At 37.8% G+C, this 144,179-nt stretch overlaps 2 protein-coding genes and 1 long non-coding RNA gene across 6 annotated transcripts; 1 reads left to right on the top strand and 2 right to left on the bottom strand.

The window, feature by feature from the left end:
- Nucleotides 1–85,570: 85,570 nt before the first annotated feature.
- Nucleotides 85,571–87,061, bottom strand: LOC117196091 (uncharacterized). Its single transcript, XR_004476097.2, has 2 exons — nt 86,723–87,061; nt 85,571–85,766 (listed from the first exon to the last, which is right to left on the bottom strand). It is a non-coding gene; the product is annotated as an uncharacterized LOC117196091 (long non-coding RNA).
- A 17,155-nt stretch (nt 87,062–104,216) lies between these two features.
- On the bottom strand, nt 104,217–119,511 carry MZT1 (mitotic spindle organizing protein 1). The gene is made up of 3 exons (XM_004278506.3): nt 119,362–119,511; nt 110,205–110,350; nt 104,217–106,195 (listed from the first exon to the last, which is right to left on the bottom strand). The coding sequence occupies exons 1-3, from the start codon at nt 119,426–119,428 to the stop codon at nt 106,172–106,174; spliced, it is 237 nt and encodes a 78-aa protein (XP_004278554.1). The 5' UTR covers nt 119,429–119,511; the 3' UTR covers nt 104,217–106,171.
- BORA (BORA aurora kinase A activator) lies at nt 118,668–143,647 on the top strand. 4 transcript variants are annotated; one of them, XM_033403261.2, is made up of 12 exons: nt 118,668–119,335; nt 120,757–120,924; nt 122,616–122,722; nt 125,805–125,850; nt 128,646–128,727; nt 132,850–132,915; nt 133,682–133,738; nt 134,151–134,377; nt 135,286–135,418; nt 137,220–137,830; nt 141,912–142,043; nt 143,335–143,647. In XM_033403261.2, the coding sequence occupies exons 1-12, from the start codon at nt 119,198–119,200 to the stop codon at nt 143,398–143,400; spliced, it is 1,833 nt and encodes a 610-aa protein (XP_033259152.1). In that variant the 5' UTR covers nt 118,668–119,197; the 3' UTR covers nt 143,401–143,647. The 4 variants fall into 4 exon arrangements, with proteins under 4 accessions (XP_033259152.1, XP_033259154.1, XP_033259153.1 ...); XM_033403263.2 differs by lacking the exon at nt 118,668–119,335 and adding an exon at nt 119,694–119,839; XM_033403262.2 differs by lacking the exon at nt 118,668–119,335 and adding an exon at nt 119,859–119,992.
- Nucleotides 143,648–144,179: the final 532 nt, after the last annotated feature.

Below are 144,179 nucleotides of genomic sequence, written 5' to 3'. Positions count from 1 at the left end.
CTGGGACAAGAACCCCTCGCTCATGCAGTAAGTATTTGATGGGCATTTACCATAACCATAGGCTTCAACTTGGCTGGTTTTTAATTCAACAAACATTACTGAGAACCTAACACAAGCATGGATGGTGCTAGACTCAGAAACTGAACCAATAAATAAGAAATGTCCTAGACGCCACTTAGACTGTGTTTATTACATGCCAGGCACAAATACTTATGCATTATTTATTAATAATCTGATATTCCCAGCAGTTGTATGAGGAAATGTATGTTTTGCCCCATTTTACAAGTGTGAAAAATAAGGCTTATCCAGATTAAGAGACTTGCCCAAGGTCACACTGCAAAGGAGGGGCAGAGATGGTAGGAATAATTCAATCTGTCTCCAGCTCAGACAGTGTATTGTCTTCTATTGGAACCATTTGAAATTGCTGATACTGGACCTTTTTTTGGACCTACAAAATGACAAATGGGTTTTTCCCAAAAAGAACTGGGGGTATGGTAGGGAAGAGAGAAACAGAAATAGAAAACTTTCTTTTATAAAATAAAGGATATTTTGCAGCATGATGGTCATCCACATCACCACGTGAGTGTGCCCAGTCCCTCCCAGCCACCACTCTGTAGCCTTAGCTGTGAATCCAAATCTCTTCACTTTCTGTCCCCAGTAGAAATTCAGTACCGACACAATGAGAACACATCCTATATTCACCTGTGCCCTCCCCTGCCTTATTCTGACTGAGACTCCAACTACTCCTGTCATAACACTTATAGGCTTGGGATGGAAACGTGAAAAAGCATTTGCCAATATTTGCCCTGTCACAGAAGGAAAGCAAAGAGCCTGGACAGACAGGATGTGGTAGGTGTCAAAAGAGAACAAGCTCAAGCACACATAGGATGTCAAATACAGTTTTTGCAACATTCTTTTACACAGATTATTTACAAACTTGATTATATGACTCATGTTTTGTAAAGAACCTTGCAAATCTTGGGCTTCCCTGGTGGTGCAGTGGTTGAGAGTCCACCTGCCGATATAGGGGACATGGGTTCGTGCCCAGTCCGGGAAGATCCCACATGCCACGGAGCGGCTGGGCCCGTGAGCCATGGCCACTAAGCCTGCGCGTCTGAAGCCTGTTGTTCCGCAATGGGAGAGGCCACAACAATGAGAGGCTCGCGTACCGAAAAAAAAGAACCTTGCAAATCTCAAAGAATGGGTATAGTTTGAGCACTCTTCCGCTTTAAAAATGCACAAAATATTTTTTTAAAGAAGGAAATTTTCTGCCATCTATTGTACACATTGGATGAGCTCTAAATGCTCAAAGCATTTCAGATCTAATCTTTGTATCTGTTTCCTGCTGGTAATCAACATGCATGAGTTTCAAGGGAAGATTAGAAATGTATTTATTCTGAGTATGATTCCCTATAGGCGTTGACTATGTAAAGATGATGGAATTGTTTCTCAGATTCTTTTCCATTATAGGTTATTACAAGAAACTGGATATAGTTCCCTGTGCTACACAGTAGGTCCTTGTTGTTTACATATAGTAGCATGTATCTGTTAACCCCAAGCTCCTAATTTATCCCTCCCCACCTTTCCTCTTTGGTAGCCATAAGTTTGTTCTCTATGCCTGTGAGTCCATTTCTGTTTTGTAAGTAAGTTCATCTGTATCATTTTTTTAGATTCCATACATATATACACATATGTATATATGGCTGTGACTGAATCACTTTGCTGTACACCTGAAACTAACACAACATTGTAAATCAACTATACTTCAATTTAAAAAAAAGAAGAAGAAGAAGAACTGGTGTAGCAAATCACAATCAGTTCAACATAAAAACAACTGATGGAATTGGTTGATTAATATAGTTTTTACAGGAATCTAATCTTTTGCTTCCAAGACTATCAGCCTCTTGAAAGCAAGGACCACATCTTTAATTCTGAATTTTTCACGGGTTAAATAGCACACAATAAAAATGTAGTCGCTTGGTTGCTTTATTTAGGTTATAGCATTTGTAACTACTCGAGAGATAAACCAAGTAAGAAATTGTTTGTAGCCTTGATGTTTGTAATCAAAAACGGGCTGAGTTGCAGGAAATAATGTTTTATCAGTCAACCATTAAAATATTCCACATAGTATTAGGCCTCTGCAGAGCCCAAACTGACCAACATGAAATACTTCATCTCCTTGGACAATACATCCTATAAATTATGAAAAGAAAATGGTATTTTATGAGAACCAGGCAACCTCATTTTCCAGGCAGCACATTTCATTCATATTGCCGTTATTAATAGGTCACTTACAGGATTCATGACTGGTGCCACTGCGTGAAGGTACCCATACAGGGACACTCACCGTGGCGAAAAGCAGTATATCTCAATTCTTTCTAAAACAGTAACTTTATCAAAACTATCACAGGTGTTCTTTGCACTCCACTCAAACATTTTCTAATTGGAAGTGTTTTAGGTCGTGTTCATCAAAGCTCCTAGAAGACTTTTTTTACCTTCAATACTTTCAAAAATCTCCTTTTCACCAATGAATTTTGTCTACTAAAGTTTGTATTTCCTCCATGGATTACTACATGCAAAAGTGCCTGGTTGTACTTTTGTAACTCTCAAATCAGCTCGTCTTTTGCATGAGTAAACATATTCAATATTTTTTAAATTAGAAGTTGAAGAACACACAGGATGAGATGGCACTAGAAAGAGAGCTAGGACAGATAATTAAGGATTAAAATCTAAACCATTGCCTCTCATGCAAGGTAGAGCAAGAAGCATGGATGGCTTCCATCTCCTGAGAGAAATACAGATACAAGGGACCTACCAGACAAGGCATTCTGCAGTTTTCATTATAAAGTTAATATTTATCTTATAGCACTGAGTTTATCTTACCAACATATCTCATTCAGAAAAAGAAGAATTTCTTGATTTACCACATTAAAGTAAATATTGCTAGGAGATGTGTGTTAAATTTTTAATAAAAACCACCCTATCTTTGTTGGATCGAAGAGAGCTGCTTCAGCTGAGATGTAAACAAAACCAAATAAAAATACGTAATTCCAAATACTGAGCATTGCTGCACATGTTGACCAGCCCGTCCATGACAATTGCAGTTTTATGTAGCTGAGCATTTCAGAGCTTCAGCTAAGTTTATGATAAGTCATCATCTTAGAACTCAAATGGGCAATTACCTGTAATGCTGACCCACAGGATAGCATTTCAGAACTGCATACTCCTCATGTCTGAACTATGCCCCACAAAAGGCACGAAAGTGAAGTTCAATTCAATTATATTTACAAACATCACCCTTTGCCTTGTGTGGATGTATTTTCTGGACAGAAGATTTATTAGCATGACGTGTTCTTCTTTGTACAGAATAGAGTTAGATGTAAAACCTAGGTTGTTTTCAGTTATCCCATATTCTTTAAGTTAGCAATAAAAATCCTATCACTGAAGAGCAAAAACAGCCCAATATGGTGATCTGGATTCTCCCCCTCGTATGAAGGAGAATGAAAAGTCAGTGAGCCCCGGAAGGCTCCACATCTGTAAGAAGCGAGCCTTCAGCAGCCTGCAGTTAATGCCCATGGAATCGCTTTCCCATCCTGGAATAAGCTGCATGGAGGGGAGAATGCAAGACAAATGGACAGAGAAAAGAGGACAGCTTCAAACCTTCAGGTTCAGAAGGAAAGAATAAAGCCAAGTCCTCAAACACTGTCCCTGAGTTAAATATCTATATTTTGGACCATCTACCTCCTCAGCCTGCTGAGATGCTTCTCACTGTAATAGACAAGCCCCACAGCCTTAAGACCACAGGCTCTGCAGCCAGACCCTTGTGCCTTTGAATCCCACCTCTGCTGCTCACCAGCTGTGTGACCTTGGGGAAGTTTATGACCTCTCTGCCCTGTGCCTGGATTTCCTCGTCTATAAAATGCAGACAATAATCATATCTATCTCCTAGGGTTGATATGAGAATTAAATGAGTTAATATTTGTTAAGTTCTTGCAAAGAGTCAGGCACACAGAGAATGGCACTGTATTTATTAAATATGCAATATACTTATATTATTAATGAAGAAAATATATTAACACATATTTTAAATATACTTATTAAATAAAGTAAAATGTTCATTCTACCAACTTCCTTGATTTACATGATAGGAGAACTAAAGATAAATTCAAACCCTACCTCTTTCTCCAGCTCTATGCTTTTCCCCTCCCCCTTTACCCAGCTCATTAGCCTTTTAATCACGATAAGAGAACTTTTTCTCTTAATAACAATAAAAGTTAACATTTATTAACCACTCTACGTGTACTAGGTTGCTTACCTCATTCAGTCCTCATAAAAACCAATGAAATGAGTCTTATTATTATCCCCACTTAACAGATGAAGGAATGAAGGCATTGAAAGATAAGTAAATTATCCAGGATAACACAGTTAGGATGCAACAGAGCCAGGATTAGAACTCAGACAGCATTGAAGTTTGCTTCATAGAAAGAAAATGTATCACACCAGAAAAAATTTCCTATTGAACTGACCTCTTATAAAATTAATCATCATTCAAAAATCCCTCTTACCTGTAGTCACTCTATCCCAGCTAATACCCAGACAACCTGCAAATACATGAGAACGAGTGATTGCTGTTTTAAGCCACTGAGTTTGGGCTTAACCTTACTGATAAGGCCTTTGTATGCTTTTGATAAATGGAAACAAAACTCAATTTGAAAATGCTTTAAAACTATGAAACAAAGATACGTTGAAAGCCTGTATGTTTTCTTATACAGTATACACACACACACACACACACACACTCACACAGATTTTAGGCTGATTGTTTAAATACAACATAAATAAAGCCCCTCCTAGAAAAGTAATCCTTTTTCCCAAAACACTAATGTCTATACCCATATTTCAGGTTAACATGCTTTTGTAAACAACAACCAAATAAAATTGCAAATCTTACCAAACATCCAGGATTTCATGAGGTCAAGGAAAATGCTGTCCTAAGACTGTTCAGAGCACATGCAAAGCCAGTGACAAAGCAACTGGAAAGAGTTAAATCAGTCAACAATCGAAGAAGAGAAATTTCAACAAGTATGATGACACAATGTGTTTCCAAAGAGATGGATTCTAATGTCAAAGAATTAAGGGATGCCTATGCAAACACTGATAAAGTCCTTGAATAACTTTACAAAAATTATTCTTTTACAAAAAGATTTCTTTTATAAGTATACTATGCAAATAAGCCAAGACAGCAACTCTTCCTTCAGGAGACAGAACTGAACCAACAGAACACAAACTGGATTCTGCCAAAAAAACCCAAAACTTGATTCATTTTTTGGTACACCATTCAAAATATAATAAAATCTAAATTTGGTTAAAATATAAGAGCAATTGAACATATTTTTTTATAACTCTTAATTTTATTTTTCAAGATAAAGCCCACTCAAACCTTTTTTTCCTGATCACATTTTGGCCAGTATTTTTAAGTGGATTCACCTCAAGAAGGCTTTTCTCTCCATTATCAATTGTCCTCAGATAAAAGTAAAGAGGACTTCCTCTCCCACATTTCTCTATCAAAGAATCTCCAAAAAATAAACATATCTAAGTCATAAAAAAGATTATAACAAGAGTAATTCTGCTATCTGGTGGCAAAACGCATAAACAACCAGCACGAGTGACAGGATTATAAGTACCAAAGAAGGGTCTAAATTTTTATTACATTTCCCTAAAAATGATAGATTTTCTAATCTGAACTAAAAACAAAATACTTAAATTTTGCCAAGGAATCATTAACATTAGGAATAAAGAAAAGAAAGGGAAAGGATAGAATATTATTGAGTACTGTGTTTTAGGTACTGTTAGAAACTTAGCATTCAATTTCCAAGAAAATATCACTAAGACCTTCTTTCATTAATAAAGAACAACTCTCCAAAGCGATACAACTGCCACAAAGATAAACTGGTCAATTGCCACTGTGGTGTAAATGCCTCCTCTGACTTAGAATCATACAAAATGAATTTTAGAGCAGGAAGAGATCTTAAACATCACATAGACTGACAGTTTCATCTTACAGATGAGAAGACAGAATCCAGGAGATTAAGTGACTTGTCTAAGATCACACAACTGGTTAAAGTCAATGCAGGGTCTAGAATCTATCTCTCAACTTCAGGACCAACATTATTTTTCCCTTTCTCTTCACCAATAAATGGTAGCAATTATGAAGGAGAATTTCAACGAAACCTTATTTCACTCCACATGTTTTCGTCATGGAGTCTATTTCCGCCATTTGAAAAGGGGTAGTGGGTTATATCAACAGTGAGTTTAACATCATTTTCCGTACTTAAGCATAACAGAATCTTAAACCAAAGTGGGGCTGCAGGGGTTCCTTGGTGTGACTTCCAGCCAAGACAGCCTATGGATTTCATCCTCCACACACTGCCCCATGGCCAGGCACCCTACTGCAGAACGCAGCCTGCACAATAGTTCTGAGAGTGTGGTCACCAGACCCACACAGCATCAACATCAGCTGAGACTGCCTTAGAAATGCATATTCTTGAGTCCAATCTCAGACGTACTGGTTCAGAAACTCTAAGAATGGGACCAAAAACAATGTGTTTAACAAGCCTTCAGTTGTTTCTGATGCACACTAAGGTTTGAGGACCACTGATCTACACAACCAAAACAATGGCTACCTTAATAGAATCTGATGTGTTCCACCTGAGAGGCAGGTCTTTATCATGTATAGAAATGCCAACTCACTTGAGAATGTGTTTTGCTACCTAAATTTTGAAGCATTGGCACAAAACTTTCCTGACAGCAATTGTTTCCATTTGCCAGTGGAATCCCATTCCTAGCTTTATTCAAGATTTGGGGAGTTAAGAACGAAATAATGCCATTTGCAGCAACATGGATGGATCCAGGGATTATCATACTAAATGAAGTAAGCCAGACAGAGAAAGACAAATACCGTATGATCTCATTTATACGTGGAATCTAAAATATGACACAAATGAATTTATCTACGAAACAGAAACAGACTCACAGACATAGAGAAGAGACTTTGGTTGTCAAGGGGAAGGGGGTGCTGGGGAGGGTTGGATTGGGAGTTTGGGATTAGCAGATGCAAACTATTATACGTAGAATAGATAAACAGCAGGTCCTACTGTATAGCACAGGGAACTATATTCAATATCCTGTAATAAACCATGATGGAAAAGAATATGAAAAAGAATGTATATGTAGTATAACTGAATCACTTTGTTGTACAGCAGAAATAAACACAAAATTGTAAATCAACTATACTTCAATAAAATAAATCTTTAAAAAAAGCCTTGGGGGGGGTTGTTTTGTTTTGCCTTATTCCCCAAAGATAATGTGTTCCTATCAAAGCAGAAATGAGAGAGGGGAGGAAGGGTTTTAAGAGCACAGAGACGAGGACAAAGACGTTGCCACTTTCTCTTCTCTTCCTTTTCATTTATTTATATATTTTAAAATTTTTGGCTGCGTTGGGTCTTCGTTGCTGCACGTGGGCTTTCTCTAGTTGTGGAGAGCAGGGGCTACTCTTCATTACGATGCGCAGGCTTCTCATTGCGGTGGCTTCTCTTGTGGTGGAGCACAGGCTTTAGGCGTGCGGGCTCAGTAGTTGTGGCACACGGATTTAGTTGCTCCCCGGCATGTGGGATCTTCCCAGACCAGGGCTCGAACCCATATTCCCCGCATTGGCAGGTGGATTCTTAACCACCGTGCCACCAGGGACGTCCCCTTCCTCTTCCTTTTCTACTTCCTCCACCCACTTCTCCATCTCAGCCTGCTCAGCTACATCCATCTCTTCAACCACTATTGGCCCTTGTCTTATTGGCCCTGTCCCTTCAGCTCCCATAACTGCCACCTCTGTCCCTCTCCCTCCACTGGTTAACTGCCATGACTTCCATTTGACTGCCCAGTCTTTAGGTTCAGAAGATCAAGAAATCTCAGTACTTACAAGACACGTAACGTCTAGTCAGGTCCATCTAATACAGAGGAGAAAAAACTCAGGTCTTGGAAAATTAAGTAAATTATTCACTGCTATACAGCTCTTTCAATTCAATAAATAAGATCATATCTTTTTTCTACTGTGCTTTAGCTTTCTTGCTTGAGTTCAGAGTTTTAGACCCTCAAAAATCAAGTTAAAGTTGGTTTTGTCATTGTATAACAATTCTTCCTCGCTTAGGTGTATCAAAAGTTTTCCTGAGCCTGCCTTTGATCTTTTCAACAGCGATTGGTGAGAATCATCAGAGCTATAAAGTACTTAGTGCATCCGAGACCTTCCTTGAGATTGTCTTTAGGACATTGATCTTTCAATCCGAATAACAGTATTATCATTCAGTCTGTATTTCAATATCTTTGCAGAGATATTTCTGCCTTCAGCACCTAGTATGTAGCATGGACTGTCCTAGATACTGAGAATACAGCAGCTAAGAGAACAGGACTGGGGGAGGTGGGGAGAACCTTTCTTCATGTAGCTTACATTCTACAGGAAAGCACAAAATAAGTAATAAAATAGTGCATTAGTTAGCTAGTGGGAAGCAGCAGCTTAGCACAGGGAGATCAGCTCGGTGCTTTGTGATGACCTAGAGGGTTGGGATAGGGAGGGTGGGAGGGAGGCTTAAGAGGGAGGGGATCTGAAGACTTACGTATGCATATGGCTGATTCACTTTGGTGTACAACAGAAACTAACACAGTATTGTGAAGCAATTATACTCCAGTAAAGTTCTATTTAAAAAAAAATTAAAAAACAATAGCATATTAGATGACAGAAAATGCTAAGGAGAAAAACAAAGCAGGGGTGGGGAATACAAAAAGTTAACAAAGGTTACAGTTCTAAGAAGGGTGATCAATAAAGGCTCATTAAGGCAGGAATATTTGAATATCTTAGGAGACTCTCACATGTTTTTTTAAAACATTTGTTTGACATAACTAACTCTTAGATAGTCTTGTTGAGTTCTAAGAATTACCAAAAATCATTTGTTTAGCCATACATTCTGGAATTTTCTAGGAGTTAACATCAACCTTATGAATTTTCCCTGTTTTTTCCCAGAATCAGTAATTTCAGAGATAACCATAAGAAAACACCAAATACTGGCATATATAAAAATAGAAAATGCAAGGCCACATTGCAACTACACAACTATTTGTGTTCCAATACGGAAAAATATCATGAAAGTTGTTATTTAAAAAACAGGTTTTGGGTTTCCCTGGTGGTGCAGTGGTTGAGAGTCCGCCTGCCGATGCAGGGGACACGGGTTCGTGCCCTGGTCCGGGAAGATCCCACATGCCACGGAGCAGCTGAGCCCGTGAGCCATGGCCGCTGAGCCTGCGTGTCCGGAGCCTGTGCTCCGCAACGGGAGAGGCCACAACAGTGAGAGGCCCGCGTACCGCAAAAAATAAAAATAAAAAACAGGTTTTTCCCTTCTGCACTTTTATCTACTGAACAAACATATCCATGTTTATTGTTATTATTATTATAGCCAGCTACCCAAGCTCCTAAGAACTCAGCAATAAACTGTGAAGTGGCCACCTGGGTAGATGAGAAAAATTGTGGGAGAAAAAACAGAATGAACCTTTAAAACACCTTTTTGCAGAGAACTGTATTTCACCTTTTTGTCTCAGCCTGAACTAATAAAGACATAATTTATTTATCCTCAAGCACCTCAAGTCAAATATAGAGTCTTCGGGGCCCGGTGAATGTCTTTTTATACCACTTTACACTTGGTTCACAGAAAAACAATGAGTTCAAGTAATTTGGCCAAAGTTACATGCAATTGAGTTTCTGGCTTTGTCTGTTTTAAAACTGGAAAGCTTAATGGTTTCCCCTTCTTATTGTATCAGCAGAATCCATTGTCTCTTTCTTCACTTCTCTGCCCAGTTCTTCAGAAAACATTTAAAATCTTTAACTGCTTTGGTCATTTTAGTTCTTCCAAATTGGGCAATTACACAATTGCTTCATGTCCAGTATAATTAGTTACTGTAAAATGTCCAGAAAAAAATGGGGCATCGTTAGGAAAAAAAGGGGGGACTGGGTAAAACAAAATGAAATGAAAGCAAAATCAAACAAAAGAACTTTATACAGAATAAATAATATCTTTGAATCAGACTTCCCAGGGCCATGCACAAGATCTAATGATTTATTCAGCTTTGTTTGGGCAAGGCATCCAATGATGAGTCAGAAAATTAAGCTATCACCTCTTCTCAATAAGCTATACTAAAGAATTCATAGGCTGCTTATTAAGCTTCAAGCTATACTGGCCTTTGTATAATAGGAAATCTTTATTTTTTGCTTTCTTTCTATTTAGCAAATTTTCAAGATGATTAATTGTCTTACTACAGCAAATTAGAACTCATCTTCTAGAATTTCTTTTCTCCATGCCTGAATTCTCTTTATTTTTTCCTGGGTTTTGGAATCAGTCCTAGATTCAGATCCTGTGTCTTTCAGTTGTGTTCCGAATGCTGTGTGTGACGTGGGCTTGTTATTTACCTCTCTGAAATTCATCTTATGCTTAAATGGCAACAAATAGTACCAAATTCTTCCAAAGGTTATTTCAAGAACTAGATAAATAATTAATATGATAGTACTCACAGTTATTGTTTAAATCAATGTTCGTTTCATTTCCTCCTCACCAGAAATTTTCCTTGTTCGCTTAAAACAAGATTTCTTATTACAAAAGTTTTACAGGATAATTGTCAAACATCTAGAAAACAGAGACAACTAAAATGAAGAAAATTGAAATTATTCCTATTCCTCATAATTAAAGCTCATCAGATTAACATTTTATATATATCTTAATACTCTTTCCTTCTGTAGGTAATAGAATATTTTTTTTAGTTGTAGCACTAACTTAACTCATTATTAAAGTATAACATACATACCAAAAATTGCATAAATCGATGAATTTTCACCAAGTGAACACACCTGATATCACTACTTGCGATGTGCTTTTGGACTTAACGATGCATCAGGACCACAACAGCATAGGAGCCAGGCTCTGAGGCCAGGTTTCCTGAGGTTGAGTTCTGCTCTGCAGTTTCCTGGTGATGTGACCTGGGATGAGCTATTTAACCTTTTAAGGGCAGTTATCTGTTAAATGGGAATAGTTTCTCCAATTACGAAGATTAGATGAGTTAATGTAAATAACTTGCTTAGAACAACATGAGACATATAACATGTACCCAATAAGGTAAGCTATTATTATTATTCACTATCTGGAGAACCACAGTAATTACACATTCCCTGTGTGCATAAGAGTCATTTTTCTCTTGAAGAATTTGGTTAGCTCTCTAAAAGTCTTTTCTGATTTCCTCATATGCAATTAACCAAATGGAAAGTAATCACCATTCTCACAATAAACTGCATGTTTCCATTTGAGATCAGATTCCCTCAGCTGGTACCAACACTGCAAAACGTCCCCAAACACACCCTAACCTATCTTTCCAAACATAAATCTTTTTATTCCCTTCTATAAACACTCCTATCAGGCAACTCATTCTCCTTTAAACACGTCTCACTCTTTTCTGCCTCTGGCTTTGGGTTTACATCTCCCTGCCCTCTTGAAACGCCTTTTACCATCAAGCTTTCAAAATTTCCCACACTCCTCTGGGAAGAGCTTCATCTCCCTCTGAACTCAATGTCACCCTCACCTGGCAGTCGTCATGCACTGTCTTCATCACAACAAAGCAGTTCACAAGTATATATGGCACTTCCCAGCTCACAAAATGCTTTCACAGACAGTCTCTTTTGATCCTCACAGCAATCCAATGAGACAATAAAACTGTGATCATTATCCGCATTTCACCCTGAAAATACAACTAGCCCCTGCCCAGTATGAAAGCTCCTCCAGACCAAAGAGATCACACTTCTTTTAGTTTTCTTGCCCACAAGACATATTTACTCTAGAATTGATCTACTGACTAAATCATTGTTATCCATAAAAATAGAAAACACTTTTGGGTTTGCTATCGTACATCTCTCTGGCCTAAATACATACAGTTATTATTTATTTAACAGTGTACTGAATGTCTGCCATGTGCCGGCACTGTGCTCCATCTTGGGACCCTTTGCTAGGAATCTGTTTCTCTGTCTGTATTGAGATTATGTGAAAGAGCATTGGGGTACCTGCTGGAACACCTAGGGTCGAGTACTGCTTCCACTAACATACATACAGGGTTATCTTGTGCATTTCTGGACCTGAGTTTCCTTACCTACAATGTGGAGATGATAATTGCTGATCTGACCCCCTCATGAGATTATTACGAAGATCAAAGATGATATGCAAGTACTTTGTATGCTTTATGAAAATATGAAAGTATCAATGTTGTGCAATTATTAAGAGATGTTTCTTGCCCTTGCCTTCCCACAGTCCAGTTGAGAAGATAAGAACTATACATAAGATAAATTCTAATATAAGATGACATATGATGCTCAGTAACAGAATGTGCAAATGTATGATAACCTAGAGAGAACGTGAAAAAGTAACACTGAGCTTTATTTTTTTTAAATAAATTTATTTTATTTATTTTTGGCTGCGTTGGGTCTTCGTTGCTGCACGCGGGCTCTCTCTAGTTGCGGTGAACAGGGGCTGCTCTTCATTGCAGTGCAGGGGCTTCTCATTGCAGTGGCTTCTCTTGTTGTGGAGTTCAGGCTCTAGGCACACAAGCTTCAGTAGTTGTGACACACGGGCTTAGTTGCTCCACGGCACGTGGGATCTTCCTGGACCAGGGCTTGAACCCGTGTCCCCTGCACTGGCAGGCAGATTCTTGACCACTGCACCACCAGGGAAGTCCTACACTGAGCTTTTAAATTCAGAAGATTAAAACATTATTCCAAATCTTAGTTTGTCCTATAATTTATTAATGTGAAAATATTAATTCTTCTTGTGGGAATTGACTTTCCATCAGAAATTGGATTACTCATTTGGGATCTTTAAATGTTTTTAACGCCCTGGATTACTGTGGCAGTACCTTACCCAGGTTCATTTTGTTCTTTTACACCAGTTCCAATGAAATTGCAAGAGTTATTGCCCCCTGATTTCTGAGGGAGAAAGAATAGGAGAAAATGTAAGGAAGCTGCTCTTTGATCTCTGTGCACATCAATTACAGGTAATAAATCTCCCTGCAGTTGGAACTAAGACAGGATCTCAAAAGCGCATGGACTTTTCCTATTAGAAAATATAAACCAAATAGTGACCATTTGTTGTTTAGATTTATTTTTGTTAGTAATGTAACTGAAAAAACAACCCAGCATTGAAGGATGTGTCATTTTTTAATCTCAGCACTTTTAGCTACTGCCAACAACAGATAGAGTATCTTATTGCAATAATTCAAGGATTTCTCTATTAGTTTCTCTAAGCCCTTAAAGCAAATGAAGCTCTTAGGATATAAAACACCTTCTTTCTCTATTTTTTTTCTCAGCTCTCAAGCCTAAATGCATTTCAGGGTAGAATTTTAAATGAACTAGATAAATGAAATTCTATCTAACTGTATTAATTTTTGACACACTTTTTATGATTCTTTTAAAAAGAACATAGAAACAAATTGCAGCCCTGGCTGCCGTACAGTCATGATGAATAGCATGCTACAAATAATATTTTTTTTCAAACTTTTGAAAGAACAATTTAGATGTTTAATCTCTTAGGTGGCTTTACAAACACCCTCCATTGATAATTGACCAAGGAGCTAGGAATGAGGTTTCTTAAACAAAGAAAACGACTCGTATATTAAAGGAAGCATTTTCATACTTTTTCTCCCTGTTGTTTAACCTTTTGTTCCCATCACAAATATCTACCCGTAGTTCTTATCTCTGACCTTGAGGGGCTGTATAGTTTTATCGAGACTTCCTTTTAGCTCACAGATGACCTTCAGCGGATGTCATTGAGCTCTGACCCGCCTCAGTGATCGGCTCACACAAAATACATATGCTGAACAGTGCTGGTGTGTGCAGTAGGGGTAAGTGAATTATTTACAAAAATTTGAGTTGACACCTTTTATCAAATGTGGAAAGATGAAGACAAAACAGCTGCTATTGCTGTCGTAAGCAATCTGCTGGTGATTGAATAAAAGTGTCAAGAAAATGGCTGCTTGATGGCCTTTTGTTCTCCCTCATCCAGCTTGATGTTTGTTTGAGCTGTCAGTTAGGAATCACGGCGGTGTGATTTATCAATAGACTGAGTGACCTTCTCTTTCATCTTGAGGTAGAACTAGAAGACAGTGCCCTCTACTGTGAATACACAGCACTTTCTCAGTGTGCCATTCGTCTGAGAGATTAGTTTGCATTTGCTAGAAGCAACTCACCCTTACAACACTTATGGCTTTTTAAATTTTGTCCTGTTTCCATTGCCTCCATATGTTTATTTAAAATTAGAAAAAAGAAATTTTAAAAGCCTTCAAGCATATTTCTATACCTTCCAGCAAACTAATTTAGAAAATCATTATTTCATATTAAAATGCTTCCTCCTTGCTAATTAGACTGCAGAATAAGGAAACATTATGTTTGATAGCAAACTGAATCTTTAAATATTGTTTGGATTATATTGTTATTAATAACTCATTAGCATTAACTCGAATTATTTTGTAGTCTCTATAAAAAGGTGGATTTAGACTTATTTTTCTGTCATACCATCATGGTCTCCTCAGGAAAAGATATTATTATCAATCAGCTTTATGGATTTTTGAGTGGTATGAAACCATAGTGGAACAGGACCTTACAAATGAATATTTCCACTGCCGTTGTGTAGATATATGCATTTTTTTTTAAAGTAGGACCTTCTAATTTAATGGAGTTTTTATATATAAAACCCAAATAAGATAAAAGTAAATTATGAGAATAAGGTTATTCTAGCGGTTGTTGAAAAGGAAATCGTGAATCTATTTAAAAGAATTAAAATAGCATTATCTGATTTCCAAAAACACATAATCTTTTAAGATTAATCAGATCTAATTTGCTACAACAGGCAGCAAGTTTTTTTTCTTTTAAAAACTGTTAGATATACACTATTTCAAATACATTTATTTTCCCCCTAAGGTATTTCATAATAATTTTTTATATTAACTTTTTATTTTGTATTTTTATGTCAGACATGAAAAATCATTGTGTAAGTAAGTATTATTTTGTTGGCTGAATCACAGACTTAACTCCTTAAAGATACTTTTCCAGGGCTGTCTTTCCTCAACCTCTCTTAGATGTTTTCATCGCACCACAGATTAGAGAAGACCAGGTGAGGTTCAGAAAAAGATGTGCTTCCTCAATTCACAAAATTTCCACTTTGTACTCCATGCCGTTTCCTCCCTGATTTAATTTTGAATGACCGTTAGGTGGTTACCTCACTCTCACTTAAATTCACAGAAGCACCACAAACAGACCAAGCTTGGGGTTCAGACTTCAATTCCTGGCACGAGCTTTGACTTTTTCCTCTCCATCCTGATATAATACACACCATGACTTGTTCATAAAAGATCTGCAGCAAAGTTGAATAATATGTAAATTTTATGTTGTAATGAATTAGGTCCTAAGATCTTTAAAGGTCAGACACCTGGTATAATATATCACATGCTTTAATATCAACTGCAAAATAACTGTAATAAATTTTTCCAACACCACATCCTCACACACTGTTACCCACAAGGAAGCACCAAAGGAAATGTGTCATTTGTCAAAACATGCAGAAAAACTGGCATGTGTACAAGTCACTTTAAAAGTAATGATCCGATTCGAAATATCTTTCCAAATGAATATTTTGTGGTTGAACAAAGAAAAACACATTAATGATTGACTGAAATCATCTCCTGATATGTAAAAAGAAGAAGGAGGAACAAACAACTAACATTCTAGGATATACGATCAAATCATTTTAATTAGTTACAAGATAAATGTATAATTTATAGGCAAAGAGCCTTATTTGATTATCTTTAAGGAAAAACTCAACAAGCATGGAAATTTAAGTATGGATGAGTGAGTGGTCTATTATAATGATGTATAGATTTCTGAGTTATAGAAATTTTATAATTGCTATTAAAATTAAAATATTTATTTCTTTTATAATGCTATTTGCAAGCTTCAATTACAAGTCTCTATTATAAGAATATATCTATTAGCAAGGGAAGAAAAAGAGATTTGCTCACGAAAAGAGCAGGCTTTAGAGATATTTTTTTTAAAAGTGCAAACCCACGTAAATATCTGCTCTCATTCTCACCCACCCCATGTCCCTCTACTCAAATAGTGTATTTTATTAACTTAAGTGAAATGCACATATAAGCGGAAATGTTCATCTTTAGAATTTCTAGTGTCTCTGACATGTATTTGTAATGCTATTGAAGGTATGCCCTTAAAAATATACATTGGAAGCAGTTATTTTATATACCACCCACCCCCCACCTATTTGACCATGAATTTTCAGGAGGGATTGAGACTGTATTTGAGAAATAATTGAATGGTTTATCAATTTAAATAGGATTCATGTTTTAAACTTGAATATGCTTAAAGTCTGTGATCACCTAAACAACCACGCTTATTTTTTTCCAAGCTATTCTAGAATGGTCCTGTTCGTATGTATATATGACATCAGTCAATAGTCAAAAAATGAAGTGGAAATTTTGTCTAGATCATTAAGAGGTACCCTATGAGTAAAAAAAAAAGAATTGAATCCAGTGTAGTTTTAGTATTTGAAAGTTCTGGAAAATTGCCCAAATCCCACCATTTTTAATACATATACATAAAGTTAATCAGAATATTCATAACCTTTATAGCCGGATCTAAAATGGACTTTCTAAGCTGGGAAGGATGACCTCCACGCCCTCACAAGCAGCTGAACACCTGTGTTCCTGCTCCCAACAAATCCAATGTAGAACTGATTAGACAAACCGAAGGGAGTAAGGAGCTCTAGAATGAAACTTTCTGGGTTTCAATTAATTTGTTCAAGATGGGCAGAGGATGTAAAGAAACAATTTAAAGAAAAGCAATGCACAGTAATCAAAGAAAAGCAATTTACAGTAAAATGACCAAAATAAAATTTTAGACCATTACACATAACATTCATGCAGGTGTTGGAAGAAGTACACGTTCATCCTCTGCTGGTAGAAGTGTAAATTTCTTTAGCTTTCTAGAAAATAATTCCAGATAATAAGGATTTGTAAACAATTTGGTAATATGACCCATTCATTCTACAAATGTTTACTGAATGCTTAGTTTGTGCCTGACAGTACACAAAGAGACAAAAATCCCTGTTTTCTTGGAGCTGATATTCTGGTGGGGGGAGATAGACAATAAGCAAGCAAATGATTAAATAACATGTCAGATGTTGGTAAGAGCGATGGAGAAATTGTTTTAATTGGCAGGGAAGGGAGCAGAGGTGTATGGCTGTTTTAAGTAGAATGGTCAAGGGTCGCTTCCATGGAAGAGAGGGTTATGGCAGGTAGGAGCCACAGCCACGGGTGATCTCAGAATCCTACCTAGACCAAGCTCCATGCCATCAGATTGGTTTACTGCCAATCACAAGGGTGGGGGAAACGCCCACCTCACAGCATGCTCTCTGCTGTGGTGACCAAGCGGCAGACCCACCGCCTGAATATCCCTGTACTGGAGAACCCACCCATCTCAGCCAGTGATACCCAGGCCCTTGGGAACCAACTTCAGAGCTGACAAGCTGCTGAGCCCTGGTGCTGGAATGGGCAGCAGGACAGGACAAAGCCCCTTACAAGCCTCTGAGCAAGGGGGAGTTGGGGGGACAGCCCACTAAGCCCACTATGACATCCCCATAAGCACTCATCCTGGCTCTCCCCTTCTTGTCCTGGCTCTGAGTTTTCTCTGAAAGAACTCACATTGGCGCGTTTCATTTATCCTAGGGAATTAAGCAGAAGGCAAAAACAAATATATGCTTAAAGTTCTTCGTCAGTTATTTACAATAGAAATATTCAGTGAAAGGCAGGACTGCAACTTATATTTACAATGATTTAAACATAGATATGCATAGGAAAATTACAGAAAACAAATTCACTAATGTGTCAGGTTATAATTTATAACCTGTTGTAAAGTAGGTTAGCAAACTATGGCCCAAGGTGCCAAATCTTACCCAAAGCTTGTTTTTTTTTTAAGTTTTTTTGAACACAGCTGTGCCCATTCATGTAGCTGCCTTTGCAATACGACAGCAGAGCTGAGTGGTCGCCACAGAGACCACACGGCCTACAAACCTAAAATATCAACCACCTGACCCTTGACAGAAAACGTTTGCTAGTCCTTGATCTGCAGAGTTCAGTTTTAGATGTTTTAATTTCTTCCTTGTGTCTCTGTATCTCTATCTTCTCTACAGATAAAAATATATGATGGTTATAGTCAGAAAAGAAAGATAAACAATTTTGTTTTTTTCTACAGTCATGGGAATATACCATAAAATGATGGATCGCTATTAACAGATCCAGCTTGGTCCTCAGCCATAGTTAAATAGCTTATAATGGGAGCTATACAATCACTATTTATGCCACCAGCGTTTGTTGCTCGCACTTACCACATTTCAGGCATTGGCTCTAAGTGCTTTGCAACTATTACCTCCTAATCCTCATAATAATTCTATGAGACAGGAATTATTTTTATCCCCTTTTACAGATGAGGAAACCAAAAAACAAAAGAGTTAAATAATTCATCCAAGGTCATACATTTGTACACAGGAGACAGGATTCGAATCCAAGCAGTCTACAGCCAAGGTCTGTACTCTAAGTCCTGTACTGTGCTGCCTCCTTGTGACTATTTAATTCTTGTACTGTCTTCTTACAAGAAAAATGTACTTTGTTCAGGGTAAAAGTTAGTTGTCTCAAGTTAATACTTGAAGTCCAAAAACTTTTGCAGAGGCTGAAAGGGGAAAGAGGTGGGTGGGAGAGAGGAAAGAAGGAATAGATGTGGGAGGTCGAATTTTCATAGTCCCAACTGGTTTAAAAAAGTGGGTCATGGAAAGGAGTCTGGTGTATTAGTCAAGGTTCTCCAGAGAAAGAGAACCAATAGAATGTGTGTGTTTATATAGAGAGATTTATTTTAAGGAACTGGCTCACAGAAGTATGGAAACTGGCAAGTTCAAATTCTATGGGGCAGGTCAGCAGGCTGGAGACCCAGGGAAGAGGTAATATTGCCACTTGAGTCTGAAGTCCATCTGGAGGCAGAATTCCTTCTTTCTTGGAGGACTTCGTTCTTTTCTCTTAAGGTCTTCAACTGATTGGATGAGGCCCACCCACATTATGGAGGGTAATCTGCTTTACTCAAAGTCTACTGATTTAAATGTTACTCTCATCAAAAAAAATACCTTCACAGCAATATCTAGACTGGTGTTTGACCAAATATCTGGGTACCACGACCAATGCAAGTTGACACATAAAATTAACCATCACATCTGAGTAAATCAGTAAGAAAAAGGGAAAGACTAGAAAGAGGAGCAGAGTAAGGGACACAGTTACAGTATGGAGAGGAGCAGATACTTCTCTTCCCTCAAGGAGTTTCCAATCTATCAAGAAACAAGCCAACAGAAAAGTCATGGTTGTAGATGGGCTGGTGCTTTGACTCCAAACAAGGATTTGGACCCATCTAAGCATGGGTGGTCAGTGGGTGGACAAGCAGCCTGGGAAAGTGGCTTTAGGGTTTAGCTTGGAGGGGCAGGGAAGCTTGGTCAAGAGGGATTGTGAGTGGGATAGGAGTTGGAAAGGACAGCAAGGAGCTTAATATCTTATCCTACATCCTATGCTGCAGGTAAAAGCAGAAAGACTTGTCTTCATTAGACCTTCTGTGACCCTCAGGACATCAGCCATGCTGCTTTGGTCAACAGGAGGCCATGCGTTGAGAGTGGGGCAGGACAGCCTGGCTTCAGCTTCTATGTGATGAGGGCTCCAAGGACCCTCTTCACCACTTTCACCCATTCAGGGTTTACAGTTTGGGTAGGTCCAGGGAACAACACTCTGCATCTCCAAGTGGTGTGGTAAGACCACAAGCAAGTATTGAAAGAATTGTGGAGCAACAGATATGGGTGAGGCTTGATGGGAGGTAACTGCATGTAGCAGATGTCAGACAGACCCAGAGAATCTTCAGGATACTGGGGAGGCTGTCCGTGGGTTACCGGAGATTTAGAGTTGAATTAATGCTACTCTTACTTAACGAGGGTTAGTGCCCATAGGCTGAGGAGACTCTGGTGGCAATACTGTATAATGCTTGTTTTCATGGATGTAAGCACAGTGTGACACAGAGCAGAGAGGCTCAAGAGATCCTTGGAGTTCGGGCTGTTGTGCATAATTACATGTAACTTGAACATGGAATATATGTGGAGGTGAGGGTCAAGGGGGAATCACATCTTCTCTGACTTTAGAGACTTTTTCAGATTGAAACTTCTTCAGATTAAATCATTGAGTCACAATGATTCTTCCTTCCATTTCCTTCCACCCATTACCCCGCCCACCCCATTCTCCCTCCCTTCACCGCAAATTCATCTTCCTTACTGTGCAACCTCCCTCTGGCAAAAATCTCCGTATCCATTTGGAGACCAATAATTACCAAATTTGTTTGAATGGAAACAAAAGCAGAATGTAAGCTCTATCAAGGCAAGAGTTTTGTTTCTGTTGTTCACTATTTTATCCCTGGTGCTTGAAAGAGAGTCAACAAACAAGATATATTGCTAAGAAAAAGAAAGTCAACTCAGTTTCCTTATATTTGGGAGGTCATAACAATTTGTGATACCAAAGGGAAGCCCAGGAATAGGTCAGATTGCTTAGCAGCGTGCCTGCCACATAGTTAGTGGTCAGCGAATGTCAGCTGTTATTATTTACATAATGAAAAATAAAAGGGACAAAAATTGATTTTCCAGAAAACAAAATATTAAGTAGCTAGGCATATAGGGTCCAGGTTATGAAAAGCCTCTGTGCCATATTGAGATGTTCAAATTTTATTTAAAGGCAAGGTGAAACTTCAGAGGATTTTAAGCAAAGGAATAAGTGGTAGGGGTTCCATTTTAGAGAGACTTTTTTGTGGCACTGTGAAGACCAAAATGGGATGGAATTTTGAAAAAAGCAGAATAGAAAGCAGGTGAGAGATTGCAAAGGTATCTGGGAGGCAAAATTGGCAGGACTTGTTAAACAATTCAAGAAAAAGAAAAATAAAGGTGAGTAAGAGAAAATGCAGCATGAATACTTTGGGCTTAAGGGAGAATTTCTTGCAAATATGTTTATAACTGGATTACCGAGAAAGATCATACAATCTCCTTTTCAGGGGGTCTTTAAAAATGAGGTGGAGTCATCTGTTTTGGTAGCTGAAGGCTTGGGCTTGGTTGGAAGTTGGCCCACCCTTTTGATGCTACAATTTCAACAGAAAGCCAAAAAACAGTCACTTCAGTGTATAGAAATAATATATAGTATTTGTAAGGTTCTAATCATATATTTTACCTTCACATCTTCTTGTATTGTTTTTATTTACGTACAGAATTTTTCCCACTCACCTTTAAATATGTTGTCATTCTCTGCCCATGATTTTTTTCCAATCATGTTCTCATTATGTCCCATCACTTTATGACAATGACATTGCTGCCTAGTGACTTCATTACTGTAAAGAAACAATATGAGTTTACAGCTGACAAAAGCATAATTAAAAGCATAAATTATGGCTGCTGTCAGGACAAGAGACATTAACACTGAAACTTAGAACATAATACAGAAATAGCTTTGGTTTATGCTACCTGAAATCACTGTGAACCTTGAGTGTTTTCTCTACAAATAATCCATCCAAAAGTTATGACTTTTTTTAAAACAAGGAAACTAGGTGAATCACCATTTATTGCCTCTTTTTCAGGTCTTTTTTTTCTTGATACATGCTGTGCTGTTATTAAAAGGTGTTACGAGACTGTATTAAAGGCTGCTGAAAAAGATATTAGTATAAAGTGGATGTCATAAAAAGCCAAAGAAGTTATGAATATAGGCACTAACAGAAATCTTTAATCTTGAACAGAGTTCAAGGAAACTTAGCCAACATCTAAGAAATATGATGTTCAACTACCATCTGCTAACTAAAATCACAACAGTGTCGGTTCTTTCTTATTCTGAGATGGAGCAGCACCCTTGCTTTCACTTACACATCGTCTTCTGAAACTAGCCTAATGTTGAGGTTCAGAAAACCATCACCCCATTGCCAGTGTGCTTTCAGACTTCAAAGTGGAGACCAAAATTTCAATATAAGCATTCAAGAACACTGCTTAGAGAAGAGAAGCATGGTAGAATTTTAGTCCTGGGAATCTTTACCAGACATGCTTTTGCCTGGAATGATAGACCTCATAAAAGGAGATCCACAGTGAAAGCCTGTGTACAACTAGAGGGTACTTGGGTACTTTATTTGGGGTGTTGCAGTGGAAATACCTGATTATGTTGAGGTGCTAGAATAGATGAGGTCTAATATCAACTACCACTCAGATTTCAAATCTATAGACACACACACACACCCTGAAAACTTTGGCACTCCAAAATAACAAACAACCTCCCCTAAAAACTTCAATGTTTTCCTTTGTGTGTGTGTGTGTGTATCTATATATCTATATGTATGTAGATATAGGTATGGATACATGTATATATCTATATGATTTTTAGATTCTTGAGTATTTTATTTTATATATCTATATGTATAAATAGGTATATAGATATATAAAATAAAATTATGCACACTGATTCACGAATGCATTTGAGCCTTTATATACACATGATCCTATAGAAATAATAAAATGGTATGTCTTATGACAAAAAAGAATAATAACAATAAATAAGAAGATAGGAGAAAACTTTTGGATATGATGAATAAGTTTATGGTATAGATTGTGCTGATGGCTTCATGGGTATATACTTATCCTCAAACACATCAAGTGTATATATTAAATATGTACAGATTTTTGTATGTCAAAAAAATTTATTTTAGAGAAACACAGTGTTGTTTCATATGCTACATTAGCAAAGGTTTAAGTGAAAATCTCTAATTTTGGTCAAAATATTTTTAAACTAGTATCTGATACAATGAGGGGAGCAATTTAAATTTGTTCAAACCTCCTGAAAAATAATTTGGCAATGTATTTTACAAGATTAAAAATATGTTCATGCAATTTGAGCCAGTAAAATTATTAATAGTAATATCCTAAGGCAAAAATAAAATATAAGAAAAACACATAGATGTGAATATTTTCTTTACAGTATTATTTACAAAATAGAAAAGGAGGCAACTATAGAACTGTATGAAATATTACGCAGCCGTTATAAAATTAATATAAAAACCCAGAAAATAATACAAAGAAAATGTACCTAACAGTGTGAATTCCCAAACGTATTAGAAAATCCTAGTCTTATCTGTTCTCTGGCCTCTGAGAACTGCAAATAGGACAATGCCCCAATGTGGTTATAATATAAGTAAATACCAGCTTATATATTATCAGAAATATTTTCCATTTTTAAAATTTTTATTTGTACATAGTAAACTCTTACATATACCATAATTATTGAAGAGTTTTGCAGACAGGTAGCTAAGAGGATTATTCCTACCATAAACAAAGACATATTTTCCTAATGGTGAATAGCAGATTATTTATTCCTAAAATTCATTATTTCCCCACTAAAGAATCTTCCTTTGTGATAAACAAGTAGATTTCCTTAGGAGTGATTGTCCTTTTTACCAAAATGTGAGGTCTAATTTCTGTTAAAATATTTTTCAATATTTTTAATGAATTTTAATAAAGGTTTATCAGGCACTTGTTATGGTGCAGTACTTTTATTAAATTCTGTGATCCATAAAACATTTTTTTGAATGACACATAGTTTAGTTTTTCATTTAGAGGCTATAAAATTGTTCACAAAAGTTATGTTGAAAAAAAAGTGACTGAAAGTACTAAAACACTGTACAGAATATAAAACCCTTTCATAGACTTTTTATGACACATGAAACATGAGTCTTAAAGGTTTAATGTTACTGACTTTTATACAAGCCTTTTTAATTCTTGATTCCAGTTATGGTTCTGCAAATGAACTGTGACATTAAAAGGAATCAGGGTGGAACTGCCAGGGCTCACTTTCTAGATGAGTTCCCACTGACCAGAAGAGTTTCACTCTAGGACCCACCCTGCCCACAGCTGATTAACACTCACTTGCTTTCCAGGAACAGAGGAGGGAGCCTGCTTGACAGTTTCCCTCCTACCTGAATTCAGTATGAATGTTGGGGAGGGCGGTCAGATAATTATTAGTAAACATGAAATGTGAAGGGTGACTATGGCTTCATCCTTGTTTCCTTAATGTCCTACACCATTTACTATAACTGCAGTGTTGCCTTAGCTGATCTACAGAACCAGTATTTCTGTCTGTCAGATTAAAGTCATGGATAGACTTTCAGCAGAAACTCTGCAAACCAGAAGGGAATGGCAGGACATATATAAAGTGATGAAAGGGAAAAACCTACAACCAAGATTACTCTACCCAGCAAGGATCTCATTCAGATTCTATTGAGAAATTAAAACCTTCACAGGCAAACAAAAGTTAAGATAATTCAGCACCACCAAACCAGCTTTACAACAAATGCTAAAGGAAATTCTCTAGGCAGGAAACACAAGAGAAAGAAAAGACCAATAATAACAAACCCAAAACAATTAGGAAAATGATAATAGGAACGTACATATAATTACCTTAAAGGTAAATGGATTAAATGTCCAACCAAAAGACATAGACTGGCTGAATGGATACAAAAAAAAAAAAAGACCAGTATATATGCTGTCTATGAGAGACCCACTTCAGACCTAGGAACACATACAGACTGAAAGGGACGGGATAGAAAAAGATATTCCATGCAAATGGAAATCAAAAGAAAGCTGGAGTACCAATACTGATATCAGACAAAGTAGACTTTAAAATAAAGACTATTACAAGAGACAAAGAAGGACACTACCTAATGATCAAGGGATCAATCCAAGAAGAAGACATAACAATTGTAAACATTTATGCACCTAACATAGAAGCACCTCAATACATAAGGCAAATGCTGACAGCCATAAAAGGGGAAATTGACACTAACAAAATAATAGTAGGGGAATTTAACATCCCACTTTCACCAATGGACAGATCATCCAAAATGAAAATAAATAAGGAAACACAAGCTTTAAATGACATGTTAGACAAGATGTACTTAATTGATATTTATAGGACATTCCATCCAAAAACAACAGAATACACTTTCTTCTCAAGTGCTCATGGAACATTCTCCAGGATAGATCATATCTTGGGTCACAAATCAAACCTTGGTAAATTTAAGAAAATTGAAATCATATCAAGTGTCTTTTCTGACCACAACGATATGAGACTAGATATCAATTACAGGAAAAAAATCTGTAAAAAATACAAACATATGGAGGCTAAACAATATGATACTAAATAACCAAGAGATCACTGAAGAAATCAAAGAGGAAATCAGTAAAAACCTAGAAACAAATGACAATGAAAACACGACAACCCAAAACCTGTGGGATGCAGCAAAAGAAGTTCTAAGAGGGAAGTTCATAGCAATACAATCTTACCTCAAGAAACAAGAATAATTTCAAATAAACAACCTAACCTACACCAAAAGCAATTAGAGAAAAAGGACAAAAACAACCCAAAGTTAGCAAAAGGAAAGAAATCATAAAGATCAGATCAGAAATAAATGAAAAAGAAATGAAGGAAATGATAGTAAAGATCAATAAAACTAAAAGCTGGTTCTCTGAGAAGATAAACAAAATTGATAAACCATTAGCCAGACTCATCAAGAAAAATGGGAGAAGACTAAAATCAACAGAATTAGAAATGAAAAAGGAGAAATAACAAGTGACAGTGCAGAAATACAGAGGATCATGAGAGATTACTACAAGCAATCATATGACAAAAAAAATGGACAACCTGTAAGAAATAGACAAATTCTTAGAAAAGTATAAACTTCCAAGACTGAAGCAGGAAGAAACAGAAAATATGAACAGATAAATCACAAGCACTGAAATTGAAGCTGTGATTAAAAATCTTCCAGCAAACAAAACCCAGGACCAGATGGCTTCACAGGTGAGTTCTATCAAACATTTAGAGAAGAGTTAACACCCATCCTTCTCAAACTCTTCCAAAATATAGCAGAGAGAGGAACACTCCCAAACTCATTCTACGAGGCCACGATCACCCTGATAGCAAAACCAGACAAAGATGCCACAAAAAAAGAAAACTACAGGCCAATATCACTGATGAATATAGATGCAAAGATTCTCAACAAAATACTAGCAAACAGAATCCAACAGCACAATAAAAGGATCACACACCATGATCAAGTGGGGTTTATCCCAGGAATGCAAGAATTCTTCAATATATGCAAATCAATCAATGTGATACACCATGTTAACAAATTGAAGAATAAAAACCATATGATCATTTCAATAGATGCAGAAAAAGCTTTCGACAAAATTCAACACCGATTTATGATAAAAACTCTCCAGAAAGTGGGCATAGAGGGAATCTACCTCAACATAATAAAGGTCATATATGACAAAACCACAGCCAACATCATTCTCAATGGTGAAAAATTGAAAACATTTCCTCTAAGATCAGGAACAAGATAAGGTTGCCCACTCTCACCACTATTATTCAACATAGTTTTGGAAGTTTTAGCCATGGCAATTAGAGAAATAAAAGGAATCCAAATTGGAAAAGAAGTAAAACTGTCACTGTTTGCAGATGACATGATACTATATACAGAGAATCCTAAAGTTGCTACCAGAGAACTACGAGTGCTAATCAATGAATCTGGTAATGTAGCAGGATACAAAATTAATGCACAGAAATCTCTTGCATTCCTATACACTAATGATGAAAAATCTGAAAGTGAAATCAAGAAAACACTCCCATTTACCATTGCAACAAAAAGAATAAAATACCTTGGAATAAACCTACCTAAGGAGACAAAAGACCTGTATGCAGAAAACTATAAGACACTGATGAAAGAAATTAAAGATGATACATACAGATGGAGAGATATACCATGTTCTTGGATTGGAAGAATCAATATTGTGAAAATGACTATACTACCCAAAGCAATCCACAGATTCAATGCAATCCCTATCAAACTACCAATGACATTTTTCACAAAACTAGAACAAAAAATTTCACAATTTGTATGGAAACACAAAAGGCCCCGAATAGCCAAAGCAATCTAGAGAAAGAAAAACGGAGCTGGAGGAATCAGCCTCCCTGACTTCAGACTACAAAGCTACAGTAATCAAGACAGTATGGTACTGGTACAAAAACAGAAATATAGATCAATGGAACAGGATAGAAAGCCCAGAGATAATCCCAGACATATATGGTCACCTTATCTTTGATAAAGGAGGCAAGAATATACAAAGGAGAAAAGACAGCTTTTTCAATAAGTGGTGCTGGGAAAACTGAACAGCTACAGATAAAAGAATGAAATTAGAATACTCCCTAACACCATATACAAAAATAAACTCAAAATGGATTAGAGACCTAAAAGTGAGGCCAGACACTATAAAGAGGAAAACATAGGCAGAACACTCTATGACATAAATCACAGCAAGATCCTTTTAGATCCATCTGCTAGAGAAATGGAAATAAAAACAAAAATAAACAAATGGGACCTAATGAAACTTAAAAGCTCTTGCACAGCAAAGGAAACCATAAACAGGATGAAAAGACAACCTTCAGAATGGGAGAAAATATTTGCAAATGATGCAACTGACAAAGGATTAATCTCCAAAATATACAAGGAGCTCATGCAGCTCAATATCAGAAAAACAAAAAAACCCAATCCAAAAATGGGCAGAAGACCTAAATAGACATTTCTCCAAAGAATACATACAGATTGCCAACAAACACATGAAAGGATGCTCAACATTACTAATTATTAGAGAAATGCAAATCAAAACTACAATGAGATATCATCTCACACCAGTCAGAAACGTCATCATCAAAAAATCTAGAAATAATAAATGCTGGAGAGGGTGTGGAGAAAAGGGAACCCTCTTGCACTCTTAGTGGGAATGTAAATTGATACAGCCACTATGGAGAACAATATGGAGGATCCTTAAAAATCTAAATGTAAAACTACCATATGACACAGCAATCCCACTACTGGGCAAATACCCTGAGAAAACCATAATTCAACAAGAGGCATGTGAGACAAATCCATAGAGACAGAAGGGAGCCTGGCGGTTTCCTAGGGCTGGGAGTTGAGAGGAAGAGGGTGGGGTGGTGTTCAGGAGGCAGAGGGATTTTTTGGGGGTAATGAAAATGATCTAAAATTGATCATGGTGATGAATGTACAGCTCTGTGAATATACTAAAGCCAGTGAATTATACACTTTAAATGAGAAAAAAAAAGGAGACATATACCACAATGTTCATTGCAGTTCCATTTACAATAGCCAGGACATGGAAGCAACTTAAGTGTCCATCGACAGATGAATGGATTAAGAAGATGCGGCACATATATACAATGGAATATTACTCAGCCATAAAAAGAAATGATATTGAATTATTTGTAGTGAGGTGGATGGACCTAGAGTCTGTCATACAGAGTGAAGTAAGTCAGAAAGAGAAAAACAAATACCGTATGCTAACACATATATATCGAATGTAAAAAAAGAAAAATGGTTCTGAAGAAACTAGGGGCAGGACAGGAATAAAGACGCATACGTAGAGAATGGACTTGAGGACACGGGAAGGGGAAGAGTAAGCTGGGACGAAGTGAGAGAGTGGCATGGACATATATACACTACCAAATGTAAAATAGATAACGAGTGGGAAGCAGCCACATAGCACAGAGAGATCAGTTCAGTGCTTTGTGACCACCTAGAGGGGTGGGATAAGGAGGGTGAGAGGGAGATGCAAGAGGGAGGAGATATGGGAATATATGTATACATATGGCTGATACACTTTGTTGTACAGCAGAAACTAACACAACATTGTAAAGCAATTATACTCCAATAAAGATGTTTTAAAACAGCAGTATTGTAACAAATTCAATAAAGACTTTAAAAAATAAAAAATAAGTCATGGATAGAAATTCCCTTTGGCTCTACTTTTGAGGAATTTTGAGTCAAGGTGCAGACCTGACTCCAGTACAGAAGACAAATTCACTCTTTTTTGTTAACTTCTAGTATTTGGAGTCAACCATACAAAGTTGCTATTTTGGTAACTTAAACATTGAAACCTTCGAATTCTTATGGCTCATCTTAATTTTCCAAGAATGTCTAAAAACTAGTTTAAAAGCCACAGTGGTTGTTTGGGATAAAGAGGAGAACAGAGTAATATCTGATGAATCAGGTCAGTATACGAGGCTAATTTGAGTCATTCAGATTAGACTTCAGAGTGATATGCTCAGCTTAAATTATCTTGAGTAGGGCCTCAACATTGCACATTATTTTGCAAGTGTAGACATTGTTCTTGTTGGTTAATTTCCTGGAGGAAATCAAACAAAATTCCAGTTTCCATTTATTAATACTGTGCTCTGAAAATCACTTACAAAAATGATTGTGTTTATAGAAGAGAATGAAAAAAGTGTACTGCTGAATAGCTATTCCATACATCCTTGTGCTGCATTAAGAATCATCAATGGTACATTCCAAAAGGCTGAAATAAAATACCTGTGCCATATATGATATTCATGATTCATCTGTTTGTTTTAATAAAAAATATCTTCCTTTTTCAAAAGTATTTTAATATGAAAGGCACTAGACATTGGATTTCTCAAAATGAGTCATAACTTAATATCCTGAATGTAACCAAAAGAATGATCAAATATAGTAAAAATGTCTGCTTCGTTGTAACCTGTGATGTTTCTAATTCGAAACATGTGATTCTAATTTAACAAAAATTATAAAATAACTTCTTTATACATCTCAGCACTATATATTTTAAACCAAAGTCTCACACATTTTACAATAATTTTAGTGTACTTTAGAAATTATTGAAAGACATATTTTTGATATATTACTATATAGTGCATTAAAGACATTGCAAATTGTAATTTTTTCTTTAACTTCCATGATTCATGTATTATCCATTTGTAGCTTAGATATTAAGACTGTAAGATATTAAAACTGCATTTTGGCTAGAATATTCTGTGTGAAGACTAATCATTAAGACAGATTTGCTTTTCTCTCATGTATCCTAAATTAATGAACTTTTACTAAATTGCCAGATGATTTCTGTACTTTCTGATCTTTGAAAATTACTTACCTATCTATTACTCTAGAGATGAACAATACAAAATTCAAAATACTTAGCCACTAAAGCCAAGAGCTAACAAGCAAAAATCCTGCCTGACACTCAGGAATCCATGAGAGATTTTTCTGAAGGGAGAGAGGCTTCTGAGATACATCGATAGAAATCTGAGTAAGCCAGGGGGAGTGGAAAAAGCCATTACAAGTTTTATCAATATTAAAGACATTTTTAGAACTATCAAACATTGCTAATTTAGAAAGGAGAGAGAGTAAGTTAAGGAAGTATAAACAAATCTAACTTTTTGAAAAACAAACTTTCCAAAGAGGTAATATTTTCTAAAAATCATATTTTAATTTTTCAATAGGTATTACATATATTTGTTTTTTAGGACATTTTTATATGTCTCTTGCTTGTTGTGTCACTGGATTTTAAAATTGTAAGCATGATAGAATGAAGCACATGTATTACTTCCACTTGGAGGCAGTACAATCAAGTGTGAGACCCCCAAGATATCACTTTAGAAGCCACGGTTGAGATGGCAGAGCCACAGAATAGAAGAACCCTGTATCCTTGGGTCACAACACTGAGAGGAGGCACTCTGGAACACCACCTGGCCTGCTTTGTAATTTGCAAGAGGAAGAACTAAACCTTGTTGTGTTCAGTCACTAATATTTAAGGTTTTATTTGTCACTGCAGCAAAGCCTAGCCTATCTTGAGAGCACTGTGTCTTATAAGCCAGAGAACTCAAAGCCATCCTCAATTTCTCCCTCATATCTCCTCACCACCTCAAATCAGTCCACACATGTATTTAGCCTCTCTAATTACTGTTCTATTACTACTCTAGCAAGTTCTACTCTGTTCTGAGAGCCAAGAATACAAAACTAAATAAGATAGAAGCTTACATTTTTGTGCACGAGACATAAAAATTGACAAATTATTTGAACCCAGTGAGATTGGGTGCAGTAACAGAAGTTGGTACCGCGGTGGCACAAAACGAGAGCTCTTTCTTACCATGAATCTGATGAGGCTCCCCAGAGCAGAAAATGTTTAAGTGGTTGTCCAAAATGATGACTAAAAAACTCCTCCTCCCCACTGTCCCTGCTTAGCCAAGTGTTATCTTAATCTTAGACTGTTAGAATAGCCTCCTAATTGGTCTCCCTGCCTTCAGCTTTCTCCTACCTTAAACATCAATCCTCCCAAATGCCAGCTAGGTTATCTTTCTAAAGCTCAAAATTAAGCAGGTGGGCTTCCCTGGTGGCGCAGTGGTTGGGGGTCCGCCTGCTGATGCAGGGGACATGGGTTCGTGCCGCGGTCCGGGAGGATCCCCCCACATGCCGCGGAGCGGCTGGGCCCGTGAGCCATAGCCGCTGAGCCTGTGTGTCTGGAGCCTGTGCTCCGCAACGGGAGAGGCCACAACAGTGAGAGGCCCACGTACCGCAAAAAAAAAAAAAAAATTAAGCAGGCCACTCACTTGCTTGAAAGCATTCCACTGCTGACCTTTCTGTCTCATTTCCTACCGCACCTCCCTTTGTGCTCACCACAGAAAACTGATCTTCCCTTGAACACCCCCAACTTTTCACACCCCGTTGCTGAGTGTCCTTTGCTCCCTCTGACTTGATGGCCAAACCTCTTTTTCCCTTTCTCTGCTTTGGCAAATTCTTATGATAAAGCACTTCTGGCACAAATCTGGTAGAATGAATCACGCCTTTTGCTTGTGCTCTGCAAATCTATCGTCTATAATAATAATAATAACTAATATTTATTGAGAACTTCCTTTTTGTCAGGCACTTAAGCACTTTCTACATAGATTGCTCCATTCAGTTCTCAAAAAAGACCTATGAGGTTGCCTTATTATTGTGTCCCTTTTACAAATGAGGAAACTAAGGCTTGGGTTAGGTAGCCAGCCCACGTTTATATACAGCCAGTAAGGGATAGAACCAGCATAAGAACCTATCATAGTTGGACAGTTGGATTCCTGACTTGTACACTTCACCACTATGCTTTTTGATCCCCATTCAAGTTAAAAATCCCTTGGTCTGCATCCTGCCTTAACCTCTCACTTCTTTTCCTACTTTTTCCACATATATTCAATAACCCAGCTATTATTAGGCCCACACATACTTAGCATGTTATTCCCTCATCTTGAAAGACTCTTTCTCATTGTATTTGTCCAGTTCACTCCTGCTTGTCTTCACATGTCAGCCTTGGCATCCTCTCTTCTTATGCTACCATGTTGAATGCTTATGCCATGCCTTAACCACTGGTTATTCTCTCTCTCTTGCTCTCATTCCCAAAGAGCAGCTTGAGAGTCAACATTACTCTTAGCCTCTAATCCCAGAACCTAGCTAAGTGTCTGGCATACAGTAAATGCTCAACAAATGTTTTTGAGAGAATGAATGAATGATGTAGGTTTTGTTCTTCACATGTTACCACTATTAAAATTTGGTCCCCCAAATCATTAACTTTTTATTTTTGAATGAAGGACATTTTGTCCCTTCTTAATAACTTCCTAATGAAAGATTCAATTTGTGAGTTATGTGATCCCATTCATATTATATTTCCTAATTCATTATTTATTTCTCTCATATGTGTATGAGCAGATATATATTACAGAAAATTAAAGCTCTGAAGTGAAAGTGAAAGTGATATTTTCTCCTAAACTTTTCATTTCAAAACTTAAATTTTCAGACTTAATCTTAAAATGTGATGTTTCCAATCTTTCCTTTTTCTCTTGCAGTTTCCTAAAGGGTTCAAAAGTCACCTGAGCAAACAATAATAATAATGGTTAAAAAGTATTAAGCTCATAATACGTGACAATCTCTGTTTTCATGTTTTACATAAAGTAGCTCATGTATTCCTCACATCAACCCTCTGAGGTTGATATTAGTATTATCCCCATTTGATGGATGAGGAAACTGAGGGCCTTTGAGATGAAGTAACTTATTTAAGGTCACACAGCTAGTGAAAACAGAACATGAAGACAGCTTTCAAACTCAAAGTCATCTTATATCAGAGTATTTTAAAGGAGATGATATTTTACATATTGATACCTATATTTCCAAACAAATTAATAAGAATGAGAGGAATAAAAGTAGCCTACATTGGGGATATGAGAGTATTATTGGGAGATGAGTTCTCACATGTTGCATTAGACCCTAATTGCATATCCCTATGATACCTTGGCAAAGTGTAGTATTTTTCATGAACTACCCTATCCTCCAATCTGGGTGTGAAAAGCTAGATTTGTAAAGTGATTCCTTTTTTATTCCTGCATCAATATTCATTTTGCTTAAGCCTCTCACTAACTGACAGACTTGATAGTTTGTATAGAGAGGTTCAGGAGGACTAAAACCTCACGATCAATTTCATTATTTTGTTTATCACTTAAATCTACGGCAGTTCACTGATCACACATATACCAGTACTGCCTCTGATCTCATCTTCAACAACCTTATAATCCACCTGGAGAAATAAATAGCTAGGATGCGAGACAGAAGAACAGACATACCATAAAAGAGATACAGATAATAGCTAGGTGCAACTGGAAGAGGCAGGCAGTATTCCTACTCAAAGTAGAATTTGAGTTGGAACTTGAAATAGGAGAAGAGTTTCAACAAGTGTTGATAAAGTAAATGCCAATCTGGCCAGGGACAAAAGAGTGGAGGAGAGAAACATGAGGCCCAGTGAGGAAACAGAAAGCAGTTCAGATGGGCTGGTGAATGGAGTGTCTGCTGAGGAGGACTGGAAAGCCAGAGGAAATTTTCTTTGAAACCCATTACATAAGGTCTTGAATAATAAGCTAAGGTGTGTAATAGAATTCTTTAGGGTTTGAGAAGTCAATGAAGGTTTCAGGAAGAATTTTCTGGCAAAAGTGTCTAATAGAAGGGAGAAGCCTAGCCCAGACATTTTGAGGCTATTGCAATACTCAAATTGATACATAATAAGGACTTAAAAGGAAGAGGGTCAAAGGGACTAATTCAGGAGATCATATGGAAACAGAAGCTATAGGACTTATAACTCATGATATTGTGAGAGAACACTCAAGGTTTCACCTATTGATCTTGGGACTATTGATGGCTTTATTCAAAGTAGGAAACATAACAGCAGAATAAATCTCAAGGAGAAGGATGACGGTCACATGTGGACATGTTTCACTCTGTGGGGTAGGGACTGTCCAGGGGAGATGCCAAATGGGCAGGACTGGAGTTTAGAAGAGTTGACACTTGGACATATGTATTTCTCAATCACTTAGAAAGGAGTGCCTTGAAACCATGAGATGTGAACAGATGTCCGAAAGAGAAAAGAGGTTTGATAGAATGTGGACATTAGAAAAAGGCAAAAAAAAAAAAAAAATGTATGAAGAATAAAGCTAAAGAGTAAGCAGGAAAGAGAAGACCACCCTGGGGAGAGCAGAGTTATGAAAATCAAAAAGATAGAAAGTACGGACAGGAGTGTCAAATGTTGCAAAAATATCTCTGAGAATTACAATTAAGATGAGAATGAAGTGAGGTGCTGACTGATGGGACACAAGGAGAAGACATAATCTGGGACTGTGGTCACCTTAATTATAATTAAAGAAGTAATTGGTGAATTTCAAGAGATTTTCTATTCAACAAAATCAAGTGAGATATTTCATAGCAGAGCCAGTTACCTAGATTCTATCACAGTGTTCTTTCCCATTACACATCCCTGAAAGAAGACAAACATACAAAAACGGGAGAAGATTACATAAAGACTAAGAAATTGGCATGAAGTATTTTTTTAAAAAGAAAAAAATTTGTTTCTTCAGCAAGTATTTATTGAGCAATTAGTGTAGGTAAGACTGTAGATGAAATAAATTAATATAAAAATTTATTCCTATGTATTTTATTCCCTTTGAAGCCATTGTTAATGGGATTTTCTTGATTTCCTTTTTGGATAGTTCATTTTTAATGCTTAGAAATGCAACTGAGGAGATTGGTTCAAGATGGTGGAATAGAAGGACATGCTCTCACTCCCTCCTGTGAGAACACCAAAATCACAACTAATTGCTGAACAATCATCAACAGGAAGACACTGGAACTCACCAAAAAAGATACCCCACATCCAAACACAAAGGAGAAGCCACAATGAGATGGTAGGAGGGGCACAATAAAATCAAATTCCATAACTGCTGGGTGGGTGACTCACAAACTGGAGAACACTTATACCACAGAAGTCCACCCACTGGAGAGAAGGTTCTGAGCCCCACATAAGGCTTCCCAACTTGGGGGTCCAGCAAAGGGAGGAGGAGATTCCAAGAGAATCAGACTTTGAAGGCTAGCGGGATTTGATTGCAGGACTTTGACAGGAATGGGGGAAACAGAACTCCACTCTTGGAGGGTAGTGGGCACATTGGGACCCAGGGGAAGGAGCAGTGACCCCATAGGAGACTGAACCAGACCTACTTGCTAGTGTTGGAGGGTATCCTGCAGAGGTGGGGGGTGGCTCTTTCTCACCGTGAGGACAAGGACACTGGAAGCAGAAGTTCGGGGAAGTACTCCTTGGCGTGAGTTGTCCAAAGTCACCTGTTGCACCACCAAAGAGCTCGGTAGGCTCCAGTGTTGGGTGACCTCAGGCCAAACAACAAACAGGGAGGGAACCCAGCCCCACTCATCAGCAGTCAAGTGGATTAACGTTTTACTGAACTCTGCCCACCACAGCAACAGACAGCTTTACCCACCACCATTCGCTCCCATCAGGAAACTTGCACAAGCCTTGTAGATAGCCTCATCCACCAGAGGGCAGAGAGCAGAAGCAAGAAGAACTACAATCCTGCAGCCTGTGGAACAAAATCCACATTCACAGAAAGTTAGACAAGATGAAAAGACAGAGGGCTATGTACCAGATGAAGGAACAAGATAAAACCCCAGAAAAACAACTAAATGAAGTGGAGATAGGCAACATTCCAGAAAATGAATTCAGAATAATGACAGTGAAGATGATCCAGGACATCAGAAAAAGAAAGGAGGTAAAGATCAAGAAGATGCAGGAAATGTTTAACAAAGACCTAGAAGAATTAAAGAACAAACAAACAGAGATGAACAATAAAATAACTGAAATGAAAAATACACTAGAAGGAAACAATAGCAGAATAACTGAGGCAGAAAAAGGGATAAGTGACCTGGAAGACAGAATGGTGGAATTCACTGCTTCAGAACAGAATAAAGAAAAAACAATGAAAAGAAATGAAGGCAGCCTAAGAGACCTCTAGGACGACATTGAAATGCAAAAACATTCGTATTATAGGGGTCCCAGAAGGAGAAGAGAGAGAGAAAGGACCAGAGAAAATCTTTGAAGAGATTGTAGTCGAAAACTTCCCTAACATGGGAAAGGAACTACCCACCCAAGTCCAGGAAGCACAGAGAGTCACATACAGGATAAACCGAAGGAGAAACATGCCAAGACATAGTAATCAAATTGGAAAATATTAAAGACAAAGAAAAATTATTGAAAGCAGCAAGAGAAAAATGACAAATAACATACAACGGAACTCCCATAAGATTAACAGCTGATTTCTCAGCAGAAACTCTACAAGCCAGAAGGGATTGGCAAGACATATTTAAAGTGATGAAAGGGAAGAACCTAAAATCAAGATGACTCTACTCGGCAAGGATCTCATTCAGATTCGATGCAGAAATCAAAAGCTTTACAGACAAGCAAAAGCTAAGAGAATTCAGCACCACCAAATCAGCTCTACAACAACTGCCTGAGGAACTTCTCTAAGTGGGAAACACAAGAGAAGAAAAGGACCTACAAAAACAACCCCAAAACAATTAAGAAAATGGAAATAGGAACATACATATTGAAAATTACCTTAAACGTGAATGGATTAAATGCTCCAACCAAAAGACACAGGCTTGCTGAATGCATACAAAAACAAGACCCATATACATTCTGTCTACAGGAGACCTACTTCAGACCGAGGGAAACATAAAGACTGAAAGGGAGGGGATGGAAAAAGATATTCCATGCAAATGGAAATCAAAAGAAAGCTGGAGTAGCTATACTCATATCAGATAAAATAGACTTGAAAATAAAGAATGTTAAAAGAGGCAAGGAAGGACACTACGTAATGATCAAGGGAACAATCCAAGAAGAAGATATAACAATTATAAATATATATGCACCCAACATAGGAGCATCTCAATGCATAAGGCAACTGCTAACTGCTATAAAAGAGGAAATCGACAGTAACACAGTAATAGTGGGGCACTTTAACACCTCACTTATATCAATGGACAGATCATCCAAAATGAAAATAAATAAGGAAACACAAGCTTTAAATGACACAATAGACCAGATAGATTTAATTGATATTTATAGGACATTCCATCCAAAAACAGCAGATTACACTTTCTTCTCAAGTGTGCACGGAACATTCTCCAGGATAGATCACATCTTGGGTCACAAATCAAGCCTCAGTAAATTTAAGAAAATTGAAATCATATCAAGCATCTTTTCTGACCACAAAGCTATGAGATTAGAAATGAATCACAGGGGAGAAAACGTAAAAAACACAAACACATGGAGGCTAAACAATACATTGCTAAATAACCAAGAGGTCACTGAAAAAATCAAAGAGGAAATCAAAAAAAACCTAGAGAAAAATGGCAATGAAAATACGACAATCCAAAACCTATAGGATGCAGAAAAAGCAGTTCTAAGAGGGAAGTTTATAGCCATACAAGCCTAACTCAACAAACAAAAAAAATCTCAAATAAATAACCCAACCTTACACCTAAAGGAATTAGAGAAAGAAGAACAAACAAAACCCAAAGTTAACATAAGGAAAGAAATTATAAAGAGCAGAGCAGAAATAAATGAAGTAGAAACAAAGAAAACAATAGCACAGTTCAATAAAACTAAAAGCTGGTTCTTTGAGAAGATAAAGAAAATTGGTGAACCATTCTCCAGACTCATCAAGAAAAAGAGGGAGAGGACTCAACTCAATAAAGTTAGAAATGAAAAAGGAAACGTTACAACAGACGCCACAGAAATACAAAGCATCCTAAGAGACTACTACAAGCAACTCTATGCCAATAAAATGCATAACCTGGAAGAAATGGACAAATTCTTAAAAAGGTATAACCTTCCAAGACTGAAGCAAGAAGAAACAGAAAATATGAACAGAACAATCACAAGTAATGAAATTGAAACTGTGATTAAAATCTTCCAAAAAACAAAATCCATCACCAGACAGCTTCACAGGTGAATTATATCATTTAGAGAAGAGCTAACACCAATCCTTCACAAACTCTTCCAAAAAACTGCAGAGGAAGGAACACTCCCAAACTCATTCTACAATGCCACCATCACCATGATACCAAAACCAGACAAAAAGAAAATTGCAGACTAATATCACTGATGAATATAGGTGCAAAAATCCTCAACAAAATAGTAGCAAACAGAATCCAACAACACATTAAAAGGTTCATACACCATGATCAAGTGAGATTTATCACAGGGATTCAAGGATTCTTCAATATATGCAAATCAAACAATGTGATACACCATATTAACAAAGTGAAGAATATAAACCATATGAACATCTCAATAGATGCAGAAAAAGCTTTTGACAAAATTCAACACCCATTTATGATAAAAAAAAAAAAAACTCTCCAGAAAGTGGGCATACAGTGAACCTACCTCAATATAATAAAGGCCATATACAACAAACCCACAGCAAACATTCTCAGTAGTGAAAAGCTGAAAGCATTTCCTCTAAGATCAGGAACAAGACAAGGATGTCCACTCTCACCACTATTATTCAACCTAGTTTTGGAAGTCCTAGCCACGGCAATCAGAGAAGAAAAAGAAATAAAAGGAATACAAATTGGAAAAGAAGAAGTAAAACTGTCACTGTTTGCAGATGACATGATACTATACATAGAGAATCCTAAAAATGCCAGCAGAAAACTACTAGAGCTAATCAATGAATTTGGTAAAGTTGCAAGATACAAAATTAATGCACAGAAATCCCTTGCATTCCTATACACTAATGATGAAACATTTGAAAAAGAAATTAGGGAATCACTCCCATTTACCATTGCAACAAAAAGAATAAAATACCTAGGAATAAAACTACCTAGGGAGACAAAAGACCTGTATGCAGAAAACTATAAGACACTAATGAAAGAAATTAAAGATGATACAAACAGATGGAGAGATACAGCTTGTTCTTGGACTGGAAGAATCAATATTGTGAAAATGACTACACTACCCAGAGCAGTCTACAGATTTAATGCAATCCCTATCAAATTACCAATGACATTTTTTACAGAATGAAAACAAAAAATCGTAAAATTTGTATGGAAACACAAAAGACCCTGAATAGCCAAAGCAGTCTTGAGGGAAAAAAACAGAGCCGGAGGAATCAGACTCCCTGACCTCAGACTATACTACAAAGCTACAGTCATCAAGACAATATGGTACTGGCACAAAAACAGAAATATAGATCACTGGAACAACATAGAAAGCCCAGAGATAAACCCACACACCTATGGTCAACTAGTCTATGACAAAGGAGGCAAGGATATACAATGGAGAAAAGACAGTCTCTTCAATAAGTGGTGTTGGGAAAACTGGACAGCTACATCTAAAAGAATGTAATTAGAACACTCCCTAACACCATACACAAAAATAAACTCAAAATGGACTAGAGGCCTAAATGTAAGACCAGACACTCTAAAACTCTTAGAGGAAAACATAGGAAGAACACTGTTTGACATAAATCACAGCAAGATCTTTTTTGATCCACCTCTTAGAGTGATGGAAATAAAAACAAAAATAAACAAATGGAACCTAATGAAACTTCAAAGCTTTGCACAGCAAGGGAAACCATAAACAAAATGAAAAGACAACCTTCAGAATGCGAGAAAATATTTGCAAATGAATCAAGAGACAAAGGATTAATCTCCAAAATTTATAAGCAGCTCATGCAGCTCAATATTAAAGAAACAAACAACCCAATCCAAAAATGGGCCAAAGACCTAAATAGACATTTCTCCAAAGAAGATATACAGACTGCCAACAAACACATGAAAGAATGCTCAACATCACTAATCATTAGAGAAATGCAAATCAAAACTACAATGAGATACCATCTCACACCAGTCAGAATGGCCATCATCAAAAAACCTAGAGACAATAAATGCTGGAGAGGGTGTGGAGAAAAGGGAACACTCTTGCACTGTTGATGGGAATGTAAATTGATACAGCCACTGTGGAGAACAGTATGGAGGTTCCTTAAAAAACTAAGAATAGAACTACCATATGACCCAGCAATCCCACTACTGGGCATATACCCTGAGAAAGCCATAATTCAGAAATAGTCATGTACCAAAATGTTCATTGCAGCTCTATTTACAATAGCCCAGAGATGGAAACAACCTAAGTGTCCATCATCAGATGAATGGATAAAGAAGATGTGGCACATATATACAATGGAATATTACTCAGCCATAAAAAGAAACGATATTGAGCTATTTGTAATGAGGTGGATAGACTAGAGTCTGTCATACAGAGTGAAGTAAGTCAGAAAGAGAAAGACAAATACCGTATGCTAACACATATATATGGAATTTAAGGAAAAAAATGTCATGAAGAACCTAGGGTTAAAACAGGAATAAAGACACAGACCTACTAGAGAATGGACTTGAGGATATGGGGAGGGGGAAGGGTAAGCTGTAACAAAGCGAGAGAGAGGCATGGATATATATGCACTACGAAACGTAAGGTACATAGCTAGTGGGAAGCAGCCACATAGCACAGGGAGATCAGCTCGGTGCTTTGTGACCTACTGGAGGGGTGGGATAGGGAGGGTGGGACGGAGGGAGATGTAAGAGGGAAGAGATATGGGAACATATGTATATGTATAACTGATTCATTTTGTTGTACAGCAGAAACTAACACAACACTGTAAAGCAATTATACTCCAATAAAGATGTTAAAAAAAATTTTAAAAAAAGAAACAAACAACCCAATCCAAGCATGGGCAGAAGACCTAAATAAGCATTTCTCCAAAGAAGACATACTGATGGCCAAGAAGCACATGAAAAGCTGCTCAACATCACTAGTTATTAGAGAGATGCAAATCAAAACTACAATGAGTGGGGCTTCCCTGGTGGCGCAGTGGTTGAGAGTCTGCCTGCCAATGCAGGGGACAAGTGTTCGTGCCCTGCCGGTCCGGGAAGATCCCACATGCCATGGAGCGGCTGGGCCCGTGAGCCATGGCCGCTGAGCCTGCGCGTCCGGAGCCTGCGCTCTGCAACGGGAGAGGCCACAGCAGTGGGGCGTCCGTGTACTGCAAAAAAAAAAAAAAACTACAATGAGGTCTCACTTCTCACCAGTTAGAATGGGCAACATCAGAAAATCTACAAACAACAAATGCTGGAGAGGGTGTGGAGAAAAGGGAACCCTCTTGCACTGTTGGTGGGAATGTAAATTCATACAGCCACTATGGAGAACAGCATGGAGGTTCCTTAAAATCTAAAATTAGAGCTACCCTACAGCCCAGTAATCCCACTACTGGGCATATACCCCGAGAAAACCATAATTCAAAAAGACACATGCACCCCAATGTTCATTGCAGCACTATTTACAGTAGCCAGGTCATGGAAGCAACCTAAATGCCCATCGACAGATGAATGGATAAAGATGTTGTGGTACATATATACAATGAAATATTAGTCAGCCATATAAAGGAATGAAATTGGGTCATTTGTAGAGATGTGGATGGATCTAGAGACTGTCATACAGAGTGAAGTAAGTCAGAAAGAGAAAAACAAATATCGTATATTGATGCATATATGTGGAACCTAGAAAAATGGTACAGATGAACTGGTTTGCAGGACCAAAATTGAGACACAGATGTAGAGAACAAATGTATGGACACCAAGGGGGGAAAGCGACAGGGGGTGGGGGTGGGGGTGTGATGAATTGGGAGATTGGGATTGACATGTATACACTGATATGTATAAAACGTGTAAAATGTATTAAGAACCTGCTGTATAAAAAAATAGATAAAATAAAATTTATAAAAAAAGAAATGCAACTGAGTTTTGCATGTTGATCTTGTATCTTGCAGCTTTACCAAATTCTTTTATCAGTTCTAATCATGTTTTTGTGGAGTCTTTAGGGTTTCCTACATATAAGATCATGCCATCTGCAAAAAAGAGATAATTTTACTTATCCATTTCCAATTTGGATGATTTTACTTCTTTTCCTTGCCTACATTGCTCAGGCTAAGATATCCAGTACTATGTTAAAATAGAAGTAGCAAGAGTGTGCATTCTTACATTGTTCTGGATTTTAGAGGAACACTTTCAATTTTCGCTACTGAGTATGAAATTAGTTGAAGGGCTATGAAATTAGTTGAAGGGCTTTTCATATTGAGCTTTATTATATCAAGGTAAATTTCTTCTATACCTAATTTATTGAGAATTATTATCATGAAAGGTTGTTGAACTTTGTCAAATGCTTTTTCTGCATCAATTAAGATGATCATGTGATTTTTATCCTTTATTAATGTGGTGTATCACATTGATTTTTGTGTGTTGAACCATCCAAGTATCCCAGGAATAAATCCCACTTTGACACGGTGTATGATCCTTTAATATGCTGTTGAATTCTGTTTGCTAATATTTTGTTAAGGATTTGGCATCTATGTTCATCAGGGATATTGGCCTATAGCTTTCTTTTCTTATGGTGTCTTTGACTTTTGCCAACGATGTGAAAGACTTGTACACTGCAAACTATAAAACAGTAATGAAAAAATTTGTAAAGACACAATTAAATGGAAAAACTTCTCATGTTCATGAATTGGAAGAATTAATAATTTTTCAAATGTTCATACTACCCAAAGGAATCTACAGATTCAGTGTAATCTTTACCAAAATCCAATGGCATGTTTTATGGAAATAGAAAAAAATTCTAAAATTCATATAGAACCACAAAAGGTGCTGAATAGCCAAGGCAATTTTGAGCAAGAAGAACAAAGCTGGAGGCATCAAACTTCCTGATTTCAAAATACATTACAGGGAGAGGGGGAAGATGGCGGAGGAGTAGGATGTGGAGATCACCTTCCTCCCCACAGATACATCAGAAATACATCTACACGTGGAACAGCTCCTACAGAACACCTACTGAACGCTGGCAGAAGGTCTCAGACCTCCCAAAAGGCAAGAAACTCCCCACGTACCTGGGTAGGGCAAAAGAAAACAGAATAAACAGAGACAAAAGAATAGGGATGGAACCTGCACCAGTGAGAGGGAGCTGTGAAGGAGGAAAGGTTTCCACACATTAGAAGCCCCTTCGTGGGCAGAGACTGTGGGTGGAGGAGTGGGGAAGCTTCGGAGTCACGGAGGAGAGCGCAGCAACAGGGGTGCGGAGGGAAAAGTGGAGAGATTCCCGCACAGAGGATCAGTGCCGACCAGCACTCACCAGCCCGAGAGGCTTCTCTGCTCACCCGCCGGGGCAGGCGGGGCTGGGAGCTGAGGCTCGGGCTTCGGTCAGAGCGCAAGGAGAGGACTGGAGTTGGCGGAGTGAACACAGCCTGCAGGGGGTTAGTCCACCAGGGCTAGCCGGGATGGAGTCCGGGGAAAAGTCTGCACCTGCCAAAGAGGCAAGAGACTTTTTCTTCCCTCTTTGTTTCCTGGTGCGCAAGGAGAGGGATTAAGAGCACCGCTTAAAGGAGCTCCAGAGATGGGCGTTAGCAGCTGCTAACAGCGCGGACTCCAGAGACGGGCATGAGATGCTAAGGCTGCCGCTGCTGCCACCAAGAAGCCTGTGTACGAGCACAGGTCACTCTCCACACCTTCACTTCTGGGAGCCTGTGCAGCCTGCCACTGCCAGGGTCCCGGGATCCAGGGACAACTCCCCCGGGAGAACGCACGGTGCGCCTCAGGCTGGTGAAATGTCACACAGGCCTCTGCAGCGGCAGGCTCACCCCGCAGCCCTACCCCTCCCTCCTCCCGGCCTGAGTGAGCCAGAGCCCCCGAGTCAGGTGCTCCTTTAAACCCGTCCTGTCTGAGCGGAGAACAGATGCTCTCCAGCGACCTACACGCAGAGGCGGGGCCAAATCCAAAGCTGAGCCCCTGGGAGCTGTGAGAACAAAGAAGAGAAAGGGAAATCTCTCCCAGCAGCCTCAGGAGCAGCGGATTAAATCTCCACAATCAACTTGATGTACCCTGCATCTGTGGAATACATGAATAGACAACGAATGATCCCAAATTGAGGAGGTGGACTTTGAGAGCAAGATTTATTATTTTTTCCCCTTTTCCTCTTTTTGTGAGTGTGTATGTTTTTGTGTGATATTTTGTCTGTATAGCTTTGCTTTCACCATTTGTCCTAGGGTTCTATCCGTCCGTTATCTTTTGTTTGTTTTTTTTTTTTACTTTAAAAAAAAGTTTTTTTCTTAATAATTATTTTAATAACTTTATTTTATCTTCCTTTATTTTATTTTATCTTCTTTCTTTCTGTCTTTCTTTCTTTCTTTCTTTTTTCTACTTTTTCTCCCTTTTATTCTGAGCCATGTGGATGAAAGGCTCTTGGTGCTGCTCCCACAGCCAGGAGTCAGTGCTGTACATCTGAGGTGGGAGAGCCAACTTCAGGACACTGGTCCATGAGAGACCTCCCAACTCAACATAATATCAAATGGCAAAAATCTCCCAGAGATCTCCATCTCAACACCAACACCCAGCTTCACTCAATAACCAGCAAGCTACAGTGCTGGACATCCTATGACATACAACTAGCAAGACAGGAACACAACCCCACCCATTAGCAGAGAGGCTGTCTAAAATCATAATAAGTCCACAGACACCCCAAAAGACACCACCAGATGTGGACCTGCCCACCAGAAAGACAAGATCCAGGCCTCATCCACTAAAACACAGGCACTAGTCCCCTCCACCAGGAAGCCTACACAACCCACTGAACCGACTTTAGCCACTGGGGACAGACACCAAAAACAATGGGAACTACGAACCTGCAGACTGCAAGAAGGAGACCCCAAACAGAGTAAGATAAGCAAAATGAGAAGACAGAAAAACACACAGCAGATGAAGGAGCAAGATAAAAACCCACCAGACCTAACAAATGAAGAGGAAATAGGCAGTCTACCTGAAAAAGAATTCAGAATAATGATAGTAAAGATGATCCAAAATCTTAGAAATAGAATAGAGAAAATGTAAGAAACATTTAACAAGGACCTAGAAGAACTAAATATGAAACAAGCAACGATGAACAACACAATAAATGAAATTAAATATACTCTAGAAGGGTTCAATAGCAGAATAACTGAGGCAGAAGAATGGATAAGTGACCTGGAAGATAAAATAGTGGAAATAACTACTGCAAAGCAGAATAAAGAAAAAAGACTGAAAAGAACTGAGGACAGTCTCAGAGACCTCTGGGACAACATTAAACACACCAACATTCGAATTATAGGAGTTCCAGAAGAAGAAGAGAAAAAGAAAGGGACTGAGAAAATATTTGAAGAGATTATAGTTGAAAACTTCCCTAATATGGGAAAGGAAATAGTTAATCAAGTCCAGGAAGCACAGAGAGTCCCATACAGGATAAAACCAAGGAGAAACACGCCAAGACACATATTAATCAAACTGTCAAAAATTAAATACAAAGAAAACATATTAAAAGCAGCAAGGGAAAAACAACAAATAACACACAAGGGAATACCCATCAGTTTCAGCTGATCTTTCAGCAGAAACTCTGCAAGCCAGAAGGGACTGGCAGGACACATTTAAAGTGATGAAGGAGAAAAACCTAAAACCAAGATTACTCTACCCAGCAAGAATGTCATTCAGATTTGATGGGTAAATTAAAACCTTTACAAACAAGCAAAAGCTGAGAGAGTTCAGCACCACCAAACCAGCTTTACAACAAATGCTAAAGGAACTTCTCTAGGCAAGAAACACAGAGAAGGAAAAGACCTAGAATAACGAACCCAAAACAATTAAGAAAATGGGAATAGGAACATACATATTGATAATTCCCTTAAATGTAAATGGATTAAATACTCCCACCAAAAGACATAGACTGGCTGAATGGATACAAAAACAAGACCCATATATATGCTGCCTACAAGAGATCCACTTCAGACCTAGGGACACATACAGACTAAAAGTGAAGGGAAGGAAAAAGATATTCCATGTAAAATGAAATCAAAAGAAAGCTGGAGTAGCAATTCTCATATCAGACAAAATAGACTTTAAATTAAAGACTAGTAGAAGAGTCAAAGAAGGACACTACACAATGATCAAGGTATTGATCCAAGGAGAAGATAAAACAATTGTAAATATTTCTGCATCCAACATAGGAGCACCTCAATACATAAGGCAAATACTAACAGCCATAAAAGGGGAAATTGACAGTAACACATTCATAGCAGGGAACTTTAACACCCCACTTTCACCCATGGACAGATCATCCAAAATGAAAATAAATAAGGAAACACAAGCTTTAAATGATACATTAAACAAGATGGGCTTAATTGATATTTATAGGACATTCCACCAAAAAACAACAGAATACATATTTTTCTCAAGTGCTCATGGAACATTCTCCAGGATAGATCATATCTTGGGTCACAAGTCAAGTCTTGGTAAATTTAAGAAAATTGAAATCGTATCAAGTATCTTTTCTGACCACAACGCTATGAGATTAGATATCAATTACAGGAAAAGATCGGTAAAAAGTACAAACACATGGAGGCTAAACAATACACTACTTAATAACCAAGTGATCACTGAAGAAATCAAAGAGGAAATCAAAAAATACCTAGAAATAAACGACAATGGAGACACGACGACCCAAAACCTATGGGATGCAGCGAAAGCAGTTCTAAGAGGGAAGTTTATAGCAATACAATCCTACCTTAAGAAACAGGAAACATCTCAAATAAACAACCTAACCTTGCACCTAAAGCAATTAGTGAAAGAAGAACAAAAAAATACCCAAAGTTAGCAGAAGGAAAGAAATCATAAAGGTCAAATCAGAAATAAATGAAAAAGAAATGAAGGAAATGATAGCAAAGATCAATAAAACTAAAAGCTGGTTCTTTGAGAAGATAAACAAAACTGATAAACCATTAGCCAGACTCATTAAGAAAAAAAGGGAGAAGACTCAAATCAATAGAATTAGAAATGAAAATGGAGAAGTAACAGCTGACACTGCAGAGATACAAAAGATCATAAGAGATTACTACAAGCAACTCTATGCCAATAAAATGGACAACCTGGAAGAAATGGACAAATTCTTAGAAATGCACAACCTGCCAAGACTGAATCAGGAAGAAATAGAAAATAAGAACAGACCAATCACAAGCACTGAAATTGTAACTGTGATTAAAAATCTTCCAACAAACAAAAACCCAGGACCAGATGGCTTCACAGGCAAATTCTATCAAACATTTAGAGAAGAGCTAACACCTATCCTTCTCAAACTCTTCCAAAATATAGCAGAGGGAGGAACACTCCCAAACTCATTCTACAAGGCCACCATCACCCTGATACCAAAACCAGACAAGGATATCACAAAGAAAGAAAACTACAGGCCAATATCACTGATGAACATAGTTGCAAAAATCCTCAACAAAATACTAGCAAACAGAATCCAACAGCACATTAAAAGGATCATACACGATGATCAAGTGGGGTTTATTCCAGGAATGCAAGGATTCTTCAATATACACAAATCAATCAACGTGATACACCATATTAACAAATTGAAGGAGAAAAACCATATGATCATCTCAATAGATGCAGAGAAAGCTTTCGACAAAATTCAGCACCCATTTATGATAAAATTCCTGCAGAAAGTAGGCATAGAGGGAATTTCCTCAACATAATAAAGGCCATATATGACAAACACACAGCCAACATCATCCTCAATGGTGAAAAACTGAAAGCATTTCCACTAAGATCAGGAATAAGACAAGGTTACCCACTCTCACCACTCTTATTCAACATAGTTTTGGAAGTTTTAGCCACAGCAATCAGAGAAGAAAAGGAAATAAAAGGTATACATAGAGAATCCTAAAGATGCTACCAGAAAACTACTAGAGCTAATCAATGAATTTGGTAAAGTAGCAGGGTACAAAATTAATGCACAGAAGTCTCTGGCATTCCTATACACTAATGATGAAAAATCTGAAAGTGAAATCAAGAAAACACTCCCATTTACCATTGCAACAAAAACAATAAAATATCTAGGAATAAACCTACCTAAGGAGACGACCTATATGCCGAAAATTATAAGCCACTGATGAAAGAAATTAAAGATGATACAAATAGATAGAGAGATATACCATGTTCTTGGATTGGAAGAATCAACATTGTGAAAATGACTCTACTACCCAAAGCAAACTACAGATGCAATGTAATCCCTATCAAACTACCACTGGCATTTTTCACAGAACTAGGGAAAAAAATTCACAATTTCTATGGAAACACATAAGACCCCGAATAGCCAAAGCAATCTTGAGAACGAAAAACGGAGCTGGAGGAATCAGAGTCCCTGACTTCAGACTATACTACAAAGCTACAGTAATCAAGACAGTATGGTACTGGCACAAAAACTGAAATATAGATCAATGGAACAGGATAGAAAGCCCAGCGATAAACCCAAGCACATATGGTCACCTTATCTTTGATAAAGGAGGGAGGAATGTACAGTGCTGAAAGGACAGCCCCTTCAATAAATGGTGCTGGGAAAACTGGACAGGTACATGTAAAAGTATGAGATTAGATCACTCCCTAACACCATACACAAAAATAAGCTCAAAATGGATTAAAGACCTAAATGTAAGGCCAGAAACTATCAAACTCTTAGAGGAAAACATAGGCAGAACACTCTATGACATAAATCACAGCAAGATCCTTTTTGACCCACCTCCTAGAGAAATGGAAATAAAAACAAAAATAAACAAATGGGACCTAATGAAACTTCAAAGCTTTTGCACAGCAAAGGAAACCATAAACAAGACCAAAAGACAACCCTCAGAATGGGAGAAAATATTTGCAAATGAAGCAACTGACAAAGGATTAACCTCCAAAATTTACAAGTAGCTCATGCAGCTCAATAACAAAAAACAAACAACCCAATCCAAAAATGGGCAGAAGACATAAATAGACATTTCTCCAAGGAAGATATACAGATTGCCAACAAACACATGAAAGAATGCTCAACATCATTAATCATTAGAGAAATGCAAATCAAAACTACAATGAGATATCATCTCACACCAGTCAGAATGGCCATCATCAAAAAACCTAGAAACAGTAAATGCTGGAGAGGGTGTGGAGAAAGGGGAACACTCTTGCACTGCTGATGGGAATGTGAACTGGTACAGCCACTATGGAGAACAGTATGGAGGTTCCTTAAAAAACTACACTACTGGACATATACCCTGAGAAAACCATAATTTAGAAATAGTCATGTACCAAAATGTTCATTGCAGCTCTATTTACAATAGCCAGGAGATGGAAATAACCTAAGTGTCCATCATCAGATGAATGGATAAAGAAGATGTGGCACATATATACAATGGAATATTACTCAGCTGTAAAAAGAAATGAAACTGAGTTATTTGTAGTAAGGTGGATGGACCTAGAGTCTGTCATACAGAGTGAAGTAAGTCAGAAAGAGAAAAACAAATACCGTATGCTAACACATATATATGGAATCTAAGGAAAAAAAATGTCATGGAGGACCTAGGGGTATGATGGGAACAAAGACACAGACCTACTACAGAATGGACTTGGGTATATGGGGAGGGGGAGGGGTGAGCTGTGATGGGGTGAGAGAGAGGCATGGACATGTATACACTACCAGACGTAAAATAGATAGCTAAGTGGGAAGAAGCTGCATAGCACAGGGAGATCAGTTTGGTGCTTTGTGACCACCTAGAGGGGTGGGATGGGGAGGGTGGGAGGGAGGGAGACACAAGAGGGAAGAGATATGGGAACATATGTATATGTATAACTGATTCACTTTGTTATAAAGCAGAAAAAAAAAAGTAAAAGCATATACATATTAAGAATCAAAAAATATATATTACAAATCTACAGTAACCAAAATAATGTAGTACTATTATAAAACAGACAAATAGATGAACAGAACCAGAAATATATCCTCACATATATGGTCAACTGATTTTCAACAGGGTGACAAGTATAAACAATGAAAAAAGGATAATCTCTTTAATAAAGTGTGTTAGGAAAACTGGATATACACATGCAAAAGAATCCCTTATCTTACACCATACTCAAAAATCAATTCAAAATTGTCAAAATTGATAAAAGACTTAAATGTAAGATCTGAAACTATTAAAATCCTAGAAGAAAGCATAGGGAATTTTTTTGTTTTTTTGGCAATGGCTTCTTGAAAAGCATAGGCAATGAAAGCAAAAATAGACAAATAGGATTTGTCTACTAAAAAGCTTCTTCACAGCAAAGGAAACAACCAACAGAATAAAAAGACAACTTACAGAATGGGAGAAAATATTTGCAAACCAAATATCTGAAAAAGAGTTAGTATCCAAAATATATAAGGAACTTCCACAACTTAATAGCAAAAAAAATAATAAACTGATTAAAAAACAAATAAAGAGTCTGAAGAGATATTTCTCCAAAGAAGACATACAAATGGCCAATAGGTACATGAAAAGGTGCTCAACATTAATAGCCATCAGAGAAATCCAAATCGAAACTACAATAAATATCACTTCATAGGTGTCCGAGGGCCTATTATCAAAAAGACAAGAAATGACAGTGTTGGCAAGGATGTGGAGAAAAGGGGACCCTTATACACTGTTAGTGGAAATGTAAATTGAGTCAGCTTCTATGGAAAACAGTATGGACATTCCTCAAAACATTGAAAAAAGAAGCATCATTTATGATCTACCAATCTCACTTCTGGGTATATAGCCAAAGAAATTGAAATCGGGATCTATTACTCACCCATAAAAAGGAACGAATCTGAGTTATTTGTAGTGAGGTGGATGGACCTGGAGACTGTCATACAGGGTGAAGTAAGTCAGAAAAGAAAAGCAAATACCGTATGCTAACACATATATATGGAATCTAAAAAGAAAAAAAATGGTCATGAAGAGCCTAAGGGCAAGATGGGAATAAAGATGCAGACCCACTAGAGAATGGACTTGAGGATATGGGGAGGGGGAAGGGTAAGCTGTGACAAAGTGAGAGAGTGGCATGGACATATATATACTACCAAATGTAAAATAGATAGCTAGTGGGAAGCAGCTGCACAGCACAGGGAGATCAGCTCGGTGCTTTGTGACCACCTAGAGGGGTGGGATAGGGAGGGTGGGAGGGAAGGAGATACAAGAGGGAAGAGATATGGGGACATATGTATATGTATAACTGATTCACTTTGTTATAAAGCAGAAACTAACACACCCTTGTAAAGCAATTATATTCCAATAAAGATGTTAAAAAAAAAAAAGATATATAACAAGAGCATTGCCATGCTCATTGTTGCATTATTCACAATAGCCAAGACACATGGAAGCAACCTAAATGTTCATTGTGAATGAATGGATAGAGAAACTATGTTATTTACATATAATGGAATATTAACATGTACATATAATGGAACAATATTATAATGACAGAAGGAAATCTTGTCATTTGCAGAAACACAGATGAATCTGTAGGATATTATCCTAAGTGAATAAGCCAGACACAGGACAAATACTACAAGAGTGCACTTATATGAGGCATCTGAACTAGTCACACTCATAAAAGCAGAGAGTGGAATGGTGGTTACCAAGGGCTGGGGGAGTGGGGAGGAGTGGGGAGGTATCGGTCAAAAGGTACAAGTTTTGGAAGGTGAGCAATTTCCAGAGATCTATGTACACCATAGTGCCTGGAGTTAACAATACTGTACTGGATACTTAAAACATTTGCTTAGAAGGTAGATATTAGGTTAACTGTTTTTAACCACAAAAGTAAAGCTGGTAGAAAGAAACCATTGGAGGTGATAGATATGTTTATGGCATTGATTGTGGTGACGGTTTCATGCGTGTATACATACCTCCAAACACATCAAGCTATATTCATTAAATATGTACAGGTTTTTGTATGTCAATCATACCTCAATGAAGTGGGTTTTTTTTTTAATTAGAATAAAAAGTGGTCTCTGCCCTTGGGGAACTTATTATGTTATTAAGGAAAGAATGTGTTAAACCAAGCTCATAGATACAGAGAATAGATTGGCGGTTGGTAGAGGTGGGATGGGGGTGAGTAAATGGGGAGGGTGAGTAAATGAGTGAAAGGAGTCAAAACTTACAAACTTCCAGTTATAGAATACATAGTCATGGGGATGTAGTGTCACAGTGTGGTGACGATAGGTAGTAAACTGTGTTGCATACTTGAAAGCTGCTAAGAGAGTAGGAATCTTAGAAGTTCTCATCATAAGAAAAAAAAGTTCTGTAACTATGTGTGGTGACGAATGTTAACTAGGCTTATTGTGGTGATTTTTTTGCAATATATACAATATCAAATCATTATGTTTTACACCTGAAACTAATATAGTGTATGTCAATCATACTTTAGTAAAAACGTATTTATAATTAGAAATGTGAGAGACCTTTAAATAAGATTCAGAAACTTTGAATTGATAGAGAAACTGAATCAAAAAGAAAAGATATTTTTTAAATATTATCATCAAGCAGAAATAAAGAACACATTTGAGATAAAGATGAGAGTAGACCCCTTAAAAGAGAAAATGGTTACTTAAGCCAGATAAGACACACAAAGGGATTTTAAAGAATGTATATGCTACATTAGCTTGAGTTAACATGTTCTCATATTTTCATCATTAACAGCAAAAATAATATCATGAGCACCTACTCTTGTGAGAACACTTGATATCTGTGACATAGGAACTAATTAATTAATTGAACATTGAGTTGCATAGAGTCATTAAACCCAAAATATGATTTGGGAATGTTAGGATCTCTTTATTTAAAGTACAATCCTCTGCCAATGATTTAAATACCCTAAAAGGTAGCAATGATGGTTCATATCACACAACTGACCAGCTTTTAGAATGTATCAATTAGTCTCACAGATCCACTGAAGGTAAAATGTAAAAACCGCTAAACTGCTAGGAATCCCTAATGAAAAAAATTTTGGTGATATTAAATTGAGTCAGCAAAAATGCTTCAAGTTCTCCAGACTTATTTTGGGAATGGGTGAGCAAATGAATTAAGTGGTGGGTAAATACATCTGGGATACAAAGTAACAAAGCAGATAAGAATCCATTTTTTATAATTAAAGCTTAGCTAAACTATCATTTGGCCACAATGAAAATTTTGTGTAGAACTATCAATAACAACAAGAGATTTGTAGAGAAAAATTGCCTCGCAGCATTTCTGGAAAAATTAATGCATATCCAATATTGATCTTGATTGGGGCACGTTAAACTTTTCCTCCTTGAGTAAAACATTCTTGAAGAAGTCAATAATATGCCATAATCTCCTATGACGCTAATAAAATAACGCAAATGACAATTCATTTTTGTTTACTTGTCTGTGAGTTAATGGATGGATAAATTTTGTTAAAAGAGGAAGCAAGAATTTGGTGCATAGTAGGCATATTTATAAAACAATTGTGATTGATTTTTTATGGTCACTTTTCTAAGACAGAAAGTGAAACAATCAATCTCTTGGAATTCTTTCCTGAAAAGTGTTTTTATAGCCGTTGATATGTTATGAATTTCAGAAGACCAAAGCCATGTATATCACGAAGTTTGTTTTGTTCACTAAGATGTAATGGAGTAAAAAAAAAGTCCAAGGAAGCTAAAAATATGGGAAACAGCGGAATTAGAATGACTTTATATGTAACACTACTAATTTTATTACTCAAAATTCTTGAAATCAGTAACACTGAAGTCTTCTTGTACTCAAGGGACACTAGTAAGGGAAAAGAAGAACTGAGCAGTGAGATAGCCAGCTAAAGTCTTAGATTCAAGGACAAATACAGAGCAAGTAAGAACTATTTTCCATTCAATCCAAGTTTGCTGTGTATCCATTATGAGAAGGCAATGAACTAAAGACTTGTGTTTGCACAGTACCTCAATGAAATTTGCAGGGGAAAATACAAACAGTGTATCTTAAGAAAATAAATCTAAGCCTGATTCTCCCTGGTTATTTCCTAGCCATCATTAAAACTCTTAGAAGGGCACTTTAACTCTTTCAAGGCGCTTGTAATCCATTTAGACAAAGGCAGAAAGTTTACAGTAAGAGTTAAGGTACTACTTAAATCCAAAACTTTACAGCCCAGGAGTGCCATGGGCAATGAGAATTCCTCTGAGGCATGCTTTCTTTGGAGAATATATTGTTTGACCACAGTGTGAGTTTGGTCATGATGTATACAGAACTGAAATATTAAACAAAATGGTAACTTAGGTAAACTGTCAGTTATTGAGAAACATTGTTAAAACTAGCTCGACTATGTAACAATAGGGCTTAAAAATAAAAGGAAGGTCCTGCCCCTTCTTGCTTTACTGGTCTCACAGACAAAAGAGAAAATTCATATTAGTAAATTAGTTGTCCAAATTAGAAAATCTTTTCATCATCATATAAAAAGTGTTACTCAAAATGGATCATAGACCTAAATATGAAAACTAAAACTATAAACTTCCAAAAGAAAATTTAGGAAAAGAAATCTTTGTGACTTTGGGTTAGGCAAAGATTTCTTAGATATGGCACCCAAAGCATGATTTATAGAAGAAAAAATTGATAAATTGGACTTTATCAGAATTAAAATCTGCTCTTTGAAAGACACTGTTAAGTGAAGGAAAAGATAAATCATAGATCTGGAGAAAATATTTGCAAAGTATATATTTGATAAAGACTTGCATATCTAGAATATATAAAGAACTCTTAAAACAATAATAAGAAAACAATTCAATTTTTTAAATGGCATAAGATTTGAACAGACATTTCACCAGAGAAGATATACTGAATGCAAATAAGCTCCTGAAAAGATGCTAAACATTATTGGTCATTACAGAAATGCAAACTAAAGCTACAATGAGATACTACTACATACCTGTTAGAATGAGTAAAATTTAAAAGCTAACCATACTAAGCATTGACAAGAATATGGGGTAACTGGAATCTCATATACTGTTGATGGGAATGTAAGTTGGTACAGTCACTTTGGAAAACAGTTTGGCAGTTTCTTAAAATGTTAGACACTTGCCATATGATCCAGCCTTTCTACTCCTAGATATTTACCCAAGAGAAATGAAAAGCATATGTCTATACAAAAACTTATACCTGAGTGCTCATAGCAACTTTATTTGTAATAGTCAAAAATCAAAACTACCCAAAAAGCCCCTCAACAAATGGTTGTATGAAATGGAATACTAATCAGCAAACAAAGGATATACTACTAATACACAGAACAACATAGATGATTCTCAAAATCATTTTGCAGAGTAAAAGAAGCCAGACAAAAACTGTAGTGTGTACAATTCCATTATATCAAACTCTAGAAAATGCAAACTAATATGTAGTGACAGAAGGCATATCAGTGGGTGCCTGGGACAGGGGTGGGGGGCAGTGCGGGAGTCTGAGAGGGAAGGTGTAAGGAGAAATTACCAAGGAAGATGAGGAAATGTTTGGGCATGACTGGTACATTCAGCATTTTGAGTGTGGTGATGGTTTCATGGGTAAAAAATTTTCACACAGTACCCTTTAAATATTTGTAGTTTTTGTATACCTTAATAAAGTCATTTTTTAAAATGAAGGTGTAATCCTTTTTGGTTTTACTGGAATGTTCTAGGCAAAGGAAAATATAAATAAGTAAAAAAAAAACATCTTTTCCATATAAACTATGAATTTAGTCTGTTAATGGGTCCTGAGTTCTCGACATCTTACTTTCCAACTTTTGTTGTGGATGGGGCATTTCCATTACTGATCCACATCTCCAAGTGAATTATGTCGTTCTCGTTTGTGCATCTAGGAACTGTAGCAGGCTAATCTTTGCGATGTGTGAACTACATACCAAGCACACTCCAAATGCTCAACATGTACTATTCCACTTAATTCTCACAATAATACTTTAAGATAGATTATTCCCATTTTTCAACAGAGGAAACTAAGGTTCAGAGGGGTTAAATTGTTCAAGGTCACACAGCCAGTTAGTACTAGAGTCAGGATTTGAACTTAAACAGTCAGAGACTGGAGTACATGTGCCTCAACATATGCTATATTGCTTCACTGTAGAATAACAATGTATGGTCCTGTGATAATTTATCTGCCACCGGGAAAAAGTGAAGAGGATGTATATTAGCTTCTTAGGGCTGCCATTAACAGAGTATCAAAAATTAGGTAGCTTAATAGCCAAGACATGGAAACAACCTAAATGTCCATTGACAGATGAATGGATAAAGAAGATGTATGTATGTATATATATATACACATATACACACAATGGAATATTACTCAGCCATTAAAAAGAATGAAATAATGCCATTTGCAGCAACATGGATGGACCTAGAGATTATCATACTAAGCAAAGTAAATCAGAAAGAGAAAAACAGACACCATATGATCTAACTTATATGTGGAATCTAAAATATGACACAAGGGCTTCCCTGGTGGCGCAGTAGTTGAGAGTCCACCTGCCGATGCAGGGGACACGGGTTTGTGCCCCAATCCGGGAAGATCCCACATGTCCTGGAGTGGCTGGGCCCATGAGCCATGGCCGCTGAGCCTTCACATCAGGAGCCTGTGCTCTGCAATGGGAGAGGCCGCAACAGTGAGAGGCCTGCGTACCACAAAAAAAAAAAAAAAAAGACACAAATGAACATATCTACAAAACAGAAACAGACTCACAAACGTAGAGAAGAGACTTGTGGTTGCCAAGGGGGAACGGATACGGGGGTGGGAAGGATTTGGGAGTTTGGGTATAGCAGATGCAAACTGTTATATATAGGATGGATAAACAAGGTCCTACTGTATAGCACAGGGAACTATATTCAATATCCTGTGATAAACCATGATAGAAAAGGATATGAAAAAGAATATATATATGTGTAACACTGAGTCACTTGGCTACCCAGCAGAAATTAACACAACATTGCAAATTCACTCTACTTCAATAAATTTTTTTAATTGTGTAGCCTAAAACAACAGAAATTTATTGTCTCACATTTCTGGATGCTATAAATCCAAAATTAAGGTATTGGTGGGGCCACATTCTCTCTGATGGCTCTAAGGAAGTCCTTCATTGCCTCCTCTGTCTTCTGGTGTTTACCAGCAATCCTTGGTGTTCCTCAGCTTGGAGATGAATTACTCCAGTCGTGAGGATGTCGTCTTGTGTCTCTTCACATCATCTTTCCTCTATACAATGTATCTTTCTGTGTACAAATTCCCTCTTTATATAAGGATACCAGTCATACTGGATAAAGCCCACCCTAATGACCTCATTTTAACTTGATTACCTCTGTAAAGACCCTATTTCCAAATAAGGTCACTTTCTGAGGTACTGGGAGGTTAGGACTTCAACATTCCTATTTGGGGGAGAATAATTCAACCAATAACAGGAGGTGACAGATTGTAGAGCTAAAAGATGTGGGAAAACTGTAAGATTTGCCTTAGAACAATGAACAAATTCCTTATCTTAAACACTGGTAGAATCTCTTAAAGATCCACAAAACTGTAAGTATGGCCTTGCAATCAGTCAGCTCTATGGGAATTCTTAGGAAAAGAGTACACCATGTGCAGGTTTCCTCACTTAAATCAAAGCCCTAGTTCTCTTTACAATTTTCTGACTTTCACAAGTTATAAATCACTATTTGAATATATATTCTTTTTATTTATTTATTTATTCTATAAATACTAGTTGAGCTCTGTATTACATGTCAGGGATAGTGTCGGCTACTGGGAATCACAGTCTGGAAGAAAGGCAATGTCTTTCAAGTATAATAAGGTGAAAAGGGTTTAATAGAGGTTTACATGGAATGTTACTAGGTCCAGAAGAAAACAAGTTACTCAGGAAAGTGGGTAATGATCAAGGAAAGCCTGAGATCATTCTTAAAATACAAATAATGTCTTGCCAGACAACAAAAATTAGAAAGAGCATTTCAGAATGTGCAAAACTGAACTCAGAACATCCAAAACAGAACCCCAGTTCTTTTTCAAAATCTGCTCCACCAGGAGCTGTCCCTGTGTCAGTCAATAGCAACTCCATCTTTCCAGTTGCTCAGAACAGAAAATTTAGAGTCATTCTTTTCTTTCTTTTTTTTTTTTTTTTTTTTTTTTTTTTGCGGTAAGTGGGCCTCTCACTGTCGTGGCCTCTCCCATTGCGGAGCACAGGCTCCGAACGCGCAGGCTCAGCGGCCATGGCTCACGGGCCCAGCCACTCTGCGGCATGTGGGATCTTCCCGAACCAGGGCACGAACCCGCATCCCCTGCATCGGCAGGCGGACTCTCAACCACTGCGCCACCAACGAAGCCCCTAGAGTCATTCTTGACTCCTCTCGTTCTCTCATATCTCTCTCCAGTCCACCAGGAAAGGCTGTTGTCTCTACTTTCCAAATATATCCACAATCTATGGACGTTTCACTACCTCTGCCACCATCGTCTCTCACCTGCAATAGATTCCTACCTCTCTCTAGTCTTGCTGTTTCTAATTTTGCCAGCCTCTATGGTCTATTCTCAACACAGCATCCAGCATTATCATTTTAAAATGTAAGTAAGATGACAGTAGTCCTCTGCAATGGCCTCCCACTCCATTTACAGTAAAAGCTAAAATCTTACCATGGTATAAAAGGCCTTCACAACTCAGCCCCTCAATCTCTCTCACTCCCTTTCCCAGCACTGTTCTCTCTCTGACTTCTCACCCCTACTCACTCTTCTCCAGCCTCACTAGTCTCCTTGCTGCTCCTAGAACAGGACAGGCAGATTTTCATATTAGGGTTTTTGCACTGGCTGCTCCCTCTGCTGGAACTCTTTTCTTCCAGATCTCCATATGGCTAATTCCCCTGCCTTCTGCAAGTATTACTCAAAGGTGACCTACTTCAAACCCTCTGTATGAAACTGCACCTCACCTTTCCTCCCAAACTACTACCTCACATTCTCAATTCCCCTTATCTTGCTCTAACCTTTCCCCATAATACTTATCAGCTTCTAACATACAATACTTATCTATGATGCTCATTCCTAGTTAGTCTTTCTGCACTAGGATGCAAGCTCCACGTTCTCTTAATTGGTGTATCCCTAGATATGGAGCCTATTACATAATAAATGTTCCAAAAACAATTTTTTTGTCCAATGAATGAAATGTTCATCAAAGTGAGAAGAAAAAAAGAAGTCATTCCAATGACTGCAAATAATCAGTGTCAATGGAGCATTAAGAGCACACGGGATAAATGCAGAAGGTAAAATTCGAGTTGTAAAATGTCCTTCCACGCCCTGGAAAGAGTGCCGGCAAGTGGGGAACCACTGACAAGATTTACACGTGGAATTCACATTATTATATTACCATATTAGATCACTCTTGCAATCACTCTTGCACTCTTCTGAATCCGCCATCTCCAATTTTCAACGATCACCAAAATAAAATTTTACAATAGTTTTTTTTTTTAATGTTGTAATAAGCCTGACCCTTCCTGAGTGCAATAGAAGCATAATTGTTAGAACACGGACTCTGGAACAGACTGCCTGAGTTTAAATCCCATTTCAACCAAAAGCTCTAGGATTTAGCAAATTAATCAGCCTCTCTTTGCCCTATCTGTAAAATAAATAAATAAATAATTTAAAAAGGGTTGTGGGGTTTAAAGAGTGAATAAATAAGACACAAGATGAAAAGACAACCCTCAGAATGGGAGAAAATCTTTGCAAAGGAAGAAACTGACAAAGGATTAATCTCCAAAATATACAAGCAGCTCATGCAGCTCAGTATCAGAAAAACAAACACCCCAATCCAAAAATGGACAGAAGACCTAAACAGACATTTCTCCAACGAAGATACACAGACTACCAACAAACACATGAAAGAATGCTCAACATCACTAATCATTAGAGAAATGCAAATCAAAACTACAATGAGGTATCATCTCACACCAGTCAGAATGGCCATGATTAAAAAATCTACAAACCGTAAATGCTATTTGAGACGGTGTGGAGATGGTGTGGAGAAAAGGGAACCCTCTTGCACTGTTGGTGGGGATGAATATTGATAGAGCCACTATGGAGAACAGTATGGAGGTTCCTTAAGAAACTACAAATAGAACTACCATATGACCCAACAATCCCACTACTGGGCCTATACCCTGAGAAAAACCATAATTCAAAAAGAATCATGTACCACAATGTTCATTGCGGTTCCATTTACAATAGCCAGGACATGGAAGCAACTTAAGTGTCCATAGACAGATGAATGGATTAAGAAGATGTGGCACATATATACAGTGGAATATTACTCAGCCATAAAAAAGAAACAAAATTGAGTTATTTGTAGTGAGGTGGATGGACCTAGAGTCTGTCATACAGAGTGAAGTAAGTCAGAAAGAGAAAAACGAATACCGTATGCTAACACATATTTACGGAATCTAAAAAAAAAAAAAAATGGTCATGAATAACATAGAGGCAGGACAGGAATAAAGACACAGACCTACTAGAGAATGGACTTGAGGACACGGGGAGGGGGAAGGGTAAGCTGGGACAAAGTGAGAGACTGGCATGGACATATATACACTACCAAATGTAAAATAGATAGCTAGTGAGAAGTAGCCGCACAGCACAGGGAGATCAGCTCGGTGCTTTGTGACCACCTAGAGGGGTGGGATAGGGAGGATGGGAGGGAAGGAGATGCAAGAGGGAAGAGATATGAGGATATATGTATAAATATAGCTGATACACTTTGTTATAAAGCAGCAACTAACACACCATTGTAAAGCAATTATATTCCAATAAAGGTGTTAAAAAAATAAAAGAGACTTAGAACAGTGCCTGGACATGGTAAGCACTATGTATGTGTTTTAATACTTTCAATACTAAAAGAAAAAACACACTTCATAGATGCTTTATTGAATTGCAAACTATTTTTTCATCTTTCCTCCAATAGTTTTGCATTTTCTAAACTGAGCAAGACTTTCATACATAAATATTGGTGGTATTTTCATATATTCTAAATTAGTAAAACTTAAAGATGTGATCATTGAAACTAACACTTCAAAGAATGTGTTCTGTTGTGTTTTGACTTTAAATGACTCCTATCTCTGACTTCCACAAATTCCAATCTAGATGAGCAATATTCATTAAAATACCCACCGTTTGTTTTATTATTTATAGTTTAGATGTCTTTCCATTTAAACAAAGAGACAGATTGTCTTCTAGCTGAGACACCTGGAAGGTGCTTGAAGTACAAAGGCCATGATTCAAAAGTCTGCAGTGCAGTCAACAAGCAATTACTTTTGCATGTGATAGGAGACTGTCAGCTTCAAACACAGGACATTCTTTGGGAAGATTAGTCCAAATTACATTTTATTACATTGGCCTACTTGAATAGCCTAAACTTCATATACTTCTTATTCTAATGGAATTCCAACTGGGGCATTAATATATTGTTTATGACATGTTTGGAGTTCTTGTGTTATCAGCATGCATTCATGAGAGACGCTTCAAACAGTATCAGATAACAGAGCTGGATGTTGGCTGTTGTACAGCATAGGGGATTTTATCATCTTGTTGAACCAGTGGCAGTGATTAAATTAAACTGTCTGAACAAAGCTTTTGCATGTCATACTGTTGAATGGCAAAATGAAAGAGTGACACACTTCAAAGATCAGAGGAAGGGAGACAGGGCTAGAAAAACACAGTTATATAACTGTTTATTTGCAACATTCAGAGACAAAATCAACAGTTAAAAACTGTTTCCATTTTACTTCATCTTTAAACTTTCGGTATCACTTCATTTGATTTCTAAGCACATTTCCCCATATTCTTTTCCACATAACATACTTAACTTAGAATGCTGACTGAATGATGAGGTTGTTTGGGGAGGTTTTTTTTGTTGCTGTTCTGTTTCTTTGTGCAAGGATGGTTTTTAATTTGGTTTAATTTCTTATTTTTCTCTTATTATTTCTAAATGAGATATTTTAGGGAAAAAATCCAGGAGACTAAGATGTTTCCATAATTTACGAGCACAATTTTTATTTGGGGAGACAAACACATGGGCTTTTATTTTTCCACTTTAAGAAACAAATGAAAATTTTGAAGGAAAAGTTTAATAGAGTAGAACTAGACTAAAATTATTTTTATAAGCTGAAATATTGTAACATATGAACTCTCTGAAGGAGTTTATTAGTAAAAAAGTTTTAAGGATATAAATGTATCTGAGATACAAAGTAAGCTTTATAGGAATCCACATGTTTTCTATCCAATGAAATTTGTAAATCAACAAACTGTTCTGACATTTATTTATAATTATTTTTGTTAGCAAAAAAAAAAAAATGGTTTTGTTAGTCTTAAGAAAATGTTATTTCCTCTTACACAAAATAAAACTGGGAAAAAATCCAGAGAAAGCAAACTGAGCTTTAGTGCTGTTTCCATTACAAAGTCTAATAGTTTTAGATTACTGCTTAGGTTGGTGATTTTCTTTTTATTTAAAGACTCTAAGTCAACTATATGGAAACATTTAAGAAACTTCAGTGTGTCAAGGTAGTTACAGAAGACAGGTGTTAGATGATATTAACCTTTGTAAATACATCAGTTTCTTCCATTTTGATTTACACAATTTCCAGAATTATAAGATAATGTTCATTTTGAAGTAAATGCTCGTTCTTAATAATGCATCTTCACATTTAGTTTTTCATTTTCATTTATCATAAAAGGAGATGGCCTTTGACAGAGATTCAGTGCTCAGTGACATCCACTAACATTTTAAAGTACAAAACACTTTAAATCCAATTCCACTTTAGATACTTAGCGACAGGGAAAAAAATCATAGAAAATATTAAAACAAAGTCAACCTGTCCTTTTAGAATATTCCACTGCAAAAAACCACATGAGTATGCACTCTTTACAAGTGTATTCTTTCTCTAACCCACACCAAATATCCAGGACACGCTGAGTATAGTGAAATATAAGGAAACCAACAGAGGAGAATCAGGATTGTCTACAGATGTAAGAAAAGATGAATTTTGACTTAGTTATGTGGTATACTTTTTGAATTGGGTTAGAAACAGTCTCACTTAGAAATCTGTAAAGAAGCAAAACAATTCTTAAATTCATAGATTTCAAAGTCCTGAAATCTCTATGATTATAAACTTGTTCAGAGTTTCATTTATAAATTGTATTTTCAAAGTATGTATTTTTGATTCAAATATAATTAGGAAGAAGTTATTTTGGGCATTTTCTATTACACAGAATGCTAAAGTTTGTTTATTCAAAGTATTTTTTAATTTTCTATTCATTCAAAGCCTTCTATGATCTTAAAAAAGCACAAATAGAGAATTTAAATAATGTAAGTAATGAGTTATTATATAACCCATATAATACAGTATGTTGATTATCTTCAATAAAAAGTTACTATATAACCTCAATATTTATACCCTAAAAACAAAAAATAAACTTTTCCATTTCTCCCTGCACTTTACAAAAATTATTCATGAATTAAACAATGAAGTAGGGCTTCCCTGGTGGCGCAGTGGTTGAGAGTCCACCTGACGATGCAGGGGACATGGGTTCGTGCCCTGGTCCGGGAAGATCCCACATGCTGCGGAGTGGCTGGACCCGTGAGCCATGGCCACTGAGCCTGCGCGTCCGGAGCCTGTGCTCCGCAACGGGAGAGGCCACAACAGTGAGAGGACCGCATACTGCAAAAAAAAACAAACCAAAACAAACAAACAAAAAATAATGAAGTAAATCTCTGTGAAGTCATAACAGCAGGAAAATGTTCATATATATATTACCTGGTAAAAATACAATAAAAAATTAGAAATGAATAGCAAATTTTATGTAAACACTCTATATGTAGGAAATACTAAAACACTCCCTAAGTAAATCCTGCCTCAAATAAGAAATTATAATGAGAACATCATGAGTCAAAACTCATGAGATATCTTCAAAGCAGATTTTCAAAAGAAAGTCATACTCCTGGACGTTTATATCATCCAAGAAAGAAAAAAAAAAGACCATAAATTAAATGAGCACTCAGCTAAAGAAGTTAGAAGAAAAGCAAAAATACCTTTAAATATATAAAAAGGAATTAATGGACCTCAGTTTAGAAATTAATAAATGAAAGAAAAAAACTTTGGACTTGATAATTTCATCTATAAACTGATATTTGGAAAAGATAAATAGACAATCCCTTAACAAGTCTATTCAAGAAAAAACAAGGAAAAAAGCAGATACAATGTTAAAAATCAGAAAGGATCTATAATTACAGATTAAGTTTTCAAATTATAAGGGAATATTATTAACACAAGACCCAGAAGCCAAAAAAAGGGAAAGAATTGTTAATTTTACTACATAAAAACATTAACCTTTTGTTTGGCAAAAGACATCCTCAACAAATGTATAAGACAGATTACAAAATTACAGTCTGGGAGAAATGTCTGCTATCTATATGAAAGATAAAATAGGTGAAATAAGAATAAACGCATCTCAGGAGAAATAAATATTGTTACAAAGCTCTAAAAACATGACTCCTCTTTGACCTAGCAGTTCTGTTTTCAGTAATTTATCCTGTAAAAAGTGTTTCAAAAGATAAAGTCAGATGTCCATTGCAGTTGATTTAAAATATAGAAAAATGAGAAACAACTATGTTGGTTAAAAAAAAAAATCACAATACAAACATACAAGGAAATAATATGCAGTCATTAAAAGAGTTCAGAAGCAGATAAATAGAAACATCTCCAAAGCCTATTGTTTAATGAGGACTACGGGGGAAGCAGATTACAGAACAGTATGCAGAGCATAGTCAAAATTATGGTTTTAAAAAAATGAGGTAGGAGAAGGGTTACATATGTGTAAAAAGGCCTGGAAGACTACACACCAATCTAGTAACTGTGGTTATCTCTAGGAATTGTCATTATGATTATGCAGGTCCAGTTTCCTTCTGTCTAGATCAGTCTCCCTTTGTTTCCACGACATTGGTTGAAGAGATCCGAGCCATTTGTCATTTAGAATATCCCTCCTCAAGCAGCCACATAGCACAGGGAGATCAGTTCAGTGCTTTGTGACCACCTAGAGGGGTGGGATAGGGAGGGTGTGAGGGAGATGCAAGGGGGAGGAGATATGGGGATATATGTATATATATAGCTGATTCACTTTGTTATAAAGCAGGAATTAACACACCACTGTAAAGCAATTATACTCCAATAAAGATGTTAAAAAAAAAAAAAAGAATGTCCCACCTCTGTATCATTCAACTTGTTGTTATACAACTGATCCATCTGTCCCCTGTTTTCTGTAACTGGAAGCTAAGTATGAAATCTTGATCAAAAATTTAGATTAGGGCTTCCCTGGTGGTGCAGTGGTTGAGAGTCCGCCTACCGATGCAGGGGACACGGGTTCGTGCCCCGGTCCGAGAGGATCCCACGTGCCGCAGAGCAGCTGGGCCCGTGAGCCATGGCTGCTGAGCCTGCACGTCCGGAGCCTGTGCTCCGCAACGGGAGAAGCCGCAGCAGTGAGAGGCCCGCGTACAGCAAAAAAAAAAAAAAAAAAATTTAGATTAGACATTTTTGGCAAAATATAAGCAGTTCACTCTGGGCACTAGGATTACAGTGAAGGTACAGGAGAATATAGTGATATTTACTTTCTGTGATACATATTTCAATATTATTTGGGCTTTTGCAGTAAACAAGTACATGAGCAATTTTTTTTTAAAATAGAGATATTTGCACTGACACAGAAGAGACTCAGTAGTATACCAAACATATATTTAAGGGGAAAAAGCAAGGTACAAAGTAAGATCTTTCTCTAATAAAAAAGAAAGGAGTGTGTGTGTGTGTGTGTGTGTGTGTGTGTGTATACATACATGTGTCCACATAGACATTTATCAAGAAAGATGTAAAAAAATGTTAACAAAGGTTACTTTTGATGGTGGGATTATTGATTTTCCATAGTGCCTTATTTTACGCTTTTGCTTAATTCCTTTTTCTTCCATAAGTACATAATGGTTTTGTGAAGGGGTGAAATTTGTAATTATTTAATGAAACTAATTATTTTAGATGTTGAAAATAGCAACTTCTAACAATGAGGAAGAAGAAAGACCAAACGGAAGAAGTATACACAAGAACTCAAAAACAGCAATGTTTGAAACAATGGCCTGGTTTTCCAAGGAAATACCAAATTATATTCAACATAAGAGATACTTACTTTCCAAAGCTGTGCATTCCCAGAAAATGAATTCCTAAATATGTCTTCACAAAGCAGGCCATATTTCATAATATCTTCATTGCAATTGTGTTTGGGGACAGCAGCCAGGGCAATATATTTGTTCTACAGAACTCTGCTGAACAAATTATAAATATGACCATATTTTGTTAGAATCATAGCAATAACCATGACCTGTTATAATAATTTAAAATATAAAATTATATTCCAAATAGTAAAAAAAATAAAAATAAAAAAGAAAGAAAACGAACAGGAATATGGTACTTATTAGCTTACAAGGGCCTTGGACGAAGATAAATTAACACATAAATATGTATTAAGTTATAAATTTGACATTTTAACCTTTATTTTGTAATTTTTTTGTTACGAAAATTTTCATAAACATCTTTCTATATCAAGGAGAGGTGTTCAAATCATTCTGACTTAAGCAGGTCTTGGCATTGAGACCATTCATGTAAGTAAGTAGGCATTGCAATGGAGTCTTGTAAGTCCTCTTTTAAAATTTGAAGATATGAGGTCTTGGAAAAAATGAATAAGTAAATCTTTTTTTCTTTTTCTTCTTTTCTTGATCCTTCCTACACTTAACAATACTGCAAGCTTAAATAGGAAAGTAAATCTTCAAAAGGAATTCTAATTTTGTAAGAAACAAATTGTATGTGTGGATATGTACACATATAGACATATTTAACTATCACATATAATAGACAAAAAGATAGAATGACAAGCACTTGGTTGTAATATTGATTACCTCTGGGGATTGAAATTGGAAAGTACATTACTTATCTATTACTATAAACAAATTATCTCAAGACACTAGCTGAAAACAACAAACACTTATTATCTCACAGCTTCTGTGGATTAGAAATCATGGAGCATCTGATCTGGGTGATTCTAGCACAGTTTCTCACAGGGTGTAACCAAAGGATTGCCTGGGTCACCTCAAGGCTCAGCTGGGGAAGGACCCACTGTTGGTTGGCTTCAGAAGCGCCACTTACAAGCTCCCTCATCCCCTGAACTGCTTCAGTTCTTCTTCCTCATCTTCCAGGAACTCTCTTTCCCAGAGGACTCTCCAGAAAGATAGCTAGAATGTCTTCACATTGGGCCTAAACTCTGAGAGTCACAGCTACCAAGCAAGAGAGAGTACATCCAAGAAAGTGCTAGAGAGGATCCAAGATGGAAGCCACAGTATTTTTATAACCCAATCTCAGTGGTGACATCCCGGTATTTCTGCCATTTACTACTCATTAGAATAGAGCCCATACTCAAGAGGAGGGGATTACACATGGACATGAATACCAGAAGGCGTCACTGGGGGCCACCTTGGAGGTTACCTACCACCGAGATAGAGTTTTTACATTTACACTTCTGTATTGTTTGAAATATTTTGCAACGACTAAATCCAACCTTTATAGTGTTAAAAAAAAAAGTAGTAATTTTTTTAAAACCCGGAATTAATGTAAGAATAACAGCTAATTTCTACGTTTTAATTCTCATTTCATAAGGTTTCACATCAGCAAACCATTTTCTGCTTGTCCACTGTTCTTGTTCTTTCTCTAGTTATTTTTTTTTTTTTGCAAAGTTTTGAACCAATTTCCTAGAGGCAATAAAAGTTTTCAAATTTAAATGATTTTTGTCAGAAAGGAACTACTTCCTGGTAAATGGCACTATGCCATGCTTTAGTTGACATCACAATTTCAACTGATTCATTAAAATTCATCAGAACTGAACCTACCAACTTCTGATGACTCACTTATCTGTCCCCAGGATTGTTGGCTCAGCCTGCAGTTGCACCTTAGAACTTGCCACTTGTGTTGCAAAAACACAAGTGCTGCAGAGACAGTCCAGCACTGAAGGGGAGTGTTGTTGTTGTTTTAATTTCCACACAAGTGTCACTATCTTCTTCAGAGCCAAACATTTCACTAGTTATGCAAGATAACTCGTGTGAAAAGCTGAATTAACTGGTACCACACTTCTGATTTCTTCAAGAGATATGGTAGTAATCCTTAAAGATTGGTACCCCAGGCAGCTACCCAACAAGCTCACCACTTAGCCCGTTCTCAGTGTATGAGAGCAGGAAAGTGCAGAGAGACCAGAAAAAAGGCAGCAAGCAGGAGTCTGAGATAGTACTCACTATGCATAAGAAACCCTGAGATGGAGAAAAGAGCCAGCCAGCTAATTAATTAGCTGTCGTGAAAGTGAGGCAGAGTGTTGATGCCTCACCAAAATGGTGAACCCTAGAGTAAGACGCAAGATGAACTCATTGCCCAGGGAAGAGCCACTAGGTAGATGGGTCATGGAGTCATCAGGGCTGCTGCTGGATGATCAGGACCACTGCTGGGTCCTAAATGACATTTCAATATCCGTGAGGTTGTTTTCCTCCTTCTCCACGTATCTTTACAACAAAAGCCTAAAACCTGGTGTAACTTAAACATGTCTCTATTGCTTACATCTGTAAGGAAGTCAACTTATGCAAAAGTTTTAGATATTGTCAGGTATTGAAAATTATGAATGTATTTTCACTTCAGCTGAGCTTGAGGGAGGTTAGTATTTTCAAATATCAAAAACAAAGACAATTTTTCAAACATAGGACTAAGATAAGCCAGCATTGAATAATGCTTTATGGTTTATAAACCACTTCCATGCTCCCACTGCCATGTAACCTTCACAAAGTAATAATGTAGTCATTATTAACTCCACTTTACAGATGAAGAAACAAGCACAGTTATGTATACCATCATGTATATTGGGGGGAAAATGCAAGTGGTGGGCAACTAGTATTGTATACTTTATACAGGATTTTTTAAAATTCTATGCCAATTGAAATATATCTTATACAAACATTTTGTGTAATTCCCAAATAGTTAGATTGATAATATTTTTAGTAAGAAGTTTCCATTACTCCAGGGCAAATTGAGATGAATGAACATCTAGTAAGTAATGAGTGATATATATGCATAAATCAATTCAGGAGAGACTTTTTAATCATTTTGACTACAGCAAGAAATTTACAGTATTATTAGTGATTATTATTAGGGCCATAATAACACATAGACAGAAGTTTTCATCTTTCTGGGAATTTAGAAACATTTAATATCTAATCCTCCCTGTGTCTGTTGGAGGTTACTCTTTTACTTGGTGTTCTTATCAATGTAGTATTTTATCAAGATACTATTCTTTAAAATTGTCTTTAATGGCCTTTCTGGAGAGGAGGTTCAGTATGGTGCTTAAGAGCATAGACTCTGATACTGGGTTCCAGTCCCAACCCAGGCAATTACCTTAGGCAAATTATTTTAATTCTCTGTGTCAGTTTTCTCTTTCATAACACTGGTGTGATTAAAAGAATAGCATATATCCTCGTAAGATTTTCATAAGGATTAAATGACTTAACACTCACAAAACTCTTAGAATAATACTTTGCATATAGTAGTCCCTCAATATTTGTCAGGCATTATTAGTATAGTTATTCTTTACATCTAACTTATGAGGAAGGTTAGCATAAATAGATTTAACTTGAGAGCAGAGCAGTTTTCCAAAAGTTTGTGTACAACTTAGAATGTATTGCTTCAACTAAACAGTATTGCCAGTGGTGAATGGCAGTTCCCCTAACTGGGAAAGAGCTGACACTCTGTTATAGTAACCTCTGGGAAAGAGCTGACACCCAGTTATAGTAACCTCTGCCTTCTGTATCTTTAAGGAATGCAAACTTAGAACCAGGCAGATGAATGTGGGATCATGGAAGGGGTTTACAAACCATAAAGCCTTATTCCAGGGAAAACCACAAATGTCCCTTTCGCCAATGATGTGGTTGAGATTGTACAGTTCTTTCAACCCCTGCACTTTCTGAGCCCCTCTAAGTTCTGGGGAGTAAGTTACAAAGTATGGTAAGAATTGTGGGTGTCACCAGACACATCAGGGAACACCAAGGGGTCGTGGAGAAGATGGAAGTGCGGGTTGTGAGGGCAACATGTCTCCAACAAAGGATGTGGGAGGACTCTTCCGATGCTTGAAGAAGACTCAAGACCCAAGACTCCAAGGGTGTCATTTGCAAGGAAAGATTACAGATTGCCAGTGTAGGAACATATTCAATGATTTTTAGATGTAATTTACTAGACTGTGTGTTGCTAGCATTATAATTTTCAAGACGACAAAAGTAAGTACCAAAAGGTCCATGCAGAATTATTTTCCATTCTGGTTAAAAGGTGGGTCTGCATGAGTAATGGTGGGAGGAGCATGTTTTCCCTTGGCAACAAGTCTTGAAACAGTGTTATGAATGGAAGCAAAAGGAGGGCAAATCCTATAAGCTTCTAGGTTTGGCACTCTGCCTCTTTACATCACAAGCTGATGTGTCCTGGGCATAGTACCCGTTGGTCATGTTTTTGTCTCCTCCATTTCTCTCTAACCTTTTAAGGAAAGAACCTGGACAGACTAGGACATACAGTGCAGCATGGAAATAAAAAGGGTATAAGCTTTTGCACTTGCTCGTTCCTCTTCCTGGATGGATTTTTCAAACCAAACCTCTATATATATGGCCAACTTGGGCTTCAGGTCTTATTTAGAAATCCCTGGTTCCAGAAAACAACTTTCCAGATCCCTCCAAACTAGACATGTTTCCTCCATTATGACAGTTGCACACTGAATTGGAATGTCTTGTTTGTTAGTCTTTATGAACTTGTAAGTTCCTTGAGAACAGCAAAAGTGTCCTCATCTTTTTATCTTCAGTGCCATGTGTCACAACTTTCACATAGGAGGTACTCAATAAATACTGGTTATCTGAGTGAAGGAACAAAAGTGGGGATTTCAGGGAGGTGGAAAGACGAATTCTTCAGTCCCTTTTTGTTTTCCTTGTTTTGTCTTGAGTTGGAACTGAGTGCCCCCAGATCCTTTTCCCCTGTAAAGTGGAGCTAATAGGAGGTCCAGAGAGAAAGCATGCAAGAGACTGGCTGCTAAGGGCCAGTTCTGGTCCAGGCTGTAAAGAGAAGGGATGAAGGGAGCATTGTGGTTTCTATGTTGTCTAGGCAAGTTGACTAGAGCAAGAAATCAGAAGTGTCAGAGCAAAACCCCTAACTGGGAAAGAGCTGACACTCAGTTATAGTAACCTCTGCCTTCTGTGTCTTTAAGGAATGCAAGCTTAGAACCAGGCAGATGAACAGATATTGATCAAATAGAGGAATGAAGACCCCAACTGTGGGCACTCAAAGCTCACTTCTACAGAGGGCAGATCTGTCCTCTGCTGAAACACTGCTATGTGTGCATTGGCACTAAGGACAGAGAGAGCCTAATTACAGAAAGAAAGCTGGGTGCTCTGGCGAATCCTCTCCTCACCTGCTAGCTGGACCATGTGTGAGGTCTGCTTGTGGAAATAAGCAAGTTACTCTTCTTATTGTTGCTAAAATAGCTTTAGGTTATTCAGCATATTAATGGAAGGAGTTGGTCTCAGAATTAGAGATAAGCAAATACCACTATATTCCACTTATGGAAATCAGAGCTGAGAAGTTAAATGCCACTCAAAGAGACAATTTTCCAGCTCAATAGAACTAAGGAATTCTTAGCTTTTAAACTTGGTTTTATCGGATGGAAGGAAGTATTACTGGAGAACTGGGAGATTAACTGTCAAGACTAAAGCTATATGTACGTGTAATAATCACATCAGCCAAAGTGGAGTGAACCCAGTATACTTTGTTGTCTCCATGGTGAAACTGCAGTGATCAACCATGTCAACTGTGGTGTGATCTAACTCAGTCTGCTAGAAATAAGCCAATCAGCTCTGAGCAATCTAGTGACTTTGGTTATAATTTTAAATTGAGAGTCTCTGGTATTCCTTTAAACCCACATAGAGAAAGAATTTAGTTAAAATGGCCAAATCTTCTCTCAAATATTAAAAAAATATATATATTTAGGGACTTCCCTGGCAGTCCACTGGTTAAGACTTCACCTTCCAATGCATGGGGTGTGGGTTTGATCGCTGGTCGCAGAGCTAGGATCCCACAGGCCTCGGGGCCAAAAAACCAAAACATAAAGTAGAAGCAATATTGTGACAAATTCAATAAAGACTTTAAAAATGGTCCACATCAAAAAATAATTTTTTTTTAATGTAGGATTTCTGCAAACCACACATGCATTCTAGAAATGAGTGATTACTTAAACATATTCATTACGGTTCATGTTTTTGGTTTTAATTACTGACATTTTCCTGTGTTATATATTTTTCTTCAAATATACAGTTTTATCATGTTTGCCAAATTGCCTAATGAGCAAGATGTTGAGTTTTGGCTACATTTTGTCTATCATTTTACATAGTGTGTTGTACATACTGTTCTCACACACAGCATAACAGTAGAAACAAATGTCCAACAGCAAAACAATAACATGGGTGACCATAATTGTGAATTGACCATTTAGATAAACACAAACTATCCTCTCCCTATACCTTTTTTTTTTTTTTTGCGTTACACGGGCCTCTCACTGTTGTTGCCTCTCCCGTTGTGGAGCACAGGCTCCAGACGCGCAGGCCCAGCGGCCATGGCTCACGGGCCCAGCCGCTCCGTGGCATGTGAGATCTTCCCAGACCGGGGCACGAACCCGTGTCCCCTGCATCGGCAGGCAGACTCTCAACCACTGTGCCACCAGGGAAGCCCTCCCTATACCTTTTTTAAGAATTTATAATTTAAATTAATCTTACTACCTTTGATGTCAAGCCTTAATTTCTTTTTTTTTTTTTTCAGTACTTGGGCCTCTCACTGTTGTGGCCTCTCCCGTTGTGGAGCACAGGCTCCGGATGCGCAGGCTCAGCGGCCACGGCTCACGGGCCCAGCCGCTCCGTGGTATGTGAGATCTTCCCGGACCGGGGCACGAACCCGTGTCCCCTGCATCGGCAGGCAGACTCTCAACCACTGTGCCACCAGGGAAGCCCTATCCAAAATATTTTAAACACAGTGTTAAACCAGAGACTTTTTTAAGGGGGCAGGGGTTTCTGTTTTTAACACACAGGTTAAATCAAGTAACCATTCCCTGAACATTACAGCTTATTGATATTTTACTGCAGTGTTTTTTGTTTGTTTGTTTGTTTTTTGCGGTATGCGGGCCTCTCACTGCTGTGGCCTCTCCCGTTGTGGAGCACCGGCTCCGGACCCGCAGGCTCAGCGGCCATGGCTCACGGGCCCAGCTGCTGCGTGGCATGTGGGATCTTCCCGGACCAGGGCACGAACCCGTGTCCCCTGCATCGGCAGGCGGACTCTCAACCACTGCGCCACCAGGGAAGCCCCTTAATTTCTTCTCTAGTCCTCATCACCTTGCTTTTGCCACATTCTTACTTCTCTGTGCACATTCAAAGGAAATTAATAATAAGAGCTATCATTTGTTGAATGCTCTTTTTGTTCTAGGAACTGTGTCATTTTCTTTATAGACTATATTTTTCCCCAGTAACCCTATTATTATCATCTCTATATAAGACATGAGAACACTGGGACTGATTGAGATTAAGCTATTTATTCGACTACAGTTAGAGGGTCTTTAAATTATTGTTCAGCAAATAATCTCTCCCCTTCCCACTCTGTGAAGAGTAGACTGCCCTGTATTTCTGATATTGGACTTGCTGGGTCCATGAAATGTTAACAGACATGATGTGAGCAGAGGTCTTAAATGTGCTTCATGGGTTTGGCTTGCTTCTGGCATTCTGGCCATCTGCCATGAGAAAACATGATCCAGATGGATGCTGCCCTTCAGCCTGGGCCGCATAATGAAATACACAGGGCCTAACCCCTGCTCCAGGAAGCTGTTAATCCTGGAGATATCAAGACATGTAGTGTAAGTCTGAGTTAAACCTGTAGCCTGCAGCCCGGAACCTAGCTGAGCCACTGACTTGCAGACCTGTGAGCCAGAGAATCAGTTGCTGTTTTATGTCACTAAGTTTGAGGGTACTTTGTTGCTATGGACTGAATGTTTGTGTCCCCCACTCCAAATTCATATGTTGAAATCTAATTCTTAATGTGATGTTATTTGGAGGTGAGGCCTTTGGGAGGTAATTAGGTCATGAGGGTGAAGCCCTTGTGAATGCAATTACTGGCCTTATAAGCAGAGACATGAGAGAGATGATCTCCCTCCCTCTGCCATGTGAGGATACAGTAATTAGGCATCTACCTACAGTCCAGAAAAAGGACCTTTACCAGGAGCTGACTTATCTTGTAGTTCTCAGTGCTCAGAACTGTGAGAATTTTGTTATAGCAGCACAAGCTGACTAAGACATTTTTTGTGCAGCGTTATTGAGACAATGTAGATGGTAAGTTGTAGAAGTAGGATTCAAATCCATATCTATCAGGTATCAACACAGAAGAACTCACTTCTTACTCAACACTGCCTGTCTGTGAAATGGTTGAATAGGAAATTGAACACAAGATATATGGCTCCAAAGTCTGAGGATTATAGGCTAAAGGATTTAAAAAGGCAACAGGAAGGGAAGCTAAGACAAGGAATAAGGAAGCTATGGGCCTTAAAAGTACTTAGAGGGAGGAGATAATCTATGTGACCCAAGCCCTCTTCCTCCTTGTGTTCAGTCCTCAAACCCACATCTCCTCTTTTACCCTTCTGTCCCAGTTCTCACCTCTGGATAGCGCAGAGAAGATAGAGCAAATATGTGTGCCAGTCCAAAGAAAGCAAACTGCTCTAGAAAAATCCTGAAGTGTCTGTTTTACATATATTTTCCTCATCTTTCATCTTAAAAGATTAAAGAATACTTCTGCCCATATTTCCACTGATTGCAAGGATCCAGAAAACCACTTATGAGTCAGTATTTCACAAATGTTCAAATATAAGAGGATTTTTTTTGATAGCAATATCATTTTCTGATGAGATGGAGACACAGAAATTCACAATAGTGGTTTTCATTAAAGAGCATCCTTGGCACTTTTTATGGCAAAAATTATTAGCAGTTGTCTTTTGGCAAATTCCAAGCCACGCAATTATGTTATACCTGTTCATACTCCTCCCATGATTTCAAATATCATTCTTCTTGCTTTCTTCCTTGAAATAATGTGATATTACTGTGAAGGTCTAATTCAATTCCAGAAGTCAGTGAGTCATGGTTTCTCTTTTCTTAATATCAGGACTTTTAACGTTTTAATTAACTAATTGTTATAAAGCAATTGTATGAAAGAAAATATGGTATTTATAATATTGATATCAACTGGTTTTATAATACTTAAAGCCAATAAGACCATTAAGAGAGATAAATTAGAAAACCTCCTAGATTTCTTTCACTCCCAAAACCTATGATACTTTAGGTCATTCTTGCCAGAATTGAGGCCCCTCTAGCAATACTTACCACTGAATCCATATTTCAGGTTCGCTTGATAAAAGGTAGAACCACTTTAGAGCAAGTATAAGAGAGCCTAGATTTTATTTTACTTTGAGATTCTAAATCTATTAATATTACCCTTGAACCTGAGGTTTGTTACAATGCCTCAAGTCATGCCCTCCCACCGGTTGAAAATGCTTCTCTAACTCATTGCATTATTTAGGGTTCTCCAGAGAAAAAACACCTATAGAATGTATGTGTACAAACACGCATACACATTTTACATTGATAACATTTATTTTGTACTCATTTTGAAACTTATTTCAGTTGCATATTCAGCTTATATATAACTTAACAGACACATTACAGTCTTATAGGATATGTGTGTGTGTGTGTGTGTGTGTTTGTGTGTGTGTGTGTGTGTGTGTGTGTGTATACATACACACACAGAAAGAAAGAGAGAGAGAGAGAGGACAGATTGATTGATTTTAAGTGCTTGGCTCACACGATTGAGGAAGTTGGGAAGTCTGAAATCCTCAGGGCAGGCCAGCAGGCTGGAAATTCCAGCAGGAGTTGATGCTGGAGTCTTGAGTCCAAGGATAATCTGGAGGTAGAATTCTTTCCCCTTCAGGGGACCTCAGTCTTTTCTCTTAAGACCTTCAACTGATTGATTGGATGAGACTCATTTACATTATGCAGGGTAATCTGCCTTACTCAAAGTCCACTGATTTAAATGTTAATCACATCTAAAAAATACCTTTTCAGCAATATCTAGACTGATGTTTGACCAAATAACTGGATACAATTAACCTGGCTAAGCTGACACATAAAATTAACCATAATACTCATTGATCACCAAAGTGGGATGACGGTACTCCAGAAGCTGCTCTAGACAATCCAGTGGTGTGTGGGAATAAAAAATATAACTTCTTTTTGTATTTATTTTGATCTGAAAAAATTTATCTTTGCCAGTATTTTATGCACAGATTGACAGCAGCACCATTCTCAGACCATATGAGAGATGTCACGTGCCATGACTGGCATTTAAGGTGTCCCGAGAGTAGGAGAAGGAGATCTGGGGTATGGAGCATTGACAAGGATCCCTCATAGCACAGCCTACATTCTCAAATTTACCTGAGCCACTGACTGTGGTAGATGGAATAATAGCCACCCGAATATATCCACATCCTTATCCCTAGAACCTGTGACTATGTCACCTTACAACACAAAAGAATTTTGCAGGAGTGAACAAGTTAAGGATCTGAGATGGAGAGTTTATCCTGGCTTATCCAAGTGGGCCCAATGTAATCACAATTCCTTGTAAGAGAGACACAGGAGGAGCCAGAATCAGAGAAAAGGTGATGTGACAACAGAAGCAGAGACTGGGGTGATGCCCTTTGAAGCTGGAGGAAGAGGCTATAAGCCCTAGGAAGACAAGTGGTCTCTAGAAGCTTGAAAGGGCAAGGAAGCAGATTCTCTCCTGGAGTTTTCAGAAGGGATGCAACATTGCCAGTACCTTGATTTTGGTCCAGTGAGACCAGTGTTTTCAGAAACAATGTATCAACAGCAGAAAAGGTGGAAATTTCTTGCTAAATTTCAATGAAAACCTCTGCATCACTTTTGAATGGGATTTTAAAATGTGTATTATGATTTTTAATTACTGCTGCACTTCTGCAAGTATGAGCTGGTATCTTTATAAGTTATTTCAACTCTAGCAGTCATTAAACTATGTATCCAAAAAACCCTTATAATCAGACCTTCAAATTATTTAATCACAAAGGGGGTAAATCGAGATTTGAAAATTGATGTTACATGTTCATTCACATCGAGAGCCCGAGACACCACCAAACCATTGCTGATGACTGTGGCTTGACACCACCACACCAGCCAACTGAAAAAGAGAAAAGAGGAAAAAGTAAACCAACACTCTCAGCACCCCTCCTGTAAGGCCACACATTTGTTGAGACCATTTCCTCTCTCCTTAGGGATTTCTCACTGTTAGCTGGTAATTTAGCTGGTAGTTTGGTGTTTGTTCCTAGAAACCATGTTTCCTCTCTAGCTTCTATAGTTTCTCCAGGGTTGATTGTGGAGGACAGACCCAGAAACACGGGCTAATTTTCTACCAATGCCTTTAGTGACTTACTCACTTCATCTAGTGCCCTCATATTCCCACCTCTAAACCCTTTACCAGTTTACTTCAATATCCAGAACATCAGCTTGAATTCCTTCGACTTCTCTGCCTTCCATCCCAATATGTTTTCCTTCTTCTGAAACAAGAGGAAGAAAGAAGTGTTCCTTGTCTTTTTGAAGGCTAGCCCTTCCTTCTTTTCCCATGACCTTGTTCTACCCACCATCCCTTCTCTTTCTTCCAGATCTGTTGTCTCCTTTCCATTGGGTCATCTTCTTTCTCAAGTGCAATTAGGTCCCACTCACTCTTTTTTTTTTTTTTAATGTCTGAAACATTTATATTAACATATTTCCATACAAATAACCCAAAGAAACTTTAGCATAAGTTTTTTTGTTTGTTCTTATTAGTCATCATGTTCTTATTAGTCATCAATTTTATACACATCAGTGTATACATGTCAATCCCAATCACCCAATTCAGCACACCACCATCCCCACCCCACCGTGGTGTTCCCCCCTTGGTGTCCATACATTTGTTCTCTCCATCTGTGTCTCAACTTCTGCCCTGCAAACTGGATCTTCTGTAACATTTTTCTAGGTTCCACATACATGCGTTAATATACGATATTTGTTCTTCTCTTTCTGACTTACTTCACTCTGTATGACAGTCTCTAGATCCATCCACGTCTCAACAAATGACTCAATTTTGTTCCTTTTTATGGCTGAGTAATAATCCATTGTATATATGTACCACAACTTCTTTATCCATTCGTCTGTCGATGGGCATTTAGGTTGCTTCCATGACCTGGCTACTGTAAATAGTGCTGCAATGAACATTGGGGCGCATGTGTCTTTTTGAATCAAGGTTTTCTCTGTGTATATGCCAAGTAGTGGGATTGCTAGATCATATGGTAATTCTATTTTTAGGTTTTTAAGGAACCTCCATACTGTTCTCCATAGTGGCTGTATCAATTCACATTCCCACCAGCAGTGCAAGAGTGTTCCCTTTTCTCCACACCCTCTCCAGCATTTATTGTTTGTAGATTTTTTGAAGATGGCTATTCTGACCAGTGTGAGATGATATCTCATTGTAGTTTTGATTTGCATTTCTCTAATGATTAATGATGTTGAGCATTCTTTCATGTATTTGTTAGCAATCTGTATATCTTCTTTGGAGAAATGTCTATTTAGGTCTTCTGCCCATTTTTGGACTGGGTCGTTTGTTTCTTTAATATTGAGCTGCATGAGCTGTTTATATATTTTGGAAATTAATCCTTTGTCCGTTGATTAATTGTGAATATTTTCTCCCATACTGAGGGTTGTCTTTTTGTTCTGTTTATGGTTTCCTTTGCTGTGCAAAAGCTTTTAAGTTTCACTAGGTCCCATTTGTTTATTTTTGTTTTTATTTCCATTACTCTAGGAGGTGGATCAAAAAATATCTTGCTGTGATTTATGTCAAAGAGTGTTCTTCCAATGTTTTCCTCTAAGAGTTTTATAGTGTCAGGTCTTACATTTAGGTCTCGAGTCCATTTTGAGTTTATTTTTGTGTATGGTGTTAGGGAGTGTTCTAACTTCATTCTTTTACATGTGGCTGTCCAGTTTTCCCAGCACCACTTATTGAAGAGACTGTCTTTTCTCCATTGTATATCTTTGCCTCCTTTGTCATAGATTAGTTGACCATATGTGTGTGGGTTTATCTCTGGGCTTTCTATGTTGTTCCAGTGATCTATATTTCTGTTTTTGTGCCAGTACCATATTGTCTTGATGACTGTAGCTTTGTTGTATAGTCTGAAGTCAGGGAGCCTGATTCCTCCAGCTCCGTTTTTTTTCCTCAAGACTGCTTTGGCTATTTGGGGTCTTTTGTGTCTCCATACAAATTTTAAGATTATTTGTTGTAGTTCCGTAAAAAATGCCATTGGTAATTTGATAGAGATTACATTGAATTGATAGGTTCTTTTGGGTGGTATAGTCATTTTTAACAATATTGAATTTTCCAATCAATGAACATGGTATATCTCTCCATCTGTTGGTATCATCTTTAATTTCTTTCATCAGTGTCTTATAGTTTTCTGCATACAGGTCTTTTGTCTCCCTAGGTAGGTTTATTCCTAGGTATTTTATTCTTTTTGTTGCAATGGTAAATGAGAGTGTTTCCTTAATTTCTCTTTCAGATGTTTCATCATTAGTGTACAGGAATGCAAGGGATTTCGGTGCATTAATTTTGTATCCTGCAACTTTACCAAATTCATTGATTAACTCTAGTAGTTTTCTGGTGGCATTTTTAGGATTCTCTATGTATAGTATCATGTCATCTGCAAACAGTGACAGTTTTACTTCTTCTTTTCCAGTTAGGATTTCTTTTATCTCTTTTTCAGTTAGGATTCCTTTTATCTCTGATTGCCGTGGCTAGGACTTCCAAAACTAGGTTGAATAATAGTGGTGAGAGTGGACATCCTTGTCTCATTCCTGATCTTAGAGGAGATGCTTTCAGTTTTTCACCATTGAGAATGATGTTTGCTGTGGGTTTGTTGTATATGGCCTTTATTATGTTGAGGTAGGTTCCCTCTATGCCCACTCTCTGGAGAGTCTTTATCATAAATGGGTGTTGAATTTCGTCAAAAGGTTTTTTCTTCGTCTATTGAGATGATCATATGGTTTTTATTCTTCAGTTTGTTAATATGGTGTATCACATTGATTTATTTGCATATATTGAAGAATCCTTGCATCCCTGGGATAAAGCCCACTTGATCATGATATATGATCCTTTTAATGTGTCGTTGGATTCTGTTTTCTAGTATTTTGTTGAGGATATTTACACCTATATTCATCTGTGATATTGGTCTGTAATTTTCTTTTTTTGTAGTATCTTTGTCTGGTTTTGGTATCAGGGTGATGGTGGCCTCATAGAAGGAGTTTGGGAGTGTTCCTTCCTCTACAGTTTTTTGGAAGAGTTTGAGAAGGATGGGTGTTAGCTCTTCTCTAAATGTTTGATATAGTTCACCTGTGAAGCCATCTTGTTCTGGACTTTTGTTTGTTGGAAGATTTTTAATCACAGTTTCAATTTCATTACTTGTGATTGGTCTGTTCATATTTTCTATTTCTTCCTGGTTCAGTCTTGGAAGGTTATACCTTTCTAAGAGTTTGTCCATTTCTTCCAGGTTGTGCATTTTATTGGCATAGAGTTGCTTGTAGTAGTCTCTTAGGATGCTTTGTACTTCTGCGGTGTCTGTTGTAACTTCTCCTTTTTCATTTCTAATTTTATTGATGTGAGTCCTCTCCCTCTTTTTCTTGATGAGTCTGGCTAATGGTTTATCAATTTTGTTTATCTTCTCAAAGAACCAGCTTTTAGTTTTATTGATCTTTGCTATTGTTTTCTTTGTTTCTATTTCATTTATTTCTTATCTGATCTTTATGATTCCTTTCCTTCTGCTAACTTTGGGTTTTGTTTGTTCTTCTTTCTCTAATTCCTTTAGGTGTAAGGTTGGGTTATTTATTTGAGATTTTTCTTGTTTCTTGAGGTAGGATTGTATTGCTATAAAATTCCCTCTTGGAAATGCTTTTGCTGCATCCCTTAGGTTTTGGATCATCATGTTTTCATTGCCATTTGTCTCTAGGTATTTTTTGATTTCCTCTTTGATTTCTTCAGTGATCTCTTGGTCATCTAGTAACGTATTGTTTAGCCTCCATGTGTTTGTGTTTTTTACAATTTTTTCCCTGTAATTCATGTCTAATCTCATAGTGTTGTGGTCAGAAAAGATGCTTGATATGATTTCAATTTTCTTAAATTTACTGAGGCTTGATTTGTGACCCAAGATGTGATCTATCCTGGAGAATGTTCCATGCACACTTGAAAAGAAAGTGTAATCTGCTGTTTTTGGATGGAATGTCCTATAAATATCAATTAAGTCTCTCTGGTCTATTGTGTCATTTAAAGCTTCTGTTTCCTTATTTATTTTCATTTCGCATGATCTGTCCATTGGTGTAAGTGAGGTGTTAAAGTCCCCCACTATTATTTTGTTACTGTCAATTTCCTCTTTTATAACAGTTAGCAGTTGCCTTATGTATTGAGGTGCTCCTATGTTGGGTGCATATACATTTATAATTGTTATATCTTCTTCTTGGATTGATCCCTTGATTATTATGTAATGCTCTTCCTTGTCTCTTGTAACATTCTTTATTTTAAAGTCTATTTTATCTGATATGAGAATTGCTACTCCAGCTTTCTTTTGATTTCCATTTGCATGGAATATCTTTTTCCATCCCCTCCCTTTCAGTCTTTATGTGTCCCTAGGTCTGAAGTGGGTCTCCTGTAGACAGCATATATATGGGTCTTGTTTTTGTATCCATTCAGCAAGCCTGTGTCTTTTGGTTGGAGCATTTAATCCATTCACGTTTAAGGTAATCATTGATGTGTATGTTCCTATGACCATTTTCTCAATTGTTTTGAGTTTGTTTTTGTAGGTCCTTTTCTTCTCTTGTGTTTCCCACTTAGAGAAGTTCCTTTAGCATTTGTTGTAGAGTTGGTTTTGTGGTGCTGAATTCTGTTAATTTTTGCTTGTCTGTAAAGCTTTTGATTTCTGCATCGAATCTGAATGAGATCCTTGCCGGGTAGAGTCATCTTGGTTGTAGGTTCTTCCCTGTCATCACTTTAAGTATATCATGCCATTCCCTTCTGACTTGTAGAGTTTCTGCTAAGAAATTAGCTGTTAACCTTATGGGAGTTCCTTTGTATGTTATTTGTCATTTTTCCCTTGTTGCTTTTAATAATTTTTCTTTGCCTAATTTTTTGCCAATTTGATTACTATGTGTCTCAGTGTCTTTCTCTTTGGGCTTATCCTATATGGGCCTCACTGCGCCTCCTGGATTGGGCGGCTATTTCTTTTCCCATGTTAGGGAAATTTTCAACTATAATCTCTTCAAATATTTTCTCTGGTCCTTTCTCTCTCTCTTCTCCTTTGGGACCCCTATAATGCAAATGTTGTTGAGTTTAATGTTGTCTCAGAGATCTCTTAGGCTGTCTTCATGTCTTTTCATTCTTTTTTCTTTATTCTGTCCCGAAGCAGTGAATTCCACCTTTCTGTCTTCCAGGCCACTTATTCGTTCTTCTGCCTCAGTTATTCTGCTATTGATTCCTTCTAGTCTAGTTTTCATTTCAGTTATTGTATTGTTCATCTCTGTTTGTTTGTTCTTTAATTCTTCTAGGTCTTTGTTAAACATTTCTTGCATCTTCTCGATCTTTGCCTCCATTATTTTTCCGAGGTCCTGGATCATCTTCACTATCATTATTCTGAATTCTTTTTCTGGAAGGTTTCCTATCTCCACTTCATTTAGTTGTTTTTCTGGGGTTTTATCTTGTTCCTTCATCTGGTCCATAGCCCTCTGCCTTTTCATCTTGTCTGTCTTTCCCCACTCACTCTTAAATACAAGTCTCACCCTTAATTCTGTTACAGCCACAAGCCAACATTTTCTCTTATTCTTTCTTCTGCTGTCAAATTTCAGGAAAGTGATGTCTTCGATTATCTCCACTTTCTCTCTACCCCTTCAATCCTTCACCTTAGTGGAGAAGGAAGGTCTTTGATTGTTTCCTAATATAATACAAACCAAAAGCCTCTTTCCATTTCTCCTATGATCCAGTTGAAGATTTGATACCCGATCCTCATGAGTTCCTTCTTCCTTAACGATACCAGCAAGATTTACTTGATACCTTTTAACCATCTTGGTTTTTTTCTCGTCATCCTTCATGCTCTGAAGCAGGGTCTTAAACTTTAATGTTTATTAGATAAATGTTAACAACTTGTTAAAAATATAGAGTCCTTAATGTTATCTCCTAATTCTGGTTAAGTAAGAATGAATGGGGTCTAGGAAACTGTATTTTCAATAAGCCCTTTCCCACTGTGATCCTCTGACCTCCACTCCCACTCAGGGGAAATACTCTGTGATCTTACTTATGTCCCTGGCCTCAGCTTGTTTTAGGATGAATCCTAATTCTATATCTCTTGGTTTATATTTTCGTTAGAGGTCTGAACTTGCATTTCCAACCAGATGTTAACCTCTCTTTCTCTAATTTCAAAGCAGATACCTTACACTTATGTAGTTTCAGAAACAAACCCATCAGCTTACCCCCAAATCCACTTCTGCTCCCATCTTCCTTAACTTTACTAACCACCATTTTTCCAATTATGTGGGCTCTGAAACCTCAGAAAACCTCAGTCATCGTCAAGCACTTATTGACCCAAGAGAATGTTTATGATCATCCTCTCCTTGGAGTTCCCAGGTGAGGATGACATCACCTTTCACCTGATCTTGTCAGCATCCAACTGGTCTTTACTCTCCAAACGACCTGACCTGCTGCTGCCAGATTAATCTTCCTTAGGAACAGTTCCATTTCTAGAAAACTTTGCCACCTTTTTCTTTTCAATCAAATTTAATTCAAACACTTTAACTTGCAATCAGCATCTTCCTCTGAGGCTCTGAAACTCTTGTCCTAAGGTTTCACATGTATATATCCTCCCCCCCCTCCACGAGTTGCCTAGATGCAGGATGCTAATCCTTGTCAACCAAAGGTGTGGCAAGTATTTTTCCTCTGTTTTGTTGCCTGTGGATTTTTATGGTATTTTTGTGTTTGTCTGAAAGTTTGAACTTTTATACCATCAAATTTTTCCCACCTTTACTTTTTCTTCATTTGCTTCAAGCATTTTTTTTGTTCAAGGGTTTTGCTGGTCTCTAGGATGAACTCTATCTTGTTTTATGTTACTCTTGTATCTGTCTTCTCTTAGACTGCAAATTTGTTATCTTCTTTATAGATGTAATGAACATATTAATGAACACTTACTATGAGCTATTATTATCTTTAGCCCCTCACAAATATGAATTCATTTAATCCTCATTTCAACCCTATGAGGTAGGTACTACTATTGGGCCTTTTATACAGACGTGGAAACTTATGTAACTTGTCCTAGGTCACACAACTGTCACATAACAAGGTCACACAGCTAGTAATCCTGGCGGAGCCAGGCTTAGAATCTAGAAGCTTTGACTCCAGAAACTCTGCTTGGAACCACTACCTTATACCACCTTCTCATATGTGGAAAAAATAATGAATATTCTACAAGTACTTGTTTTGTTTTGTTTGTTTGTTTTTAATTTTTGGCAGAGTTGGGTCTTCTTTTCTGCATGCGGGCTTTCTCTAGTTGTGGTGAGCCGGGACTTCTCTTTGTTATGGTGCTTGGGCTTCTCATTGCGGTGGCTTCTCTTGTTGCAGAGCACAAGGGCTTCAGTAGTTGCAGCACGTGGGCTCAGTAGTTGTGGCACACAGACTTAGTTGCTCCGCAGCGTGTGAGATCTTCTCGAACTAGGGATCGAACCTGTGTCCCCTGCTTTGGCAGGCTGATTCCTAACAACTGCACCACCGGGGAAGTCCTACAAGTACTTGTTGAATGAATGAAATTTAATATATAGGCTGAGTGGGTATTTCTTTTCTTTTTTTTTTTTTATTTACAGTTTGTGTTTAATGCAAATCAATTCCATAACAAGAGAAGTTACTATGAATCAAAGCATAAATACACAAACACAATATACAATCCAAAATAGATGTACAGCATTCAGGCATGAAACAAAAGAGAATGTTCATTCACACACACAGTAGCTTGAGATCTGTTGGATATGGTTGTTCCAGTGTAGATTTCTAAAGATGGAAAAAAAATGACTGGTTATCAAGACTACTGTGGCCATATTAGATTTCAGAACATCTAAGCATCAGTGTGTGACCATGCGAACAAAAGACTTTAGGGAGTGTCTATTTTTAAAAAGGTTTCTGTGCATCAAGGCAGTTGTGAAAAGATTTACTTTCCAAAATCAAGCCCATTTTAGGCTTAGGACCAGGTTCTAACTATCTAAAAATATTGAATGATAACATAAAGTGTTCCAAATGTGGCTATTCTGATTCAGTTTAAAAAGAAGTATTTACAGAAAAGAGTACAAAAGTTTTTCTGAATTTAATGTAAGCAAGCTTCCAGTCTTCCCTTGCCAAATATATTTGATTTATAGTTTAGCTCCTTCACATATTTGCCTTTTTAATTTCAAGATTTGTCAATCTTACCTTCAAAACAGATCATTTTTTAAACTATAAAAAGTATCCGACATATGCAGAAATAAAAAGCATTTTGAATTAGTTGAGATCAATGTAATTCTACTCTTTGTTATCTGTTTAGCTAAATGAATCTACTGCTCTTTTTGAATAAGAATAGTTGATAAATATATAAGCAAAATGTACTCATTATGCTTGGATTTGGGGTAGATTCCAATCCATCATTGCCCTGGTACATATCAATGACTATATAAAAATTCAAATGCAATGTCAAACCCAAACCCCAAGGGAAAGAAAGAGTTCAGTTCCCAAGAGAACAGCAATAGCTTAACATAAAATTTTCTCTAGAGTACATCAGCATTAAATTAGTACTGCTGAAACAACACATTGAGGATTTACAGTAACACCTGGAAGTTCCTTCTAATGTACATATCACAGAAGCTTTGTTTTACCTCATTGTTTTATGACCTTATAAATTTAATGAACAAATGAAAACTGAATCTCTGTTCCACATCCCATTCTTTAACTCTAGGTAAGATAAAATCTATTCTCACTTTCAAGGTAGAGTTTTATGTGTCCATACTTCTTAAGCCACATTTAAGGAAATCATCTCTTAACTAATTTTGGATGTTGTCTCTCTTCATCTTGTACAGGAAACTCCAGCAGATTTAATATTGGCATTCGTCATCTAGTCAAACCCTTCACATGCTCTTCAAACCAATCAAATTTGGGATCCTCAACAGTTTCTGTCAATAAAACAAGGTGTGGAACTAGCAGATTCATTCAATGAAGACCTGTTCTTTTTTCCCTTGTCACACTGGATGTCTGGATGCCATCTGAATTGGGTTTAGAGGATGGGAAGTACAGATGTTTCTTGGCCTGAGTCTCTTAACAGTAGAGATGTAGAAGGGAGAACGAGATCACCAAGAGACCGGCTGTTGACTGCAGAGTACCGGCACTTGCCTTGGTGGTGGCATTCGCTGGATTGGGGGCAGCTGAGGTATGCTGGGAGGAATTACTTGAAGGCGTTACAACAGTTGTTTGATTTGAATAAATCTGCGTAGGTAAGAGCAGTGCCAGAAGCAGCAGCCCCAGTCCAAGCCTGGCCACCATCGCTTTGCCCATGTCCGCTGCGTCGGTGCGCAGCGTGTCTCACTGGATGCGGGGTACGTGAAGGACCGCTGGCTCCGGACGGGCGCAGGCAAGGTGGGCCTGAGTGGGTATTTCTGGGCTTTGCACAGTCTTTTAGAAGACCTCGTGAAAGCTTGAGTGGTCGTGAAAAATGGTTGAGCAACCATAATATGAAATGCCAAAGGACTCAGAATGAGACTCCAAGTTATGGGGCTTTTAGAGCACCAATCTTCACACACTCAGCTAAGAGGGAAATCTCGGAGGATGAACAGGAGGGAGCACAAAAAATGTGGAATCCAATGCAATGGGCAGTTTTCCACATCATTATAGCAGTATTTTGTAACAATTTCTTTGGCAACTGACAGCAGGCATTTAAATCAGCTATTTCCTCCTCAGAATTCCTCTCCAAAGAATAATAATGACCTCTGCAACTCTGAAGGAAATGTAGCCCCTACTCGGATACAATCTTATCTGGGAAATTGCCATGGTATTCGTCACAGCTGTCATTGAGTGGAGCCCATTAGAGATGTGCTGAGTGTAGATCTACAGGGTTGTAAGCTCTGAGCTCTCCCACTCCACAATCTCCCCTGGTTTCAGCAGGAAAATAAAAACCACTCAGTGTTTTGGGGACAGAGTCTCCTCAGAGCGAGCTCAGCAAGAGAGAGCCATTCATACAGCCCCAAGCCCATAGAAGTTATTCTACGGCTTGGGTTGTAGATTTATAAGGACGTTTGCAGTGATACCATTGGGAAGGGCAGAACACAGAGTTTATAGAGAAAGCCCAGATTTCTATTTCTTTAATTGGAGAGCACGAGGGGAGCTAAAGACCTAAAAAGCTGGGCTAGTTGTGGTAGGAGGTTGGCACTGGGACCTTGGACCAGAATTCTTTTTGGTTTGTTTCAATGAAACAGTGAGCTGTTACAGCTCCTTTTCTTTTCATGCAGAGTGTTAGAGCTGAAAGTCTAATGCTGGATGATATATAATTTAAGAAACTGGAGTCCAGATTTCTGTCCAGTGACTGGGCAGAGGCCCACATGCAGGAGGTGGCAGGACCCAGGATGCCTGGATTTGGACCAGTGGGACTTACTAAAATTTGGTTCTGTGAGGAAATACTCCTGAAAATCTAATGTAAGTTTTCTTCATTAATAACTAAGTACCCCAAATCCAATTCCCTTTTATTTTCAAATAAATTTTGTTTTTAACCTACAGTTGCCTTTACGAAGAAACAGACATAAAAATAGTCTTCTACGCAATAGGATTTAGAAACAATTTATTTTAAAATTACAGGAGAGTTCCCTGGTGGCGTTGTGGTTAGGATTCTGGGCTTTCACTGCCATGGCCTTGGGTTCAATCCCTGGTTGGGGAACTGAGATCCTGCAAGCCATGCAGCGTGGTCAAAAAAAATTTTTTTTAATTAAAAAATCCAACTGGTCTTTACTCTCCAAACGACCTGACCTGCTGCTGCCAGATTAATCTTCCTTAGGAAAAATTCTGTTTCTGGAAAACTTTGCCACCTCTTTCTTTTCAATCAAATTTAATTCAAACACTTTAACTTGCAATCAGAATCTTCCTCTGAGGCTCTGAAAATCTTTTAAAAATAAAATAAAATTTCATTGTCCTAGAAACTAAATTACTGCACGATGCGAGTTGCTTATTCCCAGAAAGTTGTTTACCCACCTTGACTCAAAACAAAATCTTTGCCCACACACAGCACATCACAGGGTTTTCTAAACTAGAGACTCTAAAACTGGGTATCGCTTACTCTGCACAGATAACATTGCAGATGTTGTTGCTACCTCCACTCCCCTCGTGCCACCAGAAGACCATCCCTAGGTTCCTGAAGATTGTGGGCATTACCAGCATGCCCCAGAGTTTCCCTTTTGCTGTTTTTTTTTTGTTTGTTTTAATTTTTATTTATTTATTTTATTTTATTTTTTATTTTTGGCTGTGTTGGGTCTCCGTTGCTGTGTGCGGGCTTTCTCTAGTTGCGGTGAGCTGGGGCTACTCTTTGTTGTGGTGTGCAGGCTTCTCATTGTCTTGGCTTCTCTTGTTGCAGAGCACGGGCTCTAGGTGCACGGACTTCAGTAGTTGTGGTACGTGGGCTCAGTAGTTGTGGCTTGCAGGCTCTAGAGCTCAGGCTCAGTAGTTGTGGAGCATGGGCTTAGTTGCTCCATGGCATGTGGGATCTTCCCTGTCCAGGGCTCAAACCCATGTCCCTTGCATTGGCAGGTGGATTCTTAACGACTGTGCCACCAGGGAAGGCCCTCCCTTTTGTTTTTGTTTGGTTGGGGAAGAGGCAGTCAGCAAAGGCTGGGAGAGAGAGCTGAGGTAACTCAACAACACCATGGCAACTGTTATGTAATCTCATCAATTCTTTTATTTCTTCCCATTTGCTCAGCTAACATCTCCCCTCCTCTCTCTATTACTTGCTCTCATTTTGAAAGAAGAAGCCATGTTTCCATCCCCACCCCAGCGCCTGACCGAGAACAAGATGCTCGTGGACCACACCAGTGATTGGACTTCACTCCTTTCCATCCTCCCATTTTCCTTTCTTGTTTTCTGCTCTTTTTTGACGGTCCAGTCTTCAACTTTTTGAAAGCCAGTTGTAAGGAAAACAGTGGTGAAAACAATGACTGAAATAGGGACAAAAGTTTCTTTGAACTAGTTTGTATTTTATAATATGATATTACATTATCAAATTATGTCTGTGTTTCCCAACACATTCTCTTTTGTGTAACTCGCTTATTTTTCCTCTTTGTAGGTCCATAAAATAATTTTCTTTTTGACGGTAAATGAACCAGAGCAAGGGTACAACTGTTTGTGAAGCTATTCTCAAGCGCCTAGTAAAGTGTTCTAATGACAAATACCCCTAAAGAATTATTGTTGATAAATGGTAACATGACACACGAAATCAGGGTAAAAAAATAGAAGCCTTGTTAAAATTATTAGCATAGAAAGAAAACGATATACCATGTTTAACTTTTGAACTGTATTTACATAGCTAACATAGTTTTTATTCTCTTTCTTTGTTAAAAAAAAGTATTTTGAATTTATAACCATGAATGTATCATCCATCTTTGTAATAATATTATTATTATCTTCAATATATCATAACTAAGTATAGTTCAGTTGTACACATAATTACATCCATGTGTAACATTTTTAAAGTTTCTGTATAAATTTAAAAGTGTATTTAAATACTACCTTTTATTTTTAAATTTGTATTAAAAGAGAGCATGGCAGTATTCTAAAGTCAATGAAATTCCATCACGTATATATCAATTGAGATGGGTGCATATATAGGTACATATATAAACATAAACTAATTCAAAGTTTTCTCCTTAATTTTAAGCTTAATATGATTAAATTAGTTATTAAATAATCAGTTGTCTTATAATCAGATTCTACTGTTCAAACTAAAATGAAATATACCTCCCTTTATTAAAAAAAAAGTCTGGGGAACTGATTAAAGAGATGACATGGTAATTTCCATTACAAGTGCTTTTTCTGCCATCTAGTGGAAAAATGAAATCTATAAGGATTCGTAATTTACATTTTTAATTCTATAGTCTCAAATTACTTAGCAAGGGCTTATTTGAAATATCAAGAAAAGAAAACAAATAATGTGTTATCTCCCTGGTTCTGGTTTGATCTGCAGGTGGACCAAATGGGTGTAATCCTGAACATTCCCCATGTTGCCAAAGGGACTACAAACAGAATAATGCAGGGGATGCTTCGGGCTTTCTATATTAATCACAGAGGCCATCGACTCCAAACAAGGTACTGGCACCCACTGTTTTATGTAACAACAGTGATCGTCGTTCACTGTCAAAGTGATGAAAGATGCCTCTTTTCCCTATATCCCTTTTTGTTCCTGTCTCACTTCTCCAATCCTATAAACTGGAGGAGAGGATTTAGACTAGAGAGATGTTTTGTTGAGCACTGTCTAGATCAATGGCTTTCAAACTTTTTAAACTGCAACTCACACTAAGACGTGTATTTGGCATTGTGACCCAGTGTATGTACATAAAACAGAAGACAAATTTCCACAAGTAGTAACCTTTATATAAGTGATCACTACGATATTTCACATTCTGTTCTGCTTTATTCTATTTCACTTTTTGGTATTATTTTAAAACTTTTTAAATTGATTTCATGATCCACTAATAGTCCTGAAGATTGAAAAATCACTGGTAAGAGTTTCCTGAGAAGTCCTAAGTGTTTACCTCCTCTGCTTTAAAAATAAAAACGACAAAAAGTTAAATGAAAAAAGATGATAGAGATTGGTTAATTAGTACAAAGACCTTTGAGATCTTCTCAAAGATATTTTATTTGGTGAATGTTCACTATGATATATCACTAACATCATCCTCTCTGTCGCCAAGAATAGAAGGCTTGGATTCATCTTCATAGCCACCTCTCTCATTGAATCAATCATAAAATTCTGTGGATTCTATCATCACAACGTGTCTCATATCTTTGTTACTCTTTTCATCTGGTTTAGACCCTTCCCATTTCTCCCTGGATGGTCATAGAAGCTTCCACATTGCTCTCCCCATCTCCATCTTTCAACCCTCTGGTCCAACCTTCACACAGCTGCCAAGACTTTCTCTCCTCCTCACAGGTCAATGACATCATTCACTGCATCCCGTGACTAATGAAGAACACCCAAGCACCTTAGGGTGGCATTCAAAACCCTCCCTGCTCAGTGCTTTGTTGGCATTTAATAGTTTAGATTAGATTATTGCTCTCCCCACGAGATTGTGAACTAGGACTATACCTTTGTCTCTCTTTGAGCATATTATATTTGCCCCAGCAGATGCTTAATATGTACCTGTAAAAGTCACTGAACAAAAAGCAAAACAAAAGAACCAAAAAAAGAAAGTATCCAAAAAAAGGCACTGAACAAAATTTCCTTTCTGACTTTCAGTTTTCTCTATAGTCCTGTGTATACCCTCCATTCCAGTTGCTATCTTACGAACAATTCCCTGAACTCATGTTTATTAGTTAGTTTTTCTAATTTAATTTTCTTTTTTTAATTGAAGTATAGTTGATGTAAAGTAGTATTATGTTATATGTGCACAATATAGTGATTTACAATCTTTAAAGGTTATACTCCATTTATAGTTATTATAAAATATTGGCTATAGTCCCCGTGTTGTACTATATACCTTTGTAGCTTATTTTATACATAATAGTTTGTACCTCTTAACTCCCTACCACAATATCGCCCCTCCCCCTTCCCTCTCCCCACTGGTAACCAGTAGTTTGTTCTGTATATCTGTGAGTCTACTTTTTTGTAATATTCACTAGTTTATTGTAATTTTTAGATTCCACATATAAGTGATATCATACAGCATTTGACTTTCTCTGTCTGACTTCTTTAATTTAGCATAATGTCCTCTAAGTCCATCCATGTTGCTTCAAATGGCAAAATTTCATTCTTTTTTATGACTGCGTATGTAGTATACCACATCTTTTCTTTTGATTGATGTATAGTTGATTTACAATGTTTCAGATGTACAGCAAAGTGATTCTGTTATATATATATATATATATATATATAACTGAATATATATATTCTTTTTCAGATTCTTTTCCATTGTAGGTTATTACAAGATATTGAATATAGCTCCCTGTACTATACAGTAGGTCTTTGTTGTTTGCCTATTTTAGATATAGGAGTATGTAACTGTTAATCCCAAATTCCCAATTCATCCCTCCCCACTTTCCCCTTTGGTAACCATATGTTTGTTTTCTATGTCTGTGAGTCTATTTCTGTTTTCTAAGTAAGTTCATTTGTATCATTTTTTTAGATTCCACATATAAGTAATATCATATGATATTTATCTTTGTCTGACCTCCTTCACTTAGTATGATAATTTCTACATCCATCCATCTTGCTGCAAATGGCTTTATTTCATTCTTTTTTATGGCTGAGTAGTATTCCATTGTGTATATATACCACATCTTCTTTATCCATTCATCTGGCAATGGACATTTAGGTTGCTTCCATGTCTTGGCTATTGTAAATAGTGCTGCTATGAACATTAGGGTGCATGTATCTTTTCAACTTAGAGTTTTCAACTTTTCTGGATATATGCCTGGGAGTGGAATTTGCTGGATCATATGGTAACTCTATTTTTAGTTTTTAAGGAACCTCTATACTATTCTCCATAGTGGCCACACCAATTTACATTCCTACCAACAGTGTAGGAGGGTTTCATTTTCTCCACACCCTCTCCAGCATTTATTACTTGTAGACTTTTTTATGTTGTTTATTTTAAAGAATGTGCCTATGCTCAAGTTTTTTCCTGGCTGCCTTACTTTCTGTTTCCTGCCTGTGGAAATCCTTTTCCCCTTTAAATTCCAGTTCAGATGCCATCCCTTGCAAGAAACTCCCTTGGTCCCCAGCAGACTGAATCCCCACAGAGTAATAGTAACTTCAGTATCTATTCAGTGCTTATGCTATCGTGCCCAGTTTAAGATCATGTTTCTCTGTGTCTGTCTCTCTTGATTGTGACCATCTCAAGGGCAGGGAACATGCCTTTTGCATTTTTCTAGCCTTTGGGGCTATTCCAGGTGTTGAATGTATGTTCATTTACTTGAACACACTGGTTACATGTATCTTTTTAAATACATAATGATGTATTATCATCTGATAATGATGTTATCAGATGTGTAGGCCAGCCACATCTTAGATGAGCTATTTTAAGTTTTAAGTTTCAGAGCAGGTATTTGACCAAGATTTCCAGTTTGAATTATCAGTCCACACTCCAAAAATTTATTTTAGTATTTCTCAAGAACTATATCCTTCTGAAAATACCAGAAAGTAGAAAAGCTATCAACCAACAGCCCGTTGGATTGCCCCTTGCCATGTTCCCATAATGATCTGTACTTTCCTCTGTCACTGGACTTCCTCCTTGTACTGCACGATCTGGTTCCATGAGATCCTTGAAGGTAGGGAGTCTCTCATTCATTTGTATACTCAGCAACGAACGTACCACTTACACCTAGCAGATGGTCAATAAATGTTTGTCGAATGAGAGAACAAGAGACACAGAGAATTATAATGGATAAAAAAGAAGTATTAGATATTATGTCCATCTTCAAGGAGATTATGCACCAGTTAGGAAAATAATTACCTAAATATTCTGACCGTCATGTCCTACACTTAATAGACATTCAGTCCATTTTAATGAATTACTATTAATGAAATTTCTATGTGCAGGAAAAATGCTAAACACTCATCAAGAAGTGCAAGTGCTGTCTCTGTCCTCTAGGAGAGCACGATCAAGTGTGAGATAATAAAAAATGTTCACAACACATTACTCAGCAGGTTGGTTTCCTGCCAAATGTGTTTTGGAGATATCACTGTAAGCTGTAATGGTTAGATAAGACTTCCCAAAGAAAGAAGATCTTTGTCAAGAACTGTGGAAAGTTTGAGATTTTACGCTATTTACAAGCTGAAAAGTTAGTCTGCCGCATTTTCATAGATGCTGGCAGAGGCCACAAAACTCCTGGCTCCGAAGCAACGGACTCTATTGCTCCGAGAACAGCAGGCAGCAGGAGCTTTGTGTCCACATTGGTCCCCTTTGTCCTCCACAGCCCACGGGGGCAATAAAGGAGGATGCAGCACACTCTGTGGGTTTGCATCACAGCTGAGAGACACTGAGCTAAGGAAACCCCAATCCTCTGAAGAGGTGGCTAGCAAACCTGTCCAATCTTTGTCCTGGAGGGAGACATTATCCTTATTATCCTGGTCAGAAAACAAATCTGTTCTCTCCCAAAGGGAGATCCTGTCTGCGTTCCAAGGCTTTTTGCTGTACAAACATCCTTGACAAAATGGCCCAGAACGAACGCTGTCAAGGCCTTTCCTCAGAAGATAGACAGAAACACAAGAGACACATGGAGGACGTTTTTTCAACATTTTTAACTTGGTTCTTGAAGGTCGGGTGTGATTTGATCACGTAATAGGAAGAGAACGAGTATTCTAGGAGAAAGAATTTCGTGTGCACATATTTATTTGATGACAAACCTCTCCAAGCCTCAGTTTCTTTACCTCTGTGATTGAAATAATACCTACTTCACAAGGTTGCTGTGAAAAATGACATAAGGTAATGTATGTATGGCATCCAGCCTGGTTTTTGACAAATAGGAGGTGCCAAACTGTTAGTTCTTTTCCCCAGAATGTATAGATTGAGACTCTGTAGACTGCCCTGAGATTAAGAAAGGGAGAAAGAAAAGGCCTTTAGCAGTAAATTTGCAAAAATTTTTATTGAGCATCTACTATGTTTCAGGCACCAGGCTAGACACAGTGTCTGTCCTCTTTTTTTTTTTAAAGAATGTTTTCTGCTGTTGTAGGGTGTGGTATTTTTAATTTAATTTATTATTATTTTAAATTTATTTATTTTTATTTATTTTTGGCCGAATTGGGTCTTCGTTGCTGTGTGCAGCCTTTCTCTAGTTGTGGTGAGCAGGGGCTACTCTTCGTTGCAGTGCGTGGGCTTCTCATTGCAGTGGCTTCTCTTGTTGAGGAGCACGGGCTCTAGGTGCGTGGGCTTCAGTAGTTGTGGCTCGCGGGCTCAGTCGTTGTGGCACATGGGATTAGTTGCTCCACGGCATGTGGGTCTTCCCAGACCAGGGCTCGAACCCATGTCCCCTGCATTGGCAGCCAGATTCTTAATCACTGCACCACCAGGGAAGCCCCCATGCCTGTCCTCTTAAAGCTTACATTCTGCTTCATGGGGAAACTAGAGGAGAATAGAATTATATTGCTTCCATCAACTAAACTTGTTGAAGGTATACTTTCAACAAGGTTTTATGGCAATGCCATCTGACCAGGAAGCCAGGGAATTATTGAGACAGAGATGGAGCATAAAACCTAAAATAAGAACAGAGAAATGTCAGAGTTCAGTGACAGCATACACCAGTCAACAATGGCTTTTCAGGATTATGTTGAAAGAAGGATACTAATAATCACAGAAGGAAGATTTCATGTGAATTTTATCAACAACTACATATGATTGTTAAATCATTAATTTGATAAATATTTATTGAACATTCACTCCATGTTATGTTTTGTAATAGGTGCTAGAATTCCAGGACCAAGAGTAGCAATTCCACTGAGGGTGAGATGGCCCCCAGGAAACAAGGGATTAATTTTTCACAAGCTGGTATCAATGTTCATCTACATATGGATGGAGAGAGAAGTGTGAGAATCTTGGAGATACTATGATAACGTATTTAATGCAAGGATGATTAGATGATTGAATCATTGGACAATCTTAAATTAGAACTTGAATTAGGAGGAAAGGGAGCTGTTAACATTTCTGTCTTTATCTATGGAAAGGGCAAAAAATTATTTGTCATATCACAGACCATATTTATGCCTGAAATATTTATTAGTAATAAAACAATAACTTTTGAGGAAAAAAAGAGTGTTATAAAGACCATCCCTATTTGGGGGTGGAATGGGTCTTGATAATTTAACCACTATGTTAAGCCTGCTTGATGCATTAGAATAGTATATGAAAAATCATCTCCAGTTGGTTTTTCTGGAAGAATAATGTTAACAGTACTTTTTTCCTATCTTGCTTCCAGTGCAATGCAGACTAGATTTCAGTTATTTGTCAAGAAGCTACCCAAGGGGCTAGATTGTGAGAAATGGCACATGATGTTTGACAGCTGAGTGATGGGGGCTAACTAGGAGAAGTGAATTACATTTGAAATGAGAAGCTGAGGACAAGGCTATGCAAGCAAAGCCAGAGGGAGCAGCCCTCCATCTTTAGCTTCTGTTACTCATGGATCATGAGGTGGGCTTCAGCTGATGCTGAGTTGGTCTTCCATTGGATGGCTTCAGGTAGCGTTGTGTCCAGCAGTCAAATGATTCGAAAGACTTTGAAAACTCTCCACCCTCCAATCTCATCCCCTCCCCTACTGCCCTGTGCTTCTAGCTGGCTGCATTCCTTCAAGTTGAATGGTTCTTCTAGGACTTGGCTTTCCCCAGAAAGTGGTGATGCATTATCAGTAAATCCTCGTTTGGATTCCTTTGCTCCGATCTGACTTTGTGAGGAAAAACAAGAAATCTTGGCACAAAATGCTGAAAGGGAGAACAGAAGAGAGCTGAGAAATCCCAGGTGTGAAAGCATCTTCTCTCTTCCACACGTCATTTTCCCTAGGGGCTCCCTTGTTAACCAGATTTACGGCTACATCCCAACATACATTCCAAAACCTGTCCTAACTGATGAAAGTGACAGTGCAGGAGTCATAATAATCCATCACAACGGCTCTCTTCCTTTCTAAGTCATGCTAGTGACTTGCTACCTTGAAAGGTCAAGTCCACAACAGTTTTTCCTAAGACCACAGGGCTCCCAAGGTCTTTGTGCAGTAGCATTTCAATGTAAGAACAGCTCAGGATACAGAGTGCCATTTCTGTGAAATTGAAGCACTTCTGTTTTTGTTCCACACAAAATGCTTTTGTGTCTTTCCTTCTCTCTGAACTTGGCCCTTTACATTTCTATTAGGTAAAGATGGGTAAAAGCAGGAACGGTGTTTATCCAGGGCTAAAATGAAATCTTGCAGATCTCTTTCTCCCAGGCTACCCCTTCTCTCCCCCAATTTTCTATTAGTAGATTTCCAAGGAAGCTCCTGTTTAGCCAGCTATTTTCTCCTATTTTACATGATGATTTTCAGTGTTCAACAGGAGCAAAGATCACTGATATTCCCACTGGGCTTATCAGAAGCAACTCAACAACAAGCTCTTTTATGTTGAAAATAGAGATTTAAACATTATTCATAATCCTTACTTCTCCCAACACATGCTCATCCTCATGGGCTCCTTTCACTAATTAGCTATGCAAGTCTTTACATTAAAATTTAGCTACATATTAATCTTTTGGTTTTATTGCTAGGATGTCTTGATTTCCCTTGCTATACAAACACAGTATATGCTTACATTTAAAAACGTTTTGTCTATAGTTCCAAAAAGAGTATATAAAAGCAGGAGTTTATGAAAACATCAGGTCTGATTCCACTCGTGAGAAAAGATTGTATTTTGAATTTGTGTAATCAGAACCACTGAACCACTCTGTAATACGGAGGAACAAACCTGACTCCATATTAGATCCGTTTCTTTTACTTTAACCTTTGCATTCTATTGCTTTTTTTCTTTCTTTTTGCGGTACGCGGGCCTCTCACTGTTGTGGCCTCTCCCGTTGCGGAGCACAGGCTCCGGACACGCAGGCTCAGCGGCCACGGCTCACGGGCGCAGCCGCTCTGCGGCACGTGGGATCCTCCGGGACCGGGGCACGAACCCGCGTCCTCTACCTCGGCAGCCGAACTCTCAACCACTGCGCCACCAGGGAAGCCCTGTAGTCTGTTGCTTTTGATTCGAGTTATGAATGTTGCCTGTAGCCTGAAATATACAGGATAGCCCACTTTCAAGGTTCTGACCTTTAAGTGTATAACACTTTTCTATTCATATAGAGTTAAAAAGTTGCAGAACAGAGAATAACATGTATCTTGTTGGAGGTTTACAGGGACATCATGACCTCAGAACAAGAAGTTTGCAACAAAAGCCACACCCCCTCCCCTTTGAGTATAAAAGAACCCTAAATTCTACCTCGCGGTAAGATGGTTCTCTAGGACCTTAGTCCACCATCTTCTCAATCTGCTGACTTTTTGAATAAAGTCACTATTCCTTCCCCCAATATCTCATTTCTCGATTTATTGGCCTGACGTGTGGCAAGTAGGACTCGGTAACAGCTCCTGAAATTAGGTTGCTAGATAAGTCCAATTAATGTAAAATATAAAATGAAAATTAGTATTTATGAAGCCTCTACTATGTGCCAGGTGGTAAGCTATGGATTTTACATATCTCCACTTAATCTTCGTAACACTGTGAACTATATATTATTATCCTCATCCTACAGATAAAGAAACTGAGGCTTGGATAGGGCATATGGAATCCTTGCCTGTCTGACCCCAAAACTTGAGCTTTCTGCTAAACTATATGATTAGAGCCAAAATGAATCTTGGGGATTACCTAGGGTAGTGGCTTTCCAAAATATAGGATGAGTGTCAAAGGGGGTGGTACATGGGACAGTACATTTCAAATGCAATAAATGCCATAGTGAAGAAGTTCATTTTTTTCAACTCTTTTCATCTTTTTGATAACTCAATTCTGTCTCTAAAACTTGTTCATCTTCTTTTCTATCACAGAAAGAGCCAGTCTCAGTATCACAGCTTCTGAAGACAATACCTAACTAAGATGTAAGTCTATGTTTATTTTTCATTGTAATTATTTTTATAGCTACTTTCTAGCTAGGGAAAATGATGCTGGTTTTCCTTTTTAGTAGTCATGCAAATTTTTATTTTAAAAATCAACATATTTAGATTATTTTAAGCTGGCCTATTTAAAGAAAAATGGTTATAAATAATAGTTCAGTGGTATACACACGTGGTAAAAATCATGAAGATGCCCTAAGAAATCTAGACTTTGGGGGCAAGGCGTTGGAGAGTCTAGGCTAAAACTCTCATGAAACAATTGAAGAAGCTCACATGATACAATTGAAGAAATTCAGGAGGCCTAGAGAGATGTAATTAAGTGTCCATGACATAAATTTTACTGAATTGGTAAAACATGATCATTTACTTTTTTTTTTTAAATTGAAGTATAGCTGATTTACAATACTTCAGGAACAGCAAAGTGGTTCAGTTACATATATATTTTTTTTCACATTCGTTTCCATTATAGGTTATTACAAGATATTGAATATAGTTCCCTGTGCTATACAGTTGGTCCCTGTTGGATCACTTACCTTTTAAAACATACAATGATCTCCCCACAAGCAGGTCAGGTTCCACTGCTGTTTTCCTGGCGGGGCTTCAGACATCTTTTGACTACACATACAAACTAGAATGAGAGAAAACAAAAATTCTGTCTCCTTCTGGAGCAGTCACATAGTTTCAGTTTTCTCCAGTGCTAAAAGGTGTGAAACTGAAGTGGGTGGTATGTTAGATTAGTTTGATAGACTGGGACTTTCAGCTTAAGTCAGAAGTAGATATTTTATATTTGTTTTTATAAAATTTACATTATTTAGATATTTCAACATATAGCAATAAGCACATTCAAGTATAAGCTGTAGCTGTTACAGTAAAAAGACCCTTTACTTGTAGGAGAGCAGGTAGACTGTCTAAAAAATTTAACATGTGACAGTTTTCCAAAATTACCTTTTGAAAGTAAAATTATCAGAACCACCTCTTCAAAGGCTTTTGATGTAACGTTTCAAGTGTGCATCTGGCAATCTACTGCTTTCAGTAGCTAGAGGTGAAAATGTGGACTGCTTCTGATATAACATGCCTGCATTTCCATTCAGCTCCTGGGAACCCACAAGATACCCCGGTATTCTGCTCTATTCTAATGGGCAAAGAAGCATCATCACTTAAGAGGTAGACTTCCTGAGGCTGCTATTTAGGGCTGTCAGATGTACCACCTTTTTTCTTACAACACTTAAAATACCTGGTGTATATGAGCTCAATAGTGAATTTCATAAAACAAGAGATTTTTGTTGTTGTTGTTAAAACTGGGCTCTCCAAGTACAGTACTTCTGAAGAATGAATGGTTTTAACCTGTTATTAAAATGCAATAATATAGATCCACAGAGATGTCACAAGTCCACCAACATCAGCAATAGCATTCTGGTTAGGAAAAGAACCCTGGAGAAGCTAAGCATCTATCATTAGTCTTTTGTTATATTCTCAGCTTCTGCTTCCAGTTGCAGCTACTACAGCTGGGAATCTGATTCCCAGTCTCTTTCAGCCCCTCCCATCTTGCCTCTTCACTCCATGAGATGGTGACATAAAGTGAGTGGTACATGATGTGTGTGGGCTCTAGAGTCAGTTCACCCGGGTTGGAATCCTGGCTCTGCCACTTTCCTGATTAAGCCATTTCTTTACCACTCTGTGCCTCAGTTTAAAGCACCAAACAATGCCTTGCATGGAACAAGTTCTCAATATGTGTTAGTTATTATTTTTCAACTGCATGGTGGATATTGTTTCTTGGGTGCTGAGTTTACCCATGCTTTCAGCTAACATATATTTATTGAGCACTTATTACATGCCAGTTCAACATGCTTGAGACACACCAATGAACAAAACCCCCCAGAATCCCTGCCCTTGTGGAGCTTCTTCAGGTAGAAGGAGACAGACAATAGTCAGTAAATATCACAACTAAGTAAACTGTATTAGAGAGTGATAAATGCTACAGGAAAAAAGAACAGATTTGGGTAAGGGGACTGGGAGGTAGGCAAGGGTGAGATTTCATATATATGTTCAATATGATATTCCTAAAATGCATTTTTCCAGAAAAACTAGATTCCCTTCTTGATTTCCATTTACTGATAAATCATTCTCTTTGCTACCCAGGTTAAAAACTCAAGTCACTTTAGTTTTTCTATTTTCCCCCTAACGTGCCATTAAATCTCATGCGTTTTTCTTCTTTATTGTTCCTTGAATCTACCGATTTGAACTTTAGGCCTGCGTTACCGTCTCCTGTCACAGCCTCCTAACCAGTCCCTGCTTCTGGTCTCATCCTGCACTGCACTTGCAAAGCAAATTCCATAACAGAGTTTACCCCATCTCTTCCTTTCTCTGATGCCTGTGAAATGAAGGTCGAACTCGTTCAGGGATGTTGATAATCTGGCTTCATCCTGTCTTTTCAACCCTCTCCTACCTCCCCCTAAATATAACTTTCCATTTCAGCCAGAATAATCTACTTCTATGGATCCTCCCTCTGTGCCTACACAACACACTAGGTTCTTTCTAACACTCTATTGCTCAGTGTTTGCCTTCTCTTTGCACAAGTGTTAGAAATTTCATTAAATATTCCATATGGAATTTTGTATAATTTGACTTATTAAAGTATCCCAGGTAACACATCCTCATGAGGGAAGTGGTGTGGACCTGATCTCAGCAAGGTGGACGTGCTGATGGAAGGGCTCACTGTTTTCTGGAGAATTCACAAACATCTAAAACTGTTTTGATGCTTTTACTCAGCTTACTCAAGGACAGATTACCAGCTAACTAGTTTACTGCCAAAAATGTGCAAACAAGATCTATCTTTCTTAGACTGTTTGCCTTCTCCCCTAACATATAAATCCTGTTCTCTCCTATTATCTCAATGATTTCCCTCTGAGAGCAATTTCTGTAAAAATAACTTCATATCTGCTTTTAGAAATAGACATAGAAACATTTGTTGTTTACATTTAAAAATGTTTCAATGATTCAAGTGATTAAGTCTTTAGAAAAGCAAACCCATCTTCTATTTTTGTTATGTAAAAAAATCCAACCGTTCATTTAATGTAGTTTGTGTAAAAACACCCTTGCCACTGGTGAATATCAAAGCACTTTTATATTAATCTGCTTTCTTCTGTGACGTCCTAATCCACAGTGGGCTACCATCTTGATTTCTCAGCAATACCGTCCACTTGAGACTCTTCAGGCTGCTTGCATGTAAGTGATTCAACCGATTTCTATTTTATATAGGTTTCAATACTAGTGAAATACACATTTCTGCCACATAAAATGCAGACTTTCCCAAAGATTCTTTTTAATTTAAATGGTAACCTTCAATTGTGCCAGTCTTCAAAACTACAGGGAGCATGTACCTCGAAAATAAGAAATCTATTATTTCAGAACTATCACCAGCCAAAATTATTCTTATTTCAGATTCAGGTTTCCCAAGTGGCTGGCTGGTCTCTGGGCTATTTTCAGCTGAGTTGTTAAGTAGGACTAAACACAGGGTGCTTCTTCACCAACATGGGGTAAGGCAGCCATCAAGGCTGTGTTACAAGAAAAGCCTATTTCACCTTCCCAATTTGTTTAGCTTTTGCTTACTATCCCGGGTAGACCGACTACAATGGTTTGTTGATAATAGGCACTTTATAAATATTTGTTCCTTTATTAGTTTGTTACAGTTGCCATCACAAACTACAGACTGGGTGGCTTAAACAACAGACATTTATTTTCTCACAGTTCTGGAGGCTGAAGTCCCAGACCAGGTTCCTGGGCAGCTTGTTTTCTTCTGAAGCCCCTTTCCTTGGGTTGTAGATGGCCGTCTTCTTGATGTGTCCTCACATGGTTTCTTCTGGGCGCATGCACCCCCCGTTGTGTCTCTCTGTGTGTCCAAATTTCCTGTTCTTGTAAGGGTTGTAGTCAACTTGTATTAGTTCTCACCCTAAAGACCTATTTTTAACTTAATCACCTCTTTAAAGGCCCTACCTCCAAATACGTCACACTCTGAAGTATGGAGGTTAGGGTTTCAACGTACAGATTTGGGGAAACACAATTCACCCCAAAGTTTCCTAACAGAGATCCCAACTGTCACTTAAACCATGTCTAAAAAGATTTTGGCTCTATTGTTGAGGAAGGTATTAAAGTGAATGTTCTTAATGTCACTGAACTGTATAATTTACAATGGTCAAAATGGAAAAATTTATGTTGTGTATATTGTACTACAATAAAAAATGTGGTTAGTGTGAGAAACTAAACTTTTAATTTTAATTAATTTAAATATAAGTTTAAAAATATATAGCATGTTTGAAACATGTATGTAAATTTCATAATGTCCACTATGTACAGTTCTTATTTGAAATATAGAAAAATATAATCTCACGTATTTGAAAGGCCAACTTTGTTTTCAAGACCGGGGAAATGTTATAGCTACATGCTTTCATTACCAGGGAAAAGTACTCCATTTTACCACCTCAAGACTAATTTGAAATTGTAAATTATAAAGCCTACCTTTAAACAGTCTTCAATCACACATAACAAATAGCATCTAAATATTTACCAAATACCTATAGAAACACAAGTTGAATTCATAGAAGCGTATTTTAAATCAGAAGTACATGCCGATACCACCAAAATGGTTTTATTTTTGACACTGCCAACATGCACAACAATGCATTACTTTGGTTTCCTTAAACATTACTTAAGTACGCATTAGAAATATATGTTTACATTTAAGAAATGTAACACATTAAGAAAGTCCTCTATAAACTTAACTCCTTCTCAATATATTTTCCTGCTTTGTTTCACACATAAATAACATAATCTACAAAGTCATAAATAAAACTATTAACTCTTATGACCTAAAAGTATATACAAATTTTGGAACTTGACAAGAATGTCCTTTTTCTGATTGTATATAAATAACAACATGCAGTATTGGCAATGCTTTTTAATTAAATGAATGACTTACAATCAAAACTTTTATTGTCTCCCAACCAGTTCTCCCTATAATAGACCTTCAGTGCACTTGGTAAAGATGTCATGTATTTAAAAAGTCAAAGTGGTCAAAAGACTAGATTTTTAAAATAGAACAGAAGGTTGCCATTAAATATTATTAAGCCTTATTAAAATCACTTTGGTTTGCCTGACGAACAAAAAATGCTACCAAAGAGTATATGCTTGTACTATCAGTTTTTAAAAAAATTTTGGCTGCACCCCGCAGCATGTGGGATCTTAGTTCCCTGACCAGAGGTCAAACTTGCACCCCCTACATTGGAAGGTGGAGTCTTAACCACTGGACGGAATTTCCAGGGAAGACCCTATACTATCATTTAAATGGAAGCTAACAAAGTCTTAAAAAATCAGATTAAATTTGTATTAGTCTTGGGAAAAATATTCCACTGAGATTCTGTTATAGGAACAGAATCCATGCTATCCTAAGTTTTCTAAAATTTATTTTGAACCATCACTTCAATTAGTTAAAACTTTCAGGGTAAAAATAATGACACATAAAAATGATCTTAGAAAGGCATATTTAGAATTCCTGATACAGAACCCTTATTTGGTTTTTGTTTAATGACTGGAAACCTTTATTCCTTCAGAAAATAATTAACATTATTTGTTGAGTGACACCATCTATTTAGTGATTAACTAGATAACCACTCAAGGTATATTAAGTAAGCACTCAAATTATTTTTATGTAACAAAAGTAAAAAAGACTTTTCATGTTGGAATTGTTTCATTATGCATTATTATTTTTAAGGCCGTGATTTACAGAGTATAAAAATTAGAAAGAAAAATATTTATTTATTAATAAGAATTAATATTCTCTATTAATATTCTCACTAAATTTAAATGATTCAAATGATAAATAATAGTAAACTAAGCACTGTCATTACTTTTAAAATCTAAGTTTCTAAGTTTCATTTTTCAATCAATACAAATATGATCTGCTTCACAATATTAACTGCCAGTCAAACTTTATGTTTTAAAAAACTAAATATTCTTTGTTAAAGAGCAGTTTACAACAAATGTTTTTCCACGCTCTTATAAAAAACAAGATTCTGATATGCATAATGAATCTAAGTCAAAATCCACAACTGGTAGCCGAAATTGTCAACTTCCAGTCTAATACAACATAAATCCATAGTTGTTTTGCATAAACAATTCAAAATTAAAGTTTATAATGGAAATGTCAACAAGTCATAACTACAACATTACTACTGAAGGGTTCCACTATACTTCAACCAGGCACAGCAGATGTGCACATCTGATAGACAGACTGCTTAGAAAATTAAAGCTATCCGAGCTATAAATAAGGAACACATAAATATGAACACAGCAGTGCCAAAGCATTAGAACTGTTAAAAAAAAAAAAAGATGTGGTGTAAACACAACTGATAGTTTTCTCCATAAGCCACTTTCACTGATTTATAAAGCTATGGTTTTATAATTCTTTTAAAAAGGACAATGTTTCCACATTGCTACATGCAGTGATTTCATTGTACATTCTTAACTACAATGCCATCTTCAGTCCTCTTGCAGAGCTTGACATATCTCACCAGGATTTCTTCAGAAAGTCAGCTTGTCATATTTTCAGCAGCCTAGAACAAGAAAGTATGATTCATTATAATAAAACCATGGAAAAAGAGACACCATGGAAATAAATTTGTCAATACTGCACTGTTATTAACAAACAACTCCTCCCCCACATATACCAAAGAACTTTTATCAGGATAATGCATTGGTTTTCACTTTTTGCAGTACATTCTTTGAACTACTTTTTGAACTGATTGCTAGGCTAACAGTAGCATTCAAATTGCATTACATACAAAAATCTCTTCCTATGCTGCTTCCTTATTCTCTTTCAAACTCCAGCATAGGTGAACAAAAATTCTTATAGTTGTGGAAGATGTATATTAAATAAATCCTCTTCCACTGGAATTTCAGAAATGTACTGATGAAAGGCTGATACCTTTTATTTTTATCAACAGGGCTATGAGACAACACTAAGCCAGGGAATGTTCCCGGGCTATAGTCCACTGACCCAGTTCTAATCACCATTTTCATCCTTTCTTAAATAGCAGGCTCAGATATTTTTTAGAACTTACTGTAGGTAGAAACTTAAGAGTTAACAACTCTGATGTCAGAGGGTCTGAGTTCAACTCCCAACTCAACCACTTGTAAGTCCTGAGAGAAGTAAGTTAGTCACCATAGCTTCAGGTTCCTTAGCGGTAAACTACTACTAGCTGTAATACACATCCCTGTTGTGATTATAGAGGAAACAATGCAAGGAAAGCCTTTAGTGCACTGAGTTTGGCAAAAGGAAAAGTACTCATAAATATTAGCTATTCTTATTGTATTATTCAGTTATTCTTCTGTCATATGAAAGCAACAGTCGTGAGTTAAAATACAGAAATTCTGAAGAGTTTTTATAATTATTTAAAATTTTTGATTAAAAAAATCATGTATATCTTACATGTATATCTGACAAAAGGTTTATTTCAAAAATATTTAAAGAAAGACTACCCACAAACAAAAGGACAGACAACCCAGGAAAATGGGCAAGCTACACGAAAAAATATCTCACAAAAGAAAATGGCCAAAAAACATGTGAAAACGCATTCAATCTCACTGGTACTCAGAGAAATGCCAATAAAATGACAAATTCATAAACACCTACCAGAACAACTAAAATTAAAAAGACTCACAATAATAAGTGTTGGCAAAGATGTGAAGCAAGGGAAATTCATATGCTGCTGGTGGGGATATAAATTCACACAACTACTTTAGTAAAGTCTGACATTACCTCTTCAAGTGGAAGATACACATAAGCTATGATCAGCAATTTTACTTCTAGATACCCACCCAACAGAAATGCTCACATACATGCAACAGGAGACATGGAGAACTAAGCTAACAGCAGCACATTTGTAATGGCTCCCGACTGGAAGCAACCTAATATCCATTCAGAGTAGGAAGGATAAATAAGTTAGAGTATATTTGTACAAAGAAACATGGTTATTACAGTGAAAGGGAATGCACTCCAGCTATACTCAACAGAAATGAACCTCATAAACATAATGTCAAACGAAATAACCCAGTAAAAAAACTGTGCTGGCATTGTTCATAATAGCCAAAAAGTGGGAACAACCCAAATGCCAATCAACTGATGAATGGATAAAATGTGGTATATCCATACAATGGAATATTATTTGACAATAAAAAGAAATAAAGTACTGATACATGCTATGACATGGAGGGATCTTGAAAACATTATGCTAAGTGAGAGAAGCCAGAGACAAAAGGTCACAAGTTATATGAAATGTGTGGAATAGACAAAGCCATAGAGACAAAGTGGATTAATGCTTCCTAGGGGCTGAGAGAAAGGGAGAATGGAGAATGACTGCTAATGGGTGTAAGGTTTCTTTTGGGGGTGATTAAAATGTTCTACAGTTAATTGTGATGGCTGTACAACTCTGTGAATATACTAAAATCTATATAAATTTTACACTTAAAAAAAGAACTGTGCTGCAAGATTCCATTTATATCAAGTTCAAAAATTTTACAAAATGAAACTGGTGTTTAGAGATCCATGCTTAGTCAGTAAAATTGTTAAAAGAAAGTATCTACCATAAAAATCAGGACAGTAGTTACTGAGTGGTTGGTGGGAAAGAGAGGTTAGTGATGGGGGAGCATAAGGGAACTTTTAGGGTGCTGGCAATGAGAATTGTATAGGTATTCTCTTTATGATAAATTTTTGCTCTGTAAATGTGTCTTGTTTACCTTTTTGTGCCAGATTTAATAATGAAAAAGTTTTAAAAAGCACAAAACCAATGACCCAAATTATTGGAACTTATTGGAGAGTAACTTAATCTGAGATGGGTAAGCTACAGGTTTTATACGCCTACATCCTCAAAGGAAAGAAGGGTAGAAAGAAGCCATTTTGTCCTTGGACAAGGTTTAAGAGGGACTGACTTGAAGTTTCAGTATTCATGGTGAGTGAGTGCTACATAAACATGGAAATAAAAATCGTGAGATTTTAAAATCATAGTGTGTGCAAGCAAGAGAGGGAACACAATGCTTTTCCTGTTTCCAGTCTCAGCAATTAAAAGGTGGTGAATGTGGGGCTTCCCTGGTGGCGCAGTGGTTGAGAGTCTGCCTGCCGATGCAGGGGACACGGGTTCGTGCCCCGGTCCGGGAAGATCCCACATGCCACGGAGCAGCTGGGCCCATGAGCCATGGCTGCTGAGCCTGCGCGTGAGGAGCCTGTGCTCTGCAACGGGAGAGGCCACAACAGTGAGAGGTCCGCATACCACCAAAAAAAAAAAAAAAAAGTAAAAAAAGGTGGTGAATGTGAATTTGAAAAACAGTGGTCCTCTGGGTCCATGTTGGCAGTCCAGCCCACTGGCCTCAGCAGTTCCTGGCCTCTGAGCCACTCTCCCCTCTTTTTTTTTTTTGCGGTACACGGGCCTCCATACTTTGGAAATTTCCCCAGCAAACATCCAAGTTATTGCTTACAAGTTTTGTTTTCCTTTCAACAGCAGAACATAATTCAGCCAAGTGCTCTTTATACCGAGGATGGCCTTCCCCTCCAGTGGCCAATAACTAATGTTCCTCATTTCCATCTGAGACCTCACCAGAAGCACCTTTCATGTTCATATTCTAGCAAGATTCTGTTCATAGTGATATATGTATTCTCTGAGATGACTGAAGTTCTTCTCTCTTCTTTCTGAGCTCTCACCAGAATCACCTATAACACCTACAGTCACCTACAACAGTGTCTTCAAGGCAATCTACGCTTTTTCTATCATGCATCTTAAAACTTGCCAATCTCTATCCATTACCCAATTCCAAAGCCACTTCCACATTTTTAGCTATTTTTTACAGCAGCACCCCACTCCCCAGTAGTGAATCTGTATTAGATTTTTAGGGCTGCCGTAACAAAGTACCACCAACTGGGTGGCTTAAAACAACAGAAAAGTATTCTCTCATAGTTCTGGAGGCAGAAGTCCAAAATCAAGGTGTCAGCACGGCCATTCTCTCTCTGAAGGCTCCAGCAGAGCACCCTTCCTTGCCTCTTAGCTTCTGGTGGCTGCCAACAATCCTTGGCCTTCTTTGGCTTGTAGACGCCATCACTCCAATCTCTGCCTCTGTTATCACCTGGCATTCTCCCCTGTGTCTGTGTCTTCACATGGTGTGCGCTTTGTATATATGTGTCCAAATTTCCCTTGTCTTTATAAGAACAATTGGTCTTTAATCCATTATGATTTCATCTCAATTTGATTATACCTACAGATACACTGTTTCCAAATAAGGTCATAGTCACAGGTGGTGGACTTAAGCATATCTTTTTGGGGGTAGACACTATTACCCACAATACAAGGAGAATTCTAAACACAACTGGAAACTTCTAAGAAAATGCAACATGGTCCAGATAGCTGCAAATTTTGTGATCTGAACATATGCTACAAAGCTCCTGGCCGTCAGAATTTCTCCTGATGATGATAGATGCTAGCTTAATCATGTTTAGAATCTTTCACATAACTTCATCATTAATCATTTTCTAAACAAAAGCATCTTTACTTAGAGAGTTAATATACAAATCTCTACCTTTAATGCTTCAGCGGCCTTGCGAAGTTCCTTAATAACTGATGATAAAGCTTCTGGGTTAATTCCTTGCTCACAGAGCCGTACACATATAGACAGAGTTTCCATATCTAATCCAGTATTCAAAATTCTTGAAATCTCAAGCAGAACTGTAAAAAGACAGAAAATTTTAAAAACAAAATCTTATAATATTTTAAAACATGCACATTAATACTTCTGTTTTTAATTCATGTAATACTGCATAATACCAGAGAACTAGCATAGCATCCCTAAATTTGGAAACTGGCATGTAATACTGTCTTCCCCTTACCTAGCTCTAGAAACTTAAAAATAAATTTACATCCTCCCTCCACAAAACTGCTTTCTACATCTTGGTTTACATTCTACCACTCATTTAATATCTATCTAAAATTCATATATCATAATCAAGATTATTCTGAACATTTGTCCACTTTTTAGTATTCTTTTACAATGTAATTTAATTAGTCATGTTACATTCCATTTTATGGAAACATTATACATTACTTAACCACTCTGCTATTTTGTTAGATGGTCTCATGTTTCCCCCATTAAAATAATATTGTAGTAAGTATCTGCACATAGTAACTTAATTTTATCAGAATAAATTCCTAGAAGTGGAACTGCTCAGTCAGTAAAATACCATTTAGATTCTGACTTGAATTGTATGAAAACACATTATTTTGGGATGAATGAACACGTTAATAATATTAAGCCATCCATTAACTTAAGTCTAAGTCCTTCTGAAAACTTTTACAATATTCATGATGTTCATGATACGGGCCATTCCCACTTTTTCATACCTTACATTCATTTTCATCTCTAGTTCAATTTGAGTCTTTTAAAAAACCTTTATCTTCCATTCCTCTACTTAACTTTTTGAACACATGGAGTACCGTTCTAATGTCTTCATCTGCTAATCCTAACATCTGTGTCAACTGTGGGTCTGTTTCAACAGATTAAAATTTCCTCCTCATCATGGGTCATATTCTTCTGTTTTGTACACCTAATAATTTTTGATTGGATGCCGGATACTGTGAATTTTACCTTGGTGGGTGCTGGATATTTCTGTATTTCTATACATATTCTCAAGCTTTGTAATGAGATACGGTTATAAACAGTTTGATCCTTTGGGATCCTCTAAGATTCATTAGTCAGGACCAGAGTCCCATTTAGCATAGGGCTAATTAATACCACACAATGTCTTGTGAATTATGAAGTTTTCCACTCTGGTTGGTAGACACAGGCTCTATTCCCAGTTCTGTGGAGCATAATGTACTGTTCCCTTTAATCCTTTCAAATGGCTCTTTCCCCAGCTTTCTGGGTACTTTCCTTGCACATGTGATCAATGCTATGCTGAATACTTGAGGGAGACCCCTCTGCGGATCTCCAGAATTCTCTCTGGGCGCAGGATATTTCCTCTCAGGTACTCTGTCCTGAAAACTCTACCTGCCTTGGTCTCCCTGGACCCTAAGCTGCTGCTCAACTCAGGGTGCCCCCTGGGTTCTGCCTGAGTTACTCCCCTCCCCCCACTGCACTGTGGCCTGAAAACTCTGAAGGTAGGAAGCTGGGGCAGCTATCTGGCTCACTTCGTTTGTTTCCTGCCTCTCAGGAATCACTGTCCTTCCTTGCCTGATGTCCAGTGTCTTGAAAACCATTGTTCTGCATGTCTTGCCGGGATTCTGTTGGTTGTTTCAGGTAGGAAGGTAAATCCAGTCCCTGTTACTCTATCTTGGCTGGAAGCTGACAGCCCTTTCTGTTTTCATTTCTTCAGTTTTGATATTCCAATATACTTTGCTTTTCAGTTGTATTCAGGCTGTTATTCATGTTATCTGCTGAATTTATTTCAATAACTCTATTTTAAGATTTCTAATTTCCCCCCATAATCACATGTTCTGGTTTCACAGCTAAACGCTTATTTATAACCACTCCTTATTTTGTGGCTGTTGTTTCTGCCTTTACCTACTGGAGGCTATATGTTTTTATCTTTAGCCATTTTTGAGATTTCTGTTTTCTGCTTCACACAGAAACAAGCAGCAAAAGAGAGTGGTTAAGAGTGTGCTCTCCAGAGGCAGACAACCTGGGTTCATTTTCCACTTTCATTACTTACTAGGCAAGATAACTGCTCTGTGCCTTTCTTTCATTATTCTAGAAAATGGGGATAACGATAGTACTTACTTTATAGGACGGCTGTGAGGATTGAAGGACGCACATATGTTTGGCATATGACAGTGCTCAATAAAAGGGTCAGCTGTTACTACTACCTTCTCTCACTTTCTCCTTTTTTTCATTTTCATGTTAGTTGTTTATTTTTGTTTTTCATCTACCTTAGGTGCTCTGTGACTTTTGGCGGAAAGCTCATCTTCCACAGGAGCTTTTTCTTGGACATCCTTGGCTGTTCTTGGATGGGTGGTCTCACACTGGCTTCAGCCCTCTGGAAGCATCCTGACTCCAGACCCACAAGACACATGGATGATGCTTCTCAATCCCTGGCCTGGCAGATGGCACAATTTGGGCCCCCGGCTTCACTCAGGCAGGGCAGCATCCTTCCCCCGGTTTCATTCCCAACCCCCTGCTATGGTTCCCATCTGCTCCGTTCTTTGGGGGGAACCTCTCTTTCTAATCAATGGAGACTTCCTTTTCTCGTTTTTGAACATGGTTATGCTGACCACTGTATTTCAATGTTATTTCCTGTCATTTTTATATGCTTGGAGCAGAAAGTTGCAGCAAGTGCTCAATCATCATTGATTTTGATAGTGAATGATCAATTTCCTTAATTTTTTGTTTGGATTGTTTTCATAAATGGATTTCCACCTCACTCATGCATATTCTGAGTGGTTAGTGCCAATACTCTAGGACATTACTTATTTTTATTTTGTAGCCAGCCACCTTAACAAATCTAATGAAGCTTCTAACAGTTTTTCTGTTGATTCTCTTTTGTTTGCTACTCAGATAATCATTTGACCTACAAATAACAGTTTCATGTCCTTTTTTTTTGTTTGTTTGTTTGTTTGCAGTACATGGGCCTTTCACTGTTGTGGCCTCTCCCATTGCGGAGCACAGGCTCCGGATGCGCAGGCTCAGTGGCCATGGCTCACAGGCCCAGCCGCTCCGCGGCATGTGGGATCTTCCCGGACCGGGGCACGAACCTGTGTCCCCTACATTGGCAGGCGGACTCTCAACCACTGCGCCACCAGGGAAGCCCTCATGTCCTTTTTGATAGTCTTTTTTCCCCTATCCTGTGCTATTCGCAAATTTTCATATCAATATTTTAAAAAGGTACTGAAAGCAGGTATTTTCAATTTTATTTAAAATGCACGTAACATTAATGTTAAGGATGGTGCTGGTTTCGTGCAGCTATATTTTATCATGTTAAAAATGTACAGTGTTCTGGGCTTCCCTGGTGGCGCAGTGGTTGCGAGTCCGCCTGCTGATGCAGGGGACATGGGTTCGTGCCCCGGTCCGGGAAGATCCCACATGCCGCGGAGCAGCTGGGCCCCGTGAGCCATGGCCACTGAGCCTGCGCGTTCGGAGCCTGTGCTCCGCAAAGGGAGAGGCCACAACAGTGAGAGGCCCACGTACCGCAAAAAAAAAAAAAAACAAAACAAAAAAATGTACAGTGTTCTTTGGCTAAGACTTTAAAATCAGAAAAAAAAAAATTTGAGTCTTATTGATAACTTTTCATCAAACACTGAAATGACCAGGCAGCTTTTCTCCTCTGACCTTGTGAGGGAATACATTATTATTGACAGACCAGATTCACAGCTGAAGAACACTGAGCTTGGGGAATCCCAACTTTTACAATAAGCCCGCAGCAAGTCTGCTTTTTATCTGGAGGTAGATGTTACTTCATCCCTCATTGCTACTCACTGTCAACACAACCGGAGAAACAGCAGGAGGAGAGAGCAGTCAGGGCCTTGCATTCTCGGCAAACAGAGCTCAGGGCTCATGGAAGACGGCATTCCCTAGAGTGGCACTGCACGACTTCAGAGGCTGGGTTAAAAAGGCAACAGAGCTCTCTCCAGGCTCTCTCTTGAGATACTCCTCCTTGGAACCAGCCTCCAAGTGTGAAGAAACCCACATGTTCCAGACAGCAACCCCTGCTGAGGGCCCAGCTAACAGGAGCATCAACCAGCAGGTATGTGAGTAAGCTCTGAGATGACTCCAGACTCAGCACTGTCTGATGGCAATGCACAAGACACTCTCAGGGAGAATTACCTAGAGCAGCGGTCCTGAACCTAACCTTTCTGGCACCAGGGGCCGGTTTTGTGGAAGACGATTTTTCCACTGGGGGGTGGGGGGATGGTCAGGTGTTAAAGCGAGCGATGGGGAGCAGCAGGTGGAGCTTCACTTGCTCGCCCGCCGCTCCCCTCCTGCTGTGCGGCCCGGTTCCTAACAGGCCACGGACGGGGAGCAGTCCACGGCCCGGGGGTTGGGGACCCCTGATCTAGATGAGCTTGGGCAACACCCAGGACTGTGAGAGAAAAGTAACTGTTGTGGTTTTAGGCCCCCAAGTTTGGGGTGGTTTGTTACAGGGCAACAGACAACTACAACCCACATTCTGACTCTCTTCCAACTGTGTCATCATCTCTCCAGTTCTCTCTCAAATTCTCCTCTCTCTCCAGTTTTCTCCTCATGGTAGACCCTCATCTATAAATGCTATAGTTTTATTTATATTTTTATAAATATTTTATACTTTATTTATATTTTTATTACTCCTGACTTCATGCCTTTGTTCATGCTTTTCTCTTCCCTGAATACAACTCCACGTTGTCTTTCAGGGCCATCTCAGTACTAGTATTTCTTCCGTTAAGCTTTCTTTTAAAAGTCACTTTGATCATTACATCCTAACTTCACATACTGTCTGTCATCAGTCAATAAATATTTCTGTAGTGTCTACTGTATAATTGGTACCTGTATGTATTTTGTGCCTACTATGCTACTGCTGGAAATGTAGTTGTGGACAAAACAGATATGGTCCCAGTTCTCATGGACAGTAAAGTCTAAAAGAGCCATACGTTAAAACAACAACTGATTCCAGTTATGACAAGTAAAATGACGGAAAAGGACAGCATACTTCCAAAACAAATTACAAGGCATCTTACTTAGCTGTGAAGGACACAACTTAGGAAAGACTTGTCTGAAGAAGTTACAAGTAAGCTTAGACTTCAAGGATGACTAGAAATCAACCTGACTAATGCAGAGGCAGGAGGATGGGCAAAGACTGGGAGCCAAGAAAACAGACTGTGCACGAGGTCTTACGCTGGGGAGACCTTGGTAAATTCACAGATTGAAAGGCTCATGTGAAGGCTGTGTAATTAAGGGGGCTGAATACGTGTAAAATACAAGATGAGGCAGACATGAAAATCCACTAAGGCCCTATTAAAGGTTTGAGAACTTTGGGAGGCTATTAGAAGACATAAAACAGGAGTGTGACAAGATGAGATTTTCATTTTTTAAAGATTTTGGCTGCAAAACATAGAATGGATCCTGGAAGGGGGTAGAACACGTGTGGAGAGGGAGTCCAGCTAAGTTATTGCAATTATGGAGAAAAGACTGGTGGGCGGCATGGATGGGAGAGTTTAAGACAAGTGGTCAAATCTAAGATAAGTGAAGAATTGAAAAAGATTAGTGAAGAGGCGGAGGAAGGGGAGGTCTCACATGAGCAACGGGATTGATGGTGGAAGCATGGGCTATACGTTTGCTTCACTGACACTGCCCTGTACACCGTGGACTCTCTTCACTCCTTTTGCTAGTTTACTATCTGCTACATAAAGTAGAACAGATGGCCTTCCGTATCCATGGGTTCCACACTGCATTCAAGCAACTGTGGATTGAAAATATTTGGGGAAAAATATTCCAGAAAGTTCCCAAAAGCAAACCTTGAATTTGCCATGAATGTGCAGGCAACTGTTTTCATAGCATTCACATTCATTAGGAATTATAAATAACTGAGAGAGGATTTAAAGTATACAAGAGGATGTACGGAGGTTATATGCAAATATTCTTCCATTTTATATGATGGACTTGAGCATCCACAGACTATGGTATTAGGTGGGTGTGTGGGGTCCTGGAACAAATTCCCCTGAAAATACTGAGGAACAATTGTATTACATCGAAGCCTCTAGCAGGGAAGAGGTACATCTGAGTCACAGTTGCCAAAAAACGTAATTACTAGTAGTAAAAAATTAGAGGCATGAGGAAAACTCTAGAACTTTAAGAAAATAAGAATTAGTATGAAGCTATCAACAGAGTATCTAAAATTTCAAAACGCTGAAAAGCAAAAGGGGCAATTAAGTACATTGGAGGAGGGAGAAAGGTAATAAAGAGCCTGATATTTTAAAAAGAAAATGCAGGAAGAGAATGTTGAGGATCTAAGAGAGAGTGGAGGCCCTTATGCAATAGACCCTATACTAAATCAGGGCCAGGATCAATCAGCTTCCTTTCAGAGTGATCTGTGCAGATAAATAAAGTCCACCGCTCTCCTGTCTAAAGTACCTTTATCAAAATCCTTTCATTTCACAATAAAATTACAAATATTCATAGCCGAATTCTACAACCCCTGCAAATCATCTGACATCAATTAAAATATTAAATCACTTAGCTGGCTCTAATACTGATGGGAGGCAGGTAGAAGAGGATGAGGAGAAATATACTAGATCTTGAAGGAGGGCAGTCAGACCCAAAAAGTTTTGAACACTTCTGATTGGCTCTCACAGATAGATTTGAATACAGGTGAAACTCCACATTAACAGAATTTCAAATAATAATGGTTTTTGAGTAGGTCAGCCCAGTCCCTTGGGCAATTTAAAGTTCTATGTCTGAGAACGAGAGTGGAGGAAGGTGGGTTTATTAAATGACTGCATTTAGGACTTTTTCAGTTCAGTGTATGGTCAATTATTAATAGCACGTGCACTATGTTTCCCACTGTGCCTCAATCGTTACAGGCAGCATGGAAAATATTTTCATTAACTTTGCAATAATTAAACTTCACTTTTTTATGTGAAATGATTGCTTTGGACCCAATTATGGCATGATAGCAGTGATTTTCTGTAAGTCTGGAGTTCCAATGGACACGACAGGATCTAACTGCCACATTTAACAGATGTGAGCCACTGCCAACCTGGGGCCTTTCTTTTTTACCTTCTGGTTTGTGGGCAAACTGCATGTAGAGAAGCAGTGTTCTTTAATTCATATTCTCTCCGTCAATGTTGGTTTAAAAAAAAAAAAACCTGGTCTTTCTTCACTTTTTCATGTTCTTACACTCTCTATAATCTTCATTTTACACAAAGTTCTCTCAGTGAAAATCCTGATGATGTAACCAATACAAATGATCAGTTCTCATTTCTATAACAGGAGTTCCACCAGAGAGAAAATGAGAGTTTTCTATTCAAATGGAATCCCGTGGCCATATAATTAAGGAACCTATGCACAGCTAACATAAGAAAATTGACTAGAAATCCGGGCATACATGCTCCTTCCTGTTCAGAAACCACACTGGCTTCCAAGCAAAGATAAAAGACAATAATGTTGTACACATATAGTTTCTATGTACCTATATCCACTTACAAAATAAAACTAATAAGCTGTGATACATCTAGAAGGATGGGAAAACAGGCTGAATATGATATTAACAAAATTCTATTTTTCATAAAAAGGGCAAAGCAGATACTTGGTAAGTAAAATATTAGACGCAAAGGCTCTAATAATAAAAATAATTCTTTGAAAAGGCTTTTTTCCAGGGCAGAAAAAGCCAGAAGCTTTATCAGAAGTCCCCATAAGAGGACTTCCCTGGTGGTCCAGTGGTTAAGAATCCGTCTTGCAATGCAGGGAACGCAGGTTTGATCCCTGTTTGGGGAACTAACATCCCACATGCTGCACGGCAACTACTGAGCCTGCGCGCTCTGGAGCCCGTGAACCACAGCTAGAGAAGCCCGGGCGCTGCAACGAAAGACCGGACACAGCCAAAAATAAATTAATTCAAGTCCATAAGGAGGGGCTCTAAAAGGAAGTGGAGCCTACGGTGGAGACAAAGACACGACATGAAGGCTGACACTGCTTAGTGAGAATTCCATGTTTTGACAGAGATAGAGGCCGATGTGGGTATCCCCTGGAAAGTGCAAACACCAATGTTTACCATCTATCAAACACTCATATAGAGGTGGATGCAAATAAAATGGGGACAACGAAAGCGTCTGCAAGTGGGATGACGTCTTATACACAAAAATAACACAAGAAGTATCTTTTAATGGTCACCTTCGAGATGTTTTTACCTGGTTATCTTATTTAAATATTTACAACCCTGGGAGGTAGTAAACGTGTTTTACATAATAAAAAGAAGCGAGCTGAAAGACGTTTAAGTAGCTTGTCCAAGCCCACCACCAGGCGTATAAAGTGGCAGGGCCGGCATAAGAGAGGAGAAAGAGAGAGGATAACTCCAAGACGCTTTTTTTCCCCTACTACTTGCGGGTACGCCTTACCCGCGTGCTCCAAGCTCCGAAACGGATAAATACGCCCACAGCCCCCCGGACACCAGCATCACCTGCTCCAAGACGAAACTGGGCAATTTTGATGAAGGGACAATTTGCTCCTCCACCGGCTATTTGAAACGCGTCTGCTTAAGTGCAAGAGACAAAGGCCGTGGCGGTGACCAAACACTCGAGGCCACTGTCCGCAAAGGGACTGCAGTCTGGGGCGCTTTCGAGGCGCCCAGGGCACTGGCTGCGGCGCGGGGTGGCGGGGAGCGCGAGGCCGATACCAAAGGGGGGACGCGGGGACCCTGCGCGGGAGGGGGGCGTGGAATGAGCGCGCTGGAGGAAGGACGCGGGGAGGTGGGCGTACAGCGGGGAGACGGCGCGGGATGTGCGCGGCGCACGGGGTTTGCCTCGGGAGGGGCGGAGCGCTCGCGGGGCTGACGTGGGTCCGCAACGACATACTCGCGACGAACTACACAGGAGCGAAGAGACGACTCTCAAAGGATGGGGCCATCAGCCCTGCAGCCCTGGCGGGTCCCTTGGGAGGATCTCCAAAGATGCCGATCTAGGCAAGAGGTGGATCAAAAGTCCTTGTGGGCCCACCCCCGCCCGAGGGCCTGGGCTCTGGGGAACCGAGGCAAGGTAAAGGGGGCGATACGGGAACTCACCGTCCATGGTTTCCCTCACCGCATTCAGATTCGCCGCCGCCGCCCCGGCGCCGCTGCTACTCGCCATGGCGGAGGCCTAGGGGAGGGCGAGCGAAGGGCCTGACCCGGAAGTGGAGCGCCTTCCTTTCTCCTGGGCAATCACACTGCGCGTCCCCAGCTCACGCCGGGCAGGCTCCGCCCCTGGCTCGCCTCTCCAGCGCGAGGCTGCGTTGATTTGAATTTGGAGCCTGGTTACTCCGGGAGGAATGCGAAGCGGGGAGTTGTCATTCGAATTTACTACGCGGCCTCGATGCGATTGGCTGGTTCGCGGACAGCGGTGAGACGCGATTGGCCAGTCGCGCGCAAGGCCCGTGCTCTGGTTGGCCTAAGCGCGGAAGCGGGGAGTTAAAGAGTCTGTGCCTGTCGTGGGAGCTGGACTGGCACCTCGGAAGCGCCCTGGAGTCGCTTTGGGGGGCTTCCTATTTGTACACACCACTAGGTATGTTCTTTGTAGTTCCTGGCCTTTCCTCCTGTCTCGAATTGGAGAGCTCACGTAGCCCGGCTCCGGACCGGCCTGCACGCTCGCCTCGGGATGAGTGGAAGCTGCCAGGGAGTAGGTGCGGAAGAGGGGTCGCCAAGAAAGAGTGATCGAGTAAGATTGGGGATGACACCGGCGTGAGTGTCCTCTTCTGTTCTTCATCTGAGGAGGCCAGCTGCAACGTCAGCCTTCCAAGGAGTGGGTTCTTTTTCTCTAGTTGTAGCCCCCCTTGACGGGAAATAATGCAGTCTCTCCTTCTATCCTGGGGGTCTTAGCCTTTCGCTAAGGGTGTTTGAGAAGAGGCAACCCAAAGCGGTTAATTTCCTAGCCCTAATCAGTCATTCTTTGCCGACGGGGGCTAATGTGCAAGAAAGGCACCCGTGCACAGAGAGACCAGAGACTTCCTGGTCTCTTGTTTCCTCGCTATTCATAATTGTTTAGTAACTAAAGCTTGTTAGGGAATTGCTGGGCTATCCGAATTATGTTCAAAGTGTGTAGAGACTTGAGATAATGAATTAAAAACTGTAGGTATAAATTCTTTAGTGGAAAAAGGTTTTGTGCCTATTGGAACATTTAGTTGTCTTGAAGACGGACCTGAACTCATTCACCTTTGGTGGACTGCAGCTTACAAGCCACTTAACTTCTCTGAACTTGTTAATTCTCCTGCAAAATTATATCACTAATACTTTCCCTCTCTAGCTTTCCAGGTTATTCAGAGGATCACGTTTGTGTAAGCTTATAAAAAAAAACCCAGGAGGCTTAGGTTTTGAGTTAATTCTTTTTGTGAAATGTATGTTTGTTGAATACATTTTAGTTGTCAAAATGAATGTCTAGGGAATTTTGTACTTTTATTATACATACTTCTGATTTCTTTTTAGTTTTCTCTCTGTGCTATGGGAGATGTCAGAGAATCAAAAATGCAAATAACACCTGAAACTCCAGGAAGAATTCCTGTTTTAAATCCTTTTGAAAGTCCTGGTGATTACACTAATCTCCACGAACAAACTGTCTCCAGTCCTTCTGTTTTTAAATCGACAAAATTACCAGTAAGTTATTCTTGACTAGTGTTTCCAAACAACTTTAAATGTAATTATCTTTCTTTACAAGACAAGTGGGAAATTTATCATGGAACATACATATCTGGAATGTTCTTTTTAATTGTAATGTTCATTATAATGTAGTGGTTGGGCTAAAAATAACTTAGCCGGATTTTTTTTTAGTTAGCATTTCTTTTTATTTTATTCAATAGATAGCATGTTAGCTTCCTACAGCTGTGAGTGGTGCTAGTTACTATGGTTGATGATATGTGTACTAATCCATGATAAAGAAGAAACTACGTCATCTAATTATTCTCCGGTATTCAACAAACATTATTTGAGTGCTATTTGTCAGGTACAGTTCTTAGCTATAGAGGTTATACCTTGAACAAGTCAGGGTCATAAAACACAAATTCTCAAACAGCTTATACTCTCATCCAGGGGTCAGCAGACTTTTTCTGTCAAGGGCCAGATAGTAAATATTTCAGGCTTTGCAACTCATCAGGTTGCTGTTACAACTAGTCACCTCTGCCTTGTATTGTAGAAGCGGCCATTGGTAGTATGTAAACAATAAATGTGACTGTGTTCCAATAAAGCTTTATTTATGGACAGTGAAATTTGAATTTCATTTAATTTTCACGTCGTAAATTACTAATATTCTTTTGGATTTTTGTCACCCATTCATTCTTAGCTTGCAGGTTGTTTAAAAAGAAGTCAACCTCTAATGGGATAGACACACTAAACTGGCAACTTCAAGAGAATATGTTATGTTCTATAACACAAGGATGATATGGAAGAGAACGTGCTCTTTAGGAGATTAGGGAAGGCTTCATCTCTTTAGCTTATTTTTACTGTTATTGGCTACAGTGGAGAAGTTCTTTTGAAGTCTGATCTTTTAACTTAGTAAATTATCTAGGAAACTAAACTGGGTGGCTGTTGATGCTAGCTACACATTCATATCAGCATGAAGCTAGTTATGCACTAGAGGAAAGTTTTACAGTGATACACTTTATATTGAGTCATTATCTGACTTCATGATTTTAAATTGAATAGTATTAGTTAGTCTTAATAAAACTAACAGAATGACTGCAACTTAATCCTCAAAGCAAGAATGCATGACATCTTGGGTTTTTAGGCCTGATTTTTCAAAAATATATTCTGAATTTACAGATTAGGATTTGGATAAGTTTTTTGGTTTATTGGGTAGTTGAATATAGAAAAGCAGCACTGCTTACCACTCATAATTATTTTGAGGATCACCTATTTTATGAGCTTTTGCAGGCACTTCTGTAGTTAGGACTTTGTTTAATTTCAGTTCATTCTTGGTGAAAATAAAGACTTGATAACTCTAAGAGATTTTTAGTTTTACTTGATCATGTTGCATCACTGATGAGTGTTAATTGTGCAATTTCTATACCTTTAATACTCTGTGATTTTTCTATTATTATGTAATTTAAACAATCACCCAGAGGGAAGACTTGGATATTTTAAAGAGATACAGTCAAGTCAGTTGATTTAGTGTGATTTGGTTACCATTTGCCATTTAATTTAGTAGTAAAGTCAAATTTTAAAATATGAGCTGTAAGATATTTTTATATTATAACCATTCACACTAATTTTTGAAGCTGACATTTGAAGTCAGCATTTTGATGAACTATTTTAGTATACTTTTACTCATAAGATCGGTTTCTTTTGTTAAGACTCCAGGGGAATTCAGATGGTCTATTGATCAACTAGCCGTAATAAATCCTGTAGAAATAGACCCAGAAGACATTCATCGTCAAGCTTTATACTTAAGTCGTTCTCGGTAAGTTTTCCTTTTTCGCACCTAAGTGTAATAACGTACTTTCAAGTGAAGAGAGATAGGAAATTCCAAGGTTGAATATTTTTATTTGTAAAGAAATCAGGGAGGAAAAATTATGATGCAGATTTATCTTATCTAAATAAACAGTGAGCTCAAAGAACTACATCCAGCAAGACCCCCTTGCTAACAGTTCCAGATCTGGGTAGGAGTCCTTTTCTTTTAGAGACAGTTTCCTCCCTCTGCTACTTATGGGACACCTTTGCTTCCCCAGCACTTGGTAGAAGGAAGGTCATTTTGAAATCTGTATCTTTGTACATGATTATGACTTCTGCCATTGAATTTTTGTTTTGTTTTCCTTTTTGGTGGTATGGGATAGAGTAAAATGCTGTTTTATTACCACCTACATTTAGGGAAGCTGAAAGTCCCTTTACCAAGTTAAGACACATTGAATGGAAGAGTATCCATTATCAACAGAGCTTTGACACTTGGGGATCTGATTTACATTATCAGCCTAGTAGTCAGAGCAGCCCTAACTAATGCTTTTGTTGATGTGTTGCATAGATTTCCAAGTACTAGTGTGTCTTAGACTCCTGTTACTTAATGATGCCTAATGTAGTGAGACCATACACTTCTTTGGGGGAACATGCATACTTTTTGATTACCAACTGCAGTCATCTGTAATTACAAATTACAGATAGCAGTAGTCAGTAATAGTTTGAGGGACTCTTTTGTTGATGTCAGTTTTATAGTTTGATTTTTTTTTATATTTGAAATAATCAAATCCTGATATGATCAGCTTTTAATTTTTGGTACTAAGGTACATGTGTTATCGGTCTAAGATAATGAATAATTCTTTTCCCTTTAACTAGAATTTAATCACACAAAGATGTACACATATTGAGATGCTCTTGCAAATATTTGTCTGGCTTTTCTACCCCTTCCTGTTTTGGCTTGGTAGCTTGATGACCATCCCCTCATAATTAATTAATGCACATCCAAAGTGCTATAGCAAGGGACTAGAATGGGGATAGAGCATGAAAGATTTTAACTTAACACTAGATAATACCTTTGAGAGAATAGGTGAAAAGAATATCTGAAAGCAAATGTGTCACGAATGAGACGAATTTTTTGTTTCACACAAACTGTGTGCTATACTTCGCCTCCTCTCTTCAGTATATTGAACCATGGACTGTCAAGAGAGATGCGTTGAACACTGTGAGGCACTGAAGCAGTACAGGAGGTTCTTCCTGCCCTGTAGTCAACAAAGTTGTGACACAGCATTTCTTTACTTACTAGTAAATCCTGTATTGTTTGAGCAGGTTTGTGAAAAGAACCTTGGTGTATTTCAGTAGATAGACCTGTAACGTAGAAGAGGGGGAAAGACGCTGATTTAATTTAACTTCCTCATGTAATTCAGTGAATGGTTATGGCTTCTACCGAGGATAGTGAGTATACTCTTAAAACATGTTGATTCCTTCTTAGAAATAAGCAAAGGCTTCCAGTGTCTCTTCCTCTCTAACCCAAGTTCCCTATTTCAGTGCTTTCCACCTTTTTCATGCCATGCTACACATAAAAATGAGAACTGCAAATCATCCTGGTGTAAACAAATGAGTCTGTCCATACAGGAGGTGAACAGTCCTGAAAGCTCCTCTCTGCCTTGGCCACCAAGGGTCCGTTCAGTAATACTGGATACTGTAATACTGTAATACTGTAATACTGTAATACTGGACCCTGCATGCATCATGCTGGTCAGGATACCCTGCCCTATATGACTCCTTAGAACCTTCCATGATCAGGCTCTCCAGTATTTGGCCAAACTGATTTTCACTGCTTCTAGCCATCACTTGAATATTTCAGGTTGTTAAAGCCCTCTGATGAAGCAGCAGAAAGTTTCTGAATGAGGTATTGCTAGATCAGAGCTTACTAATACTGTACGCTGTTATTGTTATGCCCTGTCATTTTGACCTGTTTATGTCGACAATAAGATGGAGAGAACTGAGTTAGTACTCTCAGAATGGCTGTTCAAGCTGAGATATGTAGATTATCATTGTAGTCTATTTTCTCACAATTCCCTTATTTGAGAGATCCACTTGATTTTAATTTCTAATACACGTACATTATTATAAGCTTTGTTAAGCTGCAAGTTATACATGAAAAAATTTGGAGAGAAAAAAGTGTCTTACCAACTTATTGATGGTAAGCAAGTATTCTTTCTGGGAACAGATTAAAGAAGTGGGCCCTGGGAATTCCCTGGTGGTCCAATGGTTAGTACTCCATGCTTTCACTGCTGAGGGCCCAGGTTCAATCCCTGGTCAGGGAACTAAGATCCCACAAACTGCACGGCGGCTTGGCCAAAAAAAAAAAAAAAAAAGAAGTGGTCCTACAAGGATAACTGCTGAGTCCTTGGCAAGTATATGCCTTGTGCTTGAGACCCGACAATTTATATTAAAACTTACAGCTGATAAATTTGGGGTGCTATAATTGCATAATGTATCAAAGTGGGAAAAAAAGAATTTGTTTGGACAAAGTTTTATATTTTATATTTCAAATTTTATATTGTTGATATTTCATTTCAGAATTAATAATTTTGCCTGTTTATTTAGAACTGTAAGGATGATAGTTTTTTTTCCTTTTATTTCAGAGTAAGAGTTGATTCTAAAATTACGACTATGATAAACTTGCTATAATTGAAGAAAAAGAATTTGGACAATTTTTAGATTTCTTTGGAGTGACATACTTCTTAATTTGTGGTGATTAAAGGGCAAAGTTTATTCAAATTACTTTCTTTACATTGTTAATAGTAATTTAAAAATTGTATCAATGTAAGCCTTTTAAAAGAAAATATTATTCCATTCCAACTGTGAATGGAAAGGGGGGAGGTAGGCCTAACAGCACAAGGCTGAATGAATATCTAAATACTGTCATTTATGAAATGTGATAAGGTCCCAATTTTTCTTTTAAAATGAGCTTAACATTTGCCAGTTTCCAACGGGGAAAGAAACGATTTCTTTGAAAGGTTATTATTTTAAATGTTCAATCTGCTGAAGTAATGGCATGGTTATTTTTCTTCTTTATCTCTGTATAGAATAGATAAAGATGTGGAAGACAAAAGACAAAAAGCCATTGAAGAGGTAACTTAAAACTGTTACTGATCACGAAGCTAGTTAAGCATCGATTCTGCGTGCACAGCACCTCTAAGAGAGGAAGACTTCCTTCAGATCCTTTCCTGTCCCAACTCCCACACCAACCTACCCGTCCCCAGTCCCTCTCAGAGCTCCCCTAAGACCAGTGTTTTTGAGCTGTTCCAGCGCCTCTCATTGTAATGACCGGTTGAGTGCTTTTCTCCCCCAGACTGAATTCTTATTTGGCCATTATTGTGCTTGTTCATCTTTTCATTCTCACGGCCTTCCTTGTGCCTTGGATGAGCACAAACCATTGTTTCAAGTTGGAGTTTACATAGAGCAAGTTGAATATTTTCAAGCCTTGGAAGTCTAGATTGGCCTCAGTAATGGTTTTATCTTTTGTTCTTGTTAGTTCTTCGAATTTTTAAGACATAGAATATATTTCATGAAATATAATGTACTGATAAATAGAAAAAGTATATCTCAAAGGTAGGTTGTTTTTTTTTTTAATAAAACTAATGAAGTTAGTTTTTCACTTCTTGCTTTCTTTGTTTGCTGAACTCTTAGAGTATAAACGATGTCTATCTAGATATTTGCTCAAAAGTCTTCATGTCATGGTAGCATTTTTTGTTTTTCCTTTTTCTCTCACTAGCCCCCTCTATTCCTTAGCTGCACTTGGATCTTCTGCACCCCAAAAGACTTCAGCTATGGCATGTTCAGAGATCCAGTGATGTGCTAGCCCCCATATTTCAGATATAGCCTATTTCTTAGGAAATCGTTTCATATGCTTTACTCCTGACAAATGTTATCTACTTCTTAATCTATCTGATAACTTCAAAATTTTAATTCTAATCCAGTCACTTGATTCCTCCCCAGTTGAATATTCTCAGACTCTTTCCCATTTCCCAACATTTTGGGAAGTATGCTTTCTCTTTCGAATTCTCGACTTAATTTTAAAGGGAAATTCAGGAGAAAACTTAAGAAAATGAATTCAGAGTGAAGATTAGGGCCAATGTAGCAGAAGTTACTGTATCAGCAACAAATTAAATTCATACATATGCATGTGAAATACAGTAGATATATGCACATAATAAAAACAAAAACAAACTGCAAAGAAAAAATATAAAATGAAAATGAAGAGCCTTTTGTTCCCTGTCTCACTCCTTAAAAGTAATTACTGTAAAATTTCTTGAGTATACTTTCAGATTCGTGTGATCACATGTGTGATAATAGCACATGTCCTTTAAATATTTGCACATAAGTAGGATCATCATTTTTATACTGTTTTGCCTCTTACTTTTTTGCTTAATAATTTCTTAGAATTTTTTTTTGATTGTCAGCACGTACCAGTTATTAGTAAATAGCATACATAGTATTCCATTGTATGAATGTATCATAGCCTAATCCAGCCCCTATTGACAGATGTGTAGGTTGTGTTCAGTGTTTTTTCTATCACAAGTAATGCTGCAGTGAACACACTTGTACGTATATCTTTGTGAACTTGCTAAGTCAGAGGGTTTGTGTTTTCAGCTTTTGGTAGATTTTGCCATATTGTTTTCCCAAAAGGTTGTACCAATTTTTCTCCCGGCAACGTTATGATACTGCCTGTTTTCTCATATCTGCAATATTGGCTATTATCAAACTTCTTAATTTGTGCTAATCTTATTACTTTAAAAATTCATCTTGTTATTCGGATTTGTATCTCTTTCATTCTCAGTGAACTTATACTTTGCTTCATGAGTTTGTGGGTCTTTTATATTCCTTTTTTTCTGGGAATTGTCTGTATCATCTCTGTTCCCCCTCCCCCCTCCTTTTTTCAACATCTTTTCTTCATGTTTTCATAGGTAGTTTAGTCAAGAAAGTTAGTTCTTTGTCATAGGTATAGCGAAATATGAAGAAAATGTTCTGAGTTACCTCCAAAACATGAAGACGGGAGGGGAAAATACTGTATTACTTACTGTATTAGGCTTGATTAATTTTATATCCATAATGAAAGAGGAAACACATTTATCCAAATGCTGTATCTCCATTTGAGTGTACTGGCCAGTGGTGTGCTGGTAAATTAACAACAGGCCCTCTGACTGTGGGAGGAGTATGAGTTTTAGTGATTGCTGCTGTCCATAGTGTAAATACTCCAACCACGGCCAATTTCAAGTTAGTGATGTGACATCGCTGAATGGGGAAAGAAATGTAGCAGTACACCATTATATGTAGGCATTCTACCACACAGACACAAAAGACATAATTAACCTCAAGAGCATAGATGTTGGTAAATGTTGTAAAACAATTAGCAAATGATGATTTTGAGTTTTTATTACCTTTATTTTTAATATAGTTTATTTAAGTTTACATAATTTTAATATTGGCTTTGTTTGATAACTGATACACAGAATTCCTGAAATTTTAATTATTAGATCTTGAGAGTCAGGACAAGCCAGCTCCAGCACACTATTGATACCGGCTTACTCGTATACATTTATCTCCATTTATTCCTTCCCTCTTCATCCTCCCTTTTGTCAGCCTCCCCCCGTGTCCAAAAAAATTGGGGGAGAAATGAAAAATATTTCCTTTATGATTAATAACCTTAGCTTAATTTGCAAATTTAAGTGGTGGATTTGAAGTATTAACATTTTTCTTTATATATACTTTAAATTTCTTCCATTTTACCTTTGCTCATTTGTGCTTTTAAGTATGAAATTTTAAAATATAACTATAAAGTCAGTATGTAACATGTTTGATGGTTATTTAACACAGCTGCCTTTTCATATTTCATATGCCTAATTTTATGACTTTAATTTTCCTAGTTTTTCACTAAGGATGTCATCGTACCCTCTCCTTGGACTGATCATGAAGGGAAGCAGCTTTCAGAATATGATTCCAGTAAATGTGAGTGTGTTAAAAATTGTCTGAATAAAAATCATAAAAATAAAAAGCAATGAATGTAAAACAACATATAGTGAGTGTCAGTTTATCTGCTTTGGTAGGAAGCTTGCTATAAATTAAATTTCTGGATACCAGAGGATTTAACTATTTAAGAGTTAGGATTCAAAACTTGACTAAAATTTACTAAATTCTTTTCTTTCTTGGCCATTCTATTTTGAATTTAACTTTTTCTTCATAACCATTGTGAATATCAGTTATAATGATGGTTATAGAGGATCTGTAGATGCAGAAATAGTTGGTATTGAATATAGAGCTGAATTGTTAATTCTTGCAGTGATTTTGAAGGTTAATTTTTTTAAATGAAATCCTTAAATTGCTTTTGCTTTTTGCTAATTTCCTGGTTTCTTATAATAGTAGAGGAAGGATGGGCATTTATAGGACCTCTGGGACAGTGTAATACAGCTGATTATCTGCAAAATTAAAAAGGAAGTTGAAGAGCAAGCCAGTAATCTTTCAAATATTTTTCTACCTCTAGGAAGTGGTTATCTTATATTTGTTCTCACTGCCCTTTGAGCTGTGAGCAATGTTCAAGTATTACTTGTTTATATGCATCCCTCATTTCAGTGGAATTGCCCACTCTTCTGTATAGCATACATTAATTATGCTCTCAGTATAACAGGGAATATTTGTTCCATTCTTTATCAAAAACACAATACAGAAAAAATGGATTGAGCACTTTTCATGTGTCCAGACAGTGTTAAGTGCTTTCAGTATTCCTTACAACAGCTCATATGAAGTAGGTGCTATTATTGGTCTCATTTTATAAGTGAGAAAATCTAGTTTTAGAAAGGTTAGGGCACTTGTCCCAGGTTACAGATATGATAAGGTGGCAGAACCTGGATTTAAAAGTAAGCATTTCTCAGTTCAGATTCTGAATCGTTGCAAACTAAAGGTGGCATGCAGTAGTGGATGGAGACCTGGGCTATAGACCTTCTGTATTATAAACCAGAAGGGGTGACCTTGATCAACTTTTTCAATCTCTTTAGGCCTCAGTTTTTCACTTGTAAAATCAAGGGGTTAAACTAGATGGTTGTGTGATAACATGCCTCCCAGCTCTAAAATTCTGTATCCAAGGTGATGTATTCATAGATGGTAGGTTTCTTCCCCCCAGTGTTTTAATGTTGGATTTTTGAACAGGTGAATCAACCTTGTTATGTGATCTTTTTTATAACATCATTTTATATTCGAGGTAACCTGTTTTAAAGTGAGGCAGATCAGCAAGATGCTAAAAATACTACATACAGCCTCTTTGGTGTGCTCATCAAGCCCGTGATGACAGAGTACAGTGGTTAATTGGCGGGGGTGGGAGGGGGTGCGCAGGCCTGTGCTGTCTACAGTGGTGTTGGGAGATAGTTCAGTTCTCTGTGGGTCTCGCATTTCTATACATCTCATGAAGAGCGCCACGGACAGGTTTTGATCCAGGCTGTTTTTTCAAGGATGTTTGTATTGTGAACATCCTTGGAAAACAGAGATGGAGTATCCCTCTGGAGCAGAGGGTAGGTTTGTTTGGCTGTCTAGTACAGTAATGGTAACGTCTCCCTCTGGGGCAGGTTTGCTTGCAGCTTATAAAGAATGGGATTTCCCGTGCTTAGGGTTCCTCAGCTGGGGCACAGACCCTCTGTGTGTGCTGTATCCACCTGGGCTCTTTCATGTCCCTTCCTTGGGACTGAGGGGGCAAAGGGAGCTGACGTGAACATGAAGCTCATGTTGCCTCCTGTGCTGAGAATAATGAAGTCCCTTTGTCTGTGACCCAAAGCCTCCTTTCTTCAGCCAGCATCTATGCAACGTTGACACACTAACCTGTCAGACCCTTTACAGTTCTTGGCATACGGTAGCCACTAGCCACATGTGGCTATTTACATTTAAATAAATTAAAATTGAAATTTTAGTTTCCTGCTCATACATGCACATTTCAGGTGCTCAGTAGCCACACGTAGTGGTGACCATATTGTCCCGCACAGATATGGAACATTTCCATCATCACAGAAAAAGTTCTGGAAAACACTACCTTAGAGTAGAGATTGGCAACCTCTATCTGTAAAGGACCAAATATTAAATATTTTAGGCTTTGCAGACCATACAGTTTCTGTTGCAACCAGCCAACTCTACTGCTTTACCATGAAAGTGTATCCCTGATGATACATAATGAATGAGTGTGGGTGTGTTCCAGTAAAACTTTATGTACAAAAATAGGCAACCAGCCCGATTTGTCTCGTGAGCTATCATTTGCTGACCCTCACTCTAGAGTAATGCCGTCTGAGTTTGAGTCATGCCCAGTTTAGCTTAGTAGCTGTGTGAACTACTTAGCTTTCCTGTGCCTCACTCTCCTTCCCTATGAAATGATGAAATGAGATAATACTTCGAAGATCATATACCTAGCACATGGTAAGTGCTCAGTGTTATTTACCCGAAGAATAACAAAGACAATGGTGAGTCGGGGGAACAATGATTTTGTTTGTACACATTAGCTTATGCTGTCAATTTTTATGCAGCAATTTATGCAGCAAGGTGCTTCAATGACTGTACTACCCATTGCATTTTTATTTATGGACTTGAACGAGAATTTCTCTGGGAACTATACATAGGCTGAGGATTTCTGAGTTATAGGCTACATGTTTTCTGATTTGACTGTGCGGCGCCAGGCTGCTCGCCAGAACGACTGTACAGTCTGCACAGCCACCCGCAGTGCCTAGGGTTCCCATATCCCCACATCCCTGCCAGTACGTGGCTTTCACATTTTTGCCTTTCTCATGGGTTGTTTGACATTCTAAATGATGGTTTTAATTTTCATTTCTCATATATTAACAGCCTTTTTATTTCCTCTCTTGTAAAATGCCTATTTCTAATTCCTTCCGATTGGAGTTGTTGTCTCTTTCTTTTTCCTTTGAATTTCTAAGATACCTTGTAGTTACATTTGTAGTTATCTTAGTTCTAAACATTTCACATGTCATCTCCAGTCACATATGTGCTACTTTTGTTTTGATGTCTTTGGTTACCTAGAAATTCTTATTTTGGTGTAATCAAATCCATCCATTTTTCCTCATTTGATTGTGGTCTTAAAGTTATCTATGAAGTCCTTTTAGAGGAAACAACCAAGAAAACACTTGTAATACAGTTGAAAAGTGGTGTGAGAATAATTCTGTCTAGATGGAAGACACAGTTTAAGCTGAGACTTGAGTTAGCCGGACTCGGGGAATAGGGCAGAAAAGTCAGAGAGGAAAGAATATTAGAAATACCTAGAGGTGAGAGAGAGAACCTGTTTGTTTTTTAAGGTATTCAGATAATGTTCGGTTGGAGGACAGCTGTGCTAGAGACAGAGACAAGGTTTTGGAAGGGCTTTATTTACACCATTAAGGTGTTTGGACTCCAGCCTAAAGACCAAGGACATTACAGGGTTTTCGCAGCAGAGTGCCTTGGTTGCATTTGCCTTCTAGAAGGTCACACTGCCTACAGCAGAGAAGGCATTTGAATCTAGAATTCTATTTTTTCACCCATTTATTTACTACCTGGTGCTTTTTCAAGTTAAGAAGCTTAATATTAGTCATTAACTTCAGATTTTTAAAAAAATTATTTGCACCCATATTTTTGACTCCTCTCGGCAAAAAAAAGAAAACTGAGCACGGTTTTATTGATCAAATTTCAGTTTCTTTCAGAATGGCCTGGTGATTTAATTCCGACAATTTATCTATTTCCATTTTGGAAAAGCATCAAGCAACAGAGGATCTGTTTGAGGACATTGACGTTGACTAACGTGTGTCCCCAACCTTTAAAGGTTGACGTCATGTAGAGCACCGCTGCTTTCCCTAAAAAGTATCTCTTGGTGCCGCCTTACTTGCTGTGGTAATCCTTAAGTCTTATCCTTATGCTTCCTCGAAGTTGACAATCAATCAATCAATAAAAAAACAAACAAACTTAGCAGAAACATGCCAAGTTATATACTTACATATGCAGACATTTACTTTTTAAATGTAAAAGTTTCCACACTTCATTTTTTTACTCTGGAAAAAGTAACCCTAAAGTAAATGAACAGAAAATGTAAGATTTTTCACTTAGAATGTTTTACAGGTATTAACGTCAATAATGAATCTCCAATTGGAAGAAAGCTGACCGTACATTCTGAGACAAGCAATGGTAAGTATGAATGTAAATTGGAAAAGAAGTATGTTCCATATTAAGCGACATTTGATGTTAATTTCAGTACATGTGATAACACTTCACTCTGGAATTGAAGTTGTTTACTTTTTATGAATAAGCTATATGAGAGCTGACCTTGAGAAACAGTTAGAATAGATATATCCATCCATGTTTGAGAAGTGGCAATAGTGTGTTATTTTGTGATTCAAATCATGTGAATCGAATTTTGGTTTTGGAAGGCATTCTTTTGAAAATTTGTTAATATTGGGAAATCTATCCCCAAATATATATAGGCTGGCTTCTTTTTTTTTTTTTTTGCGACATGCGGGCCTCTCACTGTGGTGGCCTCTCCCGTTGTGGAGCACAGGCTCTGGACGCGCAGGCTTAGCGGCCATGGCTCACGGGCCCAGCCGCTCCGTGGCATGTGGGATCTTCCCGGACCGGGGCACGAACCTGTGTCCCCTGCATCGGCAGGCGGACTCTCAACCACTGTGCCACCAGGGAAACCCAGGCTGGCTTCTTTTCTGATACAAGTGCCAGCAGCACAACCAGAAGTTATCTTTTACCATTAACAGGTTTACATCAGTGCTGGAAAGTGTGGGAAACAGGAAGGTGGCATGTTATGGAATGGGATGCGTAAAGTAAATAATTCAGTTTGTCTGGAGCATCATGCGGAGATGGTTGATGGGGAAGCACATGCTAAACTGCATGGGATACACTTGCATTGATTTAACCATGTTTGTGTTTATCTGCTTGCTTCCAGCTGCTTGCCAGACATTGCTGTCTCTTCCTGTGGATTTTAATTTAGAAAAGGTATTAGGTAAGTATTGTATTTGTTTAAACCTTTAATAACTTAAATAAAAGGTTTTGTTTTAATGGCTTTTGTAAGTGGGAATCTGTGGCAATGCCTCCTCTAAAGAAGTGGGGAAGCCTGAAATTTCTCATTTTTCTTTAATATGGCCTGAATTAGCCTTTTTATCATAGTGAACTTAACTATAGACATAAACTATTCATGAACACATCTTATTGGCACTACCCATACTAATAATGAGGCACTAAAAAAAGAAGGAATCGTTTCAGATTTCAAGCAGCACCTGTGCAGTTAAACTTTGCCCTCTTTTTGGAAAACAGTTCAAACATAGAGACTGGTTTTTAAAACATCAGACAACTGAAATATAATTGCTCTTCCAAATGACTAGCTCTGCCTTTTATTCTGTTAATATTAAATATAGGTGACTATTTTAGAGCTGATGAATTTGCAGATCAATCTCCCGGAAACCTCAGTTCTTCATCCCTCAGAAGAAAGCTATTTTTAGATGGCAACGGAAGTATCTCTGACTCCTTACCTCCAGCTTCTCCCAGAAGTCCTCGTAGTGGTGTTCAAGCATCACTTGAGGTTTTTTATTCAATAGATCTATCTCCTGTGCAGTGTAGGAGCCCTGTGCAGACCCCGAGTTCGGTAAGAAGTGGGCCAAGTGGCTGGTTGGTTGGCTATAGGCATCTTGGACCTAGATGCTCCTACTGCTGTCAAGAGGAATGATTGTCTTTTGGGTTTTATATTTCATGCGGATTAGCCTAGTTCACATTTTGTCATTAGGTATAGGAATGCTTTTTGTCAGACTCTCCAATTTTGTATTTAGAGGTAAATGAGTCTCGAGGAATTTCAGGGTAAGGTACTTACTGAATTACGGAAGAGTTTCAGTATAACACAACTAGATTGGTGTTAGTGGACTAACTTAAAAATTTTCATAAACTGCTACTTGGTTTATGTAAATACGGTGCATTTATATTTTATCTTCTCTAGTATATTCTATTTCAGAATTTTTGGAACAGTCTTCTTAACTATCCTTGTTACAAGATGCCTTGTCTTTTGGCGTGTTTTTTTGTTGTTGTTGTTGTTTTACCTTTTTTTTCTTATTAAAGTATAGTTGACTTACAGTGTTTTATTAGTTTCAAGTGTACAGCAAAGCGATTCAGTTATACATCCGTATATATGGTTTTTTCAGATTCTTATCCCTTATAGGTTATTACAAAATACTGAGTAGAGTTCCCTGTGCTATACAGTAGATCCTTGTTGATTATCTATTTTATATGTAGTAGTGTGTATATGTTAATCTCAAACTCCTAATTTATCCCTCCCCACCTTCCCCTTTGGTAACCATAAGTTTTTTTCGTGTGTCTGTGGGCCTGCCTTTTGGTGTCTTGCCTTCTGCCACAAAGCAAAGGTGGCATCTTGCTTTCTGGTGAATAACCAAAGTTATACAACCTAGTTTATGAATGTGTTTCAAAAATAAAGATAAATAGCACTTGGTGTAACAGAGCTAAGGAAGAGAACCGTTTAATTTTATTTATTTATTTTTATCACAGGGGCAGTTTTCTTCTAGCCCTATTCAGGGTAGTGCAAAAAAATACAGTTTGGGAAGCATAACCAGTCCTTCACCTATTTCTTCACCCACTTTCTCACCAATTGCATTTCAAATAGGAAAGACACCACTCTCAGGTATGTCTTGTAATACAACCCCCAATTAAAATTTTATATTGTCAATATTTGTTATTAAAGAGTCTCTTTCTAGCTTGTTCTAACTACAGAGCTCCAAATGACCACTCACCCTTTTAAAATTTAGAAACTTGGATTTTTTTTTTTTTTTTTTTTACAAAAGGAACAATTTACTTTCAAAGACTGAAATTCTCAGCAAAGTTCTGCTCTCATGTCAGATACAGGTAATTTGACTAGCAGTATTTATACCAAACATCTTACGAGCAGAATCAAAGAAAGATGGCTGTCGTAGAGATAAGTTGGTTTCGGTATGCCTTCCAGTGTGTAGGTTCAGACTTTGGTAATCAGATATTCATATTGATATTGTGTAAAGATATATTTGTTTGAGTAAAGTTTTTAGGTAGTGTGTGAGAATTTACATATTTTTCTTTGCAATATGTCAGTTTTTCCTTGAAAAAAATTATAGCACTTCTTGAAAATTATTCATAGTTTACAAAACCTATTCATAGTAAATAAAATTGGAAAACTGAAAACTATTTTTGTTAGTCTTCCTTTTATATATGTACATGTGTATGTGTGTATATATCTTCATACATATATGAACACACACACACACACACACACACACACATAGTTCTATATCCTGCTTTTTTCACAAAGCATTCTATTACGAGTATTTTCGTAGGTCATTCAAGTCATTTATTGTTGTTTGAAACCATGATTTTGAATCACTATATGATATTCCATTTCACAGATGTATCTTTTGTTTTCAATCATTGATAAACATTTAAATTATTTCTTTTTTTTTCTTGTATGTACAGTGTATTGTACATATTTATTTCTTTAGGTTAAATTCTCAGAAGTGGAATTATTTGGTGAAAGGGGATGACTGTTTTTAAGGCTCTTGAGGAATTTTATCAAATTTTCTTCATAAGAAGTTGTACCAATTGAAATTTTCATCAGTGGTGTGTGAAAAGTCATCTTTTTCCCCATCAAGCAACACTGGTCTTACCATCCTTTTTGATGTTTGTTAATTTGGTACATTACAAAAAGGTCTCTTACTGCTTTAATTTTCTTGTCTTTGGTTATTACAATGTTGAACTTTTTCCAAATGTTTATGGGTCATTTGTTTGGGGGGATTATTAGTTCAGACTTCAGTGTTTTTGTTGAACAAATGGTCTCTCATTGCTTTAATTTCCATATTTTTTATTATTTGTGTGACCAAACACTTCATATGTTCATTTACCATTGGGAGGATTGTTTATATGCTTTTGCCCATTTTTTTAAACTTTTGTTTTTATTAAGCTAACGAAGCTATAAAAATTATTAACTTTTAAGGCATTTTGATCATTTTGTTTACCATTGTTAAGCTCTTTATTGTCGCAAATATTATTTTGCAGTTTTTTGTTTGCCTTTTAATGTTGCTTATAGTATTTTACATAAACAGAAATAGATTATTACATATTTCATTTACCAGGTACAGCTGTTAATTTGCAGCTATCAGCTGGTTTGTTCTATTATCTTGGATGTGAACAACATTGTTATAGTAGCAATATGCTTGAGGATATTTGCCAGAGGAATTATATTTTGAAGAGCCTCACCCTGTTTATGGATACACATTCATTTGTGCTATTATTTTTAACACCAAAATTTCACTTCAGGAAACAACACCACTGTTAGAGAAATCCAGTTTTTCTGGCATGAAACATGTTGATGACCATTTAGTAATGGCTTTCCCATGTCCATGTTTTCATGATGTGATTTTTCCTTCCCAATCTTTTTTTTTCCACTCCCAATCTTTTAGAGCAAAGGAAGTTAACTTTCCATTCTCCTGATGCTTCGTCTGGAACAAATTCTAATGGAATTACCAATCCGTGTATCAGAAGTCCTTATATAGATGGCTGCTCACCAATTAAAAATTGGTCTCCTATGAGACTTGAGATGTGTACAGGGGGTGCTAAGTATCGGCCCTCACTGATTCGGGTACCTTTTACTCTCGAGGCTCACAGCGAAGATGAAGGAGACAAGGCAGATGTTCCTTCCACAGACGCCTCCTCCCTAGCCATGGGCACGGCTGGAGTCCACCTGCCGCAGTTGGATGGTGACACTTGTCCACATGGCGCGCACTTGGTAGTGACCGCCATGTCTATTACCCAGAACCAGTCCGGTGCTTCTGAGAAAGAATTGGCACTGCTTCAGGATGTGGAAAGTGAGAAGGAGAATAACACTGTGGATATGGTCGATCCCATAGAGATAGCAGATGAGACCACTTGGATTAAGGAGCCCGTTGATAATAGGAGTTTACCCATGACTGACTTTGTGAGTGGGATCGCCTTCAGTATTGAAAACTCTCACATGTGCATGTCACCTCTCGCAGAAAGCAGTGTCATTCCTTGTGAAAGCAGTAACATTCAGGTAAGGTATTTGAATATTCTAGAGTCCTTTCCTTGGTCCCTTGTTCTTCATCCTTTCTTTTGTAAGATTATAGTGAGAAAGAAAATGGGTTGTATGTGAGACTTAACAGCATTACATATGTATTTTTAATCAGTACTAAGTGATATCAAGAGGGTTAGTTCTTTTAACTTGGACTGATGATGCATATATTTAATATTCACATTCACTGATATTTATTTGGAGTAGGAAAATAAGAGAGCAGAAAACAAATCAAGCTGCTCTGTTTTTACAAACTGCTAGAATCCGGCAAATTCTCAGGGTTCACCTCTCTTTCCTGTGGAGCTAGTTCCCAAAGAATTCAGTTTTTGGTGTAGTGTTTGTATTCTAAAAATACAGTAGTTTTGGTTTTTCCTTTATATAATTTAGGAAAAGCAGTTTAGAGCACTTTTATGTATATTTCTTTTGGACTTTAAAAAAAATGTGATTTGTAACCACCATTTTTCATGTAATCATACATTTCCAATTTTGCAACATCTGGCAACAGGAAAGCATGATTCATTTGACAAATACACTTCACAGCTAGCACTTACTTTCAGAAAGACATTTGTTCCACTAACTGTCATATTCTTTGAGTTGAGAGTTTTGAAAGAACTTTGAACTAGAAAGGCAATTCTACCTGCCATTTCATAGTAACAATATCTAACACTTATGTAGCTCTTACAATATGTCAGGCATTATTCCAAGTACTTTACACATGTTAATTTGTTTAATCTTCACAACGGTCCTGTGAAATAGGTATACCATCATCCACATTTTACAGATGAGGAAACCGAGAGTCAGAGAGGTTCGGTCACTTGCCTGTATAGCTAGCAAGTGTTGGAGTCAAAAGATTCAAATCCTGGCAGTCTGGATTCCATGTTCTTTAATCCAAGTTTATACTGACCCATAGTAATAGTTAATACTACACAGTCTTCCAGTGTGCCAGACACTCTTCTAACCTCTTTATAGATACTAATTCATCTAATTCTCACAACAACTCTATAATGCTTTAGTGCTCTCAGTTTTGACATGCTGAAGTGTAAAACTCATGGAGGGATTTTAAATGATCCCAAATTACATATAATCTTTTGCTCATATTTTATGCCTATGCTGCCTATCCTGACTTCTAGGATTGTTGCTCAAAAAAATACACTAGAATCGCTTTTACATATTCCAGCTTCTAAATTTGGTTCCTAAGTAAAGAAGCGCATCCAGTCAAACTTAGCCTTAAAGGTATTGTTAACTTTTTTGCTCTCCTTTTTTCTTACTGCCTCTTTTTTTCAGAGCATCTATAGCAGCATTATAGAATACTTAGATGGAAATACACATTAATCATCCAGTCCACCTACCCCTTGGAAGCCTGTCTCATTATAAGTTGCCATCACTCCCTGCCTGAGTACCTGCAGGGGTATCCCAGCCCATCTTAGAGGACTTCTCTCACCATTTACAAGCCTCTTCCCTAGCGAGCTGAACTATGGTTCTGTCTGTGGTATCTATCAGTCAGTTTCAGTTTTATCCTTTGGGTCATATCATAATAACGTGTACTGTTTGCAGAACATTTTGTAGTTTAAAAATGTTTTCTATACATTCTTTCCTACCACAGGGGTAGCTCCAAACATTCAAAGACAGTCACATTTTCCCAGGGCCTTTTGACTTGCTTTACTGTGACGGGTTGGCCTCCAAGCATTGTACACAGCTGTATTCCTGGAATATCCCTTCATCATCCTGAGAATTCCCTTAACCTCTCGCATGTTCTGTACCCCGTTCTTCTGTTTCCTGGTTTACTTCTCACTTGACTGGAACACATTTTCTAGTAGCTTTCTGAGAAAGAGTACCTTTTTCAAGATACTGCACGTCTGATCACATGTTCTTTATTCTCTCACATTTGAGTTTGGAAATAATTTTCCTTCAGACTTTGTTTCGTTGATTCTGTTTTCAGTGTTGCTGGTGAGAGATCTGAAACCATTTTAATACTTAATCTTTTGCATATGGTCTCTTTTTATCCCTTTGTGGAGTAAAGGATCCTGAAATTTCAGTGATTATTTGGTATGGGTTCCTTTTCATCAGTTGTACTGGGCACTCAGAGGGCCCTTATGATCTGTAAACTCATGCCCTTCACTTCTTGGATCTTTTCTTGAATAATATCTTAGATTTCTCCTCTCGTTTTCACCATTCTTTGGAACTCCTTTTGATTCTCCAATTTAAAAACTTTTCACAGTTTTTTTTAACTCCCTTTTGTTCTAATTTTTGGGAAATTTGGTCAACTTCATACAATAACCCTTCCATTGAGTTTTTATTTCTGCATCTTAATCTTAAATTTGTAACTCTTTTGTTTGTTTTGCTTTTGGTGTTAATTTAAAAATCTGTAGAGTGGCTGGCAAAGCATTGCATGGTCTGGCCTTTCCCTTACTCTCCAGCCTCATTTTGTTTCCCTTCCTTCTCTGTTTCAGTCACATTGGCTTTCCAGAGTTTGGAATACCATGTTGTCTCCCTTGACGCCTGTGGCGGTTAACGAGATGACCTGTGTTGTCTGGTTGGCACATAGTAGGCACTGACATTAGTAGTGGTCTGGATGGGAGCCAGTGTGGTAAGCCACCATGTTATGTTAGGGGCACCATGGTCCTTCTCTTCCTAGAGAGTGGGACAGACTCCTTGTGTACCGTACTCCCTGCACCACAAGGGTTTTGTTCAAATGGAACGTCACTCCCAGGAGTAAACAAATATGCATCCATTCCCGAAAACTGGAAACATTTTTCTTAAGATGATGATAGAATGCACTTTCTAGGCTATTCTTATGTTTGTGTTGGGGGCAAATGTAGTCTTTCTTTCGCTGATCATAATTTGCATAAAAGGGCGTAAGTGCAAGATGACTGCATTGTGGGTTGTGTTTGGTGTTTGTCACTGTGCACGTTAAGTGTGGAGTGTGCAGTGAGTGGACAGGGGCAGTGGGGCCTCAGCTCTTCGTCATCTCATTCCGACACTGTGAAAGTTACCCTTTCTGAGCCTTAGCCTCATTTGTGAAGTTAATAGGGTGCTGCAAGGAGAAAATAAGAATATTACATGGAGCGCCGTACAGGGCTGGTGCTTTTTTTAGGCCCTCATGAAATAAATATTTGTCATATTTGTACCAAAACTGAAGTTTGCTAGTCCCTTTTTTTCTTTTGCTCTTTTGGGCTGTAACAGTGTGTTGTAGAATGCTGTAATTTTAATTAAAATGAAAAGCTGAGCTAACATCTAGAGCCATTATGTACGTGGTATTATGATGAAGGTAAGATTTTTATTTCAGTGATGGGTATGAGTATAATGTAAGCCACCTTTTAAAAAATGTGTATTGTTTTGAATCCTCTTAAAGGTAGCTTGCCATTTAGGTAAATTTTATTTAGAGATGCAAGTAAGCCATTTAAGACAAGCTTGGTAAATGAGTTGGAAGAAGTTGATTGTAATCTTCATTTTCATCTACTGGGTGTGAGCACAAAGTAACAGGGAAGTATGTTCTTAGTGGTTTGTACACTGACTTTCAAGAAAATTACAGGGACTTCCCTGGTGGTCCAGTGGTTAAGACTCTGTGCTTCCACTGCAGGGGGAGCGGGTTTGATCCCTGGTCAGGGAACTAAGATCCCATATGCTGCGTGGTGCAGCCAAAAAATAAATAAAATAAAATAAAATAACCTAGAATTTAAAAAAAATAAAGAAAATTACAAGATATGTTTTATTAGAAGGAATTGTAGTAACTACTTTGAAGAACAAGCAATTTTATGTTTATTACTTTTTAAATTCATTCAATATGATCAATATTAAATTGTATTAATACAATATTAAATTGTATCATTCAGTTGTGAATAATAGTATAGAGTGATTCATTTAAATGTTTTAAAATACTGTCTTGATATATAATTACATAAGCCAAATCTTACATATATATATTTTATATAAATATTTTAAAATAAATTTACTTATTTAAACATAAAAGTTCCTCAAAATAAATTTTGTGGTCAAGTGAATTACACTTTGCAATGTTACCTGTGGTGGTTTTTTTTCTCTCTCTCCCTCTCATTCCTGTCAGATGGATAGTGGCTATAATACACAGAATTGTGGAAGCAATATTATGGATACGGTTGGAGCAGAAAGTTACTGCAAAGAAAGTGATGCACAAACCTTGGAAGTCGAGAATAAATCTCAAGTTTTTAATATAAAGGTATGGAAAAAACAGAGAAAGCTTGATATGGTTGTAGTTTTTTAAGTATTTACTAAATGTGACTGTTTTCAGCCTATTTTTTTCCCGTTTTGTGTAAAATCTCGTTAATTGCTATCTGTTGATGCCTCATCCTGTCTTCAGTTCATTTAATAGCAGGAGAAAGTGCTAAAAACTTTATTTTCCTACCTCTTCTGCTATGAGGGAGCATAAGAGAAGAGGTGGGGGAAGGAGAGCTAGCGCTGCTCTGGAAATGGGGCTTGAAATCAGTTCCTTTAAGCGAAAAGGGGAACAGCAGAGGGTGCCCAATAGGAGGGAGGTGGAGGGTTTTGCCTCTAATATTGGCTCAAAGCTAAACTAAAAAAAGCATCTTGATTACTAGAGAGGGAAATAGTACAACTGAGAGATTTTACACATCAGTTACGAGCACTCAAACAAAGGTAAGGGTTCTTTTCTTAAAATCCAAGCCTTTAGAGATAACACATGTGTATCTAAAAAACTGAGTATTTATACAAAAGTATACTGTTGAAGTGAACACTTACTGAACCTCCAGATAGGATGGATATGTCTGTATATGGTTGGTGAGTTCCACATCCATGGATTCAACCAACCTCAGATCAAAAATATTCAGGGCAAAAAAACCCCAAAAATCCAGAGTTCCAAAAGCAAAACTTGAATTTGCCATGTGCCAGCAACTATTTACATAGAACTTATGTTGTATTTGCAACTATTTACATAGTATTTACACTGTATTGGGTATTATAAGTAATCTAGAGATGACTTAAAATATATGTAAATACTATGCCATTTCATATAAGGGACTTGAGTATCCATGGATTTGGGTATCCTTGGGGGTCCTGGAACCAATTCCCCCATGGATACTGAAGGACAACTGTATTCAGATTTGAAGAATCCCATCATAATTTTAGGCACTGATCAGGAGAATTTTTGATTTTTATGTGCCAGTTTATTAATAAACAATAAATATCAAGTGTGCAACTAAACATAACTCTCCAAACGAATATTCAAATTTAATACGGAGGCCACATTATTTTACCTTTCCTCCGTTTTGTCATGAGGTGGGATTGTAGTTGTCCATTTAAAAGCAAGCAAGCATTAAGATACAGGAAGTACTTTTATGATACAGAATACTGATTTGTAACAAAATGTATCTTCACTGTCCCTTTAGAGTGCATAGGAAGTTTGCATCTCGGTTTTAAAAACATTTCACATAATTGTTGTATCCTTGAATGGTCCTATTTAAACTGAAAATAAGGTATTTTCTTTTTCACAGCAAGACCACTCAATGCAAAGGTGTTGGATGAAAATTGCAAATCGGCCTCAATGCAGCAGCCCGTAGAGCACCTCTCTCAGAACCAAAGCCTCTAACTGGACAGCTCCTCACGTATTTTTCATGCATGGGATCCATAATGTGATCGTGATGGGGAAGAAACTGCTTCAACTAACATGCTGAGCTTTTTTTCTTTCCCTCCTTAATGTGAAAAACCAAGGGCTTAATTTAGTGACAACAGAAAAGCTCCTGGAACTTTCAAAGAAGTTACTGAAGTACAAGTTCAGCTTTTAGCAATAAATATTTTTGTACTGACCTTGAGTGGTATGTTTGTTTAACAAAAAACTTGAGTGATAACTTTGCTCCTGCCCTACAGGGTCACTTTACTGACAGCACTGAATTTAGCAGAAGTTCTGGGAACATGTGGAACTGTGAAGGTGCTATGTTTTATTTTACTTAAAAGTATGTGAATATACAGATGAATTCAAATTTATAACCTTGGTGAAAGAAAGAAATGTGAGTTAGAAAGGAAACTTAATCGAAGAAGTAGAAAGGAGGTTAAGCAGGTTTCCAACACTTTTCATGCTTGAGCTGTTTGTTCATTTCAGTGTAGAAATTCTTAGTTCCAGTGATAACTGGTCTAAAAAGTGTAGATCTTCATGTGTTATTATTAGTGGGGTTAATGTGGGATGCCCAGAACGTATCTCCATCCCTAGGGTAGGGAACATCCTTTGTATGGAGAGGAGTTAGTTAAGAACACAGGAGAACCAGGAAAAACTGGGTGGGGGGGGGGGGTTTCCCATAGAGTGTTAGGCTTATGAAGCTAGGGTTGGACAGACATGTAACTA

Source organism: Orcinus orca, chromosome 18 (assembly GCF_937001465.1).
Source record: "Orcinus orca chromosome 18, mOrcOrc1.1, whole genome shotgun sequence".
NCBI classification, from domain to species: domain Eukaryota; kingdom Metazoa; phylum Chordata; class Mammalia; order Artiodactyla; family Delphinidae; genus Orcinus; species Orcinus orca.
The sequence above is the reverse complement of the archived record's forward strand: the minus strand, read 5'-3'. Positions and strand labels throughout refer to the sequence as shown.

What these genes read in the sequence shown, in the direction of transcription:
- BORA (XM_033403261.2), top strand. Translation starts at nt 119,198, where the DNA reads ATGGGGCCATCAGCCCTGCAGCCCTGGCGGGTCCCTTGGGAGGATCTC. An exon ending in TTAAATCGACAAAATTACCA is followed by an intron (nt 120,925 to 122,615) that starts GTAAGTTATTCT and finishes TCTTTTGTTAAG; the next exon opens with ACTCCAGGGGAATTCAGATG. An exon ending in CTCAAGTTTTTAATATAAAG is followed by an intron (nt 142,044 to 143,334) that starts GTATGGAAAAAA and finishes TCTTTTTCACAG; the next exon opens with CAAGACCACTCAATGCAAAG.
- MZT1 (XM_004278506.3), bottom strand. Translation starts at nt 119,428, where the DNA reads ATGGCGAGTAGCAGCGGCGCCGGGGCGGCGGCGGCGAATCTGAATGCG. An exon ending in GGTGAGGGAAACCATGGACG is followed by an intron (nt 110,351 to 119,361) that starts GTGAGTTCCCGT and finishes GTCTTTTTACAG; the next exon opens with TTCTGCTTGAGATTTCAAGA. An exon ending in AGGCCGCTGAAGCATTAAAG is followed by an intron (nt 106,196 to 110,204) that starts GTAGAGATTTGT and finishes TTCTTGTTCTAG; the next exon opens with GCTGCTGAAAATATGACAAG.